The following is a 144179-nucleotide window of genomic DNA, read 5'->3' on the forward strand; positions in this document are numbered from 1 at the left end:
CAGTATCAACTGGAAAATTCACATGGTGTCCACTTACCTTACGCTGTACATAAGAACATTCATGTTCAACTTAAAGCATAGGAGCCTGGACGAAGTTGTCCCCAGTTGTCACTTCCTTGACAGCCTTATTGTGTGTAGCTAAGGCTTGTCAAATCCACTGTATGCAACACAGATATTGGCATGTTCGGGGACAACTTAGTCAGGGGGGATTTGGCAGATCACTCCCCAACATATTTACAGGGCTGGTATAACTGATCAAAAATGTATGTTTTTCCGTAATAGGACCTATAGTTTCATGTACAGTGACAGAAACGGGAGGATTAATGACAGAATTTGAATTGTTGACTGCTTGCACCATTTTTTCAGAGGGAGGTAAGTGGGTAACTTCTGTTTATGTCATGGTTGATCGAGAGGCTTCAGTATCAACTGGGAAATTCACAAAGTGTCCATTTTCCATGCCCTGGATCTTCTCATCAGCTCAAAGTATAGGCACCTGCAAGCAGTTGTCCCCTCCTGGGCAGTCCTATTGTGTGTAGCTAAGGTATGTCAGAACCCCTCTATGCATCGCTCCATACAGATATTGGTTGGTTCTGGAACATCATGGTCAGGAGAGGATTTGGCAGATAGAACTAAGGTGGTGACAAAAGTGAGGGGGCTAGAACAGTTAACATCCCAGAAGGAATCAGTTAAACATGTGCGACTTCTCCTGGTACACCACCCATTTCGACTTCGGTACACTTATTCTTCTTGAGTCTTCAAGCCTTCTACATTTAAAGCAAGAATTTGTGGGATTTTACATGTCACCCCTTCCCAGTCCACGTTCTCTCCCATAGCCCCCTTTCCTCTGCCACCTGTGTGGTTGGAGAACCTTGTTGGAAAAAATCAGATTGTACCACGTTCATGATTATATCTTTGTTTTTCTTTTGTTTCGAATCAAGATGTCCAGTAAAACATTACAAATGTTTGTTGTCTTAGATTACCAACACATTAGAGACTGTTGCACCTGGGTGAAAATATCAGGCTGTAGCCCCAATAAAAAGTCTGACACTAGTGCAGGCATCCCATGCTGGGTAGTATCTTCTACTTCAGTATACTGTTTATACACTTGTACAATCTCATAATAAGCATGTACACCTTCATTTTTGGCCTGCATAATCTTAAACCAATTTACATGTTGCACTGACACCTTTTCCTGCAAGTACCCCATACTTATCCATCAATGCAGATGAAGGCCCGTGTAGGCTCCTCCCTGGCCATCTCATGCCAGCTGGCCAGTGTCCCACAGATCCTTAAATACCTCAATAGAAAATAAAGTACCCAAATCTACCCACAACAATTTTGACAAGTTCACTGTTTTCTATGTTTCCCTGTACATCTTCTCCGGAGCTTCTCACAGATTCATAAAGTCCTTAGTGAAAGATCACAGATCCAAGGCTCATAAAAATGCACTGGTTGCCCATTTTTTCCTGGAACCTCCATTAACAGGTATTTCATTTCTACCCTAGGGGGTAGCTGCATCTTCAGGACATCATTCTCATCCTCAGATGCTATTGCCTGATCATCGGGTGCCTCTTTACTCCACTGTTTCTTTATTCCTTCATCACCCTCTCATTTCCTTATCTTTTCTAACAAATCATCAAACCAGTGCCACAATGTCATCAAACTTTCTTTTTTCAATTCCACACCTTTAAAATGCAATTAATGTGATGTGCATATTCCTTACCTCTGCAAATCCACTCCCATTTCACTTGCCACTCTAACAACTTGGTGTTACGCTGCCCTTGCTCGGCCACTTGCTGGCACTGTCATTTTAATTAGTTTATTTCTGTTCAAACCATCTCATCCCAGTCCCCTGTTTGCTGTCTGACCTAAAACTCTAAGGTTTCCCCTTCCTCTCTGGTAACTTTTCAGTCACATTCCTGGGCACATACAGGGTAGACGGGCGAACATTCAACAAATCTTCCACAAAAAAATCTTCATTATCCTCCACTCTGACACAGCAGAGGGAACCACACAGGAGGGGTACCGCCCAGTCTGTTTTGCAACATCCTCAGGCGAATACTCCTACCACTTCTCTAACACCTCTTTTCTCATACAATGGAATATCTGTCTTACCTGTCCATTTACCTTACTCTCATTCGCTTTGTTTTCCCATACAATGCAATATCTGTCTTACCTGTCCATTTACCTTACTCTCATTCGCTTTTTTTTCCCATACAATGCAATATCTGTCTTACCTGTCCATTTACCTTACTCTCATTCGCTTTGTTTTCTCATACAATGCAATATCTGTCTTACCTGTCCATTTACCTTACTCTCAATGCTTTGTTTTCCCATACAATGCAATATCTGTCTTACCTGTCCATTTACCTTACTCTCAATCGCTTTGTTTTCCCATACAATGCAATATCTGTCTTACCTGTCCATTTACCTTACTCTCATTCGCTTTGTTTTCCCATACAATGCAATATCTGTCCTACCTGTCCATTTACCTTCCTCTCAATCGCTTTGTTTTCCCATACAATGCAATATCTGTCTTACCTGTCCATTTACCTTACTCTCATTCGCTTTGTTTTCCCATACAATGCAATATCTGTCTTACCTGTCCATTTACCTTACTCTCATTCGCTTTGTTTTCCCATACAATGCAATATCTGTCTTACCTGTCCATTTACCTTACTCTCATTCGCTTTGTTTTCCCATACAATGCAATATCTGTCTTACCTGTCCATTTACCTTACTCTCAATCGCTTTGTTTTCCCATACACTGCAATATCTGTCTTACCTGTCCATTTACCTTACTCTCAATCGCTTTGTTTTCCCATACAATGCAATATCTGTCTTACCTGTCCATTTACCTTACTCTCATTCGCTTTGTTTTCCCATACAATGCAATATCTGTCTTACCTGTCCATTTACCTTACTCTCATTCGCTTTGTTTTCCCATACAATGCAATAGCTGTCTTACCTGTCCATTTACCTTACTCTCATTTGCTTTGTTTTCCCATACAATGCAATATCTGTCTTACCTGTCCATTTACCTTACTCTCATTCGCTTTGTTTTCCCATACAATGCAATACCTGTCTTACCTGTCCATTTACCTTACTCTCATTCGCTTTGTTTTCCCATACAATGCAATATCTGTCTTACCTGTCCATTTACCTTACTCTCAATCGCTTTGATCATTGCTCACTGCTCCCATTCAGTAAGTGCCTCGACCTCCGCAGGTGCGGTGGATTCTTTTGCTCATTCATACACTTCCGCAAATAATTTGGATACTTTAATTACCATTTTCAGGAAATTGCAAATGTGAATCTTTTTTTTTGACCTCATGCCATTCTTTCAACCACAAACGTATGCATTCCAACTTTTATCGAGAACTCGTAGGGGGAATGACTTTGCATCTTCTAACTGATCCTTTCTATTGAACTTACCCATTGCTTCATATGAGGAAGCAACCACTCATTTGCCTTCACGTCTCACTTCGGGAATTTCCAAATGCCACAATTCTCCACTCCGTATCACATTAGCACCTTAGAGTGGAGAAAACTGGCACACTTCAATAATGTCCTTTTGCCTGTGAGTTTACCTTTGCAAGGAAGATGTTCTCCATCACACCTGCCTGTTACCTCTGTCTGACACTCAAACCTGAAGGAGATGACCCCTTAGGCCTGCCTGTCCATACAACTGAAGAGGACCCAACTGTCACAAATTCAAATGAATACCTGAGCTCCACGGCATGGATGGAGAATGTTTCACTCCTCGTCCCTCTGAGACTCCTAGCCCGTGCTAGACTTGAGTAAAGATGGCCCCCGGGGAAAATGGGATGGGAAGAGATACAGCAGCCAGTTGTTCACTGTAGCACTATGTAGGGTTAGTTAACTAAGGAAAGAGAAATACACCAATTTCTTCAGATATTATAGAGGATGTGAATTATATACACACAAAGACTCTTGCCACTAACCTTTATGCTGTATGAACTTTCTTGGCTGCTTGCCCTCTGTTATAACACATAGATATTCTTTCCAGTAACTCTCTTTTTTTAACACAAAATACATTTGCTTAGGTCAGAGAAAAGAAAGAACTGTGTGTTGCAATTGCACATTACCAATTTTCCCTTTCTGCCCTCTTTACCTTTTTTTATGAAAATCGGGTTTATAAGTCTAACAGAAATATGGTTCTGTAATTTATCAGCAGTGCGGGCCGCCGCCTGTCTAAAGTGGAAGGGCGGCTGCGGTGGAGGGGTTGGGGATGGACCATACGGGAAATAAACTAATCCCAGGTTGTAATCACTTTCAAACAAATAATGCCATGATTTCAAATAATCTCCAAAGTAAGGGTTATCCTCCAGAATAGTTTACATCAGACAAAAAAGAAAACAAAGCTTTCAAACTTATTTTTCCACTTCACATTACCAGCTCCTGAATACCTGTGCTGAAAGTTTTGAAACTGAACCTTTTTGAGCTCCTCTAGTCAAGCAGCAGAAAACCCATAAATCCAAAGGTTACCTTTGTGAACTCACTTTTTAGTTTAACAAATGAAAACTTGTATTGCAAATGAACACTGTTTGAAATCTTCTTACTTGACCCTTGCAAACTCTTCAAGTCCAATGGCTGAAATGAATCACCGTTAATGTCTTCACACTGAAAGTCATCAGAGCAGCTTGCACTAAAAGAAACTCATCAGAGAAATGTATGGCTGCTGGAGGGTTGTGTAACATGTCACTGCATCAGCAAAGACTAGACCACAGTTAGAAAAAGAACTTCAATATGGCGCTTGAACCTGTGTAGTAGCCCAGTGCTGTAATTCCTTTTAATTCCCTTTTGACTACTTCCCTGAAGGCAGTCCCTGAGCTGGTATTTTAGAATTTGATTTTTGCTGAGGAGTTTTGTTAAGGAAATTATACTAAGTAAAACAACAAATGAGTCTTAGTAAACATTTTCAAAACATAATTTTATAAAACAACCCATACACAATCTTCATTTATGACACCAACCATATCTCTTAGACTCACAGTCAGTGGAGAAATGACCCCTCCATTTTAGTCTGCATTCTTTTCATTTTCCACGGTGATGAGAAACCTTGACATGCGTTATTTCCTCACAGGCAACCTGACTACTGTCCATTAATCAGTTTACCTTTACCCTCAGTCACCCACACCTTATCTGCATCGCTCTCAAAGACTTACTTGGGTTATGCACCTGCCACTAACCAAAACAACCAAATTGGGGGGAAACAACCATTACAACACAGTCATTACAACGCACTACGTTTACAATGCAGTCATTACAACGCAGCGTCCTTTACATCGCATGCCATTACAATGCATGTCACTACAACGCATGTCACTACAAAGCATGCCACTACAACGCATGCCACTACAACACATGCCACTACAACACATGCCATTACAACATATTATAAGGTAAGTATTGGGAAACAGTAATTTTTACCCCTACACTATCCAACACTTACCCTACTGTTGCACTCACTGGAGTGGGAATAGTAATTTTTACCCATACACTATCCAACACTTACCCTACTGTGGTACTCACGGGAGTGGGAATAGTAATTTTTACCTCTACACTATCCAACACTTACCCCACTGTTGTGCTCACTGGATTTGGAATAGTAATATTTACCCCTACACTATCCAACACATACACTACCGTTGGCCTAAAGGTTTTATGCGTTGTAATGGTATGCGTTGTAAGTGTAGTTTCTAAAAATGCGTTGTAATGGACGTTGCATTGTAAAAACCGTGCAGTAAAAGTTTGTGTTGTAACGTGTCTTATTCGAATTGGGACCACAAACAGAGGTTTGAAATTTAGGGGACTATTCATCTGTTTGGCATGCTTTTCACATCTGTAGGGTCAACACGACTTGGCTGTTACAGATTCGATCATAAGAGTGATGGTGTGCACCACATTCTCCACCAGACTGTGAAAGCACGATTCACTAATCACTTTTAGGTGGGAGATTCTTTGAGAGCGCAACATTATATTCCATCTGAAAGGATGCCTTAATCTAGCCCTGGCTACTGCATTTTTAACCATTCATCAATAAATATGTCCATACATACTCTCCTCAAGCAATGGAAAATTCCATGCAGCACATACAGAGATATAAGTGTTCATTAATAATATGTCATAACTCATCCTGGAACAGTTGATAAGATTAATGAGAATGGAACAATCTTCCCATCATGAATTCAACCTTGAAAAACTGCTACAAGTCTGACATCAGAACATCGTAAGCATCCTCCCTAATAATTCACACAGCACAGGTAAGTCAAGCTCTGCAAATTTCCATTTTCTGATTTCAATGTTGTTCCTGCTGTGTGCCTGTGTACTGTAGTACTGTGTGGGCGTGTAATCAAAACACGATGGAGTTTTCTAGTTCTCTTAATTGTGGCCTAGATGTTCACACCAAATCCTCTGGTCACATATGGGTACTTGTGGAAATGAGCATGGTGTTTGCCAGAAATCAGAGAAAGATAATGGACAAAATCGGGAAGGCGGTGAAATGATGAGCACACCATCAACATTAAATTCTGCATATATATCCTGGGGCTTTGAAGTAAATGTGCTATCTTATAGGTGGGCAGTGAGAAATCAAGATGGCAGGTGATATTCAATATTAATGATTTTAAACAGTGATTTCATTCCAGGATTCTTTATTCTGTGCTTACTAAACTAACTACAATTTATATTAGTTTACCTCTCATCATCATAAACATGGGCAGCATAACAGAGGGGTACAAATATTTGCTTGTAAAACAATTAATGCAACTAAAGCATTTATAAATCAATTTTAAACACAATTTAAAAAATACAAACTAGGTATGTGTAATTCTAAAAAATTTCATTTATATATATATATTTTTTTTAATTATATAACAACGTTATGTCAAAATAGGTATGGTCGGTAAAAAGTGTAAGGTAAGTCAAATCTTGTTTGAGTGATACTAGAGTCCAGTAAAGATGCAGGCATGCATGGTGTTTAAACAAACACATTGCATTTAAATAGCTCAATATTGCCGCCATTTGCCAGTTCTACTTTGTAAAGCATTGATATTTAAAATATTTATGAAAAATCTAAATGGCTGCCTGTCTGTCATGATAGATGCGATATTGGAACGCATATGAAAGTACCTGGAATGCTTCATGTTTGAGAACACCCATTCCGGGATGCTTGACATGCATCACAACATATTTATGCCCATCTTGGAAGGTGTTGTCTGGAAAAAATAGCATTCCAAGATGGCCGATACTGTATGTGCCTGTGTAATGATGCCATGATGCATGCCCTATGACTCAGCAGCAGTTGAGTGTTTTTCATTTAAGGATAATTTACAGTTCGTAGATGGCCAACCACTATATATTCATTGATTAACACGTATCGTACGACCTTTACGGACTGCTGAATAAGGCCATGAAATTGAATAACCCGACAAATCATTATATATGAGCACTACCTGCTCTGCATCAAATGAGCAAACTCCTGGATGACCAAGTTTGTGCAAATAAGCACAAAAAAACCAACACATTCTTAGTGATTATACCCGAATGACTTGTCCACACATTTCAACTCATTAAGGCCCTTATTTAGAGTTTGCCTGATGATGAGCATTTATCAGGCAGCGGCAAGTGCCACGTCCACCCTATTTAGAGTGCACAGAGGCCCTATACACTGTGAATAAAGTTGGTGGGCCATCTGTTGCTATTTGATAGATAGCAAGCATCCACCAAATTCTTAAACAAGGCCCCGAGTTCTTCACTGTTATGTGTTGGTCGTCTTGCTGCTTGAAACCAAATGGAAGAATATTATGACCCAAAAAAATAGTCTCTTAGGGCCAGATTCACAAAGGCAATTGAGACAGAAGTCTAACTTTATGACTTTTGGTATTCACAAAGGTCATTTACTTGTCGTATCTTGATGTCCGCAGTTGAACCGGAATCTCCGGCTTGGACCGTACTCTCCACACCCTGGCCGTACTCTCTGGCTTAGGCTGGATGAAATGTAATCAATGGGCCAGAATACAATTTTTACAAAAAGAAACATTTAGAACGTGTGATAAATGGCAGAGGAGGTCATGAAAATCAGTTTGGGCAGGGAAAAGGCTGTGACCAGACACCGCATCACATCCCAGAAAGGTTTGCTTCTTTGCATCATGGTACCTGCCAGTCCACAATTTGCGCTCCCCTCAATGTTGACTGTAGTGTTACACCACACTCAGTGTTGACTGTAGTGTTACACCAAACCTAGGTGTAATACTACAGTCAACACTGAGAGGAGTGCAAATTGTGGACTGCATGTACCATGATGCAAAGAAGCAAACTTTACTGGGATAATATTAGGGCTTCCTGTTTTACGTTTTTGCTGATCTTTACAGATAAATACAGACAGAATACATTTATTTTCGTGTCTGTATTTATTTTTAACTGTGGATAAAAACGGAAATTGTTTTTTTTTGGGTACTTCTAAATTCCGTCTGCCATGACTGCCAAGCAAATAGCTGTGTGGGTTGATAAAAAAAGGGGGTTAAAAAAGAAAGGGATTTTAGTAAAGAGGTTTTAACAGCAGTAGATATACACAAGGCTGATACTGAAATGTGCATGTTTTCATATAAGTCCATTTATTTAATTTCAGCGGGTGTACACAGCACTAAAACCTGGCAGGCATTCAAGCATGAGCGCATATTTATCGGTTAAATAAATGTGGAAATATACTAATTTCAGCTTCATTTTTTCACAAAGACCAAAATAAATATGGATAAATACAGATAAAATGTACAAAAAATAAATATGGATAAATTCAGACGGAAATGTCAAAAAAATAAATACCATAAAGCGGGAACCTAGATATGATGTGGTGTCCGGCCACTTCCTTTTCCCTGCCCAATTTGATTATCATGACCTCCTCTACCATTTATCGCACGTTCCTAATGTTCCTTGTTGTTAAACTTGTATTCCAGCCCATTGATTACACTTCATCTGGCCCAAGCAGGAGAATACAGCCCGAGCCGGAGAGTACAACCCAAGCCAGAGATTACAGACTGACTGGGGAAGGAGAGATATGACTCGTAAATGACCTCTGTGAACACCAAAAGCAGTAAATTTAGACTTTTGACTCAGATTGCCTTTGTGAATTGGGCACTTACTATGCAACTGTCATTTGACAAAGGTAAAATTGAACTTGGCCCAACTACAACAAGGAAAGAAAAAAAGAAAAACAAATCAGGACATGAGCCTAGTTATCAATTACAATACTTGTAATTGAGTGGGAGAGTTTTTCTGTTATTATTCATGCGGAGAAATGATAGCCCCGCATTTAGGTGTGTCCACATGTTATGTCTTTTCGATTGATGCATAACTGCATCTGTCTTTGTTAAACATACTGAATAAAAAGATTTTGAAAATAAAAATAAATTACAAAGCTAATGTTAGACTGATCGGAAATATAGCTGAAAGACATTTCACCGATGGACGAAAGATCCAGATCTGGCTTTGACCAAGAGTTCAATCATATAATACAAATGGTTGCCAAATGTAAAGGATATATTGATCGCAAATCACTTTGAATCAGCAAAAACACCAGGAAAGATATGGCAACCATCTTTTCTAGTTGGATTCTTCAACTGTGGCCATTTTATAAAGTCTGCACCCAGATTGAACTGTGTGACTTCATAAACAGTTTGACAACATTTGTTGTTTATATAATTGAGTTTCCTTGTATGTGGGAGGTACGATTAGACCATTGAAGAATATAATTTTGAACCTGTAAGAGAAATTGACAACAAGGACCTGAGATATGCCGCAGCAGGGAGGTGAGGGAAGGGGAGGAAAGGAGATAGGAGAGATGGGACGGGGAGGAGAGAGGAGGGGAGGAGAGGAGAGGAGAGGAGAGGAGAGGAGAGGGGAAGAGAGAAGAGGAGAGAAGCGGAGAGGAGAGGAGACAAGAGAGATGAGGCAACCGTAGATGGTGGGGAGGCAGAAAGCTGTGAAAGGAAACTTTGACTGAAGCTCAGGAGAGCAGGTAAGAAGAGGCAAAAAGAAGTCTTTAACAGTTTGAGTATGCAAGAATAGGAGGGAGTCAGGAGTCTGATTGATAGAAGGGTCAGTGGAGAGCAGGAACAAAGATGGGAGAGAAACAATAAAGTGTGGAGAACAGGGCTAAATCCGAAAAGCAGAAATAATTTGGGATGTTACCAAGCACCTACCCAGTGCATGTGATAGTCCTATTCATTGATGACTGATGTTCCTCTGAACGTCCTGAAAATACTGCGCTAATTCAAAAGTGGGCCCATGCTATCTCTCATATTCCCTACTTCCTCAGTTTCTCTCTCTGACCACCGACTGCTCTTCTTTGAGCCTCTAAATCCTAGATGCATGTAATGCATCATGCACTTTGGCCTCTTGATATTCCTCGTCATTCCTGACAGTGCTCCCCATCCCCAGAAGAACGTCTTCATGTGAAATTTCTTGTGGGGCATGGTTTCTTTGATAACTGTCTATGGAACTAGGACACTAATTTCAGGCTGGACATAGGAAGTTGGTTACAGTGGTCACTCAGATGGATCATATTCCTTCCAGGAACTCAAATACTGTAATTGCCAGTATTCTTGACACCGATCATCCAGTACAGGAGGAGGTGGTGTTCTCCCTTCATATACAACAGGAGTAATGCACAAAACATGGAATATTGGATCTATTTTCCATTTAGTGTCTAATATCAGCTCTACAGTTAAAAGCTCCACCAGCCTTCAGAAAGGAAATGGACCCACAGACCTAGGGCCAACTTTAAATGGGACCGGTCTTTGGTGGAGATAGTGCAAATATTTCAAAACCACTTTACATTACACTTTTACCAGTTTAGAGACAGAAACCTGAAAGTGCACATTACACAAAATGAACAAAGTGATATAGCAATAGAGACAAGTGAAGTAACAGCACTGTAAAAGCATGCCTGAAAGAGTTAGAAAAGGAGAAAATGCATTGCTAAATAGTTATAAAGCTTATTAATAGATTTGAATAACAAGATTACTCATGAAATTATACTTCACTATTCACATACTGATGAAAACTAAAGTATCTAATGATGAGGCTTAACAGTTCTATTGCCTTTCATGCACTATGAATAGATCTTGGTGCAATTTTGAGATAGCATTATTTAGGAAATTGAAACTCACAAATGTGTTAGTATAGACCCTAATGATTATAAAATGTAGGAAATGTTTTAAGAAAATTGTTTTCAAGAATAATTTACATGTATGAATGTTGAAATTTAGTGGCAGTAGACCATTGCTAACGCTAATCAATTTAGTGTAATAATACATTGGTGAAACATTTATTCTTCTTCACTTATCATGAAATGAAAATTTGATGCATTATGTTTGATTCCAATGAAATTTCATTCATTTAAAGCTGATGAATGCATTTTAAGCTCTAAACGTGTTCTTTCTTGAGATGCAATGTTCCCTTAGCAAGCTTAATAAGTCATTGGTATTTGTGCAAATGTTACATTATTTGTTCTGTGTAATTGCATCTTGCATACAAAATACATTCTTTCAAAGTTCACTGTGAAATGGCTCGGTGGGAAAGTCAACTCTAATCCAATGCCATAGTCTGTTACATTGTATATTTCCTATTGTTAACAAACCTGTGAGGCCGGTAAAGCCAAGTCGTTCACATGAAGTGCTTGGGGAAGAATGCAGGAGTAGCTCAAATGCATTTGGTGAGTACATACATAATCAAATCGTACTATGGATTGACTAGTGCATTGACAACACGTCATTAAGGTGTAATAAGGACTATAAAAGAAGAAACCCAGAGGAAGGAAAGCACTATATCTTTTTTCATCTTTGGCAATACAATGCTATTATTCTTTCCTTGGGACACAACTCATCATGATTTTGATTTTATTCTTTAATTGCAACACCATCATTTTTCCCTATTTTAGACTATCATTTTGCTATTGCTGCTGTTTTTATGGAGTAGACCTGGAATTCTTCTTTGCCGAACTAATTGATTTTTGCATTATATTTCCTTTTTTCCCATGCTTCTTGGCTCACCCCTAGAGGACCTTAAAATTAATTCCTTTTACTCCTTTCATTTTAAATCTTTAGATGCTGTTAAAGAGTATCAAATTATTCTTCTGCCTCTAATGGTGGTAGGAATCTGTAACGTCATATCTGAAGTTTGTTTCAAACCATCCTCTTTGGATTTGAACCTCCGACTAAATCTGCAGTCTAGTACTACATGCCTTAATATTCTTGACTAAGATGCTTAAGAAACTGCTTATATGTCTTTTTACCGCTTACTCTGGATCAAATCTGGTAGCAGAGCTATGGTTCTTCCTAGAGACAGGAGGTTTTGGAGTGCAAAAAGACAGGGAAATTATTGTCAAAGTCCAAAGAGTCACAATTGTTGCATGTCAAAGAGAAGGATTGATGGAGTATTGTTCCTGATCAAGTCACCTTAGAGCAGCAAAGGAGTGTGAGTATTATTAGGGATGCACATTGCTATTGCTTTTGCTAAGATTGTGGTTTTTTTTTTAAATGGCTGCATGGTGTTGAGCAGAGTGAAGTAGTTAGAGTCCACATGATTAAAGCCCATGAATGATTATGGCACATACTTGATGCAAAGAAGCTGAAGTTGTAAACAGGTCCATCGTGACCTTAGATCTCATGATATTTGCTGACGGGTTGTCTCAGTGTAGAAGACACTGAATAAGTTGTCTGTTGTTTTGTGGTGTTGCTTGTGAGACATGATCGACAACATCTTGGTAAAGGGTTCTCATTTTGTGTTAGTGGTAAGCGGTTGGTATAGTTGATCTCAGGTGCACAGGGAATAACTGTATCAATTAAGGTGAAATACCACTTGTCAAGATTTCATTGAAGTGAATGATAGTAGGGAAATATTTAGTTACCTTGTGAGAGTGTATTTATTTTAGTGAAGCAGACATTTTGATTTGTTACTTGCCTTGTAATGTGATTTTGCTTTGAGAAGACGCACTGTAGACAATTGTAAAGGAGGGTGAGCTGCTGCAGAAAGCGAGATTAACATCAGTGTGTCACACTGGGATTGGTTGAGAGTGTAAAGTCCACTGGGATTGGTTGGCTACATTATGATACTCAAGCTGTCATTGGTTGAGCTAGCCAAACAAGTGAATTATGGGAATAATTCATTTCATGGATTTTGTGGAAGACATTTGTGAATACAGAATTGAATTAAAATTACATTTTACATCACAGAAAACGGTAAAGAAAGATGAGACTATATCTGTTAGAGTTAAGGTAGAAGCGCCACCTCAGGGTACGCCAGGACACACTATTATGATGGACAAAAGACTATGGGGCACATGCATCAAAGGTTTTTGCGAGCGCAAACGGTGCGATTCGCAAAAATCGGCCATTTGCGCCCGCAAAAAGACCTTTTGCGATGCATGAAGGGTCATGGCACTCGTAATCTGAGAATTCGCAAATATTTGCGAGTTCTCAAATTGCGATTGCATTTAAGGAATCGCAAATTGAGATTCCTTAAATGCAATGCATTAAGGTAAAAAAATTAGCGATTTCGCTAATACAGGGCGCAAATTACCATGAAGTTGGACTTCATGGTAATTTGCAAAAACCTTGAAAAATGCACTAAAGTGCATTTTTCAAAGTTCCATTTTACACACACACATCCCCTTGGGGCATGTGTGTGTGTGTGCAAGATGAACTCATATGCAGATTTCAGGGGTGCAACAGGGTGTCCTTTTGACACCCTGGCACCCTTGAAATTGCATTCTCAATTTACGATTCTCTAATTGAGAATCGCAAATTGAGAATGTCTTCCCATTCATTCCTATGGGCCTCTAGGCCCATTGGAATGAATGGGGAGGTATTCCTTAATTGCGACTCGCAATTTGCGAGTCACAATTAAGGAATGTTTAGAAATCCCTATTTTTTTAAACGATGTCTACATGCATGGGCTTTTGCGATTCCTTATTAGCTAATCCTTATTTTTCGCTAATAAAGAATCGCACAAGGCATTTTTGATGCATGTGCTAGTATATCCATGTTTGTGGCTTGAGTTTTGGCACAGATATACTGAAGAAGATGGGGGTTTACAATTTCCTCACTATGTACGAAACAAAACCCCCTCATAGACCTACTGTATTTGAAGCATTAAATACTTGGAAATACATGGCACATCAGAAAGGGAAATATCAAGGGAGCTATAGGAGAGCTATGTATCTTTACTCAGAAGATATATGGGACACACAACAAAAAATGTGGAGAGACGACATTGTCCATGGCACAAGATTATATGCTGTGCTGGAAGTCGAAAAGTCACAGGAAAACAAGGAGAAGAAAGTGACATAGATGATGACATTTTAAATCATTTCTTGATAAATCATCCACCGCCTTACAATGGGGCTCAGAGTGAGGGCTTGATAACCGCTAGTACAGTTGAGATTCCAAATGCACCTTTAATCATGACATACCTAGAAAACATACACTTGTTACTCTTGTAAAAAGGAGGACAGAATATACAGCATCAATGAATCCGATTGATTCAATGCTGCAGACGCTTTAACTGCTCCTGTTACGATTGGACCTCTTGTACCGCTTTAGATATCTGGGTTACAGGTAAATACTGTTCATAAATTGACTGTATCTACTGGAGTAAATATAGCACAAGCATTCCCAATGGAATTGACAACGAGATCATTGCTATAGACACCTATGGTTCCAACTCAAAGCGATACTGCGACAGAAGCTAGAAATGTAAGTCACATTCTAAATCAGACTCAATTTGACCAACAAGCAGAATGTTTCAGAACTGCCTGACTTTTTACTGCCCATGACTGAGTGTACCTCCTGAAATGACTTCTCATGCTTCTGACATGAACATGACAATGGGCAGTACAGTTCCAGATACATCTGCATTAAATATGCAACCTGGAATGAGTACAAATTTGAGCAATGGAGGATTTAATTTAAATACTCCATCAGAACAATCAGGATTTATGCCTCGAGAATTTGAGGAATGGCTTAAAGGCTATCATTCTCTGATTAATAACCAAAATATTCAAAATGCTTCAGTTTTAGCTCCACTCTCGAGTTCAGATCCAGTTCCAGTTCAAGCTCCAGTTTCTTTTTCAGCTTCAGTTTTGTTTTCAGTTCCACGTTCGATTCAAAATCCAGTTCAGGAAACTAAAAGCTTAATTGAGGCTAAGAGTGGAATTGGAAGAAATTATATTGGGAACAATAAGTCCTTCACGATTAGATACATACCAGAGGAGAAACTATTGTTTCTCTGTAAAGACATTACTCGATGAGCAAGATTGACACATGAGAAATTGACTGCATTGGCTCAAAAATATGAAAAAGATATTCACAAATTTGAAGGTTTTACAAAGATCATACAGGTTAGACTTTAGTGACAAAGATATTGTGAACTTGAGAGCTCCTGGAATGAAAAAGCAGATTAAAGAACTGATTAAATGTACAAAGAAATGGAGTGAGAGAGAAAAATGGGAAGGTAGATGGTTGAAAAATAAATAAATAAAAATAGGGTGCAGTCGTCACCTGATGCACTAGATGGTAATGTAGGAGAAATATGGGTGCTGCCAATGAGAAAAGTACCTGGTTGAGGATATGGTCATGTACCATGGACAAGACCTGATACTTTGTCATTTCACGACATTGAGAGAAAATCAAGTGGAATGGTACAGAAAGATTTGTGAATATTTCAAAAGGCTTGTGGATTGATTTGTATACTTTATTTGACATTGTGGTACCAGGTGATTTGTGGGCCGAATGTAAAGTTATCGTGGATTGGCCTGAGACAGAACCAGAGCGGGATCCTAAAACAGGAACACCATCTCCAGTGGCCAATGACACTCCTTAGCACACGTAGCATTTGTGAAATAACGAGCCTATTCAGCTACGAGATACATGGTGGCATCACGGAGGATATCTACGATACACATGAGCACGAAGAATTTTGAAACTGGACTAATAGGAACCAGAGAATCATATTCCGAAGTATAGACGCTGCTACACCAGAAACCTTTGCGGTTTGGAATTATCACCGCTTAATAAAATCAACTGATACACAGAATATAGCCTTGAGAAAGTTGCGGGACAACTTCCCCACTTTGCGATGAAACACGTGTTGGCTGTAGTGAACTACTGGAAGATTTGCACAAAATAAAGAGAACAAGAAAGAAGAAGGAAGACTCTATATATATTTTCTTGCATATTAATTTGTCTATTACTCTGTGGAAACACGCTACATACTTATTTCACAAATGCTAGGTGTGCTAAGGAGTGTCGTTGGTTACAGAAGGCTGAGGCCTATCCTGAGGAGTATGGTGGTTCTCCTCACCTTATAGCACCGTCATATATTGGGTTTCTTCATAGTGATATGTGCAAATAGTCTCTGAGGCGCCTTTACCTAAATCTAATACCACTATCTAGCTTTATCTGACCATCTCCAGTGGTATTCAAGAAATACCAGCAGGTGATAAATCACTTGAAGACTAAGATTTCCTCTAAAGAGATTGATTGGCAACAGATTGACAGAAAAACTCAGTAACTAAAGGAGATGGTGAATGGCTTTTATGAGAGATTGATACAGGCTTTCAAACTATATAGTGGTGTGGATAATGTAGCTGAAAAGGATATGGAACTTTTTGTTTACAGATTTGTGCATGGTTTGCAGCCCTATTGTGGGGATGAGATTGAGATAAAGCACAAGAAACTTAAGGCGAAGCAGATGGCTGCACATATAAGAGTAATGCAGAAAGGATAGAATCAGATGAGTTTTGACAACATCTCTCCAGTACAGGAAGTATATAATAAAGTTCCAGTGATGCAAGGTGCTAATGGTTTACAGCAACAGAATTTTCAGCCATAAAGTGGAGGTCATCGTAATCTGGTAGATTCAAAAACTGGTGTTGATGTGTCACTTTTGAATCCAAGCCATGCTTGCAGTAAATTTGGACATTAGAAACGCGAGTGTAAGTCAACTTTGAATAATGTGGGGAATCAGATGCAGAACGTAGAATATGCAGAGTCTGAAGTGAAGAACATGATCCAGACTCAGCAGGCACATGGTCGAGGAATACAAATTCCTAATGTCTCAACAGAATGTTCAGGTGCAAAGGTACAATGTAATAAGAATCATCAATGGAATAGATACTCTTTCCAGAGCCAGAATGTGAAACAAGAGCTTTTGATTCAGTTAGACAATTTGGACAAGGACCCGTCAGCCGGATGGTGTCTGAGGGGAGAGGAGGACGCCGTGCTTGGCGAATCTCTAGAGGTAGACCAGAATGGTCGCTAAGCGGAAGGAGAAGTGGATGCAAATCAGGTCTCATTCCTTGTCGACACTGGTGCTAGCTGCTCTACTGTGAGAATAGCAGAGGTTCCTAACCTATCCTTCTCAGGAGAAAGTATCCAAGTTGTAGGAGTTTCAAACAAAACGTTGTCCACCCTAATTTCGGAACATGTTTCAATTAATATAGGGTCCTTTGAAGACCATCATCGATTTGTGCTGTGTGATACAAGTCCAGTGAATATACGTGGATGTGACTTGCTGTGTACGTTGAATTGTTCCATTTACTGTACTCCCAGAGGTACTGAGTTTCACACAAATGATGAAGACATTGTTTTTAAACTTGCTCAACAGTAATCTGATGTGTGACTGTAACCTCTTCTGACGAGTGAGAATTTGCCCATTGAATTGAGAAACACTGTGTTACCTAAAGTCTGGGACTTTACAGGTATATATATTGGACTAATCAAAAGTGTTGAACCAGTCCAAATCACGATTAAATCAAATGAAGAATTTCCAGGATTCCCATAATACAATTTGACTCTAGATAAATTGCCGGAATTACTCCTGTGATCGACTCAATGATTGAGCAAGGGATCTTAATGGAGCTAATGGGAAGTCCATGTAACTCTCCCATTATGGGCATACAGTAGTCAACTGGCAAAATATCGTATCGTGCAGGATTTGCGTAGGGTGAATTTGATTGTTGTTCCATGTTGTCCTGTGATACCGAATACAGGTGTAAATATTGTTCCAAATTCCATGTGAAGTCAAACGGTTTTCTATTATCAACTTATATCAGCCATTTTCTCAATTCCATTGCATGAGCATAACCAGTATCTTTTTGCTCTCCATTACGGCAGCATGTTTTGGCATGGTGCTGAGTCTTACAAGAGTGTACGGAGAGCCCCTCAACCTTTAACCAGATACTTAAAAGGAATCTTGAGTCTCTGATAATGCCAAATCATTTAGTGCTAGTGTTGTACATTGACAACCTACTGGTGGGGTCAAATACAAAAAAGCTTGCAGAATTGATACTATTGCACTTCGGAATCACTTAGCAGAGAAAGGACATGAAGTATACCTGACCAATTTACAGAATTGCAAAACAGAAGTCTTGTACTTAGGACATCACATTGAGAAAGGAGTGAGAAAAGTGTCACAAGAAAGGATTGCAGTGATTCTTAACATAAATTCACAGACTAACCAAAAAGAAGTCCGCATGTTCTTAGGAATGGTGAGCTACTCTTGGCAGTGATTTCTGAATGTTTTCATTGAAAGCAAAACCTCTTCAGAGGTTGACACACAAAGACGTGTCTAATCCAGTACCTTGGGATGGCAGTTGTATGACAGCTTTCACCATGCTGCAAGAATGCCTTTGTAGGGCACCATTATAAGGAATGCCTGATTACAATAAATGCTTTGTGTTGTTTTGCAGTGAAACAGATGCATGGAAGCAATCGCAGACTGATCGCCTACTTTTTGGTGACTCTTGACTCTATTGCAGCTGCACTGCCTGGATGCTAGAAAGTGGTTGCAGCTGGCTGTGTGAATCTTGAACAGTGTGAAATAATATTCATGGGGCATCCACAAACTGTGTTTGTACCCCATTCAGTGGGGATACTGTTGGTAGGTGCTCACACACAGCATCTGACTAACAGCTGTTTTACCAAGTATAAGCAGATTCTTCTTGGTGCAGAAAATGTGACGCTCTAAAGATCCATGATTCTGAATCTGGCTACTTTGATGCCATTGCCTGGAAATGAGAACGTGACTGATGAAGTTGAACATGATTGCTTGGATGTGACTGAATTATGTACCAAACCGTGTCTAGGTATTTTGGATGAACCATTGCCTGAATCTGAGCATCTGTTGTTTGTTGATGGACCAATAATGGATTTCCTGCATGAGAGACAATGAAGGAAAGCTGCTTACACTGTGTTTATAGTTGGAGGTGTTGTGGAAGCATAATGGTAGCACGGACTGTATTCTGCCCATGTCACAGAACTTGTCACCTTGAAACAGGCTTGCAGCATTTCAGAGTAGCTCAGAGTTACAATTTACACTGATAGTGTCAGTACGGTTTTGGAGTCGTACATGACTTTGCCAATTGTGGTCACAGTGTGCGTTCATGACATCCTCTGGTTCACCAATATGAAAGAGTGTGTGAAAAACCTTTTACCGTCTCTTTAATTGCCTGACCAAATTGCTGTTGGGAAGTGATTTGATCATAGGCAGGGCACTAACTATGCACCATTGGAAATCGATATGCAAATGAAATGGCGAAGTATTGTGCATTAAACGTGCATACTTTTAATGAGGAAACTTTGAATGAAATATCAGACATCACAGATTGCAATTTATTGCTGTCACCAGTAGATACATGGGACGAGGTGAGGAAGTTGCAAGAGGAAGTGACAGAAACTGAACAACAAGGTTGAATGTGAGCAGGATGTAACAAAAGAGAGGATGATGTTTGGGTTTACACTGATGGCAGAACTGTTTTGCCTGATAGTTCATTACCACATATAGCGAGACAGTATCATGGTCCTGCACATGTAGGGAGAGATGCAATGATGAGCCTCAACAGATGTGGTTCAATCCCAGATTCAGAGTGACAGCAGAGACACTGTGTCACAGGTGTTTAGTGTGTCAATAACAAACATAGGTTGTTATGAATCACATTGGTAATTGCATGTTCATTCAACTGAATGCAAAAGGACTTTATTGAAATGCCCTTTGCAGTAGTTTAAGGTATGTTTTGGTCATTGTATGCATTTTTTTCAAAATAGGTTGAGTTAAATCAAGGAAATCATTTTAATGATGAGGCCATGAAAATGTTATGTGCAGCACCATAGCTGTTACCATCCAGAAGCTTTTGGATTGGTGAGGCAAGTTAATGGCACATTGAAATCAAGATTGGCGAAAGTGTGCACTTCAACGTCTTTGAAGTGGCCTGATGCATTGCTTCTTGTGTTAAAGAGTTTGAGAAGTACACCAGACAGAAGGACAGGATTGTCGGCGCGCAAAGTAATTATGGGCCAAGTGATGAGACTGACAGCTGTTCCTGATAATGCATTAGTAAACATATCAGACAACCTTATTTTGGATTACTGCAAGGGATTGGCTGATACATTCTGTGTCTCATCAGGTTGGCGAAGCTGCTTTTGCGGTTCAACAGGAGCAGTGTCATAAACTCAGGCCTGGTGACTGGGTAATGGCGAAGAAACAAGTGCACAAAACATGTTTGGAACTTTGCCGGAGAGGGCTTTTCTAGGTGATCTTAGTTACCAATACTGCTGTGAAGAGGTCTCCCAAACTGGGTACACGCAAGTCATACACGCAGAGCCCCATGTCACCTTCTTGATACAACAGTACTTGTTCCTGATGTACCAGTGGTTAGAGTGAGACAGAAGGATCAGGTTAGTCAAGCTGTTGGGGACCAGCAGATTGCTGGGACAGCACTTTTTTGGCCTGAGGGGGTTCCTGAAAGAGTCAACTGTAGGTAACAAATGGTCTAAGCAAACAAAGTTGACTGCAAGAGATACAGACCCTAATGAAGGGCCTAATGCAGCAAGAGAGCAAGTAGTACCTGTTGGCCCAGAGGAGGTGCGATTCTGAGAAGTTGCCTAACAACAGGACGAGAACAGCCAACTGTTTCCCAACGTTCTGAGCAGTCTGAATAAAGTGATCCTGATGACGAGCAAACGGCTGTGAGGAGATCGAAAAGAGTGAAAGTACCCAGTCGAAAGTACTCATCTGAATGGATGTATTTGGCAGCAAATGAATGGGAACATGAGTTTATTATCCATTGTATTAACAATACAAATCTACCTGAACATCCTTGAAACTAACTTTGTTGGCGATATGAATGTTAACCTCAGTATACCTATTGAAGAACTGAAACAATTTTTCTTCAAGATACTCATCAATGAACCTGATATGAGAATCTTTCTGTATTGAGAAAAACTCTTGAACTGTGCCTTAACATTTCATGTACCAAACTTTGCCATATTGCTCAAACCACTGCTGCTATTTTGAATGTTTCTAGTTAAACAATCTGAATTTTGATAAGCCACGGGATCCAACACTGAAATCTCCTCTAGATGCAAACATGTATATAATGTAATCTTATCTATTATTTCTTTGATATTACTTGCTTTGCTTATTTTTTGAAAATGTACCACACTATGTTCCTGCAAAGGATTTTAAACTTTCCTTTTGAAACGGCAAGGATTAATGACACCGATTCTATCGCTTTGATTGCTAAAACTTTACATAATGATATTACAATAACTGGGTTGACAGCAAATGTATATAATTGATTACTAAGTGAATATGTTAATGCAATGAATGTTGGTAATTGCTATGTATGTATGCAAATACCTTCATCAGTTGCTGAGGGCTTAACCTATCATAGCCTACCTCTGTCATATGGAATTTCATACAGTGTATTAACTAGCTCTTCTATGGTACTGGTCAATTACAATATTATTATTATATTCAAGATCAGATCTTTTCTGAACTTCTGGTGTCAAAACCCTTAAATCAACACAACACAACAAAGCTTTAAATGCTGAAACTATGGGCTATATATTTAGACCGACTCCAACTTTGAACATGGCTTATGCAGTTGCAAATAACTTAACATGTAAATTAGTGAGCGCTGAGAAGAATTTTATAAATTTAGTGAGAAGCTGACGAGATAATATAACTATAAATACTAACACATTGCCTACATTTACTCCTTGGGAACTACTTCAAGAAAAAAATACAATATTTAGAGAAATGGCTTCATTAGCTTTAGACTGACAACACAAAGGTAAACTTTGTAGATGTAGAAAAATATTGATTATTAGCACAACATTTGAAGGTTCCAGTGAAAGTGAACAAACTTTTGAAAGGAGTGAGGCCTGAGGAAGATGCTTGCTATCTTTCCTGGAGTGTATCATATTTGTGGAAAGAATGCTTTTTATAGATTACTGAGAGGATGGCATGGAAGTTGCAATATGGGTATTGTTTTTCCAAAAATGTATCATGTTAAAGATTTTGAAATGGAAAACAAATTTGAGAACGGGAGAATGAAGAGAAGTGTGAGAGCAAGTGAAATATTAGCTGATATCTTTGGAGATAATTCCTTTAATAGGAGTAGAATTAAACTCACATAAAATTAGACAACTTTGTACTGTAGTTGATATTTTAGCCAACAGTACAGCTGGGGGATTTTCTGTGATAGATGTAGAAATGATTTCGATAAGATCGATGGAGATTCAAAATCGACTTGCCCTTGATATCCTTGTCATGAAGGAGGGCGGAGTTTGCCGAGTATTAAAGCTCCAACATTGCGGCACCTACATACCAGATAAGGATTTAAAAGCAGATGGTGCATGGAAAACAATAGGTAAGGGATTGTCAACTGTTAGCAACTGGTTAGGTAACTTAGGAAACAAATTGGTAATTTCCATCTTGAAACTTTTAGTGGCGATCTCTTTCTGCATAATGCTGACAATATTATTCATCACATTTTATAATTACAGAAAAGACAAACAAGGAGTGAAAAGAATGAGTACTGATATTGAAATAGAAGATGAACAATGTAAATACTATGATGAAATTAAAATCTTATAGGGGAGTAGAAGAAAGAGTAAAAGACAACAAACCCATGATTTGTGATGAGATCTGATAAGTAGATATTGTGATGGCTTGATAGTGCAAATATTTTTAAAAAAACACTTTACATGAAACTTTGAACGATTTAGAGACAAAAACCTGAATTGAACATAATGATCAAAGTGATATAGCAATAGAGACTAGTGAATTAACAGTACCGTAAAAGTGTGCCTGAAAGAGTTAGAAAAGGAGAAAATACATTGCTAATTAGTTATAACGCTTATTAATAGATTTTTTAACAAGATTGATGATTAAATGATGTTTTACTATTCACATACTGATGAAAGAGAATGAATCTGATGAGGAGGCCTAACAGTTCTATTGCCTCTCATTTCAAATGCTTTATAAATAGATTGTGGTGCAAATTTGCGAGAAACTTAGTTAGGAAATTGAAACTTACAGATGTGGTAGTAGAGACCCTAGTGATTATAAAAATTAGAAAACAATTTTAGCAAAATGTTTTTTAAGAATAATTTACATGTATGGATGTTAAAATTTGTGGCAGGAGGTCACAGCTAACACTAATCAATTTGTGTAATAATACATTTGTGAAACATTTATTATGAGTCTCTTACTGTGAAATGATGATTGGATTCCAATTAAGTTGAATTCATTTAAAGCTGAAGTATGCATTTTAAGCTTTAAACATGCTCTTTCTTGAGCTGCAATATTCTCTTAGCAAGTATAATAATTCATTGGTATTTCTGAAAATGTTGCATTATTTGTTCTGTGTAAATTTCATCTTACATACAAAGGACATTCTTTAGAAGTTCACTGTGAGATGACTCAGTGGGAAAGTAAACTCTAACCCGATGCCATAGTCTGTTACATTGTATATTTCCTACTGTTGACAAAGCTATGAGGCCCAGAAGCAAAGTCATTCACATGAAGTGCTTGGGAAAGAATACAGGAGTAATTAAAATGTATTTGGTGACTACGTGCATAAACTAACCATAAGATGGACTGAGTTGCGGAGTGACACCATGTCATTAAGGTCTCATAAGGACAATAAAAGAAGAAACCGCAAAGGAGGAAAAAGGCCATACCCTTTTTTTCCTATTTGGCAGCGCTATGCTATTTTTCTTTCTATGGGACACAGCTCATTATGCTTTGATTTTATTCTTTAATCACAACACTGTAATTTTTTCATATCTTGGACTGCCTTTTTGCTGATGCTGCTGTCTTTATGCAGTAGACTGAAATCCTTCTGTGCCAAACTAATTGATTTTCGCTTTATATTACCTTTCTGCCCATGCTCATGGACTCCTTTTACTCCTTTGTTTTAAAGCTTTAGATCCTGTTAAAGAGTATTAAATAATCCTTCTGTTTTCAATGATAGAAGGAATCTGTAACCTCGTATGTGATGTTTGTTTTAAACCATCCTCTTTGGATTTGAACCTCTGACTACATGTATAGTCTAGTAATTCATGCCTGAATATTGTTGACTGAAATTGCTTACCTGTATCAATTTTGGAACATTAATACAATAACCAAACTATCTAATTTGACTGAGTCTATTATTGTGTCCTCATGTTCTTTATTTGAACTGTTCAAAATGTTTGTTTTGATCTAAATGCATTGTAGGGAGAATCTGCTAATCTTTTCAGAATATCACGTTCTGCTTCTTGTATTCTGTCTAGCAGTAGCAGAGCTTCTAGTGTGTGTCATTCTAGTTAGACTTAATTTCTTTAGGAGATTGGGTCTCCCATTGTAATACTTTATTTTTACTGTATGGTCCTGAGAGCAGTGTATTTGCACCTTATTTCAAACTTGTGTGATAGTCACCAATTAATGGTCCTCACTGGGTGGCTAACATTGTGTTTTGAACATCCTAAATCCACCTCTCCTATCTGCGAAGAAATATCCACCATAGGATCATTTGCCTCTGTGGTAAGGGTACTGATGAGAACCTGTCTAGCTGTAGGGGACCCAGTAAAAATGAGTAAGTAATGATTTTAAAGTTAAAATTAACTGCTTAAGCTCGATCAGTGGCTAGTCATACATTATCTCCAACTTCATTTGTAGGGGCTGTGCTACAATGGCAATCTGACTGTCTTTAATGACCTGCCTAGGCATTCAAGAAATGTTGGTGTACTTTTTTTCCTACTTTCATCATGTGTCTTATGAGGTGGGTGACTGTAGGTACAGAGGTGGAAGGCAATCAAGCAGCAAGTTTTCAGATGTATGTAATAAGATCACCAGAAATGGGGAGTTCCTGTGTGTAGCAACCTATCGAACTGCGATACCCGCCAATGACTATGCCACATACGGAGCTTTGTATTACTCGTCTATATTCATCTGCGTGTAACCGGGAACTCAACATTCTAAATCTGGATTGACTTCATTGTGCTCTATCACTTATGTCACAGTTCTATGTAGTCCATCCGGGGCCAACAGGGTTCCTTTTTTGCTAACTGCCACAACACTACATCTACAAACATATATACAATAATAGCTCTTCGATACGTCTTTGTGGCGCTCTGATCACACGTCCTGATTGTGTATTCGGAAACTGAGGATAGGCAGTAGAAGTGCCCTTGATCTGCATTGGAGATGTAGGAACAACAGCAGTAAAGGGGTTTTCAGTTCTCCTTACAGACCCAATCTCTACATTGACATCAGTGCCTGACCAGCAATGAGTCACATGTCGGAAATGCGAGGAATCTTGCGTAATGGACTTCCCAGGACATTGGGCAGTCACCATGTCTCCTTTGCTGGTCACAACATGAAATGACTCAGCATAGAAGGGAGCATCAGATTTTCGTTTTCTCAACTGATGGACAAGCACTTCATCTCCTCTTGTGAATGTAGCATCTTGTGCATGTCTGCGCTTGTCTGCGTAGGCCTTCATTTTCCTTTCATGATCCAAGTCTTTTATGCGGGTTTCTTCCTCAGTACTTGATCTTATGTTGGTCCATTGATGTAATTTGGTCATCATGGCTCTTCAAACATCAATTTTGCAGTGCTTTCACCTGTGGTCGAGTGAGGTGTGGAACAGTAAGATGGAAGAGTAGAATTCAAGGTAGTTTTAAGGTCGAGATTTTCCAAACTGGCTCGCTGAACAGCTTTCTTAAGAGTACTCATGAAACGCTCAACAAGGCCATTAGCCTATGGCCAACGAGTTGTGCTCTTTTAATGCTTCACATTAAGATAATCCCCTACCTCTATATTGCTAAGATGCCATCTAATCTCTCTATGGCTCTTTTTTGATGAGAGTTCTTCTAGCAATGGAAAACGGGAGTATCCATCGACAATCACCATCAGGTGATGTCCATTGTCAAGGGGACCGAAGAAGGCAATGGCAATTCTTTCCAATGCATGGTTTGGCAACTATGACATGCTTAAGGTGTATTGAGTGGTTTTCAATTAAAAAGGCAGTTGCATGGATGACAGGCCTTCAATTCTCTTTCAACTCTCTCATTAAGATGAGGAAACTAGTCTCTGCCTCGGAGAGCTCATTTTGTGGCAACGATTCCACGATGTCCTACATGGGCCACTTCAATTATATGTTGTCGCAGAGTCTCTGGAATAACAATTCGAGTATGCTGGTTCCAAGACTGATGCGTAATAATGTCTTTTAGTTTTAACATGCCATTGTCTTGACTGATGGCAGCGACAATTTGTTTCAACAATATGGCAGCTAGTGTGCTTCATTTCCCAGATAAATGTATGTAGGCTTCAGCCGTCTTAGAATGGGTACCATGGCACTGTAGAGGCACATGTGAGAAAGTGAGCAGTAGTCAGCAGGGTTTTGATCTTTCCCTGAATGGAGCACAATTATGTAGTTGTATTCTTGTAATTGTAGACCCCAAAGTTCAATGTGAGGAATCACCTTTGCCTTTGGATTGTCAAAGGTGTTCCGCAATGCTTAATATGTTATATGTTATGTTATGTTATATGTTTTGTAGAGCGCTCAAATCACCCTGGGGCATCTTGGCGCTGACTAGGAAAGTGTACTGAGAGTTTGTAAGTCCGGATTAAAAATGGATATCACCGTTAAAACAGAAAAGCTTTCAGCTGTTTCCTAAAAATGCTAAACATTGGGATTTTGTGCAAGGCTGGGGGGAGCTCATTCCAATATCTTGGCGCAAGATATGAGAAGGCTCTACCCCCCAAAGCGGGTGGGGCGAATTCGAGGAACCTGGAGGAGTTCCAGAGTACTGGATCTAAGTTTCCTACAGGGGAAGTATTTTAATATTTTTTTCCGCAAATAGGTTGGGCCTCTTTCATTCAACGCATTATGTGTGGGACAGCAGATCTTAAAAAAAGATCTCTTCTTTACTGTTAGCCAATGTAATTCCCTTAACAGAGAAGCCAAGGCGGAGCCTGGCGGATGATTTAAAATCATTCTCGCTGCGGTGTTCTGTACTACTTGGAGTTTGGCCAATAGGGTCTCTCCCACTTCTGCCAGCAAAGCATTACCGCAGTCCAGATGACTGATGACCATTGCCTGGACTAGAGTTCTTCGGTGGGAGGTGGGCATGTAAGGAAAGATTTTCCTAAGAAGCCTCACACCATAATAGCATGAACTCGTAGTAGCCGCGATACGATCCTTCATAGTCAAAGCCTGGTCAAGTTTTAAATCTAAGTTTTTTACTGACTGTTTGGAGGAGGGGGCAGTACCCTAATGATCTGTCACAAGCATAAAAGGCATTCCATATAAGAATACGTGAAAATGTTCACAAGCCCACTACTGCTAAACTTTCTTTCTCCGGTTGTGAATAAACACATTCAGTTTGAGACAAATTTCTGCTTGCATATGCTACAATATGTCCTCAAGCATTTGGGTGTCTGCTGTGCTGTGCAAGGATTGTGCCTATCCCAAATGGGTTAGCTTCAACAACAACCTTGGTATGAAGCTTTGTATCAAAGAATGTCATTTCAGTAGTGCTCTCAATTGTTTGTTTGATTTTCTTGAAGCTTTATTCCCATTCATGTGATCAATAAAATTAAACTTTCTTTTTCTTCAGTCTCTTAACGGAGCACTTACAGTGGCAAAGTCTCCTATGTATCTAGAACAGTAGCTGACCATGCTTAGGAATGAACATAACATGGAAACATCTTGTGTGGGATTGGCAGTTGACAACGCTTGCACTGTAGCTGGATCAAGTGTCATACCCCCTTCAGAAAGGATATGGCAAAATAATTTTAGCTTTGTATTATGGAACTCACACTTCTCGGCCTTCAAAGATAAACCTGCGTCAACAAGCAATTGATACACTTGCATGAGAGCTTTATCGTACTTCTCCTGTGTAGCTCTGAAAGTCATCACTATATTAGTCTTTTATATCAGAAAAGACCAATATGTGTAGAGAAAGTTTAAATGTACTGCAATTCTCATCGCGATCCAACTGATGACATCCTTTATTCAAATCAAGGTGAGAGAAGGCCTTTGTATAATTCAATTGTGTAATCATGTAAGCAATGTGCGGACCTGGAAGTCGTTCTCTGTCAATTGCCTTATTCACTTGACGCATTTCAATGCAGATTCATACAGCTCCTTTGCTGTCCTTTTTGGGTACTACCACTATGAGTAAATCCCATGGCGTTGAACTAGTAGAACACTCAATGATATTGATGGATCAGGGTTTTGCAAAAAGAAAACTGCTCGAATTGACACCCCCGTAATACTTACTAACAGTGTGCGGGGGAAATTAACATACAAATCACATATAATACATGGGAAACCACTTTGCGCATGCGTGTACTAATGTGAACTTATGCATGAAAGAACTAGGCCGCATTTTACATTGCGCCATGAAAGAAACAAACAAAAAAATAGTAATGCATGACTGGGCCGCATTTTGCATCTTGCATCTTACTTTAAAAATAATAATAAATGAATTCCGCTTTTGCTTAAAGCTTTGCTGAGAAAAATATTAACATGGGATAGTGCAATGGTGGGTGGTAAACAGTTAAAAGTGCATTTCCATGTAATTAATAAATGATTATGTTTTATTCGTCATAGTGAGCTGAATGGGCCTGCATTTTCCTAAAATTGACATGATAGATGGCGGCTGGAGAAAAGCATGAATTACCCAATAAATAGACAGAAAAGCTGAGCGCTGCAGAAGAGTGTGAAAAGCCAAGGTTGAATCAGCTACGAAAAACATTGTTTGTCTGCCAAGAGACAAGACTGGCCGTGGGACCCAAAATCAGTGTATATACTTCTTCCGCGGACACAGCGAAAAGGACTCATGTGAACAATGAAATTGTTACATGTATCATTAATAAATTAATGTGTATTCACAAGTCGAGGATCACGTAATGAGAACGATATAAAAATAAAGAAGACTGTAGAGATATGAATGTTATCATGGTATTGTGATTGAACACCCCCTAAACCATCCAATGAGAAGCCGAGTTTATAAATAGTTTCAACTGTTGTGGTTAGGACATGTAGGTTTTAGGGTATAAATGGGGTGCCTTTAGGGGTGTGGTTTTAAGGAAGGAGATTGAGAGAGAGAGAGAGAGAGGTCATCCGAAGGAGAGAGAGATGAGGTCCCCATTCGAGAGATAGAGGGGTGATTCGTCGCTGTCCGTCAGTTTGCAGAAAGGCATAGCTGATCCTATTCTTGTCCCGTTTCCTGTATCCTGAAATCTTTGTTCCCTGACTTTATTTCAGGGGACCCCACTACCTCCTCGGCCAGGGGGTGGTATTTCTTTGATCCTTTGGGTTAGTATATCCTCATGATTCGTACTTTGCATAATCATTTGCAAATTTATTTTTGTCTCTGAAACTTATGTCTCTTCATCTATCCACTTTTTCTTATGCATATCGTTCATTTGATGAGTGTGACACTGTTTGCATTTTGCTGATGTTTTTCTCTCCGTCTTTCTGAGATTTCTTTGTTTGCTTTGTAACCTGTATGCGATGAGCATTAATTACACATTATTTTGTGATAAACTTTATTAATCTTACCAAGAGTCTGTGATTATTTAGCTAACTAGATAGGTAGATAGTACTATTATTACCATCAACTTCTCAACTAATGGTCCATCGACCAGAGGAAAGAGAGCTGATATACAGGTTCAGTTATGCATTTAGAAATGTTAAATATGAACCTGTAAAAGAAAACAACTGATCACATCATTAAAACTTGACCCCCAGTGCAACAGGGATTTCATGAGTTGGGTGAATGTGTATGGGCCATTTGTATGTAATGTTATTGAGTATTGTTCCCTGATTAGGTGTAGTGCTGGATCAATATTGTGTTTGAGTAATGATTCAAGTTCTTTTTCAACAGCTATAAATTAAATGCAATTCATCTGTGTGTTTGAGCAACAGGACAAGCGTCCTCATTAATGTGTAATTGTGCTTTCATAGTCTTGAGTTTTCCTAGCCCATGAAACAATGAAGTGAACTGATTTACTATTTCATGATGAGCATTTATGCTATAGTTCACTGACAGCAGTCCCATATCAGCAGCTGTGCTGAAGCTGAGTAAACAAAAGCAAAAGGAACAATTGATGGACAGAATGCTGAACAATGCAAACATTCACCCCCAGTCACAAGGATCTGGGTTTAGTCCATTGTTCTTTTGTTCATCACGCCACCCCAGTTTGGACCCAACCATATGAAAATCAGTCTTGACACTGTTCCTCTTGGTAACAGTCCACACTGAACTGCCAAGCCAGGTCCTCTTGGAGCAGAAACAATCATCCTGGGACCGGTTTCAGGGTATCACCCCTCATCAGCCAGGCTAGCTTCAATCCAGTGGTGCATTGACCACGGGACCCATGCCTGGGCATACCCTTCTCACTTAGGGCAACAAAAACAAAAGATACAATTGATGGAAGAAATGCTGAGCAATGCAAACATTCACTCCCAGTCACAAGGATCGGGGTTTAATCCATTGTGCTTTTGCTCATCGCGCCACCCCAGTTTGGACACAGCCATATGCAAATCAGTCTTGACCCTGTTCCTCATGGGAACAGTCCAGCCCGAACTGCCAAGCCAGGTCCTCTCTGGACCGGAGACAGCCAGGTCATCTCTTCTCACATTTAAACATGAGAAGTGCTAATTCAGGGTGACAGAATTTGATTATTTAGAACATATAGTTACTAGTGAAAGCATTCAACTTAAAAGTGATTTAGTAAAGGTGACTGTAGACATGCCAAACCCTTCCAAAAAGGAAGAATTGGTGATTTTTTAGGAACAGCTGAGTACTACAACAAGTACATCCCTAACTTTGCTGAGAGGTGTGGTATCATGAGGAAGTTATTAAAGAAGGGGACTGAGTTTATGTGGTCAGAAGCTTGTGAGAACGGGTTTCAAGGAGTGACAGAGAGGGTGCATCTAATCTGTGAAGGTTTGAGCCTGGAGCCAAAACTATTCTAATAACTGACACCAGCACCAAGGGTATTAGAGCAGTGTTAGAACAGTTAACTGGAGAGGAGGTGAATACAATTGTGTTTATCTCAAGAGGACTGCTTGGAGCTGAGATTAACTACTCGGTAATTGAAAAGGAGGCATTAGCAGTTTACTAGGTGGACAGAAAACTCGGGAAGTGTATGTGGGGTAGTTCATATGAAGTAAAAACTGGGAACAAACCACTAGTAGAGATTTTTGGCAAAAAAGGGATTGATACCATTTCCAACAGAATAAGATGGGTGGTGGTGTTGCAAGAATTGGAGTTTGTAGAATCATATTTGACAGGTTTGATGAATACAGAGGCAGATTGTTTTACAAGGTTGTATGTAATGAATGACAAGGGTGAAGAACAGGAAGGAGATGAAGAAGAGTTTGGTGATGAGAATGTGAAAGTGTGTACGATACCCTGTGAGATGATGCAAGAAGAAGAATGGAGAAAAGAGGAAGAAAAAGATGAAGATTTACAAGTGGTAAAGAGTGAAGGAATGGTGCTCTTCCAAACATAAGGAGAGTGGTACACTCGAAGGATATCGGTTGACAAGGATGAGCTCACAATGGAAGATGGACTGATCATGAGGGGCTGTAAGCTAGTACGGCCAGTGAGTTTCAGATTGAGACTGATCCTGAGTGCGCATGGGAGACACCCAGGTATATGTAGAACTAAAGAAAGGGTAAGAGAAAGTTACTGGTGGCTGGCCAAGGATCTCATGATTGAAAGGGTGGTGAGAGAGTACATAGAATGCATGAGAAGTGAGAAAATTCTAAAGTTTAGGACTCAACCCATGGTGGTCAGAGACAGAGCATCGGGTCCATGGGTTGAGGAAGCGCTAGATAAATTGGGATTTTAAAGATTTCTAGTGCAGACAAATATATAAGAGGCCCAAAGTTAAAGTAGTAAACTCTATAGAGACCAAGGTAGTCATAGACTTTTTGGAGGATGATTTTGCAAGAGACGGATTTTCCAAATCCCTGTTGACAGACAATGAAGTACAATTAAATCCAGGTTGTGGAGTCATTCTTTTGAGAGAGAGGTATAAAACTTAAGAAAACATCACTATATCACCCAGAAGCAAATAGAATGCTTGAGTGCTTTGAAAAAGTAGTTAAATAAAGCATCCAACACTCCTAAGTAAACCAGCTGAATTGGATGAAAGAACTGAAAACTAAAGTGCATGTGTACAGGATGACACCACACTCCTCAACCAGTCTGACCCCTTTCTTCTTGTTCAAGAATAGATATCCAAACAATCAGGTAGAAACCTCATGGGTGAAAAAGTTGAAATCGTCATGAGGTTGTCATGAATCTAAAACCAGAGATAATTGAGTGGACAGAGAATCTAAAGTGATAAACAAAAGGAACGACATTTTTGATAGAAAGATGGCTTTAAAAACAACAAAGGTGTGCATTGGTGATAGGGTCAAAATAAAGAATCCAGGGTTAGGTGGATTGACTGACAAATTCAGTCAGCCTATGAAATTCATGAAGTTGTTCAAGACCAGGGATCATCACACTTGGAATCTGTAAAGGATAGCTGTGTTGGGAACACAAGAGAGTCACATATACTACAGAGAATGTACCTCAGGTGGAGAGGAAGAAGAGCAACAGGGTGGTAAAGAAACCAGTTAGTTTAAAAGATTATGTATAATTGCCTGTATTATGCTGTGGATGTTTGTTTTTTTAAAGTTGTATGACATAACTTTTAACAGAAATGTATAGTATTATTCGTTATTGTTGTATGGTTGGTGTATTGGGAGGGAGATGTATGGCATCCTTGGCATTCGTCTGTGAAGTCGGCTGATCGTTTAGTTCTGGAACAGCTGAGGTGTTGCCAAGCAAATGGAATGTACTGTTTTTAAATGTTGAGGATGATTAAGCATTCATAAGAAACTGAGGAATTCTGGTGGTTGGCTGCTAGATGAGGCTCATGTGATATAGCACTTAATAAACATTTTGAATCCCAGTTGCATGTGAAGATGCATCTTTACATAGTTCCTGATCATACATAGTGTACATGTATTCTGATGAGGATATGGTGTGAGAGTAGTAGATGACTGCTCTGGTTTTGTATCTCAGTGTCACAAGCCTGCACCAACAGCAAAAGCAGGGGGCATCAGTCTCTATAATGATGTACAGCAGTTTTTTCATTTTAATTTCTGAGAATTGGAGCAGTAGCAAAGACCGAACAGTACTAAAAAAGAAATGTTGATAAAATGTCTCAAAGTTAGCAGCCCCCCAGGAACCTCTTGATTTGCTTGTCTGTTGTAGGTGCGCCCCTCTCTAACACAGCTCTTGCTTTGAGATCTGGAATCCAAGGAACATGACTTGTGTTACTTCAAATATGCATTTCTCTAACTTTGAATATGAGAGGTTTTTTGAATTCAGGACTTTTCTCACATGTATTCCATTTTGTTGTACGTCTTTAGGATATCTCAAGATGTCATCAAGATTCACAATCAAAAAGATATTTAAAAGTTCTTTGAATATATAATTGCAAAGTGTTGAAATGCTGCAGGGGCTTTGCACAAGCCACATGGCATTATTAAATATTCATAGTGACCATAAAGAGTATTGAACACAGTTTTCCACTCATCCCCATCATGAATTCATCCTGAATTGTAGATGCCTCAGCAATCCAGTATTTAGAATATTTTGGTGTATTTGATTCGGTCTAATATAAACAATAGGAAGGGATAAAGAAACCTACTTCTGAATGAAATCTTTTTCTACTTTGTCTTTTTGATACTGTTTCAGCACTTTATCCTCCTTGACTGTTCATGAACATATCCTCCTAATGAGGAGTGAAATCTGCTGGAAGAGAGCTGTAAACATACCCAACATTGGTGAAACTTATAAAGATGCCACTTTGAAGGTAACATTGTCATGGTTAGCACCAGCTGGCTACTCATGTCACACTGATCACTGAAGAACTGAATTTAGTTTGGAGCTACCAGTCAAGTGCACCACACTCCACACCTGTAGCTCATCATCAACTGAAATAAGGTTTCAGCTCTCAGGCCACCATCTCCTTGTGTTTGCTTTGTTCGCCCAAGTTGACAGGGAATGCCCAGAAGTGGGTTTCTTGCTCACTTTGCCATTGGATTCAAGCTAGTCTGGCTGATGAGGGGTGTTATCCTGAAACCGGTCCCAGGATGCTTGTTTCCAGGCTAGGGAATACCTGGCTCGGCATTTCGCGCTGGACTGTTCCCATGACCCACAGGGTCAAGGCTGATTTATAAATGGCTGGGCCAGAACTGGGGTGGCGGAGTGAGCTAAAGAACTATGATGGATTCAACCCGAACCTGTGCCTGGGGGTGAGTGTCTGAAAGGTTTCAGAGTTCCGGCCATCATCTCCTTGTGTTTGCTTTGTTCGCCCTAAATTGGCAAGGTATTCCCAAACATGGGTCCCTTGCTTACTTTGCCATTGAATTCAAACTAGTCTGGCTGATGAGGGGTGTTACCCCGAAACCGGTCCCAGGATGCTTGTTTTCAGCAGTGGGAAGACCTGGCCTGGCATTACCGGCTGGACTGTTCGTATGACCCCCATGGTCAAGACTGATTTACATATGGCTGAGTCTGAACTGGGGTGGCAAAGTGAACTAAAGAATGATGTTGGATTCAACCCAGATCTGTGACTGGGGGTGAGTGTCTGAAAAGTTTCAGCGCTCCGGCCATCATCTCCTTGTGTTTGCTTTGTTTTCCCTAAGTTGGCAGGGTATGCCCAGACATCGATCCCTTGCTCACTTTGCCACTGGATTCAAGCTAGTCTGGCTGATGAGGGGTGTTACCCTGAAACCGGTCCCCGGATGCTTGTTTCCGGTCCAGTAAAGGCCTGGCTTGGCATATCGGGCTGGGCTGTTACCACAAGGCACAGGGTCAAGACTGATTTGCATATGGCTGGGTCTGAAAGGGGGTGGGAAGTGAGCTAAAGAACAATGATGGATTCAATCCAGATCTGTGACTGGGAGTGAGTGTCTGAAAAGTGTCAGCGCTCCGGCCATCATCTTCTTGTGTTTGCTTTGTTTGGCAGGGTATGCCCCAACATGGGTCCTTTGCTCACTTTGCCACTGGATTCAAGTTAGTCTGGCTTATGAGGTGTGTTACCCTGAAACTGGTCCCAGGATGCTTGTTTTCGGTCCAGGGAAGAAATGGATAGGCAGTTCAGGCTGGACTGTTCCCATGAGGCACAGGATCAAGTCTGATTTTCATATGGCTGGGTCCAAACTGGGGTGGCAAAGTGAGCTAAAGAACGATGATGGATTCAACCCAGATCTGTGACTGGGAGTGAGTGTGAGTGTCTGAAAAGTTTCAGAGTTCTGGCCATCATCTCCTTGTTTTTTAAATAAAATAGCCCAGCATGTTAATGTCCCAGCTGTAGAAATATTTGAATAACCTGCAGTTGTCCGATCCATTCAAATGTCTCCTTAGAGATATGTGCTTACAGCATTTATCTGGTTGCAAATTAGTTATGCATCCTAACATTTATAAACCCAAAGAGGTAGCTTTGTAGATTTATACTCCTACAGTACAGATCTGTGAGAAACCTGAAGGTGTGTAGTCAATATCTCTTAGATTTCTACAATGATCTGTCACAGACAAAAATATGAGTAAAATAGTGAAATAGTGAAGCATCCTAATGTTTTCTGGTGCCACGATACATGTGCAATGTGAATATCACTAATTCCAGTTAATTATGCAATCTCTGAGATATGCATGCTTAGACATCCATCCCACTGAAGTTGTTCTGATTAGTCATTTACAGGTTGTGATTGGTTGTCATTGCCATTGAGGAGCACAAGGCTGTTGTCGAAGCACTGGTGAATTACAGGATGGATTGTGACCAATGCTTGTACCTCTGCTTACCAGCCTACTATTTGCAAAGACCATAGGCGCTGGAAGTAGGGGTGCTGAGGGTGCTGCAGCACCCCCACAAATATTCATGTTGGAATTCAGAAGGTAAATGAGAAATAAAAATGCCTTTACTTTGTGTGTTTATCTTACCACATATGCTGCATGTTCAAAGACAAAGGTCAAATGTCAGGCTATGTTTTCTGACAAATTCAGGCTTTTTTAGAAACTGGAGGGTACTTTTATTTCTCTTACCACAAAGTAAGGATTTTGTAAAAGTGATCAAGGTGGCAATCCTGCTGGTGTACAGGAAACAAATGGAAAGACTGTTGGATTTCAGTTTTTTTCTTACACACAACTATCAGTAAATTAACTATACACATATTTTAAATTATATTAGCAATTAGGAAAGCACAAATAAAGCACTTTTTTGTAATTCTGAAGTGTGATGGAAGCAAAGATTTTAGCAGGATCAAAACAAATCTAGACACTACTTGGTGATGCATAAATGATAAATATTAGCTGAAACCCAATTTCAACACATTATCGTTTTAGTATATAGTTTTACCAGTAAAACTGCATATCTACGCAAATTTAGTTCCAATTTCAACAGTAAATGCACTGTCTCACCAGTGTTTCAAATTGCACCACCATCTACATACCACACCCATACCACTCTCCTGCGGAATGGTCATGGCACATTAGCAACACTTGTTTTTTTGTAGGATGCTTTGATTTTTCACAGACTCTATGACTTCAGTGATATAACATTAGTGAGAGCACCCCCACTCTGAAAATTGTTCCAACACCAATGAAGGCGTCACTCTCCAATAATAATCCACAATTCCACAAGTATCCTGATATCCAGTAGGCAATCTGACCTGTTAAAAATATACCTTTTTGTTCCACTTTTTGGACCGCTACTTTTTGTTCTATGCTACAATTTGCGACATTCTGAGCAATCTCCAGCACCTGTATAATCTGTGTGAAATATAGTTTACTTCTTATGCAATGCTGTCGCTGGCCTACTTTTAAGGAGGCCATAGCATTAGTACTGGGGTGGAGGGAGGGTATGCAATATTTAATATCTATCTACCACCCATAGCTGTGCATAACGCCAGCTCAGTTACATTGGTAGTTATGGGGTGGGTGATAGGAATAGAATTTGTAACAATCACAAATACCAAAAGCACGTGTGTTTTAGTGGCCCACAAAGCAAGGAGGCAGCTGCCAACAGTGTGCTTTCATACGTCAATGAAGAAATTCCAATTAGAATCTCAGAATGTAGATAGTATCTAATTTCATTTTCACTACCTAACTGCATTTTTGCTTGAAACAAGGAAATCTTTTTGCTGATTTCAGACACCTCGTTTGATTCTTTTCTTTATGGAAGATTTACCATTGCATAAACTTCCAAGTCAGAAGGCAATTTCTGCGAATACTTACATCTCCTTGGCTAGAGGTAAAACATATTGGTTTATTCTAGTGGACCGTGCTTCGATCTACCAGCGGTTGGTAGATCAAAGGCCTAGCTAGACAAGGGGCAGGATGAAGAGCGAATTGTTAGGGGTCATCATTCTCTGGCTGCCAACTCCTATGTATTGGTTCAATCTTTGCAAAACTACCGGTTGTACAACAACAACTCAAGTGGTGAGCTCTCTTCAATCCAAACAAAGTGTATAGTGCATATGAGGTCTTCCTTTTTAGAATCAGCTGTTTTCCAAACAAGGTTTCAGTAGGATCTAGATAACTTGAAGGCAAATCCTAGAACACTCAATTTAAATCATTTTCCTGAAAATATATTCTAAGGAAGGAAAATATTTTAGTATTGTTACCTCCAGACAAATGGTTTGATGAATCATTTCCAGGTGAAGCACAAAACTTGTGTGCATTAAGGGCAAGAGAGCAGGTTAAGAAATTCCTTCTATATCTGTGGAGAAAATACCCAGGGAGTGGCCCATACCTACCACTTGATTTCTGGTCTCCATGACTTGGCTTTTCAGGGTGTAGAGTCTGGTGTCTGCTGCAGAAGATGTGTTTTCTGATGGTGACTCATGTGCTTGGAAGTTGTACCTGGAAAAGACCTTGTTAATCTAAATTTAAATCTGAAGTAGGAACCCATGAGAACGATTAGTGCACATCACCAGACGGATAGTACAAAGGGAACATTCTGCAGCCAATGCTAAAGGGTTCCAGCAGCAATCTTCACAATAATCTACAATCATGCACAATGTGAGTGTCAGTGAAAGACAGCTCACAAGGGAGCATTTGTCTCATGTCTTTGACAGTGCTCAAGATACTTGGAGCAGTCCTGAAGATTTCAGTGCACAACAGGGCTAGGTCCGCATCTGCTCAGAATGATCTAATAAACAACAAGATCAGAGACATCACAGGATACCCTAACAGTAGGATGCAAACAATGTGCAGCTCCATGTTTGGACGTAGCAATGGTTTACTGGAGTCTCCTGAGGTAGCAAGAGGGATTAGAGTCCTTGAGCGTTGCTGGTGTAGTCACCCCAAGGTTCACAGTTTAGCATACTGTAGGCTGTACCTGTATGACACCTGGTGCTCTGGTTATTATACTTCCCTCTTGCATGCCTTTCTCACATTCCTGCTAATTGCAGCAGACTGGTGGAGAGATGATAGGCACCACCTGCACTCTGGCTCTATCGCTCCCTCTCAAACAAAGCATCAGGGGTTGTACACTTTATGTTTGTAGCTCAGCAATGCTCTTATTGTACAGTTCATATGAGAGTCAGTTGTGCATTTTCATTTGTTATCAATTTAGCATGTGTTTTAGCCCTGCTTACGGTTTTCAATCAAGCAGGAAATCCTAAAATCACTGGCAATGTTAACTATGTTCAAATTGCTAATCAGCAAATGAAAAAGTGAGCCTTTTGTGCCTATTGAATATTAGTGGTCAGTTAATTCAAAGTCCGTATATAACTCCGCTACCACGTTTCAAGTCTCTTGCGTTCAGGCTGCTCTCATTTACATGAAGCAATATTAGCAGAATACCACCAGGCCTGCCCTGTCTTTTGTCAATCGAGACAGTTAAGAGTCTTGACAGGGAAAGTGGAAGTACTTTCCAGAATGAGCTATGGTGGTAGGACAGGGAGACCCCCTCATACACACAAAGGCAGGCTCCAGGTATAAATATTGGACATCCAGAGCCACTGGACCTGTGGACATTAAAGCCCTGTTGCAGACCTCCTGTGTGAGCAGCAAGGACATAACATGCTCCGGGGGCTTCCTTTCAACTCCCCGGCTTACCTGCTGCACTGGACATGCCTGCGCCCTGCTGGTCTCTGCTGGGGTGATTTCCTGATCTCCAAGAGGTGCCCCAAGGCCCTGGACCTTGGCTGGCATCAGTTTGAGCTCTTCTAAAGAAGAAAAGATGAAATCCTGAATTTTGGGCTCTTGGTAAACTGCAAACGGGCCCCTTTATGCTGAGACTCTGCCAACTGTGATGATCGCCAACTTGAAGCTTTTGTGAGATCTGCTCTTCATGCCATAGCAATCGTCAGTGAGGACTGGCAATGAGAGATCTGGCTACAGCAAGGACAGCCCACGGTGACTGCCAGCAACTACTGTCCATAATGCCCACGACATCCAGACTGCTCTTCACGCTACAGCAACAATCATCCATGATGCTCCCCTGTACCTCACGGCCATCAACACGAACAGAATTCTTCATGACGGACTCAGAATGCAATTGTTCAGCTGGACTAACTTGGTCCCTGTATCCGACACGTGTTCCATCGCGGTCTGCCTGATCTTGGGACGTGCCACCGGTCTAGCATGATCAGGTGACTGTGAGTTGTGCTTTGTGCTTGTAGGCACTATTTTCCCTTAAAACTTGAAAATGTTATATCTCTGGTTCTACTGATTAGACTTTTTTCATTCTGGTATTGTTATATTTATTACTATTTGCTTTATTTTCCGACATTGGTTTGGGATTTTTCTTGTGTTGTATGAGTTTTCCTTACATAGCCTCTAAGTTAAGCCTGACTTGTTTGTACCAAGCTGCCAGAGAGTTTATGACAGGTTAGTTTGGGGAATTTTGGGTTCACCCTGACAAGGACTGTGGTTTTTGTCTGAGTGGGGCTTTCACTACCTCCACCCAACAACCCGTTTTCTTACAAATGTTATTTGAACTTTAGTTTAGAGGCTCAAGTTGCCTCATAGCCACGTTGAATTACAACTTTGCAAATATCAGCATTTTTCAGGACATGGAATACTATTTTAATCCTTCCATTTTCTTGCACCGAAGGGGCTTATCAAGTGAGATGGGTAATATTTACTGATGGGAAAAATAGTTGAAACAGGTAGCTTCATGCTCAAATGTGTGGACACTATTTTCAAAACAGACATACCTCATACTCTCTTTGGTTTACTCCTTTTTTAGGTTGAGTCTGTTGCGACCAATATTGTGACTTATAAAGAACATAGAGAGGCTTTAAAGTTCGCCCATTGCTTATCATTGGTTGGCTTTCCTGTCACTTTCATTTTCCTGTTTCTTATTAATTTTCAAGCCAGTCAGTCTTGTGTTCGTCCCTCCCATTTTCAAGCACTACATTTTTTAGTTGTGTTAAGCCCTCCATGAGAGTACATGTGTGTTTGATCTGTCTCCCTAGTCTACCTCCATACCAATGCACTCCATGTTGCTCCCTGTCATCTGTGTGCTCCTACCCACCCCTTCCCTCTTGAGCTCATCTGTAAGCTTTTCCACATTGCTTGCCCCACCACACCCTCCTTCTTCCTCCCCATTGTTCCCTCCACCCACCTGAGACTTCCACATCTGTCTCACCTTCTCAATGTTGCTTCCATGTCCCTTGTTGCTTTTGCATCCCTCCATGCCCACCCCACCCTCTTCCTTGTTTGTGTCATATATACATGTTGCATTCCTCTTCTATCTAGGAAATGTAGTTAAATATAATAGAAAGATAGCATGTAATTATTTGAACACAGCTTGCCCAGATCAGAAAGACATGCTTTCGGCTAGAGAGATCTTCGTCCTCTCTTCTGAACAAGAGACATACAGAACCATGACAAACTGAGTAGTTGCTGAGCTCAGCATTCTCCCAGAGGACTACAGCTCCCAGAAACATTTGAGCTATATTGTTGTGCTGCTATTAAAAAACCAGTGATAGCTGGGGAGTGGGGACTGCTAAGCTGTGCCTGACAAGAGAGGTTGCAGTGGGAAGATGTGGCACACAATTCTTTAGTCATGGCGTACAACAAGGGTTTCAGGTGGAGCTGTGCATTCCATGTTATGCAATATACTGTGCATTCCATGTTACACAATATACTTGACTGTGTTGGGAGAGGAATGTGTATAGCCTGGTAATGTGAAAGGCAGTGAGTGTTTCAGCAACAATGACAGCCATGTAATGCCTTGCAAGATAGTCTGACTGGGTAGTTTCATCTTCACATTTGATGGTTACATCAGATGAGGGTCAGGGGTGTCCTTGTCTGTGTTGTTCTCAATCCAATCTTACAGCATCCAGAGTTTATTGTCTGCTGGGTCACATCACAGTTGACTTGGAGTTTGCTAATGACATCCAGTGGTGTTTTGGTGCAAGCCGCCTGTTAATGTGATTAGCTCACTCCATGAAGCCAAAGACAAATTACTACAGCCCTTGTCTTTTCTTTTGTACATCAGATGTGTTTCAGGTGTGTTTAGGTTTAGATGCCTCAACAGAGATCAGCAAAGGCTACAACTCCCAGAATGTCATTAGCTGCAAACTTAGGTGAAGAACATCGTCGCTATTGACAAGGAGTCATCAGATGATCTTCAGATCAAAATGGTGCCCCTACCCAAGTATTCTTCATGGCTCAGTTTATCATGCATTTGTCATGGCCCCCACTGTCAGGAACTCGTCGCATTTACAAAGGCACTGCATGTTTGTATGTTGTAGGTTTTATAAAGTGCATAGCTGCCCGAGGGTTTCCCAGCGCTGATAGTGAGAGAAGGTGGATAGAGAATAAGGGTTTATTTAGTGGTACTGGTAAAAAAAAGCCATGTGTACAGTTTCTTTCTGACATGTTATTCCACTTCCAGGAATCTTAGATCGCGAGGTAGGGTGTTCCATAACTTAGGAACCAGATCTGAAAACGATCTGCCTCCCCAACTCTCTTGTGATTCTAGTGGTTCTTAATAGGCATTCAGAGTGAGATCTTAGGCATCTGTTTGGGATGTATAACTCCACCAAGTCACTGATTTTCTGGGGACCCCTTTTGTTTTCTGGATTTGTGTGTCAGGCAAAGTGCCTTAAATTTGATTCTGTACAGCCGGGGGTGCCCTGCACCTGGTCGCCACTTATGTTCTTCATGTGCTGCAACATTAATTTTCAAGCTACTCCCGCCTGGCATGGCAATTGTTTACACATGGAAGTGCTCTGGCTCGAACACATCCATATACCCCTTATTCCGAGGTCAAATGTTGCCTTGCTGTGCCACCCATCCAGAAAAACCATCTTGGGCAGACACTGTCTGTAAAGGGGGACCTTGCCCACTCTCAGGTGCCAAAGGGAGACCCCGTCTGTTTCCAACTACAAAAGGGTGGCCCTGCTCATTCTCACAATGAGGCAACAGCCATCATGGTTGGGGGCTGCCTATAAAAGGAGCTCCCACCCATTTACAGCTGTCAGTTATTGAGACTCCCAGCCAGCAGTAGAATCTATGCAGTGATTCTCCTGCGATTTCTGAATTTTCACACATCTTCTACAGAGGAAGTCTTCGGAGAAGAGACAGTGCAAAGTTTTGTTTCAGATGCTCTAGGAGAGTGGGAATATCATCTTTTAGTTTGTTATTGTGGCCAACGTAAGCTCAACTGGAGGGCTGGCACGCCCTTTAATGGGATAATCTTGTGCCGTTTAAAATTACGTCTTTTGGAGAAATCACCAGAATTTTGAGCCCATGTAACTCGTGTCAGAAATCTGTGGTGACTGGTAACATTTAAAACTGGTGAAGCATAAAAGTTGGGTAGGACTTTTATGTAGCAAGCGATTCGAGGAAGCTTAATGGACAAACGTGGGGTCCAGGGTGGGTCCTCCTACTGAGAAAAAATTGAAAAGGATTGGCTAATGGTACAATTTAAAAATAATGAATTTAGTGATAAAGCAATGCTTAAAAAAGCACTGCGAACATATAGTCTTGAAATATTAAAAACATTAAAAACTGCTCCACATCTTACAGCATTAATATGTTCAACAGTTTCTGTAATGTTTAAATTGACAACTTCAGCCATTTAAAGTGTGTGCTTGCTCGGTGTCTTGCATGGGAAACATCCTATATTACAAAGCCAGAATCACGCTGTGCCTTTACAGCTCTGCCAATAGAACAAACGCATCATTACCACGCATTTGTTTAGCACGCTAGTCATTATAAAGACTTTCTTTAGGGGGCTTGTGGATTTTAACTCCAACACCTTCCCTACTGTTGCGCAAACTGGAGTTGGAATAGTAAATGATACTATTCCAAAGGCCAGCGTCCCCATAAGGCAAGTCGTTGTAACAACTTGCGTAATTAAGGAACGTGTCGTAACAACGTGTTCGTTCTAATGCCGGAGTTGTAAAGGCATGCTTTGTTCTAATGCCAGTGTTGTAAAGTCATGCATGCTAAACGCATGTGGGAAAAAGTCATACAATGGTCTTGCACTGCATGCGTCATCAACTTTGGAAGAAAATGCTCTTACCAGGTTTTAAGGCAAAAACAGCTTCTGGCTGTAATCAATAGAAATATGTTCTGACTGATCTTCAAGTGGAATGAAAAAAGTGTGGGGCTCTATGAAAAAGGTATCATGTAAAATACATTTCTGTGATTCCCATAGTGTGCCACCCTACCGGTATTTTGGTTTCTCTCAGAGATGTAATTGGAACCAGTTAAATAACACAACAACTGACATAAACCTAAAACCTGTCAGTATGACTGGATTCGTCAATGGTTGTTAGCTGTTTAAGATAAATGAGTAACAACAATGATTTGTTTTAAATAATTAACATTGAAAATGTTTCTATTCTGAAACTGTGAGTCTATGAATTAAATTTAAATAGCATAGAAGCCTGTGGAAGGGAATTTGTCCTTCAGTTGTAAGTGCTTTATTTTAGATAAATAATGCCCTTTTTCTCTGCACATCTCGTCCATCTGCACAACTCCAACCCCCTCTCTTTCCTCCTCATCACCCTAGTACCCCCATTTCACTCTTCCCTGAATTCACTTCCTCGCATTTCCCTCACTTCACCACTTTCAAACATGCACTGCATTCACTCACATTTGAGCAGTGTATTTCCTTTTGCATTGTAAATATTTTCATACCTGTGTACCCGCTTCACACATATTTCCACAGAATTTCAATTGCAAGTGGGATACATACCATTGTTCTGTGTGTTCTGAATAGAGGCCTACCCACTGACAGGCACTTTGCTTTGGGTTTAGCCTCTGCGCCAGAGCTCTCAATCAAAGACCTCTCAAACACCTGGCATGTATCAAAGTATGTACTATGTAAGAGTAATAAGATGCACATAAAAAAATATAGAAACACAACGTGATAAAATAACTAACACTCTGGGGGAATGCAATATTAATTAAAACATGGGAAATAATAGAGGAACTAAATCGTTAACATGCATTGCCTTAACATGTTTAACATTCATTGTTCAGAAATCAGTCTATGTTTTTGGCCATAAAGATAGAGACAGTGTTATCTCTATATAGCAGATAACTCTCTTTACTATAAGCACATATTTTTCCGTTTGCGCTTGACTCGGATATTTGGATCAACTTAACAAAGGAACAAGAACGCTGCTTGTCTTTTGGATCAATTTAGCAGGGGAACAAATACAGCAGCTCCACCTGTAATGGGGCCAGAAACCTGCAGCCAGGTCCTGGGGTGTCAAAGTGGGGGAGGTTAGAGTGACCAGTACAATATACATAAGACAAGATTTGCTAAACATACAATTACCAAAGACAAGGCACCAAATCACACATACTTGCATCCACTCCTACGTCTGACGAATAGGAAAGGGTGGGCTCTATGCATGTGAATGACAGACATCTGACATGACGCAGAGATGGAGACTCTGATGCCCGAAACCGTGATGCTGAAAGTATAACTGGCTTACAATAGATACCATGATAGACCACAATGGCAATGAAGGGCTTTAAAACGGTAAGCCCTGCGTCATGCATCACAGTTCAGAAAGCTGATTTACTGCCTGGCTTCCGTCTCCTGCTTCAGAGTGAGGCGGGACAGTATGCCTGGGACAGACCGTCCAGACTTAAATACATCGATTTGTTTAGAGATCCAATCTCATTTCTGAATAAATCGATGTATTTAATATTTGTGCAGAAATATGTAGGAATTTCAGTGGGGCACAGCCCCAGAACCCTAATGGGGAAACTGCCCCATCAGAAATTGGTGTTTAAAGAGAATATTGCACTGTCTGAAGGTAAAACATTATTTGAAATATTCTCTGGGATTTGAACCTGAACAACTCTTGTCAGAAATTGGTATTTACACTATTTTCTGTATTCGACCCAAGAAAAACAACAACAGATTTACCAGCTTAGCTCCAGTGAAGGAACTGGTGTATCCTGAGCTGTGGTTTCAACTTCATGACGATATCCCGTTTGATACGTTTTTCCAGAGATGAATACAGAGTCTGGCTACAGAGTACTCTCAGGGTCTCAACTCAGAGTCCTTATTTCCTATCCACCCAATTTCTCTCAACCTTGAAAAAAGCCTCAATAAATCATATTGGTATGCCTAGAAAGCTCAGGATTTGAGGTAGGAAAATTTACTTACCCTTATCCCAAGTATTGTCTGTGTCTTATCTGCCAAGTCAGGGGCTACCGTCTATAAACATTTGAAGGTTTTGCTCCATGGAGTTCCCTTCCTAACGATGACAAGATGACATTTACCTTGTCATCATTTGCCACTGTTCTCTTTCGTGGCTACTATATCAAGGTTTGGGTGGCATCTGCTACCATTCTACTCCAGCATAAGCATCTCAGTTTACTGATATTATTGCCAGTCCTGAGAGAGCAGGAAATATTGACATCACATTTGGTGGAGTGTAAATTGTTGAAAAACGTTTACCTATAGCAGTTCTCTTGAATAACCATATTTACAACTAATATTGCCAAATGTTGATATGATAACGGATTAAGTCAAAAACGTGAGATTATCCAACTGCGTCGTAAAAGCATGCAGAGTGTTTGAATAAACTGATTTACGCATTGCAAATATAATAAAAATGTTGACAAAACAACTTGAGCGATATATACGTGATTGGATAAAATAATGAATAACATAGAAGTAAATGAGATGCAAATTAAAATGCCTATTGTGTTGAAAATAAAATATGCATACTGATGCTTAAAGATTGTTAAAGAACCTCAAGATATCGAAATAACAAATGCTAATGTACTTTGCAGTTTTGAATTAGGTAAATGATTTCTGTAACGTGTAGAGAAAATCGTGAACATTAGAAATAGCATGTAAATAATGTGTTTTCAAATTGTCTGGTTATGAAAGCTTTCCTGAAAAACGTTTAACAGTATTGCAAATGCAGTGCATTACAAATGGTTCTCATTAATAAAACTGGTCAGAGTGATTAGTGTGACAGTGATTCGGCTAAATTTCATGTAGGCCTCAAAATGTTATATTCTGCTTTCCTCATCTGTGCTAGAATAAAAAAAAATCATACCAAGCAGTCATTCTGAACTTTTCATGAAGTTGCTTTTTAACTAAGGCTGCTTTTTCCTATGGGATGCTGTATGCAGATACTTGGTAACCATAGATAGCAAACGCAGGAAGAGTACTCGACAATACGACAGAAAGTAACTGAAAAGAAAGTTTCTTGAGCCTCCATGGGAAGGATGTAAGTTTATTACAAATAAACTTTAATAAATCAGATGATATTCAAAATGGATTACTTAATCTACTGGATTTCTAGATAATGTATTGATCACACCATGAGCAGACCATTGAAAGGGACCAATGAGCATTCAACAATTTGGCTAAAAGAAACATTTGTAGGTGCAAACCACGAACATTTCGAGGTATAATTGCCCTGCGAAGGAGTGAGAGGCTGGCTAATTTTCCAATTTCCCTGCCTGGCATGCTGAAGGACTGAATCTTGATTTCCTTTATGCCAAATCTCTGAACTGAACTTTCTTGAACTGCTAACTTGAAATCTACACTTTGTCGGCTGGCAAAGTTAAGCAGAGAATAACCTATCTGCTGAAGGGTTACTGACTCCATCTGTGGCATATTGTGCTATAGTCTTTGATGGACTGAATCAATTAATCTTACTTAGTGTGTATGATTCGAGACCTGTAATTCAAATTGTATTGTCTTGTATTCTCTCTCTTTACCTCTTTTCCCACAGGCGAGCCACTGATGTATTTGGTCCACTGTAATGTGTTTTGATGCTACATGTGTCTATTAAATGAAGTATTAAATCTAACCGCAAATGCATATATTTCTTGTTTCTGCCCATTTTAAGGAGGCTGTGATAAGTGTTTCTCATGAAATATCTTTAGCGATTTTGTCTCATTCTTTTGGTCATATTCCTTGTCTCAAGGTATATATTTTATCATTTGCGTAAAGAGTGTTTGAAGTTGATATGGTTTGTTCTGGCAAGATCTTATTCCAGGTCCTTCTAATGGGATTGCAACACATTCTCTAAAATCTTAGTCCCTCTTGCTGAACAAAACGATTAATTGAAGGACCTTGTGTAAGTGATAAACAAAACTGATAAGAGCGTATTGTTTTGGGGCCTAGTAATATGATTTTGCATGATAAAGTTGTGAAGAAAATTTGCAAGCTGCATGCTGGATCGCATTGGTCCTTCAATCTGCCTCTGCACCCAAGGAGCAATAGCATAATGCCCCCAGGTCATATGGACAGGGATTTTAGGTAACTCCATGCAGTCAGCATACCAAGTGTTCAGCCTTATGCTTCCATTTAACAAGTTGGTGATTTCTGGAACTTGCACTGCTTTTTTAACTCAATCACTGATGACAGTGAGTTGTAAAGCAAAGAGTTAGGCATGGAAAGTATGGTGTCCATGACATACTACAATCTGATCACCGTATTCGTGGCTTCAATCTTGCCCCAGTCCGAGACACAGATCTTCCAGCTCACACAGTGCTACTGTGTATTACACGATATCGTCCCTATCACACTGTCACCTGGTGAAGAGTCAATATCACTCAGTGACCAAAAGCCCCTGCAGAGAGCAGGTTTTCAGCTAATTGTTTGGAGGTTGTGCTCAGCGGATGTCCATTCTGAGGTGTGAAGCCTCCATGTGACATTGGCGGCAGCATCAAAAGCTTTGTTTTTGGTTTCGGCATAGTCAGAAGAGGGGTTTGAGGAAGGGGGGCTTTGACACAGTGAAATGAAAGGTTCATTGGGCCCCGCCCCCTCCTCACGATGTGAGAAAGTTTCACGAGCTGGCAGGTTTGCAGACATTGGCATAAGGGAGAGGGCATCTAGGGTTGTTAATAATAGATTGCAAACTATAATATGTGATTTGCCCATCCGCAGCAAATTTCATGCTTTGTATTCCACTGGGTGCAATTTTGATTCCCCCTTCATTAGTGCAGGACTGCATGTAACCTAATTCAAAGTATAGCATGACGGGTTGAGCTACTTGCACTTATCATGGGTCAGTTAATACCTCAGAAGCTCTAACATCCCCACATCCTAGGTGTGAGATTTTTAGGTCTCCTCTAAGACAGCTGTCTGTTGCGAGACATGTTGTTAGCTTATAGATGGCTTAAAGACTGCCCATTGCTTATCATTGGTTGGCTTTAGTGTCATTTTAATTTGCCTGCTCCTTATTCTTCAGTTTCTGTGGGCTTGCCTTCCTCTTCTGGCATTTGTTTTTCCCCTGGAAAATACACCCATTACTAGTGTACTTCCACTGGTCCTTTTTTAGGTCTCGCCTAAGCAGTGCGCATGCGCTACTTAGGAGGGCCTTTAGCCGTCGCTCTGCTCATTTTCAAGCACACACTTGTGCTTGTGGCGGCATCCACCTTGCGGGAGCGAGCAGCGGCGCGCCACAAGCACAAGTGCAGTGCTTGAAAATGAGCAGACTGCTCTCCCAAGCACACACGCACTAATCGCGGGCTCACCTCCTGCTCCCCCTCTCTCTTCACGTGGCCACACCCCTTCCTGTATGTGAGGCTCGCCAGAGCCGCACTTGTTCTTTATTTATTTTTTATTCCCAAAATGTCACTTTCTTTCCAAACGTTGACGTGTGCCTTACAGACCCTGGTCCGTTCATTTTCGCAGTCCTGTGCGTCAAAAACGCCTTTTAAATCCTCGAAATCCTTGTGGGTTTAAATGAATAATCTGTGTACGTGCCTGGAGTCCGGACCGATTCCTGGCACGTCTAGTGCCGACGCATATATTGTCTGCTGCTGTCGTACTGTGATACTACTTATCGCAGAACGTATTGCCCAAGGGCGGTTTCCTCGTGGAAGGTGCCACAGTCCGTCGACATCGCTGTGGTTTTCTCACGTGATCCTGTACTTGGCCGGATACGTTGTTGTGATGAAGAGGAAACTCAGATGTTGCTTACGTGCTCTTGGTCAGTGATGAGACAATCATTCACGGGTTCCACCCTGTGTGTCCTCCCGGCGCGTTCCGTGGTTGGTGCGCAGCTGCGACAATGCCATGATTATTTTGCACCGCCACTGGAGCTTTTTGTTTTGTTCACAGTAAGTGCTGCCTGCCCTGGAGGCAGCCGTTGTCATGGCTTATGTTATATTGCATATACAAACTGTTGTTCGCAAAAGAAAGATAATTTACAGGTGGGGAGACTACCCTCTCTCGCCGTGGCTGCAGTATTTGGAAGCGCTCCCTACGGTTTAATGCTCACTTCTTTGTTTATCATGGCTCTGCAGAGTGTTTTAGCCCTCTCGGCTCTGTGTCACAAAACTCAGCCCGCTTTTCATCCCACGGTTTGTGACAGGGTTTGTGACAGTGTTCATACACTGCATCTGCTCTCTTTCAGGTCTCAACTACCTCTAGGTCACCTTACTGAAATGCGTGTTTTAACTCTTTACATAGTTTGTACCACCACCACGTCCACCATGTCCACCTCCACCACGTCCACCACCACCTCCACCACCACCACCACGTCCACCACCACCACCATGCCCACCACCACCACGTCCACCACCATTACGTCCACCACCACTTCCACCACCAGCACCACCACCATGTCTACCACCACCACGTCCACCACCACATCCATCACCACCATGTCCACCACCACCACCACGTCCACCACCACGTCCACCACCACCACCAGGTCCACCAGCACCATGTCCACCAACACCACATCCACCACCACCACCATGTCCACCACCAACACCACCACGTCCACACCCACCACGTCCACCACCACCACATCCACCACCACCACATCCACCACCACCACCACCTCCACCACCATGTCCACCACCACATCCACCACCACCACCACGTCCACCACCACATCCACCACCACGTCCATCACTGCCACCACCACCATGTCCACCACCACGTCCACCACCACCATGTCCACCACCACCACGCCCACCACCGCCACCATGTCCACCACCACCACGTCCTCCACCACCACATCCACCATCACGTCCACCACCACCATCACGTCCACCACCACCACCACATCCACCACTACCACATCCACCAGCACCACCACGTCCACCAACACCACCACGTCCACCACCACCACCACCTGTGACAGGTAAAGTGTCACTGGAGGGCAGAGGTATTAGGAGTGTCATCCCCGGCTGTACATGGGACATTTAAGAATGCATTGGGTGCGAGAAGACAGGAATAGGGGCTAGAAGTATAACATCAGACCCAAGAAACATTTTTAAGAGGCGCAATGTCACAGGGGCTCCTGTAAAAGCATTTTCAGCATCTCTAACTCACAGTGGCATACCCGCACGAGCCACTCACTCAAAACAAGCATTGGCATAGCCAATAGGTCTCGCCTTTGGGACCTTATAAGTGTTTAGCCATGCAACACTTGATGTTGTTGCACCAAGGATATTGTGCTGGATAACTAAACACTTATAAGGTCCCAAAGGCGAGACCTATTGACTATGCCAGTGCTTTTCCTTTTAGGTTAAGCAGTCTATGAGAGTGTATGCTTCCCCACCCACCTTCTGTTACTGTTCTTAATTCCCCGTCTCCTCCCACCATCTGTTTACCATTAGATTCCCCATACCCTCCCTTCATCTGTTGTTTCTGTTATTCACTATCCTCACCCACCCTCTGTTGTCTGTGTGCTTCTCTCCATGTCCTACGTTGTCCCAGTGCAGCCCCATTTTCTGCCCTCCATGTGCTTCCTGGTTGTCTTTTGCTTGTTCTTCTCCCCCCAGCTTCCATTCTCCTCTCCCGTCCTCCCTCCATGTAGCCTTGCTCCCCACCCGGAAGCCATTTCCCCATTTTTATTGTTTGAAAAAAGCACATTTGTGATGTTTCATACACTGCATCTGCTCTCTTTCAGGTCTCAACTACCTCTAGGTCACCTTACTGAAATGCGTGTTTTAACTCTTTAAATAGTTTGTACCACCACCACGTCCACCATGTCCACCTCCACCACGTCCACCACCACCTCCACCACCACCACCACCACGCCCACCACCACCACGTCCACCACCATTACGTCCACCACCACTTCCACCACCAGCACCACCACCATGTCTACCACCACCACGTCCACCACCACATCCACCACCACCATGTCCACCACCACCACCACGTCCACCACCACGTCCACCACCACTACCAGGTCCACCAGCACCACGTCCACCAACACCACATCCACCACCACCACCACGTCCACCACCAACACCACCACGTCCACACCCACCACGTCCACCACCACCACATCCACCACCACCACATCCACCACCACCACCACCTCCACCACCATGTCCACCACCACATCCACCACCACCACCACCACCACGTCCACCACCACATCCACCACCACGTCCATCACTGCCACCACCACCATGTCCACCACCACGTCCACCACCACCATGTCCACCACCACCACGTCCACCACCGCCATCATGTCCACCACCACCACGTCCTCCACCACCACATCCACCATCACGTCCACCACCACCATCACGTCCACCACCACCACCACGTCCACCATCACCACATCCACCAGCACCACCACGTCCACCAACACCACCACGTCCACCACCACCACCACCTGTGACAGGTAAAGTGTCACTGGAGGGCAGAGGTATTAGGAGTGTCATCCCCGGCTGTACATGGGACATTTAAGAATGCATTGGGTGCGAGAAGACAGGAATAGGGGCTAGAAGTATAACATCAGACTCAAGAAACATTTTTAAGAGGCGCAATGTCACAGGGGCTCCTGTAAAAGCATTTTCAGCATCTCTAACTCACAGTGGCATACCCGCACGAGCCACTCACTCAAAACAAGCATTGGCATAGCCAACAGGTCTCGCCTTTGGGACCTTATAAGTGTTTAGCCATGCAACACTTGATGTTGTTGCACCAAGGATATTGTGCTGGATAACTAAACACTTATAAGGTCCCAAAGGCGAGACCTATTGGCTATGCCAGTGCTTTTCCTTTTAGGTTAAGCAGTCTATGAGAGTGTATGCTTCCCCACCCACCTTCTGTTACTGTTCTTAATTCCCCGTCCCCTCCCACCATCTGTTTACCATTAGATTCCCCATCCCCTCCCTTCATCTGTTGTTTCTGTTATTCACTATCCTCACCCACCCTCTGTTGTCTGTGTGCTTCTCTCCATGTCCTACGTTGTCCCAGTGCAGCCCCATTTTCTGCCCTCCATGTGCTTCCTGGTTGTCTTTTGCTTGTTCTTCTCCCCCCAGCTTCCATTCTCCTCTCCCGTCCTCCCTCCATGTAGCCTTGCTCCCCACCCGGAAGCCATTTCCCCATTTTTATTGTTTGAAAAAAGCACATTTGTGATGTTTCATACACTGCATCTGCTCTCTTTCAGGTCTCAACTACCTCTAGGTCACCTTACTGAAATGCGTGTTTTAACTCTTTAAATAGTTTGTACCACCACCACGTCCACCATGTCCACCTCCACCACGTCCACCACCACCTCCACCACCACCACCACCACGCCCACCACCACCACGTCCACCACCATTACGTCCACCACCACTTCCACCACCAGCACCACCACCATGTCTACCACCACCACGTCCACCACCACATCCACCACCACCATGTCCACCACCACCACCACGTCCACCACCACCACCAGGTCCACCAGCACCACGTCCACCAACACCACATCCACCACCACCACCACGTCCACCACCAACACCACCACGTCCACACCCACAACGTCCACCACCACCACATCCACCACCACATCCACCACCACCACCACCTCCACCACCATGTCCACCACCACATCCACCACCACCACCACGTCCACCACCACATCCACCACCACGTCCATCACTGCCACCACCACCATGTCCACCACCACGTCCACCACCACCATGTCCACCACCACCACGTCCACCACCGCCACCATGTCCACCACCACCACGTCCTCCACCACCACATCCACCATCACGTCCACCACCACCATCACGTCCACCACCACCACCACGTCCACCATCACCACATCCACCAGCACCACCACGTCCACCAACACCACCACGTCCACCACCACCACCACCTGTGACAGGTAAAGTGTCACTGGAGGGCAGAGGTATTAGGAGTGTCATCCCCGGCTGTACATGGGACATTTAAGAATGCATTGGGTGCGAGAAGACAGGAATAGGGGCTAGAAGTATAACATCAGACTCAAGAAACATTTTTAAGAGGCGCAATGTCACAGGGGCTCCTGTAAAAGCATTTTCAGCATCTCTAACTCACAGTGGCATACCCGCACGAGCCACTCACTCAAAACAAGCATTGGCATAGCCAATAGGTCTCGCCTTTGGGACCTTATAAGTGTTTAGCCATGCAACACTTGATGTTGTTGCACCAAGGATATTGTGCTGGATAACTAAACACTTATAAGGTTCCAAAGGCGAGACCTATTGGCTATGCCAGTGCTTTTTCTTTTAGGTTAAGCAGTCTATGAGAGTGTATGCTTCCCCACCCACCTTCTGTTACTGTTCTTTATTCCCCATCCCCTCTCACCATCTGTTTACCATTAGATTCCCCATCCCCTTCCTTCATCTGTTGTTTCTGTTATTCACTATCCTCACCCACCCTCTGTTGTCTGTGTGCTTCTCTCCATGTCCTACGTTGTCCCAGTGCATCCCCATTTTCTGCCCTCCATGTGCTTCCTGGTTGTCTTTTGCTTGTTCTTCTCCCCCCCAGCTTCCATTCTCCTCTCCCGTCCTCCCTCCATGTAGCCTTGCTCCCCACCCGGAAGCCATTTCCCCATTTTTATTGTTTGAAAAAAGCACATTTGTGATGTTTCAAAAAAACACATTAGCACTATAATAAAATAGGGCATTTTGCGCAACTTGTTATTTACTAATCCATCTAGGTAAATAAAAAGAAAAAATGCTTGCCTCACTGTAGGAGCGCTCATCCCTGTTGTTGCACTATTTTAAAACATTATTTCAGCCATGGTGTACAGCAGCTGGGCTGCTGTGCAGAATGGCTAACAATTATTGCCAAAGTTAAGAGGTCTTATGGGTGAGAGCAATTTGGTGCTGTATCAAAAAAGCACAATGTTGATATATTAAAAAAGAGTATCTTGCAAAACTTGTATTTACTAATCCATCTCTGTAAATAAAAATAAAAAGTGCTCACCTCATTTTGTAGGCATGCTCATCTTTGGCATGACACTTTTTTAACGTTATTTTCAGCCATTATTTATTTATTTATTGAGTTTTATATAGCGCTGGCTAGACCCGGAGGTATCAGAGTGCTTTACAAGAGGATTAAACAATGCTACAGCATTAAATCATTTACAGTTACATGTGTTACTAGTGCATTCATGACATAGAAAAATTTAACTGATGGAATAAGGAGGGAAAAAGGGGGAACAGTAGAGCAAAGCAGGTGCACTGCTGTACAGGATGGCGAAAAATCATTGCCGAAGTCAACAGATCACATAAGCGAGACTTACTGGCTTTGCCAATGCTTGTTTCAATTATTCTAGTGAAACAAATCATGTTCATTTTGATTAATAAGGGGAAAAAGCCATCCAAATTTCACGGGTAATGTCTTAATTGCTGCCCCTGTCCAGAATTTTTCTTTAAATTCTGGGACTGAAGTCTTGTTTATTCCATTATGAAAACAGGATTACAAGTACCAGAAATCAAAGAAAATAACTGGATTGGAGCAACTCATCATGTAGATGTAGGAAGCTTGGCAGTTATGGTTCAACAGTGAACAAATGTTTGTAAACATATTGATCGCAATTTTTCGTTTAATAATGTAAAGCTATCTATTGAACTGCTACTCACATTATAGTTTATGAACCATCCTTGCTGCTAATTTAGTCAATCCTGCAGCTGCTGCATAGTTTAGATCCCCTCCGTTTCATAATTCCTGTGACTCAGATTTTTGCGATATTAAAACTGAAAGCATTTCTACTGAAGCCAAGGGCTGAAAATCGCAGTCCGAAAAAGAAAGACTTGAAATATTTCACTATGAACACAAACAAATCTAGACATTATGCTGGTGTGCCGAGCAGAAAAGAGGGGACACATTCTGAGAGGTGAGTTAGCAGGCTAGTTGATTGGTACATTTTTTTTTAGATTACCATTGTGTCACTATGGATGTATGTTAGTCCACTTTCTATTTCCTTTCTTCTGAACAGGAAGTTCTGCCTAAGTATCGGAAGCTGCGCCTGCAATTGCAAACGGAACTGCAGCGAAACCTGGGAGAGCGAGAAAAAGTTACTGTGCTTGGTGAAGTGCCGATCCGGTGCTGAGCTTATAGAGGAAAGGAAGGAGGCAGGCGTATCTCGTCAGTGTTTAATTTATTTATTTATTTAGCTTCATGTGTTTTTAAACGGGTGTGATTTTTGCCTTTTCTTGCCTTTTTGGAGGCTCGCCATAAAGCGCCAAGGTCAGTCTTAAGAAGCAGACGCCCGCCTGTCTAAAACATGTGTGAGTTGAACGCTGGAGTTTCTTTGGGCTAGGTAAATTCGGGAGCACCCCTCTCCCTACAGGATTGTTTTAACGCTGGATTTTCTGAGCCTTCGGGAATAGGAGTGTAGGCATTTTCACCGAGACACGTGTGAGCACACCCTCCAACACAGCAGACCGCTGTGAATGTAGTGCTTTATAAAAGGGAGTGGTAGCTGGAAATATATGAATTTATTTTAAAGAGGTGACCAGGCTTTGCTGCTGGTACCTGTACACAACCTGGACGTCACGAGGTCGAGATCCGACTAGTCCATTCACTGCGCTTGCCTGCTTATTATCAATAGTGCAACAGGTTCACTACTGGAGTGGAATCTGCTGTATATAAAACTTGTGTAGGCACAAGTGTATATACTATGCATGTGCGTAGGTGAATATGGGTGTACGTGAGGGATTCTGACCAAACCACAGAACATATGTTTATTATGGACTTTGTGCACCTTGGTTTTATGCACATGCTAGTACACAGTGCCACAAAATGCACCTAAATAAAGATTGTGGAGGTGTCTAAACAATAGAAAAGTGTGTGTTTGTTTGTGCATGCTAGTGTGATACTGGCCATCTCTTACATTGTGGAGAGTATGTGTGCACGACGACGGTGTATGTTTACAAATCGTTCGCCTACATTTGTGCGAAGACTTTTGTTACACTGTGTGTGTCTTTGGTACATACTTTTGAAGAAACCAACGTTCCGAGTGACTTTTTGTGAGTACCCTCTCTGTGTATGTACTTTAGAGTGCACAATGCGTTGGGGAGTATGTTTTCTTGTCTATGGCACGTACTGCAACATTGTGTGCCTCTAGATGCTTTGGGCTTTTCCATGTTTGAAATTGAAGTTTGTGAAAGGCGCTAGACCGAGAGCACTGCAGATTAAGATTAAACATTTTTCACCATCGGAGTTCTCATGTAAATGCCCACCTTTTGTAAGTACTATGGGGCAGATTTATGATAACTGGCGCATCCCTGCATATCAGCAGGGATGCGCCAGTTATTATGCGCCACAGCTGCGCCACCATGGATGCGCCGCATTTATAATGCGGCGCACCATGGGGCCAAAACGGCACAGATGCGTGACGCATCTGTGCCGTAAAAGTGGCGCATCGCTGGAGTTGCGTCGCAAGCGCGACGCAGCTCCAGCAATGCTCTGGGGGGCCCTATCTGTACAATGCTACGTCAATCCTTACGCCTGCTCCAAGCAGGCGCAGGGTTTTGACGCAGCATGGGCCTAAAAGTGACTGAGTGAAATCTTGTTGATTTCACTCATCCACTTTTAGGAGGCGTTCCTGTGCCGGAACGCCCCCACCTGCCCTGGAACGCCTACATGTGGCGCAGGGCTTTACAACGTGACGCATCTCCCAGATGCGTCACGTTGTAAATACCCCGCACCATGGCGCAGGATTTGCACCGCTGCTGCGTCACAAAAGTGACGCAACTGTGGCACAAAAGTGACGCAACTGCGGCGCAAGTGCAACATAAATCTGCCCCTTAGTTGATACGAGGATGTCGTAGGTCTCCGTAGGCTTTGATCGCGGTGATGCAGTGAGTTTTTTTCAGTGTTCTAAAGTTATGAAGTGTCATGATGGGTTAAGCGTTGTAAGTGACTGGTCTTGTATTTGTCTACAGTTTATTATTCTGATGCTATGAGAATTCAAACATATGATTATTTTTAGTGCTGAGTTTTGTCTGGATGCTTCAAGTGCTCTGAGTATATTAGTTGTGAACGACTCTCACCTGCCGTTCCGGCCCGACTATTTTGTAGTTCGATGTCGTAGGCTTCAAAAATTGTGTATTTAAAGACCTGTGTTGGAACGTGTTTATAATCTTATCAATCTGACAAGATAGCTTTGTGGACGAACGGAACCACTGCATAGGTCTTCATGTAAACTAAGCCTCTCTCAGCCTGTCATCCTTCCAAGTTAGCAATAATGAGTACAATGAAATCAGTTAAGAATAACCTCTGTTCTTGCAGGTCAAGTCCTGTTGTCGTCTGCTGTACCTAATGTTCACACCTATATATACCCTATTACCCCCATCATGCACAGTGCTCCGGTGTTTTGTTGCTAGGCTTGTGAAATATGTTACATACGTACACAGAGCCTGTCATCAGCATTTAGCGACCAAGCCGTTTGAAGGGAGAGTTTCATAATTGTGTCTCCGGGTATTTAGAGAGTTCCCACATCCTGCTTCGTCATTTGGTAAGTATACCCACACTGCCTTCTGTTTCAATCTCTACCCTCCATGGTGGTCTTACCTTGACGACCTCCAAGGCCACTAGAACTATGTGGCAGGGAAGAACCAAATTAAGCAGTCGGGTTGACCAAATTAAAGATTTGAATAGCGCCTAGCTAGCTCAAAGGAGAACCTTTACGGAGAAATTTTTTATTGACGCAGATGGTGCTATCTATTGAACAGCATAATGGGAGGAGATCTAAATGAATGTAGATTAGAGAACCAGGGACCTTGTTTGTGGTATGGCAAACCACAGAGCAAATGGTTGACTTCAAAATAAACCGGTGTTGCTCAAGTCAATTTTATAATTATATTTAAATATTTTTTTAACGGACCCACAGGGGGAAAAATGGAGCAAACTAAATAATCGCTGTGTGCCTTCTGTGTGTTTATATCATGAGGGATCCAGTATTTATTCTCCACTTTGAATATGTCAAACGAACCACTGGTTCAGTAACACAATCAAATACAATTATTTCAGTAGATCATTTTTATATTTTCTTACATTCTCTTTTCCTTGTTTTTGATTGAACATAAACATCATTATGAAGTGGGGGTTGACGTAATCACCCCCCACACCCCTGATTTTTCCATTCCCTACTACACTGCAGCCTAAAATAGTGGGGAACTCATTGGCTCCTTTTGTAGGACTTGCCTACTAATGCATGTGAGATATATTGTTAGCAGTCAGCTTAGCGCCCTCCCATTGCTTAACATTAGTTGGCTTCAGTGTCACTTTCATTTGTTTGCTCCTTTTCCATTCGCATTTTTTAGGCTTTCCTTCCTCTTCTTGTGTTTGTCCCTCCTTGAGTATGGACGCATTATTGTGTCTGTACACTATTAGCTTTTTCAGGCTCCACCTTTTTCTTTTTAAGCACACTGGAAGACTGCATGTGTTTTCCATCTCTTTCACTGTTGTGTTTCTCTTCCTCTCTCCATGATGCGCTCTCTCACCCATGTGCTTCTCCCCTACCCACCTCAGTGATGCTTTGACCTCATGTCCCCCTGCCAAAGTTGCTTCTCGCTTGTGTTCATCTATCCCCTCCTAGCTCTAAATGTTCTGTCTCTCTTACCTGTTTGTTTTTCTCCCCAACCCTCCATATTACTCTGTGTTGTTTCAGCCTCCACTGGCTCCCCGTGTTGCTTTAGCCCCCGTGTTACTTCTGCTGCCCCACCCACGTTGGTTCATGTCCAACTCTTTCCAAAAAATAATGCTTTCATGCTGCCTTTTTAATACACCACCAGTCACCCCCTGGCCCTTTATCTCACTCTTGCAGGTTCTTGCTTTCTCCTTTTGTTACTTTTTAGGCTGCGCCTGCACAGCGGTTGAGCTGTGTTTGTGAAATCTATTGTATTCAATAGATCTTAAAAGGGGCTTATGTCCTGCCTTCACTTCTTATTTGTCCATATGCTTGTCGCATTACTTTTCCCTCGTTTTTTTTGGATGCAGCGTTGTAATTCCGGTGTGCTTCCCTTATCGGTATCCTGTGGCCTAGTTACTCATGTTCATCCGCTGCATGCTGGGACTAGACTTCTTTTAACATATCTTTGCCTACTATTTCTGAATCATATGAAGAATTATTTTCATCCCACCACGTGCTGCTTCATTTCTTTCTTTCTCCGACACTTTCATTATTTAATTTGGTCTTTATTTAACTTTCCCTGGATGCACACATTTGTTTGTGTGCTGGTTTGCCTGGGTTTTTTTCATTTAATTAATTCTTTTGATGCTTTCATGTAGCAGAATGGTGACTGAATGGTGTTGAAGTGCTTTACGTTTGCACCACTTATAGGACACCGGAACATTTTCAGTTTGTTTTTTGTTTGTTTTTATTGGGGAATTATTTGCCCAAAATCTCAGGATGTTGAGCGGACGGCGAGAGTTGAAATGCACTGCTTTCCAACATACTAAGTGGCACAACATACAACTCGCGTAAAGCGGGATGGGCTCGGCCCTCTTCCGTCTACCAGCTTCAGTGGCGCAGTCATTTCTCCCAGCTGACATGGGCCAAGAGCATACGGCTGCGTACACCTATGCAAACACCACGCCGGCATGCTTCTGTGCGAACTGGGGCTTTGCACAGCTTCTGCACCTGCATGCATATTCACAGCTCTTGCACTGGCATGCATAAGCGCATTTCTTGTACAGGTCTGTATTTTCGCATCTACTGTGCTTGTCTGCATACACTAGCTTATAATTAATGATATTGGCAAAACCTATTGCATATATAATAATGCTCGTTTAAGTGAGTTTGCTCTTTGGAAATGTGCGACCAGGAAAAGTTAAGTGCCAGTCCCCAAAATTGAGTACCGGTGGGCCCAAACAGCAATCATTGACCAAGCCAGTAGGTCCCAAATGTTAGAAAATTGACCTTGCTAATGCTTGTTTTTGGACTTTAGCGTTAGACAGCTATTGTATTCATTCATTTTTCTACCTCTCTGCTTTTCTTCCTACCCTTCCCTTTTTTTTGCTCCCCCATTCCCTACGCTCTCCTTTCATGGTATTCCTTCAATGCTTTTCTTCTTTCCCATTTCGCTCCTCTACGCATGTTGCAAACGGGTTCTGCCCTTTAACTACGCCAGGATTTTTTGCTTTTGATCACCTGGTTTTGGACTTTTGTGGTGGGTGAGTCTCACTACCTTAGTCTCACTCTCATCACAACCTGAGTCTCTCTCCCATTCATTTCACGGTAAATTGGACTGCACATGTTTATTGCCAATGCCCACCTTTTAAGACAAGGCTGCTGCGTCGCAGCTAAGATAAGGTGCACAGGTACAGGCTGCACGCAAGAGACAACAGACATGTGTTGCCTGGTACAGGCTACACGTAAGAGACTACACTTGTGTGCTGCCTGGTATCTTCACCAGAGTAACATGCTTGTGGCAGTTTTAAACTGCACATTTGACCTGTCAAAATAATCCTTTATGACAGTCCTAAACCTTCCTTTTAAATATTAATAAGTCCCCATAGGTAGACCTGTTTGGACATAAAGGCAAGGTGCAGATATTTGAAAGTAGGGCATGTAAAAATTAATGTTGAACATGTCCTTACAGTGAAATTCCCCGAAAGCATTTTTTACTGTAGCAAGGTTGGTTGCTGCCTAAGGAATCATTGGGCAACCTTGGTACATTTATTAAATGCTATTTCTGATAGGTGGCAGCTAGAAAAATACTTCTTGTACTCTTTTTTTTAAATTGTAATTTAAAGTCCTCTTTAATGATTAGGTTGGATTTAAAAATCCTATTTCAATAATGGCAATTTTAGAAAGTTACAAAGAATACTGTGGGTCTAAAGTTCTATGTGACAAGTAACACTGATATGATAGAAAGAGTCAAATAAAACAAGAAACCATCTGGGGCTTGCCAAAAAGTTAAGTTCCCATCACCCACCGAAGGTGGCTTATCATCATCTGGGAGCAGTTGCCAGAGTGGGGTACCGACGGACAGAGCGGTGTCTCAAGTCCTGAGCGGATGCCAGGCGAGGCGAGGTGCGTACCCAAATCTCTCCGGGTCTCTTTTCCCTGTAAAAATTCAACGGGAACGTACATGAACAATCAGGTTGTATTGGGTACCAACCTAAAAACCTTTTTCATTTATAAATTTCTTTTTCACACGTTTTGCAGTAGCGTCAACATGGTCCTGATGAGAGCTTGGACTCCCATGTCCAGTAGCCGAAACATGTAGACCGACATCTTGACAGTTATTTGTGAAGCTGTCTATGCACTGTTTTTAAAGTGGCATCAAGACAGCACCAGAATAAAATTTATCGTGTCTTGTTAGCCATTTTTAATAGCACTTTTTCTTTCACACTCCTTGCCCTGCAAACCATCACCCCATCTTTGGCATCCACGCCTGGGACTACCGTGTAACCACCACAATCATCCAAGTGGTTGGTTTCTATGGTATTGTCCATAGTTCTCAGATGATGATAAGCCACCTTCGGTGGGTGATGGGAACTTAACTTTTTGGCAAGCCCCAGATGGTTTCTTGTTTTATTTGACTCTTTCTATCATATCAGTGTTACTTGTCACATAGAACTTTAGACCCACAGTATTCTTTGTATTAAGTCTGTTGATTGGGGGATTTATACTGTAGTTGGTCTCTAAACATATCCCTCGGACCCCCCCTTCATGTGTAAGGTCCTTTTGTATTGAATTTTAGAAAGTTGCCATTTTTCTCCCTAAAGTTTTTGTGAGTTTCCAGGTTCCTCGACTTGTGATGGCTCTCTCACTGGAAATACGTATTAGAACCAGACAGTGCACAAAGGGGCCTGGGTGTAAAGGAAGTAGGTCTTTCTGGCAGGATGGCTGCGGGAAGTCTCGGACCTGCCCTGATTACACTTAGAAGGGTCTTTCCCCAGCGCACACAGAGATCTGACACCACCCTTTTGTGTCACTGGCCAGACTGGAGCCCCAGACCCACGAGAGGGGGAAGGTTAGACAAAGGTGGAATTCCCCAACCAGGACTGGGCATAAAAGTGGCACCCCCGAACAAGAAGGTGAGCAAGACCAGCGACAGCGGCAACACCATGAAAAGGTGAAAAGACAAGCTCCCCAAGTTACATTTCTAAAGTGCCCATAAGCACCTGGGGTCTTCAAATCCTTGACTCCAAGGGTTTTCATCTTTATTTTCAACCACTCTTAAGCCTCTTAACTTTTGTTCTACAGCCTGGGTCTGGCACCATGTCTAGTGGTTTTAAGTGCTCTAAAGAAAATGCTTAAGCAATGTTATGTTGATTTTAAATGCTTTATTAACAAAAATGTTGCTGACAGTGGGTTTTAATAAACATTGAAATGATTTATTGGTAATAATGAATAAAGTTAAATATGGTTACTGATTTCAGTGATATAAAGGTGACTTTTAATATGTGGATAATTGGTCTTTTTAATATGATAACCGCTTGACAAAGCCAATAAGCTTGCTTATTTTTTGGTGTGATGAATTATGCCAAAGCCAAAATAGGCCTGCTTTATTTCAAAGTGATTTCAACTCTATTGTAATGTTCTATCTGGTATAGGTGGGAGGTACTATAAATTCATGTCACCAAAGGTATTTCTGTCTGCCTGATTATATATTACTGTGTAGTATTTAGGAGTTTGTATTTGTATAATAAATGTACTTTTACTTTTCAAAGAAAAAGCACTCACTACGCGATCACTTATTGAGTGTTATGATTGCATGGCAGCTAATGGTGATTACTAGCCCACACCACCTCCCCTGAGAAGGCCTTGGACTGGTCTGCTTAGCTACCCTGAGACAATCAAGTGTTAAAATGGTGTGCTTGGTTTCCAGTATGGAGAAATTGGAAACCTATTGCTTGTGCAAGCCTCTCATCCTGCTAAATTATAATTTTTTACAATGCACTTATCTCGCTCTCTCGCCTCTGTGTCCCCTTTTACTCCCTTCTCCACCCTACATTTTCCTTTTCCCTCTGTTTTTCTTTCCCTTCTCAATACCAATTGAACGGAATACGCAGCAATTTCTCCAGTTTTCTTTTCCACCTCAACCATCCTTTGTGTTTGTCAGTCCCACCTCCCGCCTTATCAGCCCCACCTCCCCGCCTTCCTCCGTACCTTTATTATTCTCTCTCCCTACATCTTTCATGGTTCTTCCCACTGTCTCTGTACATCCATCTTTACACTCATCATCTTTGCTCCTCCACTAGAGAAGGGATTTCCATACTGATCCAGAGCAGTCTTGGTACATTGGTTTTGGAAATCCTAACATTACGCATCAAAAAGCTCAGTTCTAAAGTATCTGTTCAGTGCCAGTAACCAGATTCCCTGGCTCTCTCACGTGGTCACAGGATTCAGAGGAAAGCTGTCAAAAATGCCATACCTTCCTCGGCTGTACACACTGTAGTAGCTGCGGACTGGCTACTAGGACAGTTGTTAGTCTCAAGTACCCTCTACATTTAGTCTGTACTAGGCTTTATTTTTGTTTTTTTTCTCACTGCGATAGGGCAGGAACTGTACATGCATGCACTGACCTCATGAAAATCAATAGGATGACAGGGTTTAATCTGTAGTCAGTAGTGGAGCAGTAACTAGAGTGGCGTACTGTTTAAGTCCTTTGCTACCCTATGGATATTGGTTATATCTCTCGTAGGTTCCACCAACGATACAGCTCCTCTGACAGTGGGTGCCGCAATCTTGAAGATGGACTCAAAATATCCCAACAATCTTTCCAGATAGAAACACAGGTCGCGCACTCACAGGGGTCCTTTCAAAATGTGTTTATTGCCGCATAAACAAGCAGCAGTTGCGTTTTGGCATACTGCCTTTCTCAGTGTAACTGCATGCAGCACCTTTTTGACATTTTTATATTACATCTTCTCATCGAACAGAAAGGCACTCAATTGAAACAGAAGACAGTCATCGGTTAGGAGCCCCAAAGCTCCAGCCCCATTTTTCGAATCTTCACGAAACGTTCCCAAAAAAAGTTCAGCCATCTCAGATACTCTGTGGAAAGTTTCGGGGTGATCTGTCAAGCGGGGGTGAGAAAAAAAGGGGGGTAGGGGGATGTCCCAATATGTAGAATGCATTTTCCATAGACTTCTTTAGACAAGGCTACAACAAAAACTGCTGAACGGACTTGGTCCACAGATTATGCTTTTCGGTGTAAATCCTTTCAGTAGTTGAGATTAAAGGGGAAAAAATGTATGTTTAGGCAGTTGGGCTCTCAAGACTCTCGCAACTGCAAGAGAGCAAATAAAAAATGGAGTTCTATGATTGGTTTAGAGGCAGGGTTTTCCTGTGAGCCTTCACGCTCGCGTGAGAGGCTTATGCAAAAGCAAACCCCCTGATTAGCTGGCAGTTGGGTTGTTGGAAATGAAATACCTGCATTTAATGTTTACTTTGGAAAAATTGGAGGTCTTTGGAAATGAAATAAAAAAGGTATATAAAGGGGCAGCCGAAAGGCATGCTGCCCCCTAAGTTTAGAAAGGAGATGTCTAAGAGGATAACTACTGTGAAGGAAATAAATGTATGTTCTTTTTAGCAAATTGTTACGATCTTGCGGGATTGCGAATAGTAAAATGTAGTAGATGAGTTCTTTTAGTTTTAATGCATATTGTGGTGCTTGTTTTTGAGAGAAAGTGTGTAAAAGAAGTACTGTGATGTGTTCATTTTTATGGGGTTCTGTTGATCGCGCGTGCCTCTTGCAAGACCTGTATGGAAAATTACCGGGCCTGCCACAAGGTGCTTTATGATACCGCAAAAGTCTTGCATGATCGTATGGGGAGAAGCAGAAAAAAAAGGCCAAGGTGAACCAATAGTTAGCATTCTTATTACATGGTTGAAAAAAATGCTGCGATGTGATTGACTTCAGAGCCAGAGAGAGCTCAGATTGTTCTTGGTACTTTGGAGGAGAAGGAAGTCTCTTACAGTTGTGATCAGCAGAAGTTAATTTATCTGAAGTTGAAGACTAGTGTGGTGGTTTGGTTTGAAGAAAGAACTGCAAGTTATAGTATTTTAGAAATACATTTAAAACACCTTGTTGTGAGATGTCAGTAAGTGTAGTAATGTTGGTGCACATAGTCTACACTATGTTTAGAGTGAAAATTATTTGGGGCGGTGTAGACATGTTAACAGATTTTGAGAGGTACAGATTAGAATGTAGAGAGACTAGAGCAAAGTTTGCAGATTGAGTTAAAAAATTGACTGTACAAAATGTGTGTACTTGTAAGTAAAGGAAGCAGTGTTTCTCAAATCATTAAACAAAAATTGTAATAATAGCTGTTCTGCTGTTATGAACCTCAATGAACATGTGATATTGCTATTTCCAGAGTAAAAAACTGGGATGTGCCAGCAAAGGTGTCTCGCAACTAATGTCCTACTGCAAAAACTTAAAAAATGAGGTTTCATGGCATTTAATAATTTCTTAGTGACTTAAAAAAAAAATTAAAAAAATTGGACTGGGTAAGGGTGTGGACTTTTTCAAGTGAAAGGAATTACAAGTTACTGGTGCATTAGATGTAAATACGCGATAGTGGGTGAAAACTGTAGAAAGGTTTAAAAAATATACTGACGTATCACTGTTATCAATAATTATTATTAGTAACTTTTGTATCTTTTTAGTTATTTTGTATTTTGTTTAGGAGGAAAATGGAAATTTGTCCCTGAGGAAATAATCTGCTTGCATAAGCAGGAAAGAAGAGCCTTGTTAAGAGAAGCAGGATTATTGTGCTGTTCAGCAATAAGTACCTCTTCAGGCACAGTCTATTCAGGTTTAAAGGATTTGGAGTTGCCTTAACCTCTTCTGTGCCCATGACGAGATAGTCTCGTCATGGAGCACGGTCGCGCTGTGCCCATGACGAGACTATCTCGTCATGAACCCCACCCACAAATGTAACGCCCGGCACAGGAGGGGGAAAGGGCGTGGCACAGAAGGGGTTAACAGTTGAGTAGGTCGCCAGCATAAGCTAACTCCGGACGAGATGGAATTTGTGAACTGTATATATAGAGATGTGCTGCTCTGCTGACACTTGGTCACCTACCCTGCCATGACAAAACATAGCATGAATATGAATACTCTTTGGCTTCCTATGGTGTGTAAAAGATTGTAAACAAAGTGCTACGAAGATCAAAATCCAGTAGGCAAATAAAGCGAAAAGGGGGGTATTTTAGGAGCTGTCTATGAGCCTCATAAAACATCTTACGTATTTTAAAGTTATGTTTTCCTTGTGTTATAGTTATTTATATAGTTTGTTAATGTGGTTTTTGTAGCGTTGTATAGTCATTAAATTGCTTTGTTGTAATAAAGTTTAAGGTTACTTTCGATTAGTTTCTTTAGTACTTATTATAAATTTCAAGTTTATTATACTATTTCAATTTTCAGTAAAACTGGCAGTTTCATGTTTAGAGACTGGGAATGTGCTGCTAAATGTATATGTATGTCTAAGGTACTATGCTCATCTTTTATCCTAGAGACTTGGCAATGGAGAAGCCAGTTATTTTACTATGCAGGTATGGTTGCTTATGTGCTGTAGTATGTGTGATACAAGAGAGGTTTTAGGACAGGGGTAAGTGCATGTTTATAATCTACTGATATTGGATTCTGTATGGGTGTTGCCATTGGGAGGCATTTGAAACGGAGGTAACCATGTCTCCACAATGAAATATGGACACGAGTTGTCCAAGACACAGTTCTAAAAAGAGAGGATACTCCATTTCATATTCTACTATAGACATTCTTCAGTATGAAGAGAGGTATGTGCAGAGAAAACAGTATCTACCCACAGCTTACTTTGCACACATATTAGTCTGGGGAGATGTCTCACCTGAGAGGGCAGTGTGTTTTCATATCATAGTCTCTATAGTTGTTATGCATGAAAGACTTATTTATTTTATTTATAAAGGTTTATATAGCGCGAACATGATCCCGAAGGATATCAGAGCGCTTTACAATAGGAGCGAAGAAAGGTAATAAGTTGCAGTACCGGCATCAAATATGAATAATACAGCAAACGTTTACAACACAAAGAGTCCCTAAAAAGTAAAACAATAAGTGCTACAAGGCGTGCTGAACAGGGAGCAAATGATAGGTTAAAAGAAGAGTAACACTCAGTGCAGGTCGTAAGTTTGTAAAACCAAAGCCTTTTAACAGATGATCCAGAGCGAATTAAGGTTAAGAACTTGTTCATAAAAAATCTTTTATCTTCCAATTTGAAAGCAACCGTAGAGGGGATTCTGCGTACTTCTGGTGGAAGAGAGTTCCAGATCTTTGGGGCAGTGCCGGAGAATGCTCGGTGGCATGTTCTCTTTTTGCGAAAGATCTGTGGTTTCAGGAGGAAAGAGTTAGCACTTCTTGAGTGTCTACCACATGCGGATAGTATTAGCTTTTGCGCTAGATAACTGTTTTTTCTTTTTTTTTAAATGGAGGGCTTTGTGAGACAGGCAGGCAATCTTTAGCTGAATTTGTGCTTCGTAGGGCAACCACTTAAGGGATTTTAGGACTGGGGACATGTGCCCATTTCTTTTGGTACCCGTAACCAGTCTGGCAGCAGTGTTCAAAGAAGCCCTTAGTGGGGCCAAGGTATATTTGGGGAGGCCACAGAGCATAGCACTGCCATAATCTAGTCTCTGCAAAACAAGCGCTTGGATTACCTGCTTGAAATCAGCTAGAGGGGGGGGAAAGGTTTGATGTTCCTGAGTGTCAGGTGATTAGCTCCCTTGCACACATTTCTGATATGATTCTTCATGTTCAGATGCTTGTCCAGAGTGATACCGAGAGATTTTGCTGAGTCAATGATGAGGGGAGAGCAGTTGAAGGCAGTAAGGTGGCTCATCCAAAGGTCTAACTTGGGCATTTGATTCAGAGAAATGAGAAGGAAATGTGTTGAGCAGGAGGTGGTTCTCGGTTAACCAGTTTTGATTAGACTTTAGAGTAGTGTTGAGTGATATGGGGTTATCCGGGGAGGATATTTTCAGATAGAGTTGCGTATCATCCACATACATGTGGAAAAGAATGTTTGTGGAATTTAGTGTATTAGCTAAAGGCTCCAAGAACAAGTTGAAGAGTATAGGAGATCGGGCAGACCCTTGGGGGACCCCCATGGAAACTGGAGAGGGCTGGAGAGAGAGTGGTTCGTCTTGATTCTCTGTGATCTCTGGTAGAGGAAGGATGAGAACCATTGCAACACCCGACCAGAGAGACCCATCCTGTTCTTCAAAATGCATAGGAGGTTGTCATTATTGACAATGTCAAACGCAGAGGAAAGGTCAAGGAGGATTAGTAGGCAAGATTCATTTTGGACAAGCATTTTTAAAATGTCATCCATAACATGAGTCCGAGCCGATTCAGTGCTGTGTCCACTCCGAAAGCCAGATTGATGTTGGTCCAAGAGTTGGAAGTTCTCAATGTGTGCACAGAGTTGTGATTGGACACATTTTTTCTAGGAGTATGGCTAATGTGGGGATGTTAGAGATAGGGCAGAAGTTGCTAAGGTCAGCACGATATGCATTCGTTTTTTTTTTAGTATGGGTGATACCTGAGCTGCTTTTAGGCAACCTGGGATCATGCCTTGTGACAATGAAGCGTTGATGATCTTTGTCCAGATGGGGATGACGACGTCCTTTAGTTCTTCGAAAATGGAAGGTGTCAACGGGTCGCTAAAATGATTAGATGGGTTGATACTCTGAAGAATCTTGTTGATGTCTCTTTTACTGAAAGTAGTAAAGGTGCCCCATGCGGCATTGTTCTTGGTGCAAGGGGTAATGGTATCCAGTGTGATGGTGTGTCCTTTGGTGATGATGAGGTCTAGAGTTTCTCCTTTAATATGGGTTGGCTGGTCACAATGTTGTATCAACTCATGATCACTTAAGAATGATTTAAGGTATGTTACAGCTTGGTCATTGGGGTTAGACCAGTGATTGTTGAAATCACCGAGGAAGATTTGGGACGTTCCGGTATCTACATTAGCAGAGATGATTTCCATTAAATGTTCGTTAAAGGGGAGATTGTCCTCCGGGCGTGATAAAAAGTGCAAAGTTTGCACACCGGCAGGTTGTTACTTGAAATGTTGAGACTGAGGTATTCGCAGGAGAATGTCTTAGAAGTCTCAGAGTGGGAAACGGAGAGTGAGCTCTGATGTATACAAGCTAGGCCACCACCCAGGTTCAAAGCTCTGTCTAGACGAATTATGTTGTGGGTAGTAGGCACTAGGGGGGTCTAGGATGGGAGTGGAGGAGGGATTGAGCCAAGTTTCGGTAAGGATGATGTCTAAATCGGATTTGATGAGGTCGCAGATATCGGAGGCATGTTTACTGGCTGACCTGCAGTTTAGTAGTAAGCATTTAAGTCGCACCAGAGTAAGGGGGGGGCAGAGTCTGGATGATGTTCACTCTCATAAGGTTGTCATTATTAATGACTCTAAGATTGTGAGGGGGTTCTCTGTTCGGATTGGGGAGGATGGCTTGAATTTGCCCCGGAGGGATCATGTTGAGGTCTAGAGAAGGCGAGTAAGAATTGAGTAGGTCATCGATATCATTCGGCGCAGGATAGGTCTTCAGTCTTTTGGGGCGTGAGGGGGTTGTAAGGTAAGGGTATGGTTTTCGAAATATAGGGGGGGAACAGTCCAGGGCGAACACTACCACTAGAGGGGGTGTCTGGGCAAGTTTGCCAAGGAGAGGAGGGAGCTGATCAAGGGGAAATGTTCAAGTGAGAGGGCTTTCAAGTCATGAAGTTCGACTGAAAGAAGGTGCAACTGGAGAGATATATCGTCCAGGCGCGCCACCACGTCTGGGTGCTGGGTTGGGGGTAGAGGTTGTGTTTGGAGATTTGGAGGATAGTGGGGGCCTTGGGGTTCTAAGGTGGTGATGCAGATTTCTGGGGGGCGGGGGGGGAGTTGGTCATTAGAGACTAGCGGTTTTCCAGGATGCTTGGATGGAGAGGTTGGCAAAGGAGAGAGGGTGGGAGGGCCATTAACCTGTGAGTCGGGGACGGTCTTGTCTGGGTTGAAAGGGTTTGGCCAATCCTGGTTCGTGGCGGGCACGTGTCATGTCTCTGGTCTAGTGCGTGGCGTGGAGAGAGGGATGAAGGAAGAGGGATCGTTCGTTAAGAGAGAAGGGTGTCAGGCAACATCTCAGCACGAGAATTAGCCCGAATCAGACTGGAAAACTGTGGGCCGAGCGAACCCGTGGGCCCACCCGCCTTCTACATCGGGGGTCCAGAGGGTTGGGCCAATTCGACTGGAGACTGAGAGGCACTGGGATAGATTAATGGAGAAGAGTGATTTAGAGAGAGTGAGGACCTTACTGCTGTGGTGAGGGTAGGACTGGTTAGGTCCTGCATACTGGTAGGGTGAGGGTAGGGGTCCTTTGATTTTGTCGACACCGCATTTTTGAGTGTAGGGAAGATATTGATCATCCTGACTAGGTTGGCATTGGAGGCTCAGATTAGGAGGATACCATTGTTGTAGAGGGTGATAGTGGCATTAATGTTGAGAGTGAGCGAGGGCGACATTGTTTAATTTGTTACCATGAGGTGTTTTCCTAGTGCCTGATGTTTGAATCATGGAGTAGAAAACATTTAGCCAGCCAGCTCGTTTTGTGGTATAGAAGATGAGGTCATTGACTATACTGCCTATGTTTGTACAGAAATAGACGTCCGAGATTAAAGTTTCGTGTCAGGCCTTGTGTATGCGATGTTTGTGTTTTTTTTAGTGGCATTTTTGGAGACGTTAGGCGGGTAGTTGATAATGAAGGCGTTCGATCGTGTGGGATCGGGACTTATCTCCATTTTGGTAGCATGTCCTGGCGAGGAGTTTATAGAGGTGAAGCTAGTTCTAGTCTATCATTTAGGCCGATAGAAGACCTAGTGGGTAGGCAGAAGTATGTTTGGAGCGGATAGATGGGTGCAATAATTATAGACTTCAGAGGATGGTTAAATGGAGGAGGGAGACTACATAAGAAAACTAAAGGGACTGGGAGGGGGGTTGAGGAAAAATAAACTTTGGGTAAAGATATAAATTTAATAAGCGCAGGTGAGTTGGCTGTGTGCCTGAGAAGCAAGAGACCTACTGCTGTATATCCGGGCACTGAGTAGGCAATTTTTCAAGATGAGTGGGCTACAAAAGATGGCCGATATTTATAGAATGTACCAGGAGGGAGTCCTACCACTGTCTTTATTACTCTGAAAAGGAGAGGGAGTTGTCCTAGTACAGTTTCTCACCCTCAAGAACTGGTATGCATTGAGTTAAGGAGGGATAGTCCTACCTCTCTTTTGCTAAATCCTTGTGCTGTGCTGGAGGATTACTGTAGGTCTTGGCCTTGGTTTTTGGGCCTAGCAGTGGGTGCCATCTTGTAGTGAAGATTCATAGTGAAGAGGGGTGGGAGCATCGTAATCCCAGGACAAAATGGATGAGGCCACAAGGAAGAACTGATGAGGGAGCCATCTTGAGGCGATGAATCCATATTCCGAATCAGAAAAATTAAGCAGCAAAGGATTAAGCAGTAAAGCCAGGGGTCCATGTCAGCACGAACCGCTGCAAATCGGAGGACAGAGCTCCGGTGAGAACGCCACGGAGGAGTGGATGAACCCTGCAGTCCAGCCTGCGGAAAAGAAAACGTCCGCTCATATAAGCAAGGACTTGCTGAGCTAGTAGGCTGCATCTGCGCGTGGACCTGCACCGGCAGCAATCAAGCTGTGGGGGTGAGGTAAGAAACAGTCAATCGGACTCGTGCGGGGCCAGCTAACCATTGAGGGACGGCATGCGCAGTGGCTCACGCGCGAACTCCGAGGAGGGCACGAATGGCATGTGACGCGCAAAGACCGGTAGTGAAGACCCATTCCTCTAACCGTATGAAACAGATCAGATCGGGGGGGGGGCATAGATCCACATTCACTCAAGACTGGCAGCCAGAGGAAAACGGCCAAGTGTGTGCGGGCATCCCGCCCGTAAAATGCATCCGTATGGCCTCAATCTAACTGGGCGGCCACCACCATCAGCTGCTCTGCTTGGAATTGCCCAGACGCGAGTCTCGCTCCGCTGCCTATGTTTGGCCCTGCCATGTTGCGATGTGATGCCAGGAAGACTACCTGGTCGCCACAGGCTGCTCCCAGGTCACGGAACTCCTCGGATCAGTGGAGGCGCTCCAGACCCAGCAAGGCAGACCGAGAGGGTTGTGATACCCTCGTGACCTCAGGCGGCGGAACGGGAAGGAAGATTGCACCTCAGCCAGACTGGGAAGCCGTCGTATGAAGAGGGAGATCGCCCGTATAGAGGCAGGTTAGTTGAGGTAATGGCTTCAAAAAGCTTTTTGAGCATAAAGGTAATTTCATCTCTACTATGGGACAAAGCCAGTATGCTGAAAGACACAACCATCAGCACTAGAATATCAAGAGACCCAATTTCTGTCAAAACTGAATATGAAAATACCTGATATCCAGTACTGCATGTAAGAAAAGAAATAAGATAAGAAAACCGCAGTAGGATTTTAGTCCTTGACCGTCCCGCTCTTTCTCTGTGAGGATAGAAACTTTGTGCTATTGCAGTTAGAAATGCCTACATTGTGACTTGCAATAAACCCATCATGTGGGTTCAACCCGACTCCCTGGGCGGTGCCTTTCATAGTTTATCTTGGCCACATCCGCAGCGTTCCTGATGAAGACGCTTTTGTTGCTGAAGCGCGCGTTGATATGATCCTACCAAGTTTTAAGCCTACAGACTGTTTATGTACTTTGGTGTTTGATATTGTGAAAACATTGTTGATATTTTTTGTTAACCATTTATATATAAATCTCATCAGATCTCATCACGACAAGATAAAGAAATATGATGACTTAGTTTAAACATAGAATAGTATTTAATTTTAGGAGTCATCAGTAATCTGTCCTGATTTTAAAATGTATATCTTTGTTAATAACAAAGTGATTATAAATGTCATTCGATTGACTTGGCTCAATTTATTGTACTATATTTTAGAGTAAAATTATAAGCTGCCTGAGGTCTGTATATACAATGTAAATTCCCTGCCTTGAGAGCATTGATCAGTAGCAGGGGGTCCTTTTTTGTTTTCTATTAAATGGGGTCATTTTCAGTTATAAACATACGTTTGTGGCCAAAAGTGAATCTGGGCTACAACTCGGGGAAAAATCCCTCCTGGTGTATTTTCTGTTGTAAGTTCCTTCTGGGGCCATAAAAAGCTAGAGCTTTTCATTTGAGGGTGCATTGACTCTTTTTAGGTTGAAGCCTACCTGATGGCGCAGCAGTCTGATTTGCTAAAGAAATCTTGGGGACATTCAGAAAGCTGACCTAGGAATTCATTCCACCTGTTGCTTACCATTGGGTGTGTGGTTTGTAACTCACATTTTCTGGCTTTCTATTTGCTGGCTTTATTTGCTTTTGGTTGTCCAGCATGAGTTTGTTGCCCAAACCATGTTTACTGTATTCGATCACAAACTTACTTTCTGTAAACAGACCTTACATTCTTGTTCTTATCTTGTCTCATTTGCTGTGCATTCAAAGACGGAGGTCAAATGTTAGGTTCTCCCTTCCAGAGGGAGTAGTGTTTATTATTCTTTCTCTGACTTCAAATTGGGAGAACTTGTGTGACAATTCTGCTGAATACCTATGAATATGAAAGGATGTGTTTTTTTTTTCTTCAGCGCACAACAAAATAAAATGAACTGTGTTGATGTTACAGAATATATCATAATTAGTGTAACTAAAGCAAAGTTTTTTTATAATTCTGAAGTGTGGTGGAAACAAATATTTGAATATGATCAATAAACTAGGTGATGACATCTGAATACATTATCGTTTGTGTGCAATAAAACCGAATTTCTATGAAAATAAAATGGTCATTTCAATTGAAAATGTGTTGTCTGTAATAGCAGTGTGCTACCACACCATGCCTCCTCCACACCCTTTCACTCTGTGCCCTTCCACACTATGCCACGCCACTCCATTGTACAACGCTCCACTCTAGGACACTCTGCATCACGCCACTCCAATCTACACCACTCATGACATCCCATTTCACACCACGTACCCCACTATCTATTACACTCCACAGCAATGTACCCCAGTCTACCCCACCATACTCCTCAAAAATATATCCCACTCAAATCTATCCCACCTCACTCATCCCCACCCCAGTCCACCCTACGCCACTCCAGGCAATGTTCCCCACTCCACTGCACTCTACCTCAGTTCACTCCACTATGATCCAGCCTATTCCACTCCACTTCTATCTACACCGTTTCATTCTTCCCAAATCTACTCCATTCCATCTAAACCAATCAACCCAACACTACTCCAATCTACTCCACTTTCCCTCCAATTAACAGCACTCCATTCAATTATATCCCACTCTGCTCCAATCTACCCCACTCACTCTACCGGACTCCACACAAATTTACCCCACCCCAAGCTATCTCACTCCAATCATCCCTCTCCAGTCTTTTGTGTTGCTGTAGAGCAGTCATTGAAGGAACTCTGGTGCAGCTGAAGGATTTGCACTGGCAATATATCTCTCCTTATTTTATTATATTTTTAAATACTCTGGTACTGAGTTTTCCCCATGTTCTCGTACAGTATGATTTTGGGGAACGTCTGGCATTTTAAAAATGAGATGCAGAAGATTAGCTGAAAAATCACACTTTTCTAAAGATCTACATTTTCTTAGTAGACACTTAGTGAAACTATATTTTCGTTACCTGCTTATGTGTCTTAAATGAGCTTTGTGATGTAAAGGAAAAGGTGCATAGTTCATAGTAGCATGATAAAATGATAACAAAGTTATTGAACATATCAATTGCATATCCCTCCCGTGAGCAGACTTTATGCGGTGACTTGATTTTTGCTTTTCAAGTTCTCTCCATCCGGCCATAGTTCAAAATGTAGGCTTCACTTGTTAGTTTTTTTACACCTGTACTGCATGTAAATGGCTGAAACCTTCGGATGGGTATGATTGTGTCCATACTTTTGGTGTTGAGGGCATTACCGGATCTTCAAACAGTATTCCTATTACCATAACATACAATTCACTGCCACGCAATTCAAAACCACCCAACATAATTACACTCCACGCAATACCACCCAAAGCAATGATTCAACTCCAGATAATTACACCTAACATAATATCAGATAGATACACCCCACATAAAACCACTCCATGCCACATAGCAACAATCCACAAAAATAATTTCACTGAACAACACACAATTCAACTCACACATTTCTATCCACACCACATAATTCAACAACCCATATTTTTCAACTCCACAAGACACCACATACATCCAAACCACTTTTGGCCGTGGGGACCCCATCCCCCCGGGATCTGGCCTTTACAGATGGGGAAGGGGACTGTGCCCCGGGATGAATTAGGTCCGAGGACCCCATACCCTGGGGCCTGCCCATTCAAAGTCAGTGCCTCCAGGGCACCCACTCACCAATGGGACCATGGGGGAGCCTGAAAGCCTCTGCGGTTTCTGCCGGCTCCCCATTTACTGTGGGAGCTGGCATTGGTTTTTGACAGAGAGCTGCTAATATGCAGCTCCCTCTGTCAAAGAGCAATTCTGCTCCCCTTCGTGCAAGCAATAGCATTTTCTGCTCTCGCTTGCACTAACTGGAGCAGAGCAAACTGTAATGTCACAGGGATGGGCACCCCAGGACTTTGCTGAAGCTGGCACTGGGGGTAGCGGTACCCAAGCCCATCTAGGGCTCCAGTAGGGGCGCCACGTGCCCCCCCCCTTCTATGTTTTGTACTGTCCTGAAGAGGTGGCGGCCCCTGGGGCTTCAAGGGCTCCCATTAATTTACCTTTTTATTGAAAGTACAAAAGACAGATAAAAAGATGACAAAAAATCTTTTCGATCACGACCTGCCCCCCCGCCCACCCTCTGTGTCCCCCCCCCCCCCCCCCTCTCCCGGCTCTAAAAACATCAGAGTAGGCATTGGTTGATGAGTAACTTATTACAGACAAGAATGTCTCAGCTAGCATCCGATATTATTGTGATCAAACCAAATATACCTCGGGATATCCCTCAGAGGAATAAGAGTTATCCCAAAACCCCTGTTAAGTCTGTCTATCTAAGCCAAGCGGATTGCGGTTGCCAGATAGCAAGGCCCTTTTTCCCCCCCTAATTCCCCCCAGTTTGGAGAATATAGCCTTTTCCATGTTATGAGTGGAAATCAGTCAAGCTAGCCAGTGAGAGAATAGTGGAGGGTTAGGGTCCTTCCATGATGACGTTATACAGAGACGCAGAATGGTCATAGCTACAAAGATAAGTGCACCTCCATTCATTCTGCAGACCTTGTCTTGTGTGCCTAATAGAATGGTCGGAGGTGTTAGTTGAATGTCCTGTGTTAGAGGACTTTTTCAGTAAAGTTCTATCTGGCCCAATAAAAGCGTAAGTTGGGGAAAAGTAGTAACATATGAATTAAGTCCGTGCTAAACCCTGCACACGTGGGACAGAATGTTCCCGTCCCCAATTTTGCCACTCTACCTGGTGTAATATATAAGAAGGCGGTTTAAAAAAAATTGTACCTGCAGTTTAGCTGATAGCAAATCACTCCTGGCTGATTGTACGGCTTGATTAAATGTGTTATAAGAAATATTTAGATTCTTTGCCATTTATTGGCAGTGGCGAGCATGTCGTCAGGCATCAAGCTAACTAGTTTAGTATATATGTATCCGATCCTGGGCAGGGTAGAGTTTCTTAGTTTGTCAATAAGATCTACTCTAGAGAAGCCAGAAGTCCCCCCAGTCTTACGGGATAGAAAGTCTCTTATAGCCATGTATTTAAAAGATTGATGTGCCCCAATTAAAATTTTGTTTTCAGAGCACAAAAGGATTTAATACCATCGATAGCTCTCAGGTCTCCCATTTTCAGTATGCCTGCACGATGCCATTCAGGTATATAGGAAGCGTTGAATATCGATGGTAGATTGGGGTTGTTGTTAAGAGGGGTGTAATAATGTAAACTACCCAGCCCAAAAGTTGTCCGTATATTGGAGAAGACTTTGTAGGCATTAATTAAAGTCTTATCCATGAAGTCCTAAGGAGATAGCGGCCCCCAGGGCTGCAGACTAGTCCGTGCAGGGACCCCAGGGCTGCCCCTGTACTTATTGGTTGTAGTAAAGCCCTGGGGAGGTGGTGGTCCCCAGGGGCAGCGGGGGAGGCCATATGGCCTACCCTGCATGCATATTTAAAGAAGCCCCGGGGATGTCCCCAGGGCATAATAAGCCCCAGGAGGGGGGCCATGCACTCCCTTCCTATAATTATAAATGACACCGGACCTGGCTCACCCGGGGGGACGATAATTAACAAAGCGCAGTACCCTAATTTCTTTTTTTACAAAAATGCTTTTTCTGGCCCTGTGGGGAGTCCCAGTGGGGCTCTCTTCTCCCCCCTCCCCCAAGAGGCCTAGGGGGTCAGACTGTTTCTTCCCTGCCCTCCTTTTGTTTTTTGTGGGACTCGGTTAAACCGAATCTCAAGATGGCTGCCAACACTTCTTGGTTGAAGTGTGGGTAGCCAGTCAAATTTCAGTAGGGTTTAAGTAGGTTGTTGGGCTCCCAGATTGCTATATTTTTTCAACTTAAATATCTCTGAAGCTACTGAACGGATGTACAGAGTTGTTGAGTGGAACTCTCATGAGAAATACCACAGAGTTTTCAAAATCATCTACTAAGAATAGTGCACATTCAATGCAACAGTTGTCCAAAAGACACTATTTGCTAAACCATAACCAAGATCTGAAGGTGCAAAAGATCATACTACCTGCGTCCTTCATACTGTGGTGAAAATGTTACAGATAGCCCTTGTGAAGCAAAACAAGCACTTAGGTTATCTAATAACTCAAGGCTGCTTATAAAAGTTAGTATCTACTACATGCAATCTTTTCTCCTGTTGGAAACTTTTTCTGCAGAACCAAAAAGATCTGTGGACCATATTGAATACAAGTCAACTGTCATCTACACACAGAGTAATTCTTGAATATAAACATTTATAACATGTTCCTTATCTGTTAACAGATATGGTGCATTAGGAGCACATGTGTTTTGTACCCAAGCTTTACAAAGTTACGAAAAATGAATATGGTAGTTACCCCTATGTAAATTGTAAAACAAACTCAATGGATGATGTTATCAGTAATGTCATCAATGATGTCATTTGAGATGTAAATAATGTCAGAACTTGTGAGCGATGTGTGGTCATAAGCAGTGCATGGCAGGGGGGCAAGTTATAGTTGGTGCTGCTGACTGGTGAATATCTGTTTTTTTTTTTTTTTCTTCTTCTTCTTAGTAACGTCACTGAGAAATTCGCCTAACTATAACATTGCATTAACGTTTTTTTTTTTCAGTGATATATATATTTCATTGAGGAAAAGAAAGGTTAAATGATGTTATAATTGGGTTCCCTAAACTAACTATAACTTAGGACCTTGCAATGCACTCATAATTACCTCACATATTACATCACTCATGACATGTTCTATGACCTCATTGATGAAATCACTGTGCATGGTGGGGGTCTGAGTTATAGCTACTTGAGATAAATATACTAGTGAATTTCAGTGGTTTTGCTCGTTTAAAATTATGTTTTAACTGACATTTTTATCTGAATATAAAATCTGTTTACCCTTTAGTTTGGTGAATGTCTAAGGTCAGGGAGCATGTATATTAAGGAGTGAATAATGTATTCACTGCTCCAGCAAGGAGCACCACATAATGTCTTGGGGCTTTTAAAAACTATATTTTGTCATTCTGGTGGTGCCCCTCGAAGATTCAGGGGCACCACCAACTATTTTTTAGGTCTCGCCTAGCTATTGCGTTTACGCAATAGCTATGCGAGACTCTAGTAAGAGGGGCATTTCCAAGTGCTCCCAAAAGTCGATTGCATGGCGAGCACGCGCACAATCGCGTGCATCGAGCCGCCATGCAATCAGTTTGGGGAAGCGCTTCAGCCCACTGGCGCGTGCACGTGTAGCCACAGCCTCGGCATCATACTTCAAAGGGTCCGCTCCCCCGCCAGGAATGTGCTCCCCCGCCCCAGCCACAGCATGCCGAGAGATTGTGAAAGCTTTCATTAAATTGCAAACAGGAAGAAAAGAGAAAAAAAACAAGGCTGGAAGACTCCTTGGCCTCATCTAGATGTTACTTCCTGTTTGTTTTGTATTCGCTGTTTGTTATACGTCTGCTTCCATCTGCAGTACACTTTAACTTTAGTTTAACGAGATATTCTTATGCTTACCATATTTACAGGCTAAAAAATAAACTCGTGGGAAGGATACCGCAACTTGCAACTCGTGGCACTTAATTATGTAGTGTATACCTTTTTACAATTTTGCGCACGCTTTCATTAATACATGTACGTATCTCTTACAACTGCTTAGCGCATACAGCTTCCTAGCACGCAACGCTTTATTTGGGGTGTATACTTTCTATATTGTTATAGTGCTTTTACTTTACTAGGTTACATGTGCCTTTCTGTTCTTAGTTGGTGTCCTCGCTGGCTGGTCTCGGGTCACTGCTAGAACAGTGGGAGGGAAGTAGGTTTCGCAGGCCCTAGTTCGGGGGGGGGGGGGGGAGTCACCTTCTACTCCCCTCACCCCACCTTTCCAACTTAACTGCAATGCCTCCGCTCAGTGAGAGGCTCGCATCTCTTGAGCCCTCCTCCCCTGATAGCGGACCTTTGCCCCATGGCGGCGTTTATACCACCCACCCTCTTCTGCCGGAGTCCTCATGCGGCTCCGTACTTCTGTTCCCGGACAGTGGTTCTTCTATGCACCCCTCCCAAAACGTTCAGTTACTTATTAGCACAGGGACCAGGTGCTTTCACTAAGGATAGAAAAAGCTTGAGTAGGCAGCACCTTAGGAAGGGAGGGCGCTTGTTTCATTTTGTATTCACCTTTCCCCACTGTATGAATGAGTGGAGCATACACTAGAGCGTGTTGCCACTTCCTCTACGCCCAGCGGGGGGCAGACTACAAAACTAGCGCAGTGGGTGCCTGCCCGACACGGATGCAAGCACTGCGCCCTTTCGATGCCCAGTTCACCCTCCCAGCATCTGTCCGCTCCAGGCTAACTGGAATCTATTCATTTAATTTTTATTAATGCTCCTCTCCCAATAATCTGTTCCACTGAGCTCATGTCTGCGCGTTAGAGATTTAAACAGCGCGCGAAAGTGCAACATCGTTTTAAGTGCCTCCGTAAACTTACAAAGATAACTGCCAGAAACGTCTAGTGTGTTGACACCTTAAACTCCTGTGTGATTAGTTCCCTTTATTGCTTATTATGTGTGCTTTGTAATTATGTGCGCGATTTAGGAATGTGATGCAGTTTTTTTGTTGCTAAACTTGTATTATGAAGGGTAGCATAGGCTTGTTCTGATGACAAAATGAATCTCAAAAGTTCTTCAGATGTCATCCAGGCACGCCAGCTGTTGACTTATTCAAAGTTTTATCAAATTTCGCCGGTCCGTGAGACGCAGAGATTTTTACACCACACTACTGGGTGCTGAGTTGCCACCACTCATTTCCTAACTCGATGGATCCCTACCACTACAGTCTAACTCCTGTCCACAGAAAAGCGATGCAATCCTCAACCAAGATGGAAGCTGAATTTACTATACTGAAGCTCGTACCGTACGCATGCTGACCCTCCCACATGACACCATGTATGGTCATGAGGGATAGATACACCAATATGCATATATTTCTTTCCAGTTGAATGCTTAGTGATGGCTGTGAGGCGACACTTAACTACAGAACATACATCTAATAACAAAACTTGCATTCTATGTTCTCTGTCTACAGTGTATTGGTTAATCCGAAGAGTAAGAACCTTAATCCTTATTTGAAAAATAAATCTGTCCCAGTAATTTAAAATAACCAATGGTAATGCCAGCTTGCAAAGGTCGAGTAGTTTGACATTAAAACCAGTGGGTTTACATTATTTTTGCATTATGTTAAATTCGAACCGAATATTTGACACATGATGCACTTTACACTTATTTTGTTTAAAGTTTCTATTTTCAGAACGCTGCATATCAACTTAGGTTAGATTAGTATTCTTTTTCGCAACATAAAGTGCCCTAATTCAGTATTCGTCAGTGACTAACCTGATGTGTTGAATGGCGTGCAACTATTAAACTTCTGGGAAAATGTACCTCGCCCCATTTAACCCCTTCAGTGCCCGCCCCTTTCCCCGCCCTGTGCCGGCCGTTGCATTAGCGGGCGGGGTCTATGACGAGCTGGACTCGTCATGGGCACAGCGCAACCGCGGCCCATGACGAGTCCAGCTCGTCATGGGCACTGAAGGGGTTAAAAATGTCTGAACGGTGCTAATATTTTTGCTTTAGTCTCGCTAAGTAACTCCTATGCCTAGTTTTTGTGCGAAGGGTTGGAGTTAATTATTTAGGCTGATGCTTAAACTGCATCCATTGTTTATGTAAAATCTGGAACTCGGCTTCGAAGCATGGGTAAAATTCTTTTATTTTATCGATGGGAAATTGTGGGGATTGTTGAGTTTACTAGCAAGGGAAGTTGGTCTAGTCAGTACCGAATCTCCTTGTCTTGATTTTCTTCATTCAATGCCACTTCTATTTTGAAAACTGTAGTATACTTCCTGGTTGTATGGAATAACATATTTTTCAGGGTATATCTACCAAATATTACTTAATTTTGATTTGTGGTTAATCTTGTAGAAAACATTTGTTTTTATCTAGGGTTTGGCGTTTAGGCTGCATTGAAGTAGATTTCCGCAATGTTCAGCCAGATAGACAACAGATTGTTTTTTGTTTTTTCATGGTCAGTACTATAAGAAAAAAAAAAGGCATTACTGGTAATTATACTTTATTTGTTCGGTTAGTGAAAATCATTGCAAAATTGTTTAAAACAAACATAAAAAAATCTGCTCCATAACTTGATATACAAAAACAAATACAATAGACTACTCAAAAAATTAATACAATCATTGCACATGTGAAGACCAATGTTAAAAAAAATTTCACCACGGTTGTATGACGTTTCAACGCATTCCGTTGCAACGCATGCCTTTTCCATGCATGCGTTACAACGTGAATGCCTTTTCCACGAATATCCTTTACCTCGAAAATCCCAGTACCTTTACAACGATTTTCGTTGTATAGCTATGCATGATAATGGCATTTTCATGGTTATGGTTTTAAAATTAGTATAAATGTATACACTCACCGTTTTTCTTTTCTTTCTATGGATGGATTTCTTTTTCTTTCTCTGTTGTCTTTTGTCCTTTCTCTATTTTTTAGGTCTCGCCTAGCTATTGCGTTTACGCAATTGCTATGCGAGACTCTAGTAAGCGGGGCATTTCAAAGTGCTCCCAAAAGTGGATTGCATGGCGAGCACGCGCACAATCACGTGCATCGTGTTGCCATGCAATCCGTTTTGGGAAGCGCTTCAGCCCACTGGCATGTGCACGTGTAGCCACAGCCTCGGCATCATACTTCAAAGGGTCCGCTCCCCCGCCTGGAATGCGCTCCCCCGCCACAGCATGCCGAGAGATTGTTTCCTCATGACTCCTCTCACAACTGTCCCTCCCCCACCACAGGGCTAGTCTCACGGATGCATTGCCATCCATGGATTTCACTTTCATGCCCGTGTTCTCTTTGCCTTTCAGCACACAGCCCGCCCTCCCCCTTCCGTGTTTTCATGCAGCTTTGCCCAGATCTGAGTCTCAAACAACCAAAATAATAAGTTTGCCCTGCACGCTTTCTGCGCTTACAAAGTTAACATATGCCGCGCTCATTCCCTTTTCATCCTTCTAAGGTCGATAACATTAGCTCCATTAATTCCATTAATTCTGCGTCTAAGGATTTAAATAACCATCTGTTTTTTCGCAACTTTAGGCACTTCACACACACACCGCCCCACTGCTCACACACACACAGGCATCAAGGCAGCAACAGAATGCTCTGAGCCCCACCATTGTTTGCCACACACACATGCCTCTCGCATCTCGTGTTTTCTTCCAGCTTTGGCCCGTATTCTCTTTGCCTTTCAGCACTCAGCTTCCCCGTAACCACCATTTAACTAACATCCTGCCACACTCATTCCATTTTCATCCTCGCTTTCACTTTCATGCCAGTTTTCTCTTTGTCTTTCAGCACACAGCTTCTCCGTAGCCACCATTTAACGACCATCCTGCCGTAAACACCATTTAACTACCATTCTTTTAGTTAAAATAAAAGAATTGCCTCTAAGGGTTTAACCCGTTGCATGCTCATGACGGAACCACTCCGTCATGAGCCACGGGCGCCGTGTGCTCATGACGGAGTGGTTCCGTCATGCTGCGGCCATTGGCGGCCGCTCCGCCCACGCGGCGCTGTTTCCCCGCCTGTGCGGGCGATCAGCGCAAGTGGGTGGAGTCATGACGGAACCACGCCGTCATGAGCACATCTCGCCCATGACTCATGATGGCGTGGTTCCGTCATGAGCATGGCGGCGCCGCGCTCACCCCAAACCCCCCCAGCGCTGCGGCGGAATTCGCTCCGCAGCGAAGGGGTTAAGGAACCATAGAAATACAAGGCAAGGCAACATACACTCCGAATGCCACTCGGAGCCACATAATTACATGCCACATAACTACAATGCACTCAATACAACAGACACTCCAAAAACCAATCGGTGCCACATAGTTACACACCACATAATTACACAGCGCTCAATGCCACATACACTTCAAATACCACTCAGTGCCACATAATTACACACCACATAATTACACTACACTCAATGCCACATTCACTCCAAATAACTCAGTGCCAATTAATTACAATGCAAACAGTGCAAGATACACTCAAAATAACACTCCATGCCACATAATTACACGCCACTAAAATCAACATACACTCCACACAAAACCACTCAGTGCCACTTAATTATATTCTACATAATTACACTCTATCTATCTATCTGACTATTGCACTCTATCTCTATCTGACTATTGCACTCTATCTCATCACCACAGCATCACTTAGCACCACCGCAGCATCACTCAAGGGCACCAGTACATCACTATGCGCTACCACAGCATCAATTAACGCCACAGCATCACTCGACACCACCACAACATCACTCACCGCCACCACAGTATCAATCTGTACAACCATTCAACAACAACTGGCTCTAATATGTTCTCTCAATATTTAGGCTTTATTACAAATGGCACAAAAAAATTATAATATTTAACTTATATTCTTGGATTTTAGGTGCAATTAAATACACTAAACATAATCTTCACAAGAGTTATTAACAAAAGTTTAAACGATTGCCATTATAATATACATTAACTTTTATTTAAGTATTAATTATTTGCAAAAATTAAAAGCCATTGTTATTTGTAATATCAATACATCGAAGTCACGTAAATACAACACATATTGCATTACAAATGCTACAAGTGTCACATTTGCAACAGTTAAAACTATTGACATTGTACATGGGAAAGCTAGTAATTTCAATATTTTCAATACCAACACATAAATAAAAAATTTGTAATTTTACAATACAAAAAACTCAAACTTTCCTAATGCGAGACCTATTGCATTGCAAATGCTTGTTTAACATTATGGGGGCTGCCTAGAGTGTAGCTGCCGCCCAGGAGCAACTTAAAAAAAACACCATCAGTATCATTGTTCATTGAATCCATGTCCCAGGAAAGCTTACCATACATTTTTTTCAAGCACTGGAGATGTATGTGCTGCAATTGGAGTGCAGGAACCCTTTGTGGTGGGTTCTATGGCTGCATTTCTTTTGGTCTGAAAAATGTTTAAAAAAAAAAAATTCAAAGGCAGGTTGTGTTTTTATTTTTTTTAGTAAGGCTTTATTAAATAATGTATACATTCAATTTTATTAATTGTGCCAATTCCCTCACATATTACATCACAAGTGACATATTCTGTGACATCATTGATAACATCTATGCAACTTCTGAAATTACATAATTGATGCCAACATTGTGCATGGCGGGACAGCGAGTTATGTTACTTTAAGGCAAGATTTCTAGTTCCTTACTATAACTGTTAAATTTAGTGGTACTTAAAACAATATGTTTTAACTGATACTTTCACATGCCTAAAATGGCTACAGCCCCATCTTTGTCGATGTGGTGTCAGCCAGTCAGATCATATCTCAATCTGTTGGCACTACGGATCCTCCGCAGTTTGAAATATTTATACATTTTGAGCCTTAACTTATCAAAGACTAGTGAATCGATTTACACCATATCACAAAAATCTAACTTTCTTCCAAATTTGGTGTAATGCCATTCAGCAGTTTAAGCGATTATAGTTGTAGTTTCGATGGAAAAATAAATGGGTTAAAATGTGTTTTGGGACATCTCCCTTTTTCTCTGCCCCCACGGATCACCCCAAAGCTTTCCAGGAAGTAGCGGAGGTAGATGAAACATTTTTTTGGGGGGAGAGTTTGCTAAAGATTTGTCAAATGGCACCAAAGTTACTACCAAATCCAAAAAATATCAATTTTCAATTGAAATGTGGTCCTAACTATAACTATGCGTGGGGGGGGGGGGGGCTTATTTTATAGGTAGGTGTTCCAGATAACACCAAAATTATTGTTAAAAAATCACTGAAATTAACTAGCTATAGTTTACTGAGCTGACTGTAACTTACATTGCTGCCATGCTCTACTTATGACCTCACATTTTACATCTCTCATGTCATATTTCATCATTCATAAATCACTGATGACATCTCCAATTACTTCACTGATGATATTATAAAGACTGTGACAGTTTGCTACACTGTTTACACACAGGAAAATTATTCAGTGAGCTGCATCTTGGACCCAATTTTCCATTACTTCTGTAATGCTCATGTGCGTACGTTTTGCACCATGGATGATATCCAGCATCTGTGAAATTACATACATTTGGTAGATATTATTTGTTGTATTTATTTATTTTTTACTCTTATTGAGGTGCATAATGAACGTAATGTGCCTTTAGAAATTAATGCGATTTATCAGTTTATTGAACCTTGAGAACTGATCGAAACAGTGTTTTGATTACCTTAATTATATGTACCTGTCAAATAACTCATCTGATATAAAATTTTAAGTTAACAGTTTCATAGCTATGCATTAGCCACTGACTGATATAGCATCTACAGCCAGGCCCTGTGGAGAACGTCAGTAGTTTCTAAAAAAAATAGACTACATATTTTCTTTACAGAAAAGCAGAATCATGCACACCAGTAGAACAAGGGTTACAATCAAACTACAATTTTAACTGTGAGTCTTCCAAACCTACTAACCCACCAATTAGCGCTCACCAGAGCCACTTTAACCAATTCTTATCACCGAAGCCAGGCATCCTCACACACACACATTCAACAATCAGTGTTATCAAACATTGACCACTCATACTAGTATTTTTCATACCACTCTTCACCCACCTACTTAAGCCTCTACACGGAGTACCACTCATCATTTGCTTTCCATCTACCAATCAAAACTATTTTTCCATACCATGTATTTGCCCGCATCTACTTTTAACTCAAACTGGCTTTTTTCAACATATCCCCGCAATGTCTCTTGTACAGTCACATCATTTACTCCCCATCCACTCATCACCCCTCTATTGTAATAACAATCGCATATCTCACAATATTACCCAACCATTTACTCATGTTCACTCTAAGCCATCAATGCCATAGGCCCACCTGCTCAGCCATGTTCACCAGCTCAGCTATCCACATAGGTATGGCTTAACTTATCCTCTTATAGCACCACTTGCATAACTCTCAACATTCATCACCCATCTCACGTATTCACAGTATAACTCACCCCTGCAACCATTCATTCACTCAGTACCTCTTGGACTCTCAGTTTAGCACTTGGCCTCACACAACACCATTAAGCCACCTGCAACATTACTAAGTGGCACTAATTACCACAAAATAACACAGACCTCAACACTTAATTGTTTACGCCAGTCACTCACCATCTTTCACATACATCTCAGTTGCAACATCAAAAACATGACCAGATGCAATATCACTCATCCATGCATGCCATCACCCATTCACTCTTAAACACACAACACACATTCACCCACATGTTACACTGTTACACTGGTCATCCACTGAAAAAAACAATCTGCTTACACACCTTGCCACCCATAGGTGAACTAGAACTTACTTTCAACATCATTTACTCTCACTATCATATACGCACAATATATAATGCCCACACTAAACAGACTTCACTAATCCACACATTACTTGGACACTGATTGCGCTGTCCTGCTGCTGTCATAATTTGGCTGTTTACAGAGCGACTTTCACCACATCACTCATTCCCAGTCACTTGCAATACTGCTTGCCAGTAACACTTTTATATTGTTCAACTCTTAACACTTGTCAGCTACATCCTTTAGAGAAGGCCGACTACCATTTCATAAAGCCACTCTCCTTCAGCCACTTAAAGCATTCACCCGCAGCCGTTCTGCAGCACCAGTTCTACTACCTCCCACAAGCTGCACTTATTAAACCATGTTCTTCTTTCATGCAAACGATAACTAGCAGCCATCTCATTCACCCATTTGCTATCGCATTTCACTCTCCCTCACCCATTTTAAACACAACTCATCAACATAACTAGTCACTCCTTTCATTCAGTCATGTCTGACCCACAACCAGATGCATCTGTCTTCAGCCTTGCACAGCATAAACTGCCATTGATATCTATCACACCGCAAACATGTGGGCAGTCAGAACATTTACCTCGGCTATTTGCGCCACATCAGTTTGTACAGCTACTCTTCTTTACCAGCACTAACCCAGAACATTTCAGTAACACCTGTTCCATATATCCACTTATGCCTATGCAATATTCTCCTCATTCAGTTGAGGTCCCCACCCCTCAAAATACTTAAGACAGTTATTCACAACACACTCAAACCTTTCTTCTGTCATTTAGTGTTACTTAAACTTATCCAGTTTGTTTCTATCCTGTATGTTATGTCTCTGGGGTTTTAAAGCAAATGTCATTATGTGGGTTCAAATTTCTGTTCTTTTTAACTGATTTGTCTTTTATGATTTGATTTTTAAAATTGAATGTAGATTATGACTGTTACTTGTATCCCTCACTAGCACCTAAATTATCTACACCATTCACCTCAAACAAAATCCTGTTGCATTAGTCCGTTGCATAAGCAGTTACACCGCCCACTTAGAACACAGCTCACCTCTTAAACCTGATTGCCTTCAATCACACCATGCAATCATTCATAGCCATTTACATCTCGCCCTATCATTCACTCATAGCACACCCACCATTTATTGTAGCATCACATGTTCACCTCACCACTGATAACCACTCATCAAAAATGACTCTGGTGCTCACTCACTTCTCTCTCTCTGTAACCAGCCATACAACCATAGTACTTAGTTATGTATGATAACTCCATGACGACACATTCCCAAAGCCACTCAAAATACCACATGCATAAAAAAACACTTCTTTCTCCACTTGTAGGATACAGAACCACTTAAAACCGCATTTATTCAAGCTACTTTTCATCAATTTCTAGTAACCACTCACCATAGCGCTGATCACTGGTATTAACCATTTACAGTATCCCTCAAACCGGCCACTATTCAGCAACTTGACCACTCACAATATTCCATTGAAGCCCAATTACAGGCCTCAACCACACTTCATCACAAAAGGCCTGTCCCACAGTCACATATACCTTAACTTCCTCAACATAAGTTACATTTGTGTTTTTAGGCCCACACAGTATTGCACATTACAAATTCCCCTCAACAAGGAGTGAACTGGAAGAAGTGTAGAAGTGACTTTGTGAATTCAGCAAGTACAAATGTATTTGACACTTGATGTCGGTGAATGGATTGGGTGAAGTTAATACTTTTCCTGGTTTGGTATAAATATGTTGATTGTCATCACTTTCCTTCTTAAAAAACAGATTCTCCCCATAGATGTTTATAGTATTTATGTTTAGACTTTACTCCGATGACAAGGAAAAGATGCTTGTAGTGAGATGTTTTGTTTTCTTCTTTGCAGAAGACCAACATTTTATGTTGTTCAGGTCTTTTTGGCAAAGTTATGATCGGAGTAGCAATACGTTATTGGAGGCGTTGTGTTATTGCAGGATGATTGGCAGGACATGCCTGGTCAGTTGAATTATTTTATGACGTTTTTGGGAAAAGCAACACTTCTGATTTGCTTTATAATGTTAACCATGGTTTTACTGTGTTTTATTTGTAACTTGGGCATCAGCTTATTTATTTTGCAATTTATTTTTTCCTGTAGGACCACAGTTCTGAACATCATGGCTTCCAAAGTAAAGCATTCAGAAGACATCAACCCTGTGCTCAGAATAAGTCAGCTGGATGCCCTTGAACTCAACAAAGCTCTCGAGCAACTAGTCTGGTCCCAGTTCACTCACTGTTTTCATGGGTTTAAACCAGGCTTACTAGCTCACATTGAGCCTGAATTGAAAGCATTTTTATGGATTTTTCTGTGGAGATTCACAATCTATTCCAAGAATGCCACTGTGGGACAGACCATTATGGATATAAAGTACAGAAATGATCTATCCCAAACCCAGAACTATCAGCCTTTGAGTAAACAGCAGAAATTATGGTACCTAATTTGCACTGTGGGAGGACGATGGATGGAAGAAAGATGTTACGATTTATTCAGTAACCATCCATTTGGATCGACCTTCAGCAAAACAAAAAATATTGTTAGTTTTACAGCAGCTCTTCTAAAGCTAAGTGGACTGCTGAACTTCTTGGTTTTCCTTCAGAATGGAAAGTGTGCAACATTGACAGAGCGACTTCTGGGGATACGGTCTGTTTTCTGTAAGTCTCAGAGTGTCCGTCAAGTAGGATTTGAATACATGAACAGAGAACTTTTATGGCACGGATTTGCTGAATTTCTTATTTTTCTCTTGCCTCTCGTTAATTTTCAAAGGCTCAAAGCAAGATTCTTTTCTTGCTTCAAGCCTAGTCTAAATGCTTCTACTAAGTCTGATTCTGTGTCTGTAAATAGTAAAGAATGTTCTCTTTGCGGTGAGTGGCCCACTATGCCTCATACAATAGGCTGTACACATGTATTCTGTTATTATTGTGTTAAAAGTAACTATTTGTTTGACATGTACTTCACATGTCCTAAGTGTGGTTGTGAAGTGCAGAGTCTGCAGCCAGTAGAATTTAAGATTGACCTAAGTGAAATTCAACCACTGTAGAGCTTCCTGTTTGCAAGAATTGTGTGGTTCAGGTTAAACACAATGTAGAATGTGGTGAATCGCTTTCAAAGCTAGCGATTAATACTTGGCAATAAGCTTTGCACTTTAATATGTTAAATACAGTAAATGTATTGTCTTTTTTACTGAGTGTATTGTGTCTGATTTACATGTTATTTGTGGAAAAGCTAACCACATATTTATTAGGATGTCGTAATCCTTTTATGATTACAGCGCAATGTGCTTGGATAGGTATAACATTTATTTTCAAAATAGGTACCTGTCTTGGCTCTATTCTTTTGTTCTAGACTGTTGAGTGACTGTTAAGTGACCAGTACAGAGTAAAGACCTGAGTCTAGAAAATACATGCTAAGAGCTGAATAGCATTATTGGAGACTTAAAATTGAATCATAACAATTAACACTCATTTTTAGAAGGAAATTATGTATGTATAAACTTTGATCCTGATTTACAAAAGCAAACTCGTACATCACTCCATTGGAGGTTTTTATCTATCATTTGCACGAAATTGGGCCGGGGAGGTTAAAAAAATTCAACGCATTATACCTTGGAAATGTACGAAAAAAACATAGCTTCTAGGAATAACCCTAGCCCCCTTAGCAAAATAGATGTGATCAGTTATTGTTTATGTTAGTAGATATCCACACACAGTTGCAACTTTGTAAGTGCTCAATTCATTCCCAATGACTGGGAACACACATTTCCTGAACTCTGACACTATCCTGATGACAGTGCAAAATATGGCAGTCCTTAGGCATAACCATGGTTTAGAATTGAAAATGTCTTGACTTCTGATTTTCCGTCCACAATATACTATTTTGAGGTTTGTACTTAGGAATGCAAATAACTTAATAAGATTGTCTGTCACTTTATACAAGGTAGTATATTACTCCTAGACTACGGCCACTTACAATTTGACTCGGTTATGTCATTGTGTTCATAGAACTTAACTATGTAATGAAGCACTATATATTTGGTTCAAAGATTAACCTTTAGGTAATTTTGGGAATAAAGATTTCAAAACTGTAATTTTTCAAAGAATGTGAATAAACTAACTGATCCTACCATTTCTAATTGCATTGCCACTGATTTTTGTACAGACATTTTGATTTCTAGTTTTCCCGAAAGATCAGCAGATTTTACATATTCTATATGTTGAAATGTTCTCCTCATAAAACATGCATCAGTGTTTTTGGATAGGTGATTGGGGCGATCCTCTTCTTAGTAAGGTGCCAGCACACTACTCATTTAACAATAGCTGGGCAGCCTCAATTGCTGCAAGTATCTGGTCTGATGCATAACAAATGAAACCACTGATAATAAATATTTTACATAAATCATGACATTATGGTTTTTAGTAATCTAGTGTGTCCTGATTCCCAATGGTGATTGCAAGCAATCTTGTCAGCTATTTTTTTTAAAACAAATAAAGCACTTTAAATGTTTTTAACCCACATGATGTTCAGAAGCAAAGCTAATGTTAAGTTACCTGTTTCATTGCCCCATGAAAATGGCTTTGTCCTAACGGCCATCAATGACAGACAAGCTAAAATAACCAGACCTCAACTATCGGTCAATACCAAGTCTCTTGGTTTCTATATTAATAATAGCTTCTGCTGCATTATGCACATTGCTTGCAGGACCCAGTCTTGCACTAACTCTCCCATCATTACATTGGGAAGGTGTACTACACTAGAACAGACTTTGCAACAAATTGTTAAAGCACTAGTGCAATTCCACCTGAAGAGAGCTGATTCCCTGCTTACTGTCATCCCAAAAACCCATGTTTGTGTGTAAGACCTGTTCTTTTTAAAATGTATTCCAAAGCCTTCAACCTGCTCTGGAGAACATCACTCGTAAAAACAGCCGTAGGCAGAGCAACTGTGATGAAAGGCGTTGTACTGTCTAAAAAACCATCCATTGTGGGAGCCTGTTAGTATAAACTAAACTCATTTACACTTTTCCCACTGAATCAGATATGTGAGCCTCAAAATGCAAACATACAGCAGGCGAAGAGATAATGAAAGACAGAGAACCGTCTTGATATCAGAAGAAATTGAGGCACCCCCTGCATTAAGCTGTTCATCCATGTGTAGGCTAGAAGAGTTCAAATTAGCCACTGTACCCCCTTCAAATGATTTACTCAAAAGTTGTGGAGCAGAACTTTTATTTGGATGAGTAACTTTGAACTGTTTCTCCAGGAAAAGATTTAGTACAGTGGGCTCAAGAAGATAACAAACGCAGTGTGGTAGAAACAATACTAATGATCACTGTTGGGCAGCAGGGGGAGGCAGGGAAATGCCAAGTTCCTTCAAGGAAATTTCACTTTTGTCCTGTTGTGAGAGAAGGGGTAGCATTCTCATAGTTCAGTATCTGGGATTGGTCTAGTATAATAATGTCAGAATCCCTGGTCCCTGAGTGCTTTAAAGGTAAGCAGTGGGCTTTGCATACCGATATTTGCTGCTGTAATGGGTGAAGGGGCAGAATGCTATGGGAAAGTATCATGCCAAGTCCACCAATCTTGAGTTGCGACTATCGTCTTGCTCTCTCTACTGTCCTGGGCCCAGTCCTTCTTTTGGAATCCCGTGAACACCAGCAGCCCAATTTGTAAGTGCTAACAATCGTGTAAACAATGTCCAGCAATGCAAGTCTGACAGTTTCAGAAGCACGTCCCAGCATGCAGCTAGGAAGGAAGGGCAGGAAGCTGCGGAAGACCACCAATCCTTAGCATAGTTCAGTGTGTAGAGCAAATTTGGTTATTTACTTATTGTCAACAATTGTATCAGCATAGGATGTCTTGCTGTAGAATAGTTATATAGCCATTGCATATGACACTTTTCTTTACACAATGTACAGGTTTCCCTCATGTCTGTATTTTGCGCTTTTTAGTGTTGGTAGAAGAGAGGTACTGATGGAGATGTGGTCCACTTGCATTCTCCCATTGTAAGGTTAGAGACATGCGCTCTAAAATGGGTAAAAGGCATAGCTAAAGTAACTGACTGGACCATCAGGTGCCTACTCTTCCACCTAAGTGTACGTTCTTGTTATCTTCTGCTTCACAAAAGCAGACTTATTTCCCTAAAAAGGAATATAGAATTAAGCAGTGACACCATTCATAAAGACAAAAAAGTCAGATCAATTGTTTAATCTACTAAGTGAAATTATTTTTTTTAAAAGCCTCTACTTGAAAAGCTGGTGCCCTCTGACGTAAAGCTTTCTCAGTTAGTTTCGCATTCAGTATGTGTTGAGGGATGAACCAACGATTGGAGATAATTCGAAAGGTATTAATTCTCACTTACAGGACCTTTTATTGTAATACAAAGCTTGATAAGAGGTCGTTAATAATCGAGAATTTGAAAATCCTCTACTTTGAAGTCACGCTATTATTGGAAAAAGTTACACCCTTTAAAAAAGGTAAGTTATTTCTGATCTTCTTGAAATAGATTCTTCATATTTTGACTTGGTATGCTTTGTGGAGGGCAAGTTAGGTGAACTAACGAAGATATATTTTTTTTCTGGGCTAATCTGAAAAAATGTAAAATTGCAGGACAGTCTGTATTGTAAGCAGGTTTGGTGTTGGTTCCCTGTGTCGAGCTAGACGACCATGTTATAGTGAAAGTCAATGTTTTAAAGTATCATTATGGCCTGGTTCCAAATCATTTAAGATTGGGCATGACCTAAGACATTATTAGCCCTAATGATCCTCCAGGTAAAGTGAGCAGTAAGAGTGAGTCTTTAACTATAGTAGAACGTACTGGAAGTGATCCTCAACCGTATTTTGGAGGACATTGAAAAATAATTGTAGATCATATTACTTCTGTTTATCCTGTCATAGTAGCTCCACTGTTAATGGTTTTAGTGATTATTCATAGAGGGGAGGTCCCTGTCACCACCTTGTGTTGCTGTCCTGGAATATTCACAGCTGTTGATCACTGTTCTTATCTAAAGAGCGTTTTTGATCAACGTTATATTTATAGACATCTTGATGTTTCAGGAAAGCTGGCTGAGGGAGAGCATGGAGGTTGATGGTTTCACAGTGTCCCCAAAATATTCTTCTGCAGATAATGGGTGAAGACCATCTGATGGTGAACAAACAATGATTTCTACAAGCAATACAAAATCTTGCTCAAATATAATTACACTTTTCTGATTAACTTCCTGCTATGAAGTTCAGATAGGTATTGTTAATTGTTTATTGCAAATGGTTTGTATTGAAAGATGAAGACTCAGGAAAGTGAGTAAATGTCTTTATTGTCTGATCCTCCAGCACCAACTCACAGGCACTGAACATTCTAAAGCGAGCTTCAATACCAGGGTTCTAAGGGTGGAAGATTCCAAAATAGGTGGAAAGAAAGTGGAGGGGAGGAAGGGAGAGGGAAAGGATGGTAAATACAATACAACGATTATAAAGGTAAATTACAACACATTTCCCTTAAAATGGAAAACAAGCGAGTAGATAACATGCACAGTAAGTATAACAGCATTGTGGCAGGAACACCCACAAAGAAAAAGTCACATTTCATTGTCAGTTTGCCACCTGGGCGGATGACGATTCCTGACATCCTTGGATGATTTGGCGCTGGGAAGGAACTCTTCAGGTCCTTCGGATCTATTGAATTCAGGTGTGTACACTTTAGGGCAAGCCGCCACATTGTCCATGCTCCAAGTGCTACCATCCTCCAGTAATACAGACTTGTTATTGACACGTTTAATTCTTAGAGGTTTGGAGTAGGCAGAGACCTTAGAACGATTAACATTGGGTCTTTTGATTACCACCACCTGCCATTCTCTTTTGCTTGTTCCCCATTTCTGATCATGCTTGGAGTTGTACGCAGTCTGATGCCTCTTAACTTTGTCTGAGACGGTTGTTCTTTCAACCCAAACGTGAGATCCCCCCCATTGAGTCAGCTGGGAGTCAATTTTGAGCCAGGATTCCTTCCCTTGAGAGATGTGACAGGAGACACTCTGTTGACACTATTCGGAGTAGTGTGGTAGGACCATAACATTTTTCTTATGGCATCGTTGACAGGATTTCTGGAGGCACAAGCTAATTGGATACTATCCTTTATCATCCTGTTGGTCCTCTCAACCAACCCGTTGGCCTTAGCACAATAATGGGGGGAGTAATAGATAAGGTTGCCAGAAACAGTTTCATTTCTTCAGAAGTGAATTGAACTCCATTGTCGGTGACAAGGGTGTTGGGAATACCCTCTTTAGCAAACCTGTCTTTGAGGAACTCAATCATTGCTGACATGGTGATAGTTGTGACGCATTTAGTGCAAATCCAGTGAGAGTGATAGTCTATTAACACAAACCTGAATCTCTGAGAAGGATTCAGTAGATTGAGGGGACCTATGATGTCAAGTCCTAACTTGTTCATCAATATAAATCCAGAGAGAAAACCCACCCTATTAGATATATGAAAGGGCCCTAAGCATAGGTCCCTAAATCAGGAAACACTAAACTGGAGCTGAAGGCACAGTACAATTATGAAGAAGTACCAAACAAGGTTACTAAATAGAAAAATATAAATTTCTTGTTTATTGTGCTTTTTTATATATACAAAACATCAATTTTTTCAGATACTTTTTGTGAATTTTTACACATCAACATATTGGATAATGAGAAAAATATAAATACAATACATAGTTTTGGTGTAAACAAATTGCTATATGTCCCACACAACTCTCAACTCATGCATACAAACATTCATTCCATCAAAATTCCACTAACGCATAGCAGTCAAGGTGAAACAACTTCAGCGATGTAATCGTATGGGCAGTTGACTCATGTATCATCCAGATGGAGAACATACGATACTATGAAGTAGGAAATGCCGAAAGTTCAGGCGCCAACGTGCGTTTCGGTATTGGACCCGAACTAGGGTCCCACCTTCATCATGGCGCAGACTGGTAGGTAGCGGGGGACATAGGCTATACGTGCTTTTTAAAAATCGTTTCCCCTATAATAGGGGTTTACGTGCACATCTTCATAGAATAGCAAATCTCAGTTCAACATTTCATCTCAACGCAGGGGTGACCCAAGTAGCTGATAACGGGCCGACGTCTTCATAGAAAAATATGTGTGCCGAATCAAGTCGGGTTCAGAATATTCGGCAAGATATAGAGACGGATGGCTCACAACAGTGCGGTCTAATCTGTTAATGAATAACAGCTACGCAGTGATGGAAAGTCAACTGATTTTCAGGCAGTCATGGGGCATTCAGATATAGGTAGGCCAATGACGTGGAGGATATATCAAGGCGCCCAATGTCTTTGGGTTCTTTTAGGCACCGGATGTCTCTTATTCGTTTGCGTGTTTGCTAGAAGCAAAGCGTCGTTCCCACGTCCTGTACCGCGGCGGGAAAGTCCTAACTTGTCCTACGGTTTGGATGGAACTGGGATTGGTAGGAGGGGAGCCTTACGGGTAATTTTAGTCTTGCCACTGGACCCACAAGCCAAACCTTCTTTTACCACCTCATCTGTCAGAGTCCATGTTAGGAAACCAGTAATCATTTCTAATATTGCTCTTTGTCAAACTCCTGCCGGGGTGACCCTCGTGAGCCACTTGAATAATGCGTTCATACATGCCTTTAGGTGGTTCAATTTTGTTGCACCTATGTATATGGTTTCGGATAATAGATAGTTCATCTCTTACACACCAAAAAGGTTTTCAGGGACATCATTGAGGTTCTTGGGCCATCCTTTACTAATGAGCTCTTTGAGAGGCACCAAGGTGACGCCGTCCTGAACACATTTCTCCCACTCATCTTTACTGATGGCCGGAATGTCAATAGAAAGAATGGTGTAATCTGCGGTTTTGGTGTAAGAATCTTCTACCTCAATTGGAAGTCTAGACAAACAGTCTGCAACCTAGGTCTTTTGACATGGTACATATATCATGCTGTAATTGAATCCTTGTAGACCCAACAACCATTTAGAGATGCAGGGGGTGGCCCTCTCTTGGTGGAGAACAACAGTAGAAGGGTGTGTGATCAGTTCATATAGTGAAAAGGATCCCCAAAAGAAAGCACTTAAAATGGTTTACTGCCCAAAAACAGACAAGAGCCTCCTTCTCTATGGTGGAGTAGTTGCGTTCACGGACACTTAGAGTTCTGGATGCAAAAGCTATTATTTTCTCTTTCCCATCAACAACTTGTGTGAGAGATGCACCTAATCCCTTCCTACTGGTGTCAGTGGTTAAGGTGGTTTTGGCATTGGGGTTAAACATGCTCAAAAGGGGTGCTTCTGCGATGGCTTGTTTGATGTTCAAGAATTCTTTTTGACAATCCATATTCCATTCAAAGAGTCCCCTTTTTTAACAGAGATCTGAGAGAATGCACACAATCAGCGAAGTTTTACAAAAAAAACATATTTAGACATGTACTCAATCAGACCCAAGAATGACTTAAGCTCCTCCTTGTTGGAGGGTGCTGGCGCTTGGCAGTTCGGGCTGGACTATTCCCATGAGGCACAGGGTCAGACTGATTTGCATATGGCCATGTCTGAACTGGGGTGGTGGTGTGAGCTAAAGAATGATGATGGATTAAACCCAGATCAATTGACTGGGGATGAGTGTTTGATTTGCTCAAGCGCTCTGTCCATCATCCCCTTTGGTATCGCATTGTTCGCCCTAAGTTGGCAGGGTATGCCCAGACGTGGGTTCCTTGCTCACTTTACCACTAGATTCAAGATTGCCTGGCTGACGAGGGTTATGAACCCGAAACCGGTCCCAGGATGCTTGTTTCCAGTCCAGGGAAGACATGGCTTGGCAGTTCGGGCTGGACTGTTCCCATGAGACGCAGGGTCAGACTGATTTGCATACGGCCATGTCTGAACTGGGGTGGTGGAGTGAGCTAAAGAATGATGATGGATTAAACCCAGATCAATTGACTGGGGGTGAGTGTTTGATTTGCTCAAGCGCTACGTCCATCATCCCCTTTGGTATCGCTTTGGAGCTAATTTGACAGCATCAACTAGACTGGACTTTGGACTTATAACTTCACTGGTGATTGTATGACCGAGGTTCACTACAGATTTCACGCCAATCTTGCAATTTGTCAATCTGTGTGGTAAATAAACCCTGCCTTGCTTAACTTCATCAGGACTTACTCAAGGACGCTATTGTGCTCTTCCTCAGATTCACCATACATAAGGATGTTGTCCTGGAAGCATAGAACTTTGTCAGTGCCCTGTAGTATGTGCTGCATGATGCGCTGGAAAACTGCCGCAGCGGCTGCTAATCCGAAGGGCATTCTGCAATATTGGTATGCACCGAATGGAGTTATGAAAGATGTGATTGCTCTGGAATCAGGATGAAGAGCCACCGGGTGGTATGCCGCCGAAAGATCCAGAACGCTAAAGTACTTGGTTCCCTGAATGATGCTAGGCATCTCATTGATGTTAGGGAGGGGTTGTCTGTCCACCCAAATGTCTGCCTTTAGATCTCTCAAGTCGACACACAACCTGATGCTCTTACCCCCTTCCTTGGATGCTATAACGATGGGGGCGAGCAACTCTGAACTTTCAATCTTTTCAATAATCCCATTGGATTCTAGTTTATCTTATTCCTTCTTCAAGGGGTCCCATACCAGTAATGGAACTGACCTAGCTTTATGTACAACAGATTTGTGTTGATCCTTCAATTTAATTCTGTGGAGGTAGCCCTTGAGTAAGCTCAAGTTGTTGGAGAAAACCTCTGGAAATTTTTTACAAATGTTTTTACCAGTCATGAATTCATCTACAAGATAGACTGGTTCAGGGGCATTAGGATCTAACTTGATCCCTATATCTTTCTGATGTTTCCACCCTAGCCAGTTTGAACCAGCTTTAGTTATGTACACTTTCCCTGTGGTGGATCTGTCCTTGAACCCGATTTGCATTGCTAACATGCCAACCAATGGTATGGGGTCATTGTAACCCCCAGCGTTCACATCAGGTGGTAGAAAGGTATAGCTTTTGTTCATATAATTCTCCACAAAATATGATTCATTTATCAAGGTAAACTGGGAGCATGAGTCTGCAAACACTGTAAAAGGAACGTCATCCAAGAGTATATTGCATGTGGAATAGTTATTGTAGACTCCTAGGTTGTCTGCAATGTGAAAGATTATGTCTTCGCTATGATTTTCTACACAATTGACTAAGTGAGTGACTTTCCTTTGCATGTCTCTGCAAACTTTAGAAAAATGTCCTCTTTGATTAAATTTCTTGCATACTACTCCTCTAGCTGGGCACTAGATGTTATTGGCTAAATGATAGGATTCCCACACCTGAAACATCTAAATTTTGTAGGCTCGTTCTTTTGCTTAGGACTCTCGGCGGTAACAGGTTTATTTTCTTTCCCCAATACCTTGCGCACATTTTTATCAGTGACTTGTTTGACATCACCTGCTTCTTTTATTTCACTCATACAAAAGGCAGGATGTTCTATGCGTTTTGCAATGTCTTGCTTTTTTAGGATCGGGCGCATCAGCCAAAAGTTTCTCTTGAATCTTTCTATCACTGGTGCACCTCGTCAGCTGATCCCTAATTAAATATTCAGTCAGTATACCAAAATCACATGTGGCAGCTAAACCTCTTAAAAGCCTCTATGTAATTAACCACTTTTTCATTCTTGCCTTGAGATCTTGAGAAAAATGTATGTCATTCTAGGACTACATTCAATTTCATCATGATAAACATCTTGTTGTATATCCCCCATGGCATCTTCATTCGTACTTTGACTTTCCTCAGCAAGATCAGGTGAATCATTGTAAATTTCTCTGGCATGCTTGCCCAGATTATGCAAAATAATGTGTTGATTACGCCCATTTGAGAATCTGTCACCCCCTTTAGCTATCAAATAGGATTCAAAGAGATGAATCCATTTTTTCCACGTGATAATTGGTTCACCCTCGTCATTCAAGAAGGGAGGGGGTTGGGACATAGCAAAAGAAGCCATAGTGAAAGTGTAAGGACGGGAAGATAAAGGTACGAAAAGGAGAGAATTAAAGAGGATGGAGAAAAGAAAGTGGAGGTGAATAATAGTGAAGAGCAGGACATAGCAGTAATATTGCCGTGAATATAGCGAGGAATAACACTAGAAAACATTTCTATTGAAAAATAGCAATAGTACAACTATTGGTTTACTTTGGTATGCTTTAAAATGTTCAAAGTTTAAGGGGTAACAGTGGTCAGCTGTGCCTATTCGCGAATGGACAGGCGTATTTGAAAAAGATGGTAGCTGGTATGGATATGCTGTGCCGATCAGCGATAAGAAGGCACCACAGAGTGGAATGATGACACAAATTAAACTTGAAAGCTGTGCCTATCAGCGAAAGGAAGGCATTCAAAGTTGCAGAGGAGGCAGAGCGCGGAGCACGAAATCTTGGATAGCTGAGGGGCCTCTGAGGGAAAGGATTTTGCTCGCGCTGCGCTTCTTGGTGTGGGACTGGTATCGCCTACAATGTCAGAGGTGAAACTAGTTTTTCTCCGTTGCAAGATGTAAGTAATATGAAGTGGTCGGCTGACGGAAATCAGACTGACGCCAGCTCAGACGCTTCGCTGCTCCCTTCAGACAAACGCAGAACAGCTGAGCGGCTCCTGCGGTTGAGAAGAGTCGGGTGGCAGGAATGCGGAAGAGTCAGCCCGGGCCGCTCGGGAGCGTTCCTCAGAGCGAGCGTCTGACAGCTGGTAGCTGGGACGGGAGAGCTGACAACTTTAGAAGGGAAAGGCGGAGACAGGAAAATCAGCCAGCCAGCAAAAGAAATTGACGAGGAGAACAGTTGTCTTCACTGCTGAGGTGAACGAGGGGAATCAACGTATTTGCGTTCTTGAGTAAGGAGAAAAGGAGAAATCCTGACGAGATTTGGAGAATACCGATGAGACGGGTACACAGGAAACGTGTAAAAGTCTCCAAAAGGGGTCAAGGAACTTCGCCCAGTAAACTCGCCGCACTGCACTGACGATTACCTTTTCATGTACTTGTGTGTGCCACAGAGGAAGCGGATCTTCACACGCTGGCTGGTGTCGCAGAAGGAGGGGAGAGGCTCAGGAGCTGCCCCCTACACAGCGTCAGTCTTCACCAAAATGTTGAAAGATGAAGACTCAGGAAAGTGAGTAAATGTCTTTGTCTGATCCTCCAGCACCAACTTGCAGGCACTTCACATTCTAAAGTGAGCTTCAATACCAGGGTTCTAAGGGTGGAAGATTCCAAGTAGGTGGAAAGTGGAGGGGAGGAAGGGAGAGGGAAAGGAGGGTAAGAGAAAGGGGGTCTAAAGGATGGTAAATGCAATACAGCTATTATAAAGGTAAAAAGTTTGTTTTTGCAAACCTATATATTCTACCTTTATGTTGTAACTTTTTATTGTAAGTATACCTCATGGAGGTAGATCTAATGGCTTTATCAGCTGACAATTCATTTTCTGTTGGTTTTAGCTAGTGACTTTAACATACAAATCTATCTGGCTCAATCTTTTGATACAGTAGAAGATCAGTTGCTTGCGTGTAGTATTCTGAGAGTATATTTTGCTTTTTTTGGTATTGAGACAAAGGATGAAATACTTCTCTCCTTGTTGTCACAACATGGTCTGGTTTGCTTGAATGGTAGATTAGCCAATGACTTCCCAGTCCAATACATTTTAGAGTAGGAGTAGCTTTTGCTTTTATGCACTCTATTTTCTTTCGCTTGAGGACTGCACCTCAAGTGCTGTTCAACACCAGATTAATAGTACTGGTAATTGCAGGCTTAAATATGCGGTGATAGCTCCCTTAAAAAACTTGAGTGATATTTATTGTAAGAACTTGCGTTATCATTTGAGAGAGGTGAGATCCTTATTCAAGTAATAAACAAAGTCCTTGACAGTGTGAACAACAAGAGTCACTAAATAAAACTGTGCTCAACCCGCTGGTAGCTTGGCACAAAAGCTGTAAGGCTTAGCTTAGAGGCAATGTGTAAAGTATTTTTCCAGCCCTCAAACAGTAAGAAAAACCCCAGATCAATTTAGAAAATGGGGGTACATTTGAATAAATAAAAAGACCCCAAAATGACAAAAATACAATAAGTTCGACTGAAGATCTAAATTCTTAAAGTTTTTGTAAAATAGCGGCACAAAGTGCCAATCGCTGTTCTTTGGTCTCACTGCACTGTGTCAAAGTCTAAAGTTAGGGCCAATCGCCGGTCAGATACAGGGAACAGGTTCATCCTGGTGGAAAGCTTACCATCTAATATAGTCCTGTTTTCACAGGAGAAGCACTTGTCGACGAGGTTACACTCAGTTGTGCTGCAAGCTGGATCGGGAGAGGGGGATCATCAACGGCAGGTTGTTGAATTCTCAGGCCTTGGTCAGAACTTCACGTTAGCAGTGTGGTCTTCGTTGGTGCAAAGGTCTGGTTGGCGATTGATACTTCACATTGGCATGAAATGTGGGACGGTAATTGTCAACACAAAGAGCTCTGGGCGCAGTGAAGTCCTTTGCCTGTGTCCGAGAAGGACACATCTGAAGTCGGATGCAGATCCAGTGTTGGCCTCGGTGAAGTTCGCTTGGGTCTGCAAGGAGTCCAGTTCTTGGAGATGGAGGAGTACACTCTAACACAATCAATCAATCAATCACAACATTTGTAAAGCGTGCTACATACCCGTGAGGGTCTTAAGGCGCTGGGGGGGAGGGGAGGTGCTGCTATTGCTACTGATCGAAGAGCCAGGTCTTGAGATGTTGTCTGAAGGCTAGCAGGTCCTGGGTCTGACGCAGGTCTGTGGGGAGAGTGTTCCAGGTCTTGGCGGCGAGGTAGGAGAAGGATCTGCCGCCGGCAGTGGTTTTCCGGATGCGTGGAACTGTGGCGAGGGCGAGGTTGGCAGAGCGGAGGCTGCGGGCGGGGGTGTAAAAGCTGAGTCGGTCGTTGAGGTATGCTGGCCCGGCGTTGTGTAGGGCTTTGTGTGCGTGGATGAGGAGTTTGAAGGAGATCCTCTTGTTGACGCGGAGCCAGTGCAGGCCTCTCAGGGGGTGTGTGATGTGGCTGCGTCGGGGGACGTTGAGGATCAGTCGTGCTGAGGCGTTCTGGATACGTTGCAGCCGTCTCAGGAGCTTGGTTGCTGTTCCTGCGTAGAGGGCGTTGCCGTAGTCCAGTCTGCTGGTGACGAGGGCCTTGGTGACGGTTTTTCTCGTGTCGGAGGGGACCCATTTTAAGATCTTGCAGTGCATTCGGAGGGTGTGGAAGCAGGACGCGGAGGTGGTGTTGACTTGCTTGGTCATGGAGAGGGTGGAGTCGAGGATGACCCCCAGGTTGCATGCGTGGTCAGTGGGTTCTGGGGCTGTTCCTAGCGATGCGGGCCACCAGGAGTCGTCCCAGGCTGATGGGGTCGGGCCGAGGATGATGACCTCGGTTTTGTCTGAGTTCAGCTTTAGCCTGCTGTCCTTCATCCATTCGGCGACGGCCTTCATTCCTTTGCGGAGGTTGGTTTTGGCGGTGTGGGGGTGTTCGGTGAGGGATATTGAGGTAATTCAGTTTTCCGATCCCGTTCGTATTTAGCCACCATTTTGTGTTCCGCCGCCATTTTGTGTTGCCCTCACTCAGGCAGCACGGTGAACGAGGTGTTGTTTTCCCTCTTCCTACTGCAAAGTGTCAAATAACCTCCTGCCTCTGTTTAAAGCTGGTGTCAGGGTCCGGCCGACTCCACTAATCCTCGTCTGGTTTGACTGATCCCTGTCTCGACTATCTGTAGGTTCGCACCATTCTTTCCTGACTTTATCTTATCCTCTGGCCTTCGCTATTCTTTACTCGTATTCTCTCATTTCACAACTGTCCTCCGGGGCGTACAAATGTGTCCTGCCACCTTCAAGTCGAATTATAAACACTACCACTGATTAACTTGTGGGGAAGGGTGACAAACACAGTTGGAAGAGAGGCTTATTTGAGTTACTTAATATCTTGTTTTCACATTCTTCTCATTGGTTAACCCTGTATGCATTGGGAGTGTTCTTTGTGAATATGTGTGTTATAAAAGATTGTGCGCCACGGAGTAAAGTGGCAGTCTCCTAAGAACATACCAAGTGTACTTCTGGGACAACTGTACTTAGCTGCAGCTAATAAACCAAACCTTCTACGCCTAACGGAGTGTCCCGTGTCTGTTCGACAAAGCAGGTGAACTCAGGAGATTAAGGCGTACCCTGCGCCGCCAGGCCCATAAGGTCTCGGTTCTTCAATTTGGTGCCCGAACGTGGGCCGGCTTCAGAGGTAGCAGTTCTGCCCCAGGATCGTGAGGAGCCCCGCAAGAAAATTCTGGAGGAATCGCGAACCACGTCAAGCGACCCCTGTATGTCGAAGTGGTCCGAAGGTCTTTTGCAGCGCGGTTTCTCCTTTTTGACGCTGCTGACGACTGCTGCCCTGACTGCCGCCCTGCTTTGGTCCCTTTGATGATGTTTGGTATCGCAAGACATTATTAGGGCCTCTGTTGGCGTAAGAAGACACTTAGTTAAGTATTGGTGGGTAGCTCCCACTATTTTGTTTTGATTTGGGTCTTTGATTTGGCTATTGCAAAAGCCGAAGCCGAGGGGTGAGTACGTTTGTGCTGTATTATTTGATTTAACCCCTTGATGTTTGTGAACAGTCCAGTGAAATAACGATGCCTGGTCTGAGTAAGTTTAGGAAGTTCTGTTTCCTTGGTTGTAATAGGGATTCCCGGCTGGAGGACTCTTGTCCGATTCCTCCGGTTGGAACTCCCACCTATGAGCTTTTTTCAAAACATGGTGTCGGCCAAATTGCCTTTAATAAGGCATGGATCCGATACACGTAGAACGATGGCGTTCTACAGTGGCCACAAAATGGTAGTTTTGAGCCTGACATATTAGACAATTTGGAAGCAATACTGTTCAAAAGACAAGCCCGGCCGGCAATGTGGGACTCTTTCCGCCTCTGGCGTAAGGAAGCCATACAGAAAGAAATTAAGCAGGCAAAACGAGATAAGAAAGCACAACATATGACGATTATACAGGCTGCCCAGCAGTTTAAAGATAATAAGATTGATAATGCAATGGAAATTTCAGAAAGACCGCATCGTATGGCAATAGATAGATGCTATCCGGTGTTGCCTAATTCCCCTTCTGATAAAAGTAAGCATCTGGAGGAAGACCCTTTGATGTCTCACCTATTGAGATTGCCTCCCCCCTATGTACAAGGTGCTAATGCACCCCCGTTGTTACAACCTGTTCAGTTGCCTGTTGTCCCCCCCACCTGTTCCGGTTCTTCCACATTTGCCCCTTCCGGTATTGCCACTCCCACCTCTCGTGCCACCGATTCCTTTGTCTCCATCTCCTGCCTGAACATCAATCTCCTTTGCCTTCGGCTCCCCTTATAACGGCCAGTTCCTCTCCTGTATCGCCTAATTCCTTGTCCCCTGTCCGTATGTCTAATTCTCCTACTGTGCGCAAACGAATAACAGATACTGTCTCTGGTTTTTTGTCCCCTTTCTTTGGGACTCTGAACATATCTCCGGCATTTTCTTGAAGACAGTCTCGTAGTCAACTTCCAGGTTCCGACGAACGGGTGGTGTTGGACTCTCGCTCGCAAATGGATCGAGTAGGGTCCCCAGTATAGTGTGAAAGATATCATGATCACCTTTCATCAGTGGAATGCGCCCACGCAGAGATATGTATTTAATGTTATGTGTGACACTCTTGCTAAAGGATGGGAGGATATGGATTTGGGTTTACTTCCCCAGGGTCTGTTGGATGTTCAGGCTAATTTCGATAAAGGACTCATTGTGGGTTCTAAGGTTGAGGACGCCGTAAGGACACTTATTACTTTTAGGTCCTTATTTTCTTCACAAACTTTTCTTGATTCTGATCCTGCTGTTCGGCAGACATTGAAACATTACCCAATAAGAGAGGTTCCTCCGATATGGAGGGAAGAGGTTGCGCAAGCAGGTAATAATCCAGCTATTCCCGCTCACTTCCAGCGTATATGGGTACATGTGCCCTGGAAGAGATCTGATGTCTTGGCCCTCAAACAATCTTTACCGGATCCCCGTAAAAACCCTGCTGGTTACTATAAATAATTGTCCCAGACTGTTGATGCCTGTATTATGAATTTAGCAGATATTGACGGGAAATGTAGTCCCACAAGCGTTATGGGCTTGGATTCGTAGAGAGGATCAAGTTCAAGAATTGGGTGGTACATGGGCTGCTATAACTGCCTCGGATAAAGCACAAGTGGGTGGTGCTAAGCCTGATGTTTTGATCACAGAACTCCCTGGTAGGATTATTACTTTAATGAAAACAATGATGCCCGCCTTACGAGTTACTTGGGATAAATTAGCTGCGTGTAGACAGAAGAAAGATGAGTGTCTCCGATTTCTTCACTCGTTTTGAGGAGACGTTTATTGATCACAGTGGTCAAGATATGACTACGGAGGGTGGACAGCGATTATTTGTAGATAAATTCGTATTTAATTTGTTCCCCGAGTTGTCACATAAGTTAAAAGACTCTGAAAGTTCATGGGCTGTTTCTTCTTCTGCTCAGATATTGGCTACTGCTCAATATTACGAAAACAGGGACAAAGCGGAAAAAGACGAGAAAAAGATTAAAGAATTAAAAACGAAGGTTCTTCTGCAACAAGCTTATCCTCCTCGCTCTGCTCAGCGCCAGTTTCAACAGCCTCCCCAGTTTCAGAGGGTATTTCAAAAGCCTGAGCCCTATATTCCGCAGCCTTTGTTAGGTCCTAACCAATGCGCCTATTGTAGGGAGGAAGGTCATTTTAAGAATGGCTGCCCGGTTTTATTACAGCGTAATGGAGGACTATCTACTCCACGAGGTCATGGTGGTTCCCAGTTAGCGCCCAGGGGTAGAGGTCGAGGTATGTCGCCCCAGACACAGCGTTCCCTTCCACCTCCACATTCTATAAACTACTTTGATCAGCAAAATACTCAGTCTACACAGTATTACAATGATGATTACTATGTTGAAGGTGAGAATGACGGTCTTCACGCTAACTAGGACAGCCATAGACAAAGTGAGGGAGTTGTATCGATTCCAGTAGATCAGAATGGGCCTTATGTTAATGTCACTACAATGGGTGTTTCAGAGCCATTTCTTTTAGATACTGGTGCGATGAGAAGTTCTATTATTCACTCCAAACTCCCTGGGGCACCTTTGTCTGGCTTAACAAACTTATCCGGAGGATTTTCTGGCGCCCCAGTTCATAGCCCGGTCTCTTGTCCTCTGCCTATTTCAATTGGTTCTTATGATTTGGATGCTCCGCTTCTTTTAACGACTGGTTGCGGCGAAAATCTGTTGGGTTTGGATTTATTGAAAAGATTGCATGCAACGATATATTGTTCTCCTTCTGGTCTACATCTCGCTTTGGGGCAGAAACTGACTTCTCCAATGTATTTGTCTAAAGATCAATTTCCACCTGAATTGCTCTCTCTCCCTGCAACACTTTGGGCTACGGGTCCAAATGATGTTGGTTGTCTTGAGATCCCACCCTATGTCGTTACCCTCAAGCCCAATGCTAAGTTGCCACGCATCCCTCAATCGAAAATTCCCAATGATGGTGAAAGAGCACTTTTTGCTATTATTTATGATTTGGTTCAGAAGGGTGTGGTTGAGGAGACGAGGGGAAATGTATGCAATAGTCCTGTTCTCCCGGTTCTTAAACGCACTGATCCTTCTCAGCCTCCTGTTTATCGCTTTGTTATTGATCTCCGGGAAGTTAATAAAATTGTTGTACCGCAGTTTCCTGTTGTTCCAGATATCACTACCCTGTTAACTATGATACCTGCCTCGGCAGCTTGGTTTTCTGTTATTGATCTGAAAAATGCTTTCTTCAGCATCCCCATTGCTGAAGAGAGTAGGGATATTTTTGGCTTCTCTTTAGGAGGCCGAAGTTTCCGGTTCAAGCGCCCACCCCAAGGCTATTGTGAAAGTCCCTCCATCTATAGCCAAGCTCTGAAGTGCCAGCTTGATGCTTTTCCTTTGCCGCCAGGTGCTACCCTTATTCAGTATGTGGATGATTTATTGATTGCTGCTGATTCAGAGGATATTTGCAAGAACGTCAATTTCTATTCGTCAATCTGCTGGAGTGGTGCTAGATAACACTCTTATTGTTATGGTACCACATGCAGTGGATACCTTGCTAAATAGGACGAAAACGCAGCATCTTACAAGTGATCGCTTGTCTGGGTATGAGCTGACACTCTTGGCTAGTCATGTGCACATCAAACGATGTAAAACTCTAAAAAATCTAGCCACATTGTTACCTCTTCCAGAGGAGAAAGGTATTCAGGAACAACATGCTTGTTTTCTCCATACTGAGGAGGAGACAAAAGGTAGAATTGATTTGAAAGATACACCACTAATGGACCCGGATGGGATCCTATGGGTGGATGGTTCTTGTTTTAAACTCCCTAATGGTGAAACAACTTCAGCTTATGCTGTTACCACCTTGCATTCAATCGTGGAGACCGCACGCATCAGACATAATTCGGCTGAACTGATAGCTTTGACCAGAGTGTGTGTGTTGTCTAAGGGGAAGAGAGTGAATGTATATACCGACAGCCAGTATGCGTTTGGTGTGGCACATAGTTTTGGTCGTTTGTGGAAGGAAAGAGGATTCTTTACCTCCCACGGTACTAAAATACAGCATGGTCAGTTGGTAACTGATCTTCTTGAGTCACTTGCTTTGCCTACCCAGATAGCAATCATAAAGTGTAGTGCGCATAAGAGGATTACTGATGATGTTGGTCGCGGGAATGCTTTTGCGGATGAGGTAGCGAAAGAAACAGTCAGAGATGCTATAAGTCGCATGTATGTTGCGGGCCCTGCAAATTGGGTCAAGGAAAAAGGAATGTGTGAGGATACAATAGAAAGTGAGATCGATTCAAGGAGAGGCTACAGAGAAGGAGTTGAGTAAGTGGAAAGAGAGTACAGGAATGTTAGACACGATGGTATGTTGGATAGAATTGTCAGAACATCAGCGTTGGCTGTTACCAGATGCCTATGTACTGACTGTAGTTGCTATGGCACATGGTCCAGCCCACATCAGTGCGAAAGGAATATGTAAGCCTCTGGCTCCAGTGTGGCTGAACGAAGGGATTCCAAAATGTGCAGATAATTTAGTATCGTTTGCTTGATGCATAATCCAGGAAAGGGAACCCCACTCCAGCAGGTCATTTTGCTCCCCCAACATATCCTTTTGAGGTTTTGCAAATTTATTATATTCACATGGAACGATGCAACAATCTCAAATATGTTTTAGTGGTGGTGTGTGCCTTCTCCAGATGGATAGAGGCCTACCCCCTGAAAGACAACACTGCTTTGTCCACTGCCAAAGTTCTTCCCTAGGTTTGGTTTGCCACGCATTGTCTGGAGTGACAATGGAAGTGAATTTGTGGGCCAAATTATGAAAAAGGTGTGTGCCGGTCTTGGTATCAGGCAGAAATTCCATGCGGCGAACCATCCCCAATCAGCGGGTTTGGTAGAGTGCTATAACGGCACTCTCAAACTTAAGCTTGCAAAGGTACAGGCTAGCACGGGACTTGCCTGGCCCGATGCTTTACCTTTGGCTCTCCTATCCACTAGAACAGCTGTACATTCTCGTTTGGGACTCGGCCCATACGAGGTTGTTTTTAGGCACCCGGCTAATGTTTGGGGAGTCCCTCGCCCTAAAAAGTATTCTGACATACAGTATCCAATGCTGATTGACTACTTACATGACCTCACCACTAAATGACGTGTTCTCCACCAACAGGTTCAAAACGCTTTACCAGAGGCCTCCACAGACCCAGGTCATTCTATCCAACCGGGAGACTGGCTCTGTGCGAAAAAATTTCAGAGGACAAGGAATTTGGAACCTCGTTGGAAGGTGCCTCGACAAGTTCTTCTGGTGACACGTACAGCACTGAAAGTCAAAGGGAAAAAGAACTGGATCCATGCCGTGCACTGCAAAAAGGTGCCCTTGCCCCTGCCTTTTGACCAGTGGGTCCGTAAGGGTGTAGGTGATTTTGAAGGCGAAAGGGTCCCTCGGTTTGTACCTTTCAGTAGTGCACAACTAGATGGAACTCGGTCAGAGAAAGAAGATGACGACGTTTTACAAGAAGCCGTACCGCCACATCTCCGATTGAACACTACAGATCCACAGACACTATTTCAGGACCAAACTGTACTGAACAGAACCCAATATAATTTAAGGCCTATACTGGTCAAGGACACCTGAGATTTTCATCTCTTTTGTGACATGTATCATCTGTCCAGGTTGCAGGGTCACGGTAGGAGTCTTGGTTCGTGACCTGTATAGTGGCTAGGCCTCCAGGACTTGCAGTTTCATAGGACGGCTAATAATCACAGCCAAGTGAGTAAGGAGATTGCCGTGAGCAACAATTTTAGAGGATGGATGTCAAAGTGGGAAAGAATAATAAGAAGGAAGAAATGAGCAAGAAATATTGTAAATTAGTGTACAGTCAATGTGGCATAACATTGTGTGTTCTTATGTTTTTTAGTAACTTATTTGTTTGTGTAGGTTGGATTGTTCATGCTATGCAGCACAAATCTGTCCCTACTTCTATTTCCTTGCCTCTTCATTCTACTATCTCCCCACATCAATTACATACGCTTCCCCAACATGAACTAATCAGGAGAACAGAATATTTTAACAATTCATTTGTCCAGTTGTTGCATCAACACCAATTGGTAGTCAACACAACCAACTGTTGGGTGTGTGGACTTATGCCTCATACCACAGACCAAGGGATGCCATATTTAGCCCTTCCATTTTCTTATGAAGGTTCCGCTTGGGCCTATTTTGTGATGTTTTCAAATGCATATCAGAACCGATTTAGACGTCCAGTTGGTTCATATGGTAGTGGACAAGATTTTAGTCATAGTTCTCTGATAAAAGGAATAGTGGCTATGGCTAGAATTGTGGAGAATAGTAGGGTTCCTGTTGATGAGAAACGGGCATACGATGGTTGGAACGTGATTCGTTACGTTACGTTACTAGCCTTACAGATAGAGTTAAACAGGGAAAATCTCCACCAATTTGGACTGTGCCTCATCGAGGTAACTTTTGTTTACAAATGAATGGCCAGACTACTGACACTGGACAAGGAAAGAGTCTTTGTTCCCATACATACATTTACACATCTCAGAATTCACCACCGTTAGTGCCATCCCAGGGCACGGATTTTGTCTGCCACGATAGAGTCTACACGTGTCTACCGACGGATTTTTCAGGAATGTGCTATATAGCCTTTCTTCTCCCTCCTACATACACTGCTCCTTCGGGACATCACAGAAACAGATATGGCAGAGGGATTATTGATTCTAAAGACACGGCAAGAGAAGAGGGAGGGGATTTCCTTAAAGGATTTCTCCCTTTTTGGGGCCCAATGGCCAACAGTAGAAACATGAGACAATTGGTTCGTGTTGTTGAGACTACCATAGATGTCACTGCGGGAGCCTTGAGTAATCTCACAGTTGAACTTCAGGTGGATCGTCTCATGACATTGCAGAACCGGATTGCTCTGGATGTTATTCTTGCGGATCATGGTGGAGTTTGTAAATTGATCGGATCTAGCTGTTGCATTTATATACCTGACGATGCCCCTACGGTATACCAAGCCATCTCCAAATTACATGTGATCTCCGAGTCGATTCATCAGGACGAAGGAGATTGGTCTTTATTGGAATGGTTTTGGGGATTACTGTCTAAATGGGGATGGAAGGTATTAACATTCCTTGGAGTGGTTTTGGCCATCATTTTTTCCTGTTGTCTCTGTATGCAGTGTGGCCCCGCCATCTGTGGTCTTTGTGCCACTATGTGTGTCCCAAGGCCTGTGTCACGGAAGACGGAGAGCATTAAAATGATGTTGCAGCAACAGCTTGATGACCTCATGGCCATTGACGTCGACTCAGATTAAGATGAGTCTGTGCGTCTTGCCTGAGTAATTCAAAAGGAGGGTCTGAGGTAATTCAGTTTTTCGATCCCGTTCGTATTTAGCCACCATTTTGTGTTCCGCCGCCATTTTGTATTGCCCTCACTCGGGCAGCATGGTGAACGAGGTGTTGTTTTCCCTCTTCCTACTGCAAAGTGTCAAATAACCTCCTGCCTCTGTTTAAAGCTGGTGTCAGGGTCCGGCCGACTCCACTAATCCTCGTCTGGTTTGACTGATCCCTATCTCGACTATCTGTTGGTTCGCACCATTCTGTCCTGACTTTATCTTATCCTCTGGCCTTCGCTATTCTTTACTCGTATTCTCTCATTACACAACTGTCCTCCGGGGCATACAAATGTGTCCTGCCACCTGCAAGTCGAATTATAAACACTACCACTGATTAACTTGTGGGGAAGGGTGACAAACACAGTTGGAAGAGAGGCTTATTTGAGTTTCTTAATATCTTGTTTTCACATTCTTCTCATTGGTTAACCCTGTATGCATTGGGAGTGTTCTTTGTGAATATGTGTGTTTATAAAATATTGTGCGCCACGAAGTAAAGTGGCAGTCTCCTAAGAACATACAGAGTGTACTTCTGGGACAACTGTACATAGCTGCAGCTAATAAACCAAACCTTCTACGCCTAACGGAGTGTCCCATGTCTCTGTTCGACAAAGCAGGTGAACTCAGGAGATTAAGGCGTACCCTGCGCCGCCAGGCCCATAAGGTCTTGGTTCTTCAATATGATCAGCTGGGTGTCGTCGGCGTAGGAGATGATGTTGAGGCTGTGTTGCCATGCGACGCAGGCGAGTGGTGCCATGTAGATGTTGAACAGCGTTGGGCTGAGGGAAGATCCCTGTGGGAACCCGCAGATGATCTCAGTGGTCTTGGATTGGAAGGGTGGGAGGCGGACGCTCTAGGTTCTACCGGAGAGGAAGGATGTGGTTCAGGCCAGTGCCTTCTCCTGGATTCCGGCGTCGTGGAGGCGTGTTGCTAGGGTGCAGTGGCAGACCGTGTCGAAGGCTGCTGAGTGGTCCAGGAAGATGAGGGCGGCAGTTTCTCCTTTGTCCATCAGGATCCTGATGTCGTCGGTGGTGGCGATGAGGGCGGTCTCGGTGCTGTGGTTGCTCCGGAAGCCGGACTGGGACGGGTCCAGGATGTTGTTGTCTTCGAGGTAGCGGGTCAGCTGTCTGTTCACAATCTTCTCTGTGACTTTCGCCGGGAAGGGGAGCAGGGAGATGGGCCGGAAATTCTTGAGGTCCTTGGGGTCCACCTTGGGTTTCTTCAGAAGGGCGTTGATCTCGGCATGCTTCCAGCTTTTCGGGAAGGTTGCTGTCTCGAAGGAGATGTTGATTGTCTTCTGGAGGTGGGGTGCGATGGCTGTGTTGAAAATGTGGTGAGGGCATGGGTCAGATGGGGATCCGGAATGGATAGAGTTCATGGTCTTGCTGGTGTCTTCGATGCTGACGTTGGACCAGGAGGTCAGACGATTGGTGCAGGTGGGGGCCTGCGAGCTGGTAGTCTCGGTGGTGGATGTGGGGGTGTTGGTGTTGAAGCTGTCGCGGATGTCAGCAATCTTGTGGTGGAAGAAGGTGGCCAGTGAAACGCACAGGTCTTGTGAAGGTGGAATGTTGTTGGTGTTGGAGCTGGGGTTGGAGAGTTCTTTCACGATGCTGAAGAGTTCTTTGGAGTTGTGTGCGTTGTTGTCTAGGCGGTCCTTGAAGGCGGTCCTCTTGGCAGTCCTGATGAGTTGGTGGTGTCTGCGGGTGGCGTTCTTGTGGGCGATGTAGCTGTCTGGTGTTCGGTCGCGGAGCCAGTTCTTCTCCAGCTTCCGACAGGTGCGCTTGGTGGTCCGGAGGTCATCGGTGAACCATGCAGCTTTCTTGTTGGTGTGGTTGGTTGCGGAGGTATTGAGTGGGGTGAGGGTGTCGGCGCAGTCGCTGATCCATTGTTTGAGGTTGATGTCGGTGGGGTCGGTGGGTGGTCCTAGGGCAAGAGTGGTGGTCAGTTGGTCCTTGGTGACCTTGCCCCAGCGGCGGTGTGACAACTGTTGAGTGCGGTGGGGAGTGGTGGGTTTCCTGAAGGTGAAGTGGACGCATCTGTGGTCGGTCCAGTGGGGTTCGGTGGTGTGGTTGAAGGAGACGTAGGGGCTTGCGGAGAAGATGGGGTCCAGCGTGTGTCCGGCGGCGTGGGTGGGTGTAGTCCCAAGCTGTTTGAGTCTGAGGTTGGCGAGATTGTCGATCAGGGCGGTGTAGTTGGCGTCGTTCTTGAGGTGGAAATTCAGGTCTCCGAGGAGGATGTAGTCCGTTGAGGCGAGGGCGTGGGTGCTAATGAGGTCGGCGAAGGTGTCGCTGAACTGTGGTCGGGGTCTGGGTGGTCTGTATATGAGTTTTCCTCTGAGGGTGGTGTGTGGGTCGGTGTGGATCAAGAAGTGCATGAGCTCGGCGGTGAGGGTGTCGTCGGTGTTGGTCGAGACTCTGAGGGTGTCCTTGTGAATGATGGCGATACCACCTCCCACTCCGTTGGTGCGGTCTCTGCGGGAGATCTTGTAGCCCTCTGGGATGGCTATGGCGATGTCAGGCGCCGAGGTGGTGTTCAACCAGGTCTCTGGCAGGAAGGCGACGTCAGGGGCTGTTGAGTCTAGGAGGTCCCAGAGTTCGATGGTATGCTTGCAAGTGGAGAGGGTGTTGAGGAGGATGCATGGGAGGTGGTTGGGTTCTCTGGTTGTATGTTTGGGGGGCCGGATGCTGGTGAAGCTGCAGTTCCGGCAGGTCAAGGGCCCTTGGGTGCGCCTCGGGAGGGCCCGGTAGCAGGAATGGTCTCGTCCAGGGTTGAGTGCGTGGAGTCGTAGTGCAGTCTGGTGTGCTGGCGGCGTCGGGGTCCAGGGGTTCTGGCGCTGGGCGCGATCCAGGTGCGGACGGGCGCAGATGGGCTTGCCTTTGGCTCGCCTTCGGCGCACAGTCGGCGTGCCCGCTGAGCGCGTCCACTGCGCGTCCTGGCGGTGCCCTCCATAAGATGCCAAGTGGGAGGGAGGAGCAGCTGGGAGGCAGGAGCGGGTGGCCAATGGGTGACTAGGGATGGGACACAGAAGGCAAGGTGGGCGGGGCCCAGGGGGGCAGCGGCAGGAAGCAGGGAGCGGGTTTACAGTTCAAGGGGCGCTTGAGAGCCCAAAAACAGAAGAAAAGGGGCAGAAAATACAGTGGCAGCAGAAATAAAATACAGTAACAGTAATGGCACAGTCGACAGACCACAATGCAGGAGTGCACCAGCGGAGAGCTCACAGTAGCGGCGGCAGCCGGGCAGGAGTTACGGGCGCACAGGAGGAGCTGTGCGGCGAGGGGACCGACCTGACCTGCGAGCAGGGTCCAGTGTCACAGGACCAGGGGACCCTCTTGGGGGTTAAGCCTCACTCCAGCAGAGGCCAGCAGCTGTGTTCAGGCAGGCCCAGTTGGTACTGGGTAGTTGCAGGGAAAGTCCTCCAGAAAAGTTTAGGTCATGTCCCTGTAGCTCAAACAGGAAGTCAGCTAACTGGCACTTAAAGTAACTTCTGGGGTCCTGGGTAAAAGGCATGCAGGTCCAGTCTTCCATTAGGCTACGTACAGTAGAGCAGTCCTCCTTTTGAGTCTCCTAAGGTCCAGTAGTGTTATGATGAGAAATTCTGTGGGTGGCACCGCTATACCTAATGGCAGCCTGTGTGTGGGGGAGATACCCCCTATGTCTAACCCTGTACTGGTTTTGGTCAGTCCTTCCCTTCTCCTGGGGTTTAACTCCTATATGTTTAGGGACACAAAGGGCAGACAGGCCCAGGTGTATGCTGCATTTTCCACTAGCAGGTTGGGCATCTTCAGAAGTCTGGAAGGGGGGGGGGGTTGTTACAACCATCAGGCTACCTTTGAAATCTAGAAAAGGTTGGGTACAAACCTCCAAGCCATTCTACTCGGGAGAGGAACACCTGCCCCACACCTAAGGTCCTTCTGTCCCCTGTCTGGAAGGAATACACATCACACCACACAAGAGCCAATAACTGTTGAGAAACTAGTAGAAAGGCACATTTGGTTTAGGCAGAAAAATGCCAACTTTTTGAAAGTGAAATTTTCCAAAAAGTAATTTGTGGGAGATCTAGCCTAGCTGCAGTGAAAAATTACTTTGGGGGTTTTGAATTTCCTGGACATCTAAAACTTTAGTACACAGGTTCTACTTTTTAAATACCATGCACCCTGCTGGGTGAGCCTATAGTGCCCACCTCAAGGGTGCCTTACAAGTATTATTTCAGTGGGGATAGTGGTCAGTGCCAGGCTTTGGTTACAATCCTTTTTATCAGAGGCCATTTATCTTTCACGTCAATTTACAAGAAGCTGCGAAATGGTGTTTAACATCCATATAGCCCTGTTGGTTAAGGTAGTGGAATTGTAGGTTTTTTATATAGCTTTTTACGCTGATAGTACCCAACTGATGCTTGATTTTCAGCAGGTCGATGATTTTGTGGGGTTGACATTTCAAGGGTGTCTCAGCTGTAGCTAATTGGATGCAGTATAGCTGCCTTAATTTGAAACACTATTCAAATCAGGACTGAAGACCTTCCTCTTTAGAGAGGGTTAGGTGTTGGCAGGTCACCATGCAGTCTGAGCGCCGGAACGCTTCCTTTGGAAGCAGATGTTGCGCTGTATAAATGGCATTTCATTTATTAATTTATTAAAAAGCAAGGTGCAGGCCTGCCAAAAGGTTATTTTTCCTGGTCGAATTGGCAGTTTAAAGCTTCACTATGGGCTGCAATGAAAGGCCTGAGACATGTCCTATTGTGCTACTGAATGTACAGATCAGGTGTATGTCAATTTTACTATGTTTGGCAGGGCTAGCATAAGCACTTTACTACTGGTTAGGAGGAGTTAAGTGTGCAGAGTCCGAATGCCAACAAAAGCAGGTTCAACAATTATGGAGTAGTGAAGGCAGTGGTCTGGGGGAATACCACACAAATATGATGATTTCCAAAACTTATCTTCAGAAGTCCTGGTTTACTCAGGAGTGTAAGACCTTCAAATCTCTACTGTGCTTGAAACAGGAGGCTTTAGAAAAAATCCCCCTATGTGTGTTAGCTGTTTAGGTTAATTCTATAAAGTTAAAATACAAAAGGCTTTAAAAACACAAATTTGTTTTTTAGGAGTAACGGAGAGCAAATAATGGTGACTATAGGCTCCGAGAGTTTTTAAGATTTTTGGCAGTTGGTAAATTGGCGTTCCTATGAGAATATTTGTACAACCAATTTGGGATATTTATCCCAGAAGCTACTTGAAAGATTACCATTCTTTCTTTTACAGTTCAGATGATGAAAGGAGAAAAATGGGTGTTCCCCATTCTGAGCTTGTTAAAGTTGGAGATCTTCATTGTCTGATGGAGCCTTCTTCACTTTTAGAAGTAATTAAATCAGTGAGCCTTCTTCATGGAACCCATCTCAATAATGTAAAAGCCATTGTACATCAGCCATAGCGGTGGTCTGCTGCATTCTGTCCGATATTTAAAAGAAATGCAACAGACAAGCCATTAACCGATTCATGGAAGGATGCAATCATTAAGCCTATCTATAAACAGAAAAGTATTGAGGCCCCTGACAATTATCTCCTCATTTTCCTGATGCAATTACTAAAATATTATCAAGAATAGAACAGTGCAGACATTCCACATGGGCAGAGGAAATATCTATAGTCTCACTTGGAACGGGTAAGGATGTCTCAGTCTAATCACTCCATAGTTGGTCAGTCCCTTTCCTGTTTGTTAGGTGCCTAAAATGGAATGCAGCTGACCATTCTGTTATGTTTCTGTTTGTTTGATGTTTGGGCACTTTTCAACCGAGTGGAAAGTGAAATCTCATGGGAAAACATGAAAACCTGAATCATTACTTTGGGATTATTGTTATTTCTTTAACTGTGTCCCAATGAGAATTGGGTTCAGATTGAGATCAACATGATGGTAGATTAACGGAACGAATCCCTATTAATGATGTATTTAAAAAGTGGGGTGTGTGTTGGCTCTGGCCCTTTTTAGTCTAATGCTAATGGACCTTTCTTTCATGTTTCAGGATACGATTGCTTTTCTCTGAAAATGGGAGTAAGAAACGTCTCTTGCCTTCTGCAAGCGGATGATATTGTTATCTACGATTATACTCTGGTTGGGCTTAAGCATAAACTATTGGCCCATGGCAAGTGCTGTAAGGGGAACAAACCTGTAGTAAATATATATTAGAATTTTTTTTTTTTTTAAACCATGATATTTTTCAAAACGTCATAAATGTATTTGGGGGCTTTAAGGACACAAATAGAACAGGTTTCCCACTATAGTTTTGGCAGATGGTTTCTTCCAATGTGAAGTGGGATGCTATTTTATCTATAATTACATTTAACGTTTTATCAACAGTTAATGCCCTTCTTTGTTTTGGTCACTGTTTTAGGATGTATTATTCTACGTCTCCTTTACGGACTTCCTTTAAATGGGAAGTTATACCCAAAGCTGTATATGAAGCAGTTATTGGCTCCCGATCCTCGGAATTTATGAGGGAGCGTGTTTAAGAAAACTTTTGCATCTTCCTTCTAATTCTATACTTCCTTCTCTTCGTTTGGAATTTGGGTTTGTTGCATATGAATTGCTTGCTAAACCTTTTTTTCCCTTTTTGTTATTTTTTTAAATCTAATGGCTCCAAGCTACATATTCAGTTTAAAAATTTTTTTGCTGCTATGATACCTTGTGAAGGAAGAAACTAAAATAGTTTAATAATAAAATAATGCTTGGTGAGATGCAATCTCAGTCCATTTGAATCTCTAAGTGTATTAAAAAGCTCCCTTCTTATAGGTTTCAAACATGGCTAGCGAAGGTGAAGAAGTTGGTTGGAAACATAAAAATAGGAAGTCCTCGGTTAGTATCTTTAGGTTAAGACTTAGATATCCATAAACCAGTCCATTTGAATCTCTTATTGTATTAAAAAGCCCCCTTCTTATAGGTTTCAAACATGGCTAGAGAAGGTGAAGAAGTTGGTTGGAAACATAAAAATAGGAAGTCCTCGGTTAGTATCTTTAGGTTAAGACTTAGATATCCATAAACCAGTCCATTTGAATCTCTTATTGTATTAAAAAGCCCCCTTCTTATAGGTTTCAAACATGGCTAGAGAAGGTGAAGAAGTTGGTTGGAAACATAATAATAGGAAGTCTTCGGTTAGTATATTTAGGTTAAGACTTAGATATCCATAAACCAGTCCCTTATCTTCAGGATTTGCCTATAAGGAGCTTGAGGGTAGTAATATTGAGTAAAAGGTAGGCATAAACCCAGTTTAGCGCTTTCCCGACTTAAGAATGGTTATTGATGTTAACAATGATCTATATTCCTGTGGGTTAAAATTAAAATCGGGTGTTGGGCATGTACATCTGGATTTTCTACATAGTTGCATCATTTTTAGGTCTAGCCTGAGCCAGCGCATGCGCTGCTCGGAGAGACATTTAGTAACTGGCTTTTCAAAGTGCTACCAAGGGGTTTTCCCTGCCGCCAGCTTGCGGTCCACGCACAATGACGAGCAGAGGCGCCATATGGCTTTCCTCTCTCGTCATGGTGCGCGCACACTACTCGCCTCGCTCTCCCTGTGTGCGCGCGTGCACAACTCGCGTGTTTTAAAAAAATATATATATTTGTGGTCGCGCGCACAGTGATGCAGCGTGGATTTTCAAATCCTCCCTTTGTCACAGACCAAATATCATACTAACGCATTCACTCAATGCATTCATTGGTGGGGCCCATAGCACCAACTCTCACACTTCATTGATCTGCTCTTACGGGAGAGATGAGTGTTCCAAACGCTGACATGAAAGGAATACATTATGACCTAAAGGATATTTATTTACATCAACATACATTAAATATCCTTAGTCCAGCACATCTTAAAACCTGAACCTCGAGATATTCCTTCCACATGGTCGATAGATCAAATTAGTTGAGTTGGAGAAGTGATTTTAATCCTCTTCAATATTTTCATTCTAATCTTAATCTATTCCCTTTCAATAATAACCCAACACATTTGCTTGTTAATCAATAATATTGTTTATCTAATTAATTGCAAAATTTTAATGAAATCGTTATTCAAAACCACAGAACACCATATTTACGTAATCTGGCTATTAGTCGTCCTCTAAGTCAATCAAGTCGTTATGCAGCACGCTACAGTCCCAAAGATTGGGTCGAGGACCAGAAACGTGCAAATATCGATCAATGACCATAGAATGTTCGAAAATCTGTAGTTCATCAGGAATTTGGGCAGCAATTCAGTCCGTCAAAGATTCAGGGAAAACAGCTGTCCTGCAGTGTCACCGTCCTCTCTGTCAGCATAACGTCAGGAAAAGGAAAAGGTTCGCACAACTCACTATTCTACCACCATTTTATAATAAAATTAATGTCAAAATGTAACAAAAGTCAGTTTTGGGCACTTCTAATTGGTTGGTTAAGAACGTCCGTTTCGGTTTCCCAAAGTCTATGATGTCACACTGTCAGGCATGATCCATCCGGTTATTAAAATTGTCCATTGTTAACGCTCTTGGCCGAAGTCCAGTCGCGACCTTGTTCGGGTACAGAGCGTGTAGGTCATCTTGAGGCCAATTGTACAGGAGCCTGGGACATGCGCACTTGGTCTGTAACCTCGTGGAATGGTAGCTGTCTCGTCGTTTGTGTTGGTCAGCCATTTTGTCGAAAGGCCCAATCGGTCAACTTAAGCGAAACAAACACAACAAGTAATTAAAACATGGAAATAACAAATAAAATGTTTAACGCTCACTAATTCCCCTATGTGTATGTAATTATATAGCATAATGGCGACATTTAAAGTGTTTATATTCACCCAGTGATGTCATCTGGTGCAACTTACAATTACGTCAGAAAAGCAACATATATCATGCAATATTATATTCTTCTAGTATTAGTATGCGTACGTATATTAGTTTACAAATTATTTTAGCCATGCAAATACCACGTGTTATTCATACATTAGTAAGGTTGATCAGGTATCACTCAAAACGCATTAATATTATTACAATTAATAGATTATTCTAATTAGTATGAACATGCAGAAATAGGGGGGGGTATACAAAATTTTGTACTTCCTGCTCCATCAACAGAACTCCCGGACTCGTCCGTTTCGTTCCTTCTCGGTTGTTTGGAGTTGGTGGTTGCTTAGCTGTGACAAATTAGAATCGCTTCAGGCACTTGAGATGAGCTCAACATTTTTATCGGTAACACTTACCTTGTGTTTCTTTTCAATTTTAAAGTATTTTATTGTCCATGTTTCAGTGTGATTATAGCCATTGAAATGTTCCGCAAGGACATACGGGTCTCAGATCCCATCCCGCCATTCAACATTTTCATTCCTGGCTCACCACTTGTCAGAGAAGCGAATGAAATAAAGTTCTGAACGTCTGAGGCCTCTTTTTGTTTTTAACGGACAAACGGAGATTCCTTTCCTTTCAATTGTCTAATTGCAAGGCTCTGGGTCCGGAAACGTTTCCAGCAGTTGCTCTTGTGTGGCGGTAGGTGGCGCAGTCAAACTCTGCAGCGATCACCTGACCTCCCCTCGCCTCTGGAAGTGACAGTGCAGAGTCCTATGTGTGCATCACCACCATCTGCTGACTTAGGTTTCTTTTTTTTTCTACTCCAGAATTTTAATGGTTCTTTAAGGACTTCCAAAATGTTTTGTACTCTGGCTGTGTTAGGGATATCTTCACCGAAGCTTGCCGGTTTCAGTCATGGCTGCGCCTGCATAAAAGCATGTGTCTGTAACAGACCTGCAGATATTTGTCTTTGGTGTTCTGGGTCCAAATATGATTTAAAGTCGGGCCAGTGCACTGTATCGCACCTTTGTGCAGTCAGGCACCCGGGGGGTACGTTGTCTAGTCATTGCTTACAACCAGTCTTGACATTGCTTATAGCTAGCTATGACACTTTAATTACGAGCCATGACTAATCACTATACCACTAGTGGATTTCAAAACGGAATATAATGAGAGCAGAACCAGAACAGTGGGTACGAATGGGAAGTCATCATGGTAGCACAGGACCTCATTGCATGCAATTATTTTGCCCATGGGCTCTCCTACCTCATACATCCAACGTGAAACAAGCATTGGCATAGCCAATAGGTCTCGCTTTTGGGACCTTATAAGTGTTTAACCATGCAACAATTAATGTTGTTACACCGAGGATATTGTGCTGCATAACTAAATACTTATAAGGTCCCAAAAGCGAGACCTATTGGCTATGCCAATGCTTGTTGTAATAGTCATGTGTTCTTGAAATATATTACAAATAGATCAGATGCTGTATGTTGACTGCCCTTATTTGACATAGTAGTTGTGCTAGGCGCATTTTTGAGCATGTTGAAGAAATTGTAATGACACTGCGATTTGTTTTATTGTATAGTTTTAAAAGACTTTGAGGATAATTTATAATTTGGTGGTGGAATACTCCATCACAAACGTGATGGATATCCCGTTCACTAGTATTCCAAATGGGATGGGGTTTAATGCAGTTGTAATATGGCGGACGGGACACCCGTCATGTTTTGTGACTGGGGTGTCCCATCCGCCAAAGTATATATCAGGCCCTGTATCTTAAATGTATTTGTGTTACAGTAATAAAGAAAGAAAGCATTGGCAAAGCAATTGGCACTTGCTGGGGTTACAGGAAAGGTCTGTTTTCAACCTTTGAGAGGATGGCAGAGTCCTCAGTGCTAGGATTGAAACTCGAGACCTACTAATAAAACCAGTTCCAGTGACAAGCTTTCAACTCATCGAGCCTTCACTCCACCTATTTAGTAATAGTTTCACACCTGTTAAAAAAAATGCAGCCGATTGGGTCCATGTATACAGATAATACAACGTTTCTCTTTATTTAGCGCTGTAAATGTCAGAGGGCCAATATTAGCCAAGAACTTAATTTAAATCAATCTTTGGAGAACGGCAGAGTCTCCCTGCGGGATTCAAACTCGTGACCTTCCAGCCACCATTTTCTTCCAAGTGATGATGAGTGTTCAACTCTTTTAGCCAGCTTTAACCCTTGTTAACACAATGTTTAACAGCTGTTAGAAAAATAAATTCTTTTGGTCCCAAGTTAACAAATATACTTTTTTTAAAATTATTTAAATAGAGCTTCTTGAGCTGTAAATACACAGATACCTAATTGGTGGCCCTTCGAAAGGAAGGAAGGAAGAGTGGGTGTGCTGTGATGATTCGAGTTTATTGCCTGCCGATCACCACATTGTTCCAGGTGAGGAATGTTCAACTCATAGAAATATCTCTCCGATATGCTAACAGATAGCATCACAGCTAACACAGGCATATGAGCAGTAACATGTCTTCCCAATTAGCGCGTCATGCACCGTAGATGTCAGAGGTCATTACTTCACAGCAACTTATTGACCTCCACTAAGTCGGCAGAGACCGCGTCGTGGGGATTTGTGCGCATGGCCCGCCGATCACCACATTGTTCCAGGTGAAGAGTGCTCACCAGGCGCAGTGTGTCCATTGGGGCGTGGGGGCGTACGTAGCCCCCCCCCCCGCTCCCGGACGCTGCTCTGCCCGCAGCTCCCTCCTCGTAAATGTCAGTCAGCATGACGTCGGACCGTGGGCGGTCCGGCGTCATGTTGACTGACATGCATTGTCAGACCCCAGGGAAAGGCCGCACAAGTGCGCATGAGTGGGCATGGAGCTTAATTTTTACTCCGTGCCCAGTCATGCGTACTTGTGTTTTTACTGCCTTGCGCACGCCCATTAGGAGCCCCTCGGTCTCCTAATGGGCAGGCGGCGGGCAAGGAGTAGGCTGTGCCGTCAGCCAATCCTGGCGCTGCAGCAGCGCCAGGATTGGCTGAGGGGTTGCCACGCAGTGCTGACGTCGTGCTGTTCCAGTTCGAAGAGGGAAGAGGCGCCAACGTGGACCAGGAGAAGAGGCGGTCAGGTAAGTGTCTTTTAATTTGAGTTATAGGGTGGTTTGGCTGGGTTGGGGTCGGGAAGGTTTGGCTGGATTTGATTTTGATTTGTTTGAGTTGGTGTTGGGAAGGTTTTCCAGTGGTTTGGCAAAATTCGATAGGGTTTTGGCTGATTTTGGGGTGTTTTTGTGGGTTTGCGGGGGGCGCGTGTTTGATCGAAAAGTCGTACCCCTTACTCTGGATGGATTTGTGTAATTCTTGGTGAGATTCTTCGTAATCGCTGGAAGTATTGTCCCAGTGAGTTTCAAGAAGATCGAAGTAGGGGAAGTGCGACAAAAACGCTTTTTTTTTGAAGGCTCGAAATGCAATGTTATCCAATGGGCGTTTTTGAGGTGGTAGAGAAGTGGTTTTAGGGTGTTCCAGTTGCTCGAGAGGAACGGGGCTGCTGTGAGTGGTAGGGAGGGGGAATTCATGGGTGTGCAGGAAGTTTGGGAGGAATCCATCAATGGGAAGTGCTATGTAAAATCACATATTTTGTGCAGGCAACTGGTGCAAGTGTCATGCAAGCGCTCCAGAGATACAATAGATTTGTATAGCACAGGATGTTGATTTTGTTAACTTTTCTACAAAAAAACCAATTTCTGAAACCCTAAAAAGGCCATCAATGTGAGGTGTGTGCTGCAACCTGTTTCTGGCACTCATGCGCTGCATTATAATTGTAAAAAAATCTTCATCCAAGTTAAGTGGAAGGCCAATGTAAAACAGTTATATAGTTTCTGCCATGTGTAGGGCCTCAGAGCCCTCAAGTTCCTTTCTGGTTGTCCCTTATGAAGGGCTAAGAGCAAAGAAGTCATCAGGCAGTATAGGTGGCTTGGGGATGTATTTTCTACCTGCAGAGAGAGGAGAGCAAGCAGTCCTAAAGTGACAGGAGGGGATTTGTTTGTATGTGTAAAGGACATGTGTGCACTACAGTATGCATTCTCTTGCCCGGAATGTAGGACAGCAGGGCCTAGGGAAAGAGAGACTGAGGGAGAGCGAGAGCTTGGAGGTGGCAGAGACAGAGGCTGAGTAGAAACTTGAAGAGAGAGACTGGCAGAGGCCATGGGACAGCTGAAACTTGGAAGCGGAGGAGAGAGTGCAGAGACTTGGAAGTGGAGGAGAGAGAAGCTGAGGGGAAGCTGAGGCTTTGATAAGGATAAGAGAAAGGTTGAGGGAGAGTGGAAGCTCAGAGGTACATTATTAACCTTCTTGCTTTCTCAAATTTACTTGAAAGTGGCCCCCCTTATGCCAGGAGGGCTCGCTCGTTCTGCTCACTAATCACAGGCTACTCATCTACAACTTTTACGCCCACCACTTTCAAATGTCACCAGCCGCCCCTGGTGCTCACCTCATCAAGCCGTCTTTCCTATTTGCTACCAAATAGCTTCACAGCTGCAAAAAACATAAAGCAGATAGCCCAGATATTACAAATAATCCTAATTTTCTATTTAGTGTTTCATACGTTGCAAATATAAAATGTTATTATTACACAGGAACTTCATTTATAAACCTACAGGAGAATGGCTGAGTTACTGCTGTTGGGACTCGAACTCACAACCTACTGATCACGACTTTCTTTGAGGGGAGAGTTCAACTAATCGAGACATCCTTCTGATGTGGTAACTAATAGTTTCACAGCTTTTAAAGAAGATGCGGCAAAGAGAGCCCATGTATGAAAATAATAGATAGTTGTGTAATATCTCTTCAATCACTTTTTACCCAGGGGGCTTCCAACATACTGATTTAAATCCTTGGCTAAAAGATTAAATAAAGTCATACTGGGGTGGGAAGAAACACAGGAGTCTTCCGTCGAAATTGAATGTGTCACACCAAGATGCTGCAAAAGATTGAGAGGTACGATTTTCTTCTCTTTCAACATCTCTGCCTCCAATCACTACAATGTGGCCAACTAAAAATGGAGAAGAAGCAAAGCATTGTGGTCCAGTGGCTAAGGAGCAGATTGTGAGCCTGGAAACTATTTTCCACAAAATTGGTTCCATGACTTTGAAATTCACGATGCAGGAAGAATTTGAAAGGTAGGTGGGATGGCAAGACAGGATGAAAATAGAGGAATATAAGGAATAAAGCCAGGAGCAGAGCGACATAGGAAAGAAAGAAGCAATGGTCACGCAGGGAAAGTAATGAACAGGACCAAAAGGCGTGATGGTAGGAAGGGAGGGGTGAGCCTGGGAGAAAGTGAAAAGCGAAGAAGGGGTGACAGAAGTTGGACAGCCGTCTTTCGTGAGCAAGGGACTCATGGATCTGTTGACTGGGTGTGAGTGTTTGATTGTTTCTGATGCTCCGTCCATCACCACCCCCTTTTGTACCGCTTTGTTCGCCATAAGTTGGCAGGGTATGCTCAGACGTGAGTCCCTTGCTCACTTTGCCACTGGATTCAAGCAAGCCTGGCTGAAGACGGCTGAAAGGCCAGAAACCGGTCCTAGGAAGCTTGTTTCCAGGAAAGGCATGGCTTGGCAGTTCGGGCTGGACTGTTCCCATGAGGCACAGGGTCAGACTGATTTGCATATGGCCATGTCTGAACTGGGGTGGCAGAGTGGGCTAAAGAACGGTGATGGATCAAACCCAGATCTGTTGACAGGGTGTGAGTGTTTGATTGGTTCTGATGCTCCGTCCATCACCACCCCCTTTTGTACCGCTTTGTTCGCCATAAGTTGGCAGGGTATGCTCAGACGTGAGTCCCTTGCTCACTTTGCCACTGGATTCAAGCAAGCCTGGCTGAAGACGGCTGAAAGGCCAGAAACCGGTCCTAGGAAGCTTGTTTCCAGTCCAGGAAAGGCATGGCTTGGCAGTTCGGGCTGGACTGTTCCCATGAGGCACAGGGTCAGACTGATTTGCATATGGCCATGTCTGAACTGGGGTGGCAGAGTGGGCTAAAGAACGGTGATGGATCAAACCCAGATCTGTTGACTGGGTGTGAGTGTTTGATTGGTTCTGATGCTCCGTCCATCACCACCCCCTTTTGTACCGCTGAATCAGTGCCAAAGTGCAAGTGCTCCCTTTGTAAATTGTTGTTATGGATTGGTGTTTCCATGATTGGTTTATTTGGTTTACTGTTAAGTCCCTAGTACAGTGCACTGTGTGCCCAGGGCCTGTAAACCAAATGCTACTAGTGGGCTTGCAGCACTGATTGTGCCACCCACACAAGCCGCTTTGCAACAGAGTCTCAGGCCTGCCATCACGGTGCCTGCATACAGTCTAGTACTGCCATGATGACCTGGCAAGGGCACCCACTTGCCATACCCTAACCTTCCCTTTTCGTACATGTGTCTCTCCCCTAAGGTAGGCCCAAAGTACCCCTGTGAGCAGGGAACAGTGTATGTGAAAGGTAGGACATGCCCTGATCGTGAAATACTGCCAATTTTGTTTTTCACTATTGTAAGGCTATCTGCCCCATAGGATAGAATAGACAGTTTACTCATACCATCTTATAAGTATTACTGCCCATGGGAACAAGATAGGAAAATAAAGTTTGATATGTCGGAACTCAGAGCGTTAAGATGCATCTTTTAGTGAGGGTGATTTTTACATTCTGGGTTTGAAAATACCATTTTAGATAGTAGGTATTTTCTTGCCTGACCATCCAGTGTGCATCTGCTAGGTTGTATATTGACTGGTATTGGAGTGACAGGGGCTGGGGATGTGCATTCTGTTCAGACAGCCACTTGGGGGTTGAGGTGTGTCCTGCCTTTCCAAGGTGAGTCTGGGCTGCATTCAGAGCAGGGAGAGGAGATTTCTTTCACACCTGAATGGGCCTGGTCTGCCTTAGACACTGCTGTCTCCTCCTCCTGCCAGGAAGCTGCACCAGAAAGGACAGAACTGGTTTTGGCAGGGCAAAGAGCTTCTCTGCCACAGAGAACAAAGGATTTTGTATTATAAAAAGAGGGGCCTTGACCACAGACTTTTAGATCACTTCTAGGAATCAAGAGGAGCCTTTGCCAAGGAGAAGAGCAGAAGAAACTGAGGAGGAGTACTGCACCCTTTGCTGTTTGCTGTCTGGGGTTGGCCTGCAGTGTCTTTTTCTGCCAAGGAAAGGACAAGGACTTTGCTGTGTCCCCTGCTTGAGTAAGTTTTCCAGGGCTTGAAATAGAACTTACCTCCTGTTCTGAAGTCTCAGGGACACAAAGACTTCACCAGCAGCTCCCCTGAACTTCCTTGCTGGGAGTACTGACCTGCTAAGAGGTGCCTGCTGCTCTTTTGGTCTTCTGGAGGTTGTTTGCCGCTGGGAGCTGGAAAAATGAACGCAACTTCGAGAGGTGTGATGCCGAAGAAATCCACACAGCGCCTGCCGTGGCTCAAGAAATTGCCGTATGCCGAATCCTGTGCACCGATCTCCGAAGACCAAGATCACCACACCGATTCTGACGCAGGCCCTGCTGTGTAGCTCAAAGAACCAACGCATTGCATCTGGGCGCCATGCCGGCAAGAACACCGGGGTCGCAGTAAGAAACCGATGCATCACCTCCCCTTCAATAAGGAACCGACAAATCACCGCCCATGCGTAGCAGTAAGGCACCGACGCATCACCTCCCCTGGGGTAAGGAACTAACGCATCCCCTTCCCAGGGCGTAAGGAACTGACGCATCATCTTCCCTGTGACAGTTTTTGATTGTGTGCGCAATGCATCAAGGTACTCTGTGTGAAAAGTGTCCCATCTTCAATTTGCTTTGAACAGAATTACTTTTACAATGTAAAAGTCATATTTTGATTACCGATTGTAGATTTTTGTTGTTTTTGTTCTTGTTTGGTTTAGATAAATATTACTTATTTGTCTAACCTGGTGTGGTGTCCATTTGTAGTGTTTTCACTGTATTACTGTATGTGTTCACAAATGCTTTACAGGCTGCCTCTGAGATAAGCCTGTCTGCTCATGCCAAGCTACCAAGGGGGTGAGCAGGGGTTATTTTAGAATTGTATCCCCCTTACCCTGACTAGGAAGAAGGGTCCCTATTTGCCAAAAGTGCAAACCCTTGCCAACTAGAGACCCCCATTTCTAACAATGGAAAAAAGTGTCACCCTCACTCGTGAATTTCAGAAAGGAACTCAAGACCCGTCTATTCAACTAAAGACCTGCGGGACCCCAGCGCCTGGATACCCCTCAGGGTGATAAGCAGCACTATAGATGTCAGATTGATTGATTTATTGACCTCTGCAGTGGAAGGAGACTACCTGGGAAAACCTGCTATTCTCCAGGGGTGGAACACCCAAAATAAGGAGCAAAGCAGCAAATCCAAACAATAGCATTGAAACAGTCAACAAAGCCATCCAATGAAAGAGCTTAAAGTAGTTGGAAAAATTAGATACAAATCTTGCTTCAACTGACAGCCAAAGCTGACTGTCGGAAGATCTCAAAAAGACTCATGCGCCACCTTTGAGGAGCACCCTCCATATGTTTGTAAACAAATTGCCAACAGACTGATGAAATACAGTGGAGTCAGGGTCACGCTTAAGGAATTCAGTTGGCTCCCCTGCCTGTCTGCATTACATCTTTTGGGCAGTAAATCTGTTGAGCACCCTTCAAGGCAGTGAACTCCAACTCAACAAACTCCCTGGCAGACAAAATAGAAATGCGTGGTGACCAGTATAACAAACACAGAACTGGCATTTCAAGGTTAGAGACCATGAATTGCAAGTAGGAGAAATGCAGAAGGCACATAATTTGATACACCTTTCTGTCACAAATCCATCAAGTTCCACCTTTTCTACAAGGCAATTGAAGACATTGTAGGGAACAGATCAAACAAATAATTACTGCAACACCACACCGCCTCCCCACTTTCCGTTCCGAAGACTCCAAGATCATCTGCGGTGTACCCCAATGATCATCCCTCAGCCCGACATTGTTCAACATCTACATGGCACTAGGGAGGGAAATGATTTCTGCCAGTGTTAAGGCCCCACAGAACTTCGAGACAATACTTATGTGTCTTCTACTACTGGTATTATATCCAGAAAATTGTGGTCCTATTCCCCTCAAACGTTAGAAGCAACAGCAACCCTCCAGCAACCAACACCGTCACAAAGAAAAATCATAAGTACTTACAGAAGAGTGAAGGTGAAAAGAGTGAGTGGGCCCCTCACGTACGCACCACCAGGGAGGCTGCTAGCCGGTTCTCGCTAGTATGCCCACGTTTCTCATCATCGGATGCCCACTCACAGGAAACAAGAATTTGGAAACCAGTGAGGAGAAAAGAGAGGGAACAGACCCTTAAAGAATGCTGTTTTACTGTTCCCATCAAAAGAAAGAGAAGAAAAAGCAGAAACCCGTGTATTGCAAGGAACAAATGTTCGAAGCAATATTTAAAATTGAGTTAAAGACTCCCGTTATAGTTGCCCTCTTTATTCAAATCGGTGAGCCTACTCAAACTAAAAACACTCAATGTTGTAAACCTTTGTGAAGAAGGCCAACATGTTTCATTGCCACTTAGCTTCGTTCTGGCAAATTCGTCAGGGCAAGGGTTTCAATCACCTCACTGGAAGTATGTTTGTATGTTGCGGGAGGGCTGTTGAAGAATAAAAACCAGAAACAGAATCAAACATGTCCTGTTTCATTGTCAATTGGCATACACCAACCAGCTGTGATTATAGTTACAGATTAATGTACAGTGCTTACTCATGTTACCACACCAATGGAATATTTACCATAGGGAGGTGGAGGGCATTGGTACCTGCCTCCACTAAGCCACGGGGGTTCAATTAAAAACTTTACCCCGGTTTTTACGGCAGCACTCTTGTCAGCTCATAAAGCACCTGCGGAAAAAGAGACGTATATCAGAATGCATATCCCCCAATAGTACACTCTGTGTAATGTATCTGCGCCGCATTCCATTCATTATATGGTCCTTGCTCTTAACATCCGAGCTTTCCACAATCCTTTATAGGGACTCGCTTCTAGCACACGAGATCGCGATGCCCCCGGGCAATCTACTGTAATTAATCCAGAAGCCCAGGTCTCTGCGCAAACTCCCTGCATTGTTTTTTTTAAAAAACCAAGGTGATCCGTATTTAAAGTAGTGTCCCGGGGAAACTCTATCTGTCTGCAAACTGCCCCGTTCAGACCCGACCACCTCAGATGGGCAAAAAACCACTCTTTATATAGGATTTAGGATGAATTGATTTATTGATTAGTGAGTGGAGGGCGGTTTGGCACTTACCCTCTACAGCTCCTTAGTGTATTGCAACATCTACATGGCTCCGCTCGCCCAAGTCGCCAGACTGCACGACTCCAACATCATCTCCTATGCCGACGATACACAGCTAATCCTCTCCCTCACCAAGAACACCCTCACCGCCAAAACCAACCTCCACGAAGGAATGAAAGCCGTAATCGAATGGATGAAGAACAGCCGTCTGAAGCTGAACTCGGACAAGACGGAGGTCCTCATCCTCGGCTCCGCCCTCCCAAGCATGGGACGACTCCTGGTGGCCGACCGCCCTGGGAGCAGCACCGACACCCACCGACCACGCACGCAACCTGGGGTTCACCCTCGACTCAATGCTCTACATGATCAAGCAAGTCAACGCTGTCTCATCCTCCTGCTTCAACACCCTACGCATGCTGCGCAAGATCTACAGGTTGAACCCCACCGACACAAGAAGAACGGTCACCCAGGCCCTCATCAGCAGCAGGCTGGACTACGGAAACACCCTCTACGTGGGAGCCCCGGCCAAACTGCTGAAACGAATGCAAAGCATACAGAACGCCTCCGCCCGCCTGATCCTCGACATCCCGTAACACAGCCACATCACACGCTACCTACGAGACCTGCACTGGCTGCCCGTTAACAAGAGGATCACCTTCAAACTCCTCACCCACACACACAAGGCACTCCACGACACCGGACCAGCATACCTCAGCAGATGACTCCCCTTCTATACCCCGAACCGCCAGCTCCGCTCCGCCGACCGCGTCCTCGCTACCATCCCCCGCATCCAAAGAGCGACCTCCAGTGGCAGATCGTTCTCCTACCTCGCCGTTAAGACCTGGAACACCCTCCCCATCCTCCTACAGCTGACCCAAGACCTACTAACCTTCAGGAGGCTACTCAAGACCTGGCTTTTCTAGCAGTAGCAGCAGCCCCCACCCCCAGCTCCTTGAGACCATCACGGGTAAGTAGTGCGCTCTACAAATTTCCTGATTGGTTGATTGATTCCTATGGGAAGATCATCCATCTTGCACAGTGCATCATTACTTTACAGGTAGGTTTGCTCATTAATTGTATACAAACATACATACTTTGCCATCATCATGTGACATCCAAGATAGTGGTAATTCTTGCTCCTTGTAGTAATAGGTCTTGCATCTTCAAAACTGTATCTGTTTAGCTCAGTGATTGTTTCTGTCCGTTAGTAATTCTAATGAGCCTGTGTTTTTTTAAATTGAGAAAATAGGCTTACTTGCGTAGTAGAACAGACCATATGAGTGAAAGGCTGGTACAATGAGAGCCACCTCGTTTAGCCCCTGAGAGGAAGCAGCACTAAATTGTAGTCCCAGTTTATATTTAGATAAGTTGCTGTTACGACTGAGAGCCATTATCCCCATCCTGCAATCTCCACCACCCCTCGTGGTAGGCACCACATAAACTCCCATCCATAGCATCTGGAGACTGCAACAGTAGGGAAAAGGCCAATGGAGATGATCGATTGATGTTGGTGGCAATGATACAGCAAGAGAGGGACTCTAGGATACAGAAACTTCATGCAAGGAACTGGGGACGTTTCCAGAAAAGGCTCTGCTTTTATAGTGCAGTTCACTCTGGTGGGCCTATTCTCTCTCCCACCCAGCCATCAAACCTTAAAACTGCCACTATTTGGGTGGGGAAAAGCCCTTAAAAAGGCACATCCACTAAAGTGCAGTGTTTCAGCATCTTCCTTCATGAGAGACAATCGGCTCCTCTTAAGCAGACCTACTCCCGCATCCCAGCCTTGACTTTTTAGGTATTTAAACTTTGCATTGACTCGGTTACAGTTCCTGGATTACATTCCTTCCTTTGAATATCACATACAAGGTGGTTCTAGTACACATGTACAGTTGCTAAAAGTAGTAAATAACAGAATGTTAACAATGATTATTTTTCAGTTCTGCGAATGTAAAGTATAAACTATAACTCATCTTCCACAAGAGAGAGTGTGTAGTGACAAGGCTTGAGAAAGCTATTCAAAATGTACATAGAAGTACCAGGACTCATGTAGGAAATCTGCTTTTTCTGCCTGGTCACTCAGGATTTTACGTCTTTTGCTGGAGCCTATACTTTTGCTGACTTTAGAACTCTGTGCACTTTACCCCTGCTAACCAGTATTAAAGTGCCTGCTCCCTTTTTTAACATGGTTGAATTGGCATACTCCTAATTGGTATATTTAATTTACCTATAAGTCTCTAGTATATGAACAAAATTTACTCTGGGCCTGGGAGTTAAATGGCAGTAGTGAACCGTAGCACCTATTGTGCCATTCCCCAAAGTAGCAATGCAAATATAATTGCAATATGCCCAGGCAAATAAAACCCTTTTGACACATAAATAACATCCTTTTTAAGTATTAATAAGTCACCCCTATTTAGGCCTTGTTGCCCACAAGGCAGGGTACATGGTATGTAAAAGTAGGGCATGTAGATATGTAATGTTACTATGTTCCTACAGTGACTAACTCCTGAAAGTTATTTTCACTGTGGCAGGGCTAGCTGTCCAATATATAAAACCAGAGCCTGGATTAAAATTCTAATTATGTATCTCGGGAATGGGACTGGCTAGAAAAATAATTAAATAGCTATTAAAAATCCAATCCAGTGGTGAAGTCACATAGTAAATATTAGGGAAAAGTAACTTTTAGCAAATTACCTTTTTTCCTGCCCGAAGGTCCTTGAAGCTAATTTGTATTGGCTCTCTAGCTTCTCCCAACCAGTAATTAGCTGTGAATAGGTTTGAAATGCCACCCAGGAGCAAACAGTAGGTTGACTCAGAAGTTCCTATTGCAGAAGGACATCCCTAGAGGGCTTTAGACGAGAACGCAGGGGAGTCATATTTATCACTCGCCTCTATTCTCTGTACTGGGGGCAAGCTCTTTAGTTGTCTAAATACTTTAAATGACAAGAAGGACGCGTAGGTCAAGCGTTCAGAAGATGACCTAAACTTTGTTTCTGTTTTGATGCCTTTCTTCCTCAGTTAAATGACCTTTAGCAAAACCCATGTTCCATTTGTCTTCCTTGGAGACCAAAATTAATCTAAATAGTTAACTGATCCTCCCACCCCAGTAGGCCCATTACAGCGCATCGCATGTCTCACATAATCATATAGGGTGACTTAAGTCTGGTACCGCATGTCGTTGTGGACCGTACGGATCCCATTAATATACATAACAAAAGCAACAGGGCTCTCCACTGTGACATTTTTGAGGACCAAGGTCTGATGGACATTTGGTATCTCCTCCACCCATCTGTGAGGGCATTCCAGTTTCTCTCCATGGTCCATACCATCAATACCCCAACTGGACTACATTCTCAACTCTTATCTAGTATCCCTAACGGTCCTGTATTGCCCCATCCTAGTGTGTTCTCTGTCGGATTGTGCCCTGGTCCGCTTGGACATTAACCGGAATCTCCAGAAGCCAATCCAAAAACCCTGGGGCATTATCGCCTTGCAGTTTACACTGTCCCAAGAGAAGGCCTGCCTAAAGACCCACATTTCTACTCGCCTCTCAGAAAACAAAGGTCTGTACAATCAGCCCAAATCCTATGGGCGACAGCAAAGGCCACTTTCTGAGGTCAATTATAGTGCAGTGGCAGGTAGCCCTGCAGCATGATATTAAAATCCGCACCCTGGCATACTTAAAGAGGCCCCCCTCTGAGACCAGACACATGCTAGGGAAAGCTAAAATGGGTCTAAACTCCCTCTTCATGACACAGGCTGAATTTATTCTCTATAAGTTGAATGGCCGCATCTATGAGCAGGGAGACTTCTAGCTGCTCAACTTGGACAATGGCAGGCTACGTTGGCTCTCCTGGACACTTGCCATGAATCGGGACACATGCTCAAATCCTCACAGAGTACTGCCAATGCCTTTGGGGCCTAATATACTGAGAAAAATAGCTCCAAATTAGAGGTTGGTGAGGACTGAGAGGAATCCTTCTTTGATAATCTAATTCTACCTCGCTTAAATCACGAAGGTCTAATGCTCCGGGAGGGGGATAACACCAAGAAGGATATTATGCAGATAATTTTGCGTGTTGCGTATAATAAGGCTCCGTGGCAAGATGGATTCCCAAGAGAGTTTTACTGGTGGCTTAAAGAGAAGACAGTGCCTTTCAGGATGTAGAACGTACTGGCCCCTTATCAAACATGTCTATCGAAGCTGTGATTACTGTCCTTAAACCATGTAGGGACCCCTTGCTCTGCAGCAAGAACTGCCTGATATCTCTAATAAATAGAGACATTAAGATACTGCTAACATCTTGGTGACTTGACTCAAGCAAATTATATCAACCCTAGACCACTTCTGAAAGTCTGTAAGTTGATTGCTTATTGGCAGAGTGGGGGCCATATGGCTGCCCTGCATTGAGCACTACTACGCCACTTTACACCTTGCATATTTGTCCTCTATGTGACCTGAGATGTCTGAATTTCTATTTTGGGTCTACCTGGAGCACTACATAGCTCAAGGTGACTGTGGCCTACACCTCCCTTTTCAGTATAAATCCGCCTACATGTCGACACTAACTCCATTATGCAGAACATGGTGATGATTTGAAACCAGGCCCACATGCTTCTGCAAGATCATACCCCTATAGCAGAGGTCTTCAACTGGGGGGGTGGGCCCCCTTGAGGGGCTTTAATTGATCCTTGAAGGGGCACCAGGCTCTGACCAAGAGAAGCATAATTCTTATAAAAGTATTTTATTTTAAGTGGAAAAACATGACCATCGGTTAGCCTCTCTGTAATGGGCCATCACTAACACCTTTTGTCATTTAAATACTTACAAAGGGAGCAAGTGTCAAAAGGGAGGGAACGCCAAATATTCCTTAAATCTTCCCCTTCCACCATTACTGATAATCACACTATGGATACCTTTACACTTTAGTAAGAACTGGCTGACCAGAGTAGTAAGTTTGGCAATCATGTATTTTATAGCATTTTTTAAAAAGGGTATCAGAACTTCATGGCAATGTATACATATGTGTAGACCTATTTAAACATTGCAATTTTAAATGTTGCTAGAAATTCAAGGTGGGGCGGTGATGATTCATAAAATGTTTTAAGACCACTGCCCTATAGGGAACAATGCAGCCATTCAAGTGAATGGAAGTCCCATACTTTTGGACCCATAGGGGAATGCCAGGATTATGATCATAAAGTATACAAAAAAGTGATGGATAGAATGCTTGAATTAATTGTGAGCCACTGGTAATCACTCAGGGCTGCATCCCAATCCATTGTTTTTTTGCACACTGTAGGAGAGTAGGACCTGCTTCACATGGGTACCCCCACTTTTTGCTGGTGTTTCACTATTTTTCGACCTTAGTCTAGCTGTGGCCCTGCTAATCAGGACCCCAGCCTGGCTGCTTCCTCTCTAAAATGGTTTCCATGTACATTAGGTACATTTCTAATTGGATTCTGGAGTGCCGTATATGGTATACTATGTACCTAGGGAATAGGTACCTCAGAGGCCTACCAGGGGCTGAAGCATGTATTATGTATCTGAGAGTAGGAAAGCATATCCCCCTACTTTAGACTGATCATTTTCTTATTCCCTTTGCCTGGACTCACCAGAATGGTGTGCAACCACGCGGTGAGTCGAAAAGGTGGAATAGGAACTGGTCCAAATTGGAAATTAATGGCTGGGCATTGATTTTGGAAAAATCTAGACCTGTTATAGGTAATGACCCTGAGATAGTCAATAGTTCAGTGACTCGATGGCTGGAAATGTCATTAGACTCCCTAATCCCGAAAAAACTAATGACCAACAAAAAAGATAGTCATCGCTCAGAATGGTATAATGCCAAACTCAGAGAGCAGAAACAAACGTGTAAGCGCCTGGTAAGAAGGTGGAGAAAGAATTTCTCAGCAATCGAGAAATCTAAGTATAGGAAGACCATTAGTATCTACAAGGCTGGCACAAGTTGAATATTATGGTAAAAAGGTCTGTTCGGCCCACAACTCCCCTCGGGACATTTTTAGAATTGCCAAACACCTTCTTAAGCCACCTGAGCCCCCCTCCCTTCCGAGGACCCCTTAGGGAGATGTAGGAAATTGGCTCATTTCTTTTTTTTAAAAATCAATGACATCTATTCTGCTTTTCCTCCCCCGTCAGGGCTGATAGATACTCCCTACTCAGATGGTCTAGCAAAATCCCTGGGCCCAGTTATTGAGATCATTCCCCCCATGGACCTGAAATCTTTAAAAGCTTATACCCATCAACTGAAATCTGGCTCTCCCAGTGACGTGATAGCTCTGGTTTTTATTAACCAGGTTTTTGATTCTATCAGCCCAGTTGTTCTTGAGCTCATTAATCTTTCACCGACTACTGGGATTGTCCCTTCTCCATGGAAACGGGCCATGAGCAGAGCCCTTCTAAAGAAACCTACCCTGGATCCGGATATCTTTGCCAATTATCGGCCAATTTCACTGCTGCCAGGATTTGCAAAGATTTGTGAAAAATATGTTAATCTGATTCTCTCTACCTTCTTGGAAGTTTGCATTCTTCCCAAACTGGCTTCCGACCGAAGCAGGGCACTGAAACTGCCCTCCTAGTAGTGGTCGAGGAATCAAGGAAAATTCTTGATGTCGCGGGGTCCGCAGCTATAATATTACTCGATCTAAGCGCGTCCTTCGACACAGTCAATCACCAGCTGCTGATCGATAGACTCAGGGAGGCCGAGGTTTTGGGAGCCCTACTTAAATGGCTTGAGTCATTCCTTAAAGACAGATCCTTTCAAGTTTTTGAGGAAATCTTTATTTCGGACAGAATGCTGGCGCATTGTGGGGTTACTCAGGGTTCCTCCCTAAGCCCTACGCTTTTCAATGTGTATATGCGACCTTTGGCAGAAGTGGTTAAGCCTTTCGGGGTCAAGATCGTCTCATACGCAGCCGATACACAGCTAATTGTGTCCCTTAATCAGCTGAATGATAATCAGTTTTGCCTGGCCAGCTTTCTGGAGAAAGTGTCCGCTTGGATGGATAACTCCTTTCTAAAATTAAATGCTGCAAAACTGAATTGATGTTTCTGGGTAAGCCCACTAACATAAACCCTGATGTTTTTTGGCCTAAATGCCTAGGTATTATGCCCACACCCAAAGAACACATAAAGAGCCTTGGGGTCTGGCTTGACCGCAAATTAGAGTTCAAGGATCAGGCATGTAAGGTAGCTGCTGCCTGCTTCGGAATCCTTAAAATGATCAGGAAAATCCTACCCCTGCTCCCTTTTAGTGCAGGGAAACTGCTGGTGCAGGCCCTGATTTTATCCCGGCTCGACTACGCCAATGTGCTCTACCTTGGCTCTGCGGGCGCCACTATTAAAAAGCTTCAAGTGTTACAAAATTGTGCCGCTCGCGCCCTCATGCAAGCCCCCTACCAATCTTCGGCAAAGCCTTTGCTCATCTTGCTGCACTGGCTACCAGTGGCAGAGAGAATCCAGTTCAAGGCCCTGTGCATCGCTCACAGGTTTCTGTCCTTCTCTGCACCTCCTATTCTGAGGGCTATCATTACCCCCTATTTTCCAAACAGATCTCTACGCTCAGGAAAGTAATGCCTGGCAACAGTTCGTAGAGTTAATTGAGTACGGAGTGGTGGTAGAATGTTCTCTATTATATCTTCGAAAAGCTGGAATCAGCTTCCAGACCATGTTCGTCTCGAGACAAATCACCTTTCCTTGCGTAAAATGCGGAAGACCCTACTGTTTCCCTGATGCTCCTTATGGTGGGTGATTGGTATTGTCACTAGCGCTGGGAGGCCTTTGGTAGCCAAGCGCTTTATAAATGCCTATTCATTCATTCATTCATGCCACCCCTGGGACGCACTCCAAAATGACACTACAGGTCAGCTACTGCAGCATGGGTAAGGTGGTGCCTGCACCCCTTACTGTGGTATAGGCTACCTATATCACTACCATTGCACACACATATAAAACCTATAAGTCACTCCTATGGCAGGCCTTAACAATCCTGAAGGCAGAGTGCTTGGTTTTCATGTGAGGGGGTGCCCCTGCATGAGCAGAGCCCCTCTGCAGTGTTCGGAGTACCTCCTCTGATGCTGTTTGTGGTGCAGCCTGACCATACACTCTTAAGTGCATTATAACCTCGCGGTAAATGCTAACTTTGGACTGGCTGCACGGAAACATGTCATGTTTGGTGTCAAACACTTTGGAATACTACCCCCCAGCCAGTTCTGGCGGTGGGGGTAGCATTTCACCCTTCTAGAGGGAGAGACATGTTCACACTGGTGTACCCGGTAAAGACTTTCTAAAGCCCTGGCATCACAAAATGGATGCCACTGCCACAGACACGGGTCTGGCCTCCTGCTGCTGACCGAAACTCCAGCAGGGGAGGCCTGGACAATAGGTTTCCTGTCCCAGGGAGGTGTAACCACCTCCCCAGACAGGCAGATGTGTATTGGGGCTGGGCGGGAGCACTCTCTGGTGCTTTGAAGTCCTGCACTGGGGGCACACTTGGTGTCCCTGTGCATAGTCCAATTCAAACCGGTTGCAGGGGCTACCTGCCCCTGCTCTTGCGCGAAACTGGACAAAGGAAATGGGTGTAACCACCCCTCTTTCCAAACCCTCCCATAGGTGGGTCCCTAGAATATGTCCAACCCCCAAACTTAGTATAAGTATGGGAACCCAGTCCTTGCGACTTTAGATTACCCTGGATGAAACTCTGCAATATATATCCTTGACCTTCGAATTTCTGTCTCGACTAGAAGACAGAAGAAATCTCCCTTGGTGTCAAGGAGTGACTCCCCTGCTTGGCAGGCACTGTCCGGTCTGCAACTCTGAAGCTCCCGCCGGACGCCGAAGTCTCTGCATCACCAGAAGTGGATTTCCAGACTTCCTCGAGGCTACCCTGAGTCCACAGCAAAGTTGAGGCCCGTGGCTATCGTGGGTGATGTGGAACCGTGAGCCCTGGACACTGTGATCTTTTGCTGATCCATCATCTTCCTGGTCTTCCTCGAAGTTGTGCTTTGGGCTCCGAGTAGCCCCAGCCTTGAGCACCTCCTGCACCGAGGATTTCTGGCCTCCACTCCACGAGTGACCTGTGGGCCAGTTTCAAGTGCAACCGCTCGAGGCTCCTTCGCGATCGCTAGCCCATTGGCTAGTGGGTCCCCACGAAGGTGACTCCTCTTCTGATTGGGCTTTTCTGGTTGCTCCAGACGTGCCCCGACTTACCCTCGCTGGGTGAGTACCCCAGACCTTGCTGGTCTGCACCGACGTCCTTTTTCTATTTCCACGTGACTTGCCGTTGCCAAGGCTTGTTGGGTCCATCCTGGTCGCCGACACCGCAGCACTCGACAGACGTTGTGAGACAGCTCGAATCCAGCTCCTGGTTGTCGTCGACACCTCCTGGACCTCGTTGCTGAAGGGTCAAGACACCCGTCAACTCACCTGAAGCATCCGACATCTGTGGGCATCGGTCTATCGTGCCCCTCGTCACTGGTAAGTGGTCCAGACTCTGTCCCCTCTGCTTTCAGGTTCCTTCCATCCTCGATCCAGGGTCGGATCTCTTAGGACAGTTCTCCTGTTCGCAGCAGCAGCACTTCTTCGCCAGCTCCCATTGAAATCGACGACGTGACCCGACACCAAAAGACACCTATGCACCCGGCTTCCCTGGGTGAGGTAACACGAGTACTCCGGTGCTCCCATGGGTGCTAGCCCTAGAACTTCCTAAGTCCAAAAGGGTTTGGTCCTGACTCATTTCTAAGTGTCCTTAATCTTTAAAAATCTAACCGTGACTTTCCCCATAGAACCTAACAGGAGCTCGTGGCTGTGTTCACACACTGCACACAGCCCATGTGGGTCCCCTGTGTCACTACCTTGGGTGGTTCCTTTGGGTCCCAGCGATTCTACAGGCTCTAGGCCTTGTGTATAGTTCAGTCGTGGTTCTTATACCACTTTATTGGTGTATGGTTTGGTACGCCCCTCGGGCCCAAACGTGTATTTGTGCTTTTACTGTTGAATACTGACTTGTAACTTAAGTACTTCGAACTCCAGCCTCATAAATAGACTAGAGGGGTGTGTTTTATCTTCAATACATATATTTTAAATATATACCTGGTGTGGTTGTCCTTTCATTTGGTCATTCAAGAGGTTAAAGACTGGTAAAACAAGCTGCTATACATTCCTTCAAGACTTAGCCTGAAGGCTGCTCTCCATAGCTACCACTAGGATAGCTTTCAATAAAGGTTGTCTTTAACTTATCACCATAAGGGGTTGTTTGGACTGATACAAGGTGCCCACTATAACTCGTGGACAGCATATATCAGGCCAACTTCTTACACACACCATATCGTTTCAGTTTGGACCCAGCTATACTCAAACCAGTCTTGACCGTGCTTCAATCAGAGAAGTCCGCTTGAACTGCCAAGCCCTGAACTGAAACACAAGCAACCCAGGTCTGGTTTTCCACTAGTTATGGGCTCATCAGCCGGGTACAGCTTGGTTCCAGTGTCTCAGTGTGCACAGGACCCATGTCAGTGACCCAGTGTGCACGGAAACCATGTTAGGGTGACACACTAATGTATTCAAAAAGTGATGGATGGAATACTTGAATTAATCTCAGCCACTGGTAGCTAGGTACTTGAGGACGCATCCCAATCTGTCATTATTTTGCACTCCATGTCACTTCAGTTTGAAACCAGCTATATGCAAATTGGTCTTAACCATGCTCCATTCAGAAAAGTATAGCACAAACTGCACGCCAGGTCCTCCTTGAACCTGATAACAAGCAACCCAGGACCGGTTTCGCCTTAGCTTTGGGCTCATCAGGCTGGTACAGCTTGGTTCCAGTGACACAGTGTACACGGGGCCGAGGTCTGGTCATACCTGTCCCACTTACGGTGACACACTAAAGTATACAAAATTGATGGATGGAATAATTGAATTAATCTCAGTCACTGGTAATTACTCAGGCTGCATCCCAATCCATTGTTATTTTGCACATTATGTCACCTCAGTTTGGACCGATCTATATGGAAATCGGTCTTGATCCTGCTCCAATTGGAACAGTCCAGCCTGAACTGCCAAGCCAGGGCCTCCCTGAACCAGAACAAAAGCAAGCCAGGACCCGTTTGCGCCCTAGTTATGGACTCATCAGTCGGATGCAGCTTGGTTCTTCTAGTGACACAGTGTACACGGAACACATGTCTGGGCATACCCGTCCCGCTTAAGGCAACACTAAAGTATACAAAAAAGTGATGGATGGAAGGCTTTAATTAATCTCAGCCACTGGTAATTACTCGGGGGTGCATCCTAATCCATTATTATTTTGTACACCATGTCACCTCATTTTTGACTCAGCTATATGCAAATCATTCTTGCTCCTGCTCCAATCAGAACAGTCCAGCCCCACCTGCCGGGCCAGGTTCTCACTGAACCAGAAAACAAGCAACCCAGGACAGGAGTTGCCCTAGTTATGGGCTCATCAGCCAGGCTGTTTTTGTTTTTGCCACCCTAAGTGTGCCGGGTATGCCCAGATGTGGGTCCCAGGCTCACTGTGCCATTGGAACGAAGCTGTACCAGGCTGAAGGGCCACATACCAATGGTGAAAACGGTCCTTGCTTGCTTGTGTTCCGGTTCAGGGAGGACCTGGCCTCACAGTTCCGGCTGGACGGTTTCCATGAGGAACAGGGTCAAGAATGATTTGTTTATGGCTGGGCCCAAACTGAGGTGGCATGGTGGGCAAAGAACGATGGATTGGGATGCGG

General features: G+C 43.0%; 1 protein-coding gene across 4 annotated transcripts; it reads left to right on the forward strand.

Moving 5' to 3' along the window:
- The first annotated feature begins 56074 nt into the window (after positions 1 to 56074).
- PEX2 (peroxisomal biogenesis factor 2) lies at positions 56075 to 92437 on the forward strand. Of its 4 annotated transcripts, none has more exons than XM_085605393.1 (2): positions 56075 to 56220; positions 90409 to 92437. In XM_085605393.1, the coding sequence occupies exon 2, from the start codon at positions 90428 to 90430 to the stop codon at positions 91346 to 91348; it is 921 nt and encodes a 306-aa protein (XP_085461519.1). In that variant the 5' UTR covers positions 56075 to 56220; positions 90409 to 90427; the 3' UTR covers positions 91349 to 92437. The 4 variants fall into 4 exon arrangements, with proteins under 4 accessions (XP_085461519.1, XP_085461521.1, XP_085461522.1 ...); XM_085605395.1 differs by having other exon boundaries at positions 56092 to 56363; XM_085605396.1 differs by having other exon boundaries at positions 56092 to 56322.
- The last annotated feature ends 51742 nt before the right edge of the window (positions 92438 to 144179 follow it).

Source organism: Triturus cristatus, chromosome 5_1 (genome assembly GCF_964204655.1).
Source record: "Triturus cristatus chromosome 5_1, aTriCri1.1, whole genome shotgun sequence".
In the NCBI taxonomy this organism is placed as follows: Eukaryota; Metazoa; Chordata; class Amphibia; order Caudata; family Salamandridae; genus Triturus; species Triturus cristatus.

What these genes read in the sequence shown, in the direction of transcription:
- PEX2 (XM_085605393.1), top strand. Translation starts at nt 90,428, where the DNA reads ATGGCTTCCAAAGTAAAGCATTCAGAAGACATCAACCCTGTGCTCAGA.